Source organism: Sphaeramia orbicularis, chromosome 22, assembly GCF_902148855.1.
Source record: "Sphaeramia orbicularis chromosome 22, fSphaOr1.1, whole genome shotgun sequence".
Taxonomy (NCBI): Eukaryota; Metazoa; Chordata; class Actinopteri; order Kurtiformes; family Apogonidae; genus Sphaeramia; species Sphaeramia orbicularis.
Genome location: NC_043978.1, coordinates 51,287,043 through 51,431,221, shown reverse-complemented (window position 1 = coordinate 51,431,221; position 144,179 = coordinate 51,287,043). Strand labels below are relative to the sequence as shown.

Genomic DNA, 144,179 nt, shown 5'->3' with positions numbered 1-144,179 from the left:
ATTGAAAGTCATGAGAATTTATTTGCCACAAGAAAATTGACATAATAGAAAATGTTTTTATTCTATGTGTCCTCCTTCTTTCTCAATAACTGCCTTCACACGCTTCCTGAAACTTGCGCAAGTGTTCCTCAAATATTGGGGTGACGACTTCTCCCATTCTTCTTTAATAGTATCTTCCAGACTTTCTGGTAATAGTTTTGCTCATAGTCATTCTCTTCTTTCCATTATAAACAGTCTTTATGGACACTCCAACTATTTTTGAAATCTCCTTTGGTGTGACGAGTGCATTCAGCAAATCACACACTCTTTGACGTTTGCTTTCCTGATTACTCATATGGGCAAAAGTTTCTGAAAAGGTATGGATAATAGTGTTAGGTATGATTATGACATCAGTATATGTTTGGTTTCAAAACAATTGACGTAGTGCCTGCTGAGAAAAAACAACTAAATGTTCATTGTAAATTTTGCTTCCCCACCCTGTATATGGTTATTACAGTCTATGTAGCGCTAACATTGGAATAAAAGAATCTGAAAGGGTTCAGTCATCTCTGCCCTACTGAGGATAGCACAAAGGAGCTCAATTAGAGTCCTGCTAAAAACAAAAACATAATGAATGTGAGAGCAGTGTTGTTCTGATGTTTTCCCTTTAGCTACAGTTCACACAAACACAAATGGTTTTGTGAAGTCAAGCTGATCCAGAAGTATTTTAACGTTCGAATACCCCTGATGGATGCTGGGGTTGGTTCTGTAAAGCCCTGGCTCCCATAGACTTACATTGAACTGTTTTTTTTTTTTATATATAATTTATGAGGAGATAGAACTCATAGGCGTGTCATTTCCTGAATCATTAACAACCCAGTCTCATATCAAAATATGAAATAGCTTCGTTTATCCACAGTGCAAAAACGTATCAGTTTCACAATTAGGGTCTGAAAATTGTAAAATGTTCACTTTTTTTTTTTTTTATCTCATTCTCACTAGAAATATCATAAAAATGTTTTTTTATGTCCAAATGATCTTGCACAGGGGGACACAGAGGCAAACCACACCCACATTTTTTGGTCCTGTATGAAAATCACAACTTTTGGAAAGATGTTGGAACAAAAATAGAACCGATATGGGGTTTTAAATTACAACAACCCACTCTTCCACTTTTGATAGGAGATTTTCCTGACGATTTGACTATAAACGACAAATACCTCCTAGAAATTTTTGGTGCTGCAGCAAAAAAACCAAAACAATCACTCGAAAATGGCTTCAACTTGAGCAACCGGTCCCAGAGGAATGGATGAAAATAGTTGATGAAATTCACAAAATGCAGAGATTAACATTTATGCTGAAGCTGCAAACTGAACTATACATGAGAAGGAGGAACAAATGGATGAGTTTCTTTAAAAACAATTAATGTGTGGTTTGTCTCATAGTCAGAAATTGTCTCTAAAATTGCACAGTGTATGGCCGCCTTTACCCATACTCCTAACACGAAAACAGGAGAAAACTTAAAGAAAACGATTCCCTCCTTTTGCATCTGACTTTACAAAGCTCTCCAACAAACATTACAGAAGGCTGGTCACAAATGAGGGGGGTGGAAGAGAGGAGTCTCCTGGGAGGAAGGCTGATCCAGCTTTAAATGTCCCCGCTCGTCACTGAGGAACCAATCAGCAGCAGACCAACACCACACCTGCAGCTCATCCTCCATCAACCACTATCTGTTTGGAAGAAAGACAGAACACACACCCACACACAGAAGAGAACAGAACAACTACAAAAATACAACAGAGCACATTCCAGAAGCAAATTCACTAACCCTTAACAGCCTTAACCCAGTGTTGTAACTGTTCTGCTCTTCTGTTACTGTTGTTTCCATCTAGTTCAGTGTGGTTTTGTATCAGTACATTAGGTTCATTTTTTTTTTTACATTGTTTTCATCTAGTTACCTTACATATATATATATATGTATATATATATATATATATATATATATATATATATATATATTTTTTTTTTTTTTTTATCTTCTGTTGTATATTCATATCAGTTCTGTCCTGTTTCAAGCTTTATCTTAGTTCTGGTTTTTTTAGTACTTTCAGGTGTCACACCTTTAAGAGAGTTTTCAATTTGTTTCATATTTTTCATTGTCTTTATGTCATTTTCTATTTCCTGTATTCATCTTGTTGTGTATCAGGAAATAAAATCAGCTTTTAAAATGCTACTGAATGACATGATAATGTTTACTGTGATAATTTCTAGGCTTATTGCCCAATTTCGTGTCCTCTTAAAAAAATGTTCTTAGTTTTTCTGTCAAAAGTCTGATTATTCTTCAGTGTCTAACTGTGAAATCCAGCCTCTCAGTGGAGTGGGTACAAAAACAGCTCAATTCAAAGCGTGGTGATGCAGCCCACTTTGTTTCCACCCACTGTAAACTTTAAAAAGGCCAAGAAATAGAAAAGAAAGCATGCGTGCTTCAGGCTTCTCAGCAGGAAACGCTTCCAGAGTTGTGATTGTGTTCAGCTTTTGTGCCAAGTTTGCAATGAAGTGAGACAAGCCTCGCTGCATTCCTAAAAACAACTGACAAATGGGTCTGGATGTGGCACCTGTACATGCCATGTTTGTGTTAATGCAGTGCTATTTATGTTCCTAAAATACACTGAACAAAAATATAAATGCAACACTTTTGTTTTTGCTCCCATTTTTCATGAGCTGAACTCAAACATCTAAAACTTTTTCTGTGTACACAAAAGGCCTATTTCTGCCAAATATTGTTCCTAAATGTGTCTAAATCTGTGTTAGTGAACACTTGTCCTTTGTCCTTTGCTGAGATAATCCATCCACCTCACAGCTGTGGCAGATCCAGATGCTGATTAGACAGCAGGATTATCGCACAGGTGGGCCTTAGGCTGGACACAATAAAAGGAAGGCCACTCTAAAATGTGCACTTGAAAATGTGTCCAGGGGGGTCAGATAAAACCAGTCAGTATTTGGTGTGACCACCATTTTCCTCACACAGTCTTTTCCATGAATTCTCTGAAACCCCTTTGCAGATGGCTGATGGGAGAGAAATGAACATTCAGTTCACAGGCAGAAGCTCTGCTGGACATTCCTGAAGTCACATGACCAGTGCATATTTCCTCCAAACTGGTGACATCTGTGGCACTGTGCTGTGTGAGAAAAGTGCACATTTTAGAGTGGCCTTCCTTTTATTGTGTCCAGCCTAAGGCCCACCTGTGCGATAATCCTGCTGTCCAATCAGCATCTGGATCTGCCACAGCTGTGAGGTGGATGGATTATCTCAGCAAAGGACAAGTGTTCACTAACACACATTTAGACAGATTTGTGAACAATATTTGACAGAAATAAACCTTGTGTGTACACAGAAAAAGTTTTAGATCTTTGAGTTCAGCTCATGAAAAATGGGAGCAAAAACCAAAGTGTTGCATTTATATTTGGTTCAGTGTCTTAAACAAGACTCTGGCCGCCAGAGTAGATGGCTTTGATATCAGGGCTCTCAGAACCATTGAAAACATCAGGTGGCCCAGCGGCTTTCCAATGAGGCGCTTCAAGCCCACACATGCCAGCCCAAAGCATCCAGCCTGGCCGTGCAATGTTGCACCCGCTGGTTCGGTCGTGTCCTCCGCCTCCCTCATGATCATCTGACAAGAGCCATCCTTCAGTTTGGCCCAAAGGCCGCAGACTGGAAACGACCACGAGGCAAGCCCCGCATCCGATGGTTCAACGTCATTGTGGGTGACCTTCAACAACATGGAGTTACCATGGAGCACGCAGAGCAGCTGGCACAAGACCGCCAGCGATGGACAACACTGGTTCACCTGGTCGGCTCAACGCACCGGGACGGGACACCCACCCTGTCGCAGGAGCCCTAACTAACTAACTCAGCTAACTTCAGTGAATAAGAATCTCACTGGTCCCCACGGTGACGGAGCCAAAATGGGGCTGAAACAAACAGCCGTCTTAACGCTCTTTGGAGGTGGCAGAGAAGACTATGAGACTGTCAACAGGTACTAAATTATACAGCCATGGTCAGAAGATATTTGACACCTGTGGGTGAAAAGTGGCTTGATTAGTGTTCCTCTGGTTTGTCGTCCCAGTGAACAGGGTACGCCTTCGAGGCAGCACAGCACAGATTTATTGACTGTGTGCAGTACAAGTAGTGGGAACAAAGAATGGATTGTGTGTTTTTTGAAATGTGGGAGGAAAACTATTCCAAACCAAACAAGGTGTAAATATTTGACCAACGCTATCAGACATAACATATTTTTTTGGTCTTTTTCAGCCCCAGTAGTGAAAAACACTCCCATTGCATTTGTCTTTGACACTCATTCAGATAATCATGTGAACTGCACTCACAGATTTTTGGCAACTGTGGGGAAGTGAAAAAAGGTGTCAACACATCAGGTCATATATATTGTCTGGGTACCACATTAGTATTCATCTGTAGTCGAGTATCTGGCCAAGTCCACTTTGGTTGCCAAATACTTCACTGGCCTGTATTAACTCTGTCTGCCAGAGTGTTCAAACCACAACAGTCCAACTACAGACCACAAAACAGGGAAAAAAACACTTTGTACAAAAAAAAAGTGTTAACTTTCTGTGCAAATTCTTTTTGCAGTTTTAACAACAAAGGAAAGCCTACATGAAAAAAAGAAAGAAAACACTTAAAGTAACTGTTGAAATAAGAATGGTACTAACACTCAGTTAAACTTAGTGGTAACACTTTATAATAGGTCCGCACTATGAAGCATTAGTTAAGCATTAACAAATACTGAATTCATTACTTATAAAGCATATACTGACATGAATACTCAGTAGTATATAGTTTATAAGCACAGTTCAAAATGTTTTACTAACATTCATAATCATAATCATTCAATCATGCAGTTTGCTTTAATAATCCCATGTGCTGTGTCTTTCCTTTGTTAGAATAACTCAGACTTTTGTGAGTCTTTATTCATTTCCAACCTTTAAATCTCATTTGTAAATGCTTTAAATGTCATAGATAGTGCACACTGTAGATGAGCTCACACCATAGACTTAATTAATGAGTAGGAAGTGCTTTAGAACTACCTGAAATAATGAATTCCTGTATTAATAACAGTTTATAGGACATCTACTGGAAAATAAATGTGTGAGTTAGTATAAAACACACACTAAAATATTCACAAACCATGAGTACATGTCTGAATAGTGTATGTGTGAGTATAAATGCACATCAGAACTGGTTTGTAAAGGATGCAATACTAAATGTTTAAATGCAGAATCCATAATTTATAAAGTATGAAAATACAATCATTAAGTACATTGTAGATGAGCTTATTAATGATGAGTAAAACATTTAAAACTGTGTTTGTAAACCATATATTAATGAGTATTCATATCAGAAATATGCTTTGTAAATGATAAATTCAGTATTTATTAAACCATAACTCATGTTCTTATTAATGATGAGTAAAACATGTGTAAGTGTTCTAATAAACCATATATTAATGAGTATTCATGTCAGACATATGCTTTATAAGTAATGAATTCAGTATTTATTAATGCTTAACTAATGCTTCATAGTGTGGACTTATTCTAAAGTGTTACCATCTTAGTACTACTACACATTCTCAGTCCTGGATCATCATGTACTCACACTTGACCAGGTCTCATTTGACTCACAGGACCATCATTTTTTGATGCAAAGGGTATTACGACAGACATTTATGTGATGCCATGGTTAGATTTTGTTTAGGATGAACCCTCAAAGCCCAAACACAGCTGCTGACAACCAAACGCTTCTGCTAATCTATAAAATTTCATCACTTTTGAGGCACTAATCCCATCAAATTATTGAGATAAATCAGGTAAAATGCAGTTTCTCAGCTTTTTAGCGGCATCAGATTTGTCTTATGTTTGAGATTATGTAACGAATGTGGAAACACCTCTGCAGCATTGATTCAGCAGTAAAACCCATGTAGTTTGATGCAGACACTTGTTTTTATGTTCAGTTAACGACATATTTTTGCTGAAAATGTTACTTTTCTTCGATTTTTTCTGTCATGTTTCAACTAAAATTTCCTTAAGGGGTCAAAAGAGTGTCCATTTTTGCGAAAACAAAAAAACAACAAAACAGTTGTCATAAATGCACAGAAGTGTGTTGAAATAATGCTAATCCATTTGTGCACAGACTACTGATATTCTTTGACAGTGGAAGCTCTATTTTCATAAATATTGGATTTGGAATAGCACGTGTATGTGAAAACTTTTGCTGGTGGACGGACGTGACATTACCCATGATGCTCTGGTCAGTACCAGTACTTTATTAGGAATAAACTTATAGACTTACTATTGATAATTCTCCTCTTCTTCATAAATGTTGGTATTGTGGATCTAAAACAATCCCAGCTGACACAAAAACACTAAATGTGTCAGTGGACGGATGTGACATGGTTGTTGTGGATCCCATCATACTGATGCTCTGCAGCCATGTCACCGTTTACACTAATGATCCCTGTGCAAAAACTAGGATCACAATTATTTATTGGATAGTTTATCATCAGACTAAAGAGGAAAGAACAATATAGAATTATTATTTCTGTATAAAAATGCTTATTATTAGAAAACTGTTGATGTAAACAGTGCTGTGTGCCATTCTTCATGTATGTATTGGTGGAACATAAGCAGGATGGATCAGCACCATACTCCAGATTGAACCTGTACAAATAAAACATGTGATATGTAGGAGAGAATCTGGGAAGTAAAACTGGGGAATCTAAAAGAAGAGAAGATTTGTTTTTCAGCTCAATTCAGTTCAAATAGAACTTGTCCATTTGTGACATGAAAATATAGCATTAATTGTGATGAAATGGGACATTTTTGAGCTGAAAACATAGTTCATATGAGCATCAACATGTTGAACAGAACTGAAATCCTGTACATTTGCAGAACTGTCATTTACCAACATAACGTTCCTTTGGGGATTCACTTAGGCTGATTTCTTATGCACAAAGACACAAATAAGACCTCTAAGCACATTTTAGCTGGTTTACTTGCTTGTGTTGTAGCTTTAAGAATCCAACTATGCTGCATCAAACCAAAATCTACAAACAGAAAGAAAAAGACTTAAGCTCAAAGATAAGTAAGTAAAATGATTTGTAAAATGAAACACTGATTCTATTTCAGTTCTTGATACAAAGTTATAGCAGCTCTTACTGTGTTTGCTAGAGAGGGAAAAAAAAGGAACAGGAGAAAGAATCAAACAAACAAGATAAGATCAAATCAAAAGTAACTTTAGTTTTCAGAATTCAGTTGAGTTAATATTCTGAGTTGTGCAGATGGAACCACACTAAAACCCACTGAACCATCTGCTATTATTGGTTTTACTCTCCTCATCTCTGCTTTGCGTTCATTCAGAATAAATCCCACCTTCCCTCGTCTCACAGCATTTTTTAACGTATTAAAGAAGTTGTGTGGTGGTGGAAAACTGTAGTCATGCTCTTCAGAATCAAACAGTCTTTAATAGGATCCTGCTGGTTACTATTCACATAATGAGTTCCAGCAAAGCAGCTTTGGACAGGACATTTAAGGTCGCTTTGTAAAAATGTGCGGATCCTAAAATGAGTGAAGAAACAGGTTTGGTGTGGAGAGGCTGGAGGCTGAGTGACGATCGGGTGGCGTGGCCCTCAGCAGACGACATCTGTCATCGAGGCGTCGTCACAGCTGAGGCTGAACCTGAGAAAAACCCTCCAGTCGTGGCGAAAACAGCTCATCACCAGGTGCTTTTTGTCAACACACAAAGAGACACAAACAACCCACTGTCCAAACCCAAGCGAGTGGAATCCACAAAACACACTTGCATAGTAAAGAGTCAATGAAACAGGATGATTCTTTCACACAAAACAAACTCTGTGAAGGAGGTCGAAGTACAAGGAACAGCCGAGTGGGAGCAACAAATCTTATGGTAAAGATGAGGCTCAGGAGGAAAATGTGGAGCTGAGCCAGATGTCCATGATGTACATGTACGCTTGTGTGAAATATACTTGAATGGATCCAAGCAGTACACTTCTTATTTTAGCTTTCATGTTAGGTTGATGTCACTGGTCTACAAGGAAAATGCTTCCAGAATAAAAGTAATGAAATTTTACCACATGAGAGCCACTGATAAAGAAAAATCCAGTCAAAAATGCTGGTTGGCTGAACTTTCCAAGATACAGCCTTGGGTCAAAATGTGAAATTCAAGAATTAACGAGAGAATGGGTTTGACTCAAAAGGAATATTTGTCTCAGAGCTACAAGATCTACTTCAAAACATTGTCTGCACATTAGAATACATTCACTTTACAGGTTCTATTTAGTGGAAGATTTATAAAACTATTATATAAATGTACATAAACCAATATATATGCGTAGTAACACTTAATCATATACTTTGAAAACATCAGCAAACCGGCACTTTTGTCATTTATTTTCCAATTAATCATATTAAAATACGTAACATTTAGCACATTTAATGTCTGAAGCAAATCATTTCTAAAAAATTGTAGACCAGTGTATTATTTAATCTAAGTCTAAGTAGCAATCAACTTGGATTATTTATTTATTTATTTATTTATTTATTTATTTATTTATTTATTCCAGTCTAAATGATTGGAAAAGAGCAGGACGAAGAACACTTCTAATACCTGCCCCTTTCTTCAAACATCTGCTTCCATCAGATACGTTGCTGTTACAGCTTTTACAGTAAACAACAGTTTACAAGATAGTCAATTCAAATAAAACAAATCCAACATCCATAAGTTCAGTTATTTCATTTCATGCTTTCATAAAGCTTCTCTATTCTTTCCTTATACAACCTTTTAAACTGAAATATATTTGTACAGCTCTTCTCTTCCATTGCCACAGAATTCCACATTCTGACACCAACAACACAAACACACATTTACTTCACATTAGTCTGAACCCTTCGCTGTTTAAAATTAAACCTCCTTCTATGTTCTTCATCCTGTCATACTAAAACAAATCTCTGCAAATTTGCAAAAATCTGGTTCTCGCTCTAAACACAATCAGCACTGTCCTTAATTCAGCTAACTCTAAACTGAAACAATCCTGATTTAATAAACAACTCATTTGTATGTTCCCTAAAATTAACATTAGACATGATTCTTATTGGTCTTTTCTGTCATAAAAACAATGGTTTTGTGTTCCTCATATATGTGTTGGCCCAAACTTCAATACAAGAACTCAAATATGGCAGAATAAGTCAACAATATCAAATTCTCATTGTTTTATAATCCAACACATTTTTTTTTTATTTATTTGAAAACATTCAACATTCAGCCCAACATGATGGAGGTGTAGCTCTGATGTTACCATGGAACAAACAGATTTCATCTCCTGGCAGTAGAAGTTGTTTTACCGTAGAAAAGAGTTGTGACAGTACCATGTTATCTTTCAGTTCTTGTCAGTGGAAGTTACAGTTTAGTAGAGATTCGCTAACATGAGTTTTAAATAGGCTTGGGATCCAGTTCAGTCATATCTGAAGAGCAGCTTGATAATTTTTCTTCAAATTTTGTGTAAACTTTCACTTGGACTCATGGATGATCTAAAGACAGTTAATTTCCTGTTTCCTGTGTGACTTCCTGTTTCAGAATCACATGATCTTCCACTGACACTTCAGCTGCAGACTGTGCTCTGTTATCACATTTGTTCTAACAGGAAAATTTTTACATGATCTCAGATTTACCTCAGCCAGTGTTTCTGCCTGTCTTTCTACACTTTGTCTTTTGTATTTTGTTGCCGTAAACACCGCAATTTCCCCCATGGTGGGAACAATTAAAGCATGTCCTTTCTTAGTGGACCTATTTCTCAGCTGTCACATACCTCCTGAACATGAAACTGACTTTGTTTCAAGGTTCAAGGTGACTTTATTTGTACCCGTGGGTAGATTTGTTTTGCAGCAAGCTTTGGCTCACTGCCGGTCGCTGCGTGCACATGCGCCCAACACAAATCCCTCGAAAGAATTACAGTGAAGATAATGTAAGCACATACATCACATACATAAGACATAAGACATTATAAACACAGTACACGTGGTCACGTGATGGAACTTTTTCAATGGATTTGGTTGTGGGAGGGGGGACAGGAAGAGAAGAAGAATGTTGTGAGGCAGATGGAGATGGAGGGGGGGGGGGGGTTAAATGCTTGTGTGTGGTGAGTCCTTGAAAGTCTGTTTATGTATGAAAAATAAGAGACTCATCAGTTCTCAGTCCTGAGTCTTGACCTTTGAAGGATGTTTGGACTGCAAAGGAACAGATTAGACAAGAGTGGCTCCAACTGCTTTACCAGCTCCCAGGAGAAACAGAATTAAACGAGAAAAATGATTTGATTTCTGCTTAATTTCGTTATAACTTAATTGTTGTTATAACTGGGCCTCAGCATTACTCCTCACTTCAGAGCAGGTAGACCTGCACAGTTCGTCCTTTTCCCTCAGGGAGAACAAAATCTCGTCACACAAATCTAAGACACATTTTCTTTTTTTTGTCTGAGAGGTGAAAGACTAAAACTCTACATTTGTGAATACAAAAGGATCTGCATGTGTTCTTCATTACTACATTTAGTCCCATAGTTGATCTCACTCCCATGGGGTGGTCACCGCTGTGTCTGTAATGGTCTGAAGAGAACAACAGCAACCCAAAGCAGAGGACCACAAAGGTGAGCACCTGCGATACTAGTGGGAAATGCACTGCAAAAATCTAAATCTGACCAAGTGTAGTTTTCTCATTTCTAGTCCAAATATCTCATCACACTTAAAATAAGACAGAATCACCTACAGAGGAATTTTTCAGTGAGATATAAGAACTTATTTTTAAACAATAGATCTGGAAAATCTGATTTCAAGAAATCTCACCAAGATAATTTTTCACATTTTTTTGCTTGAATTAAGCAAAAGAAATCTGCCAATGGGACCAGTGAAAATTATCTTGGTAAGATTTCTTGAAATAAGATTTTCAAGATTGTCCAAAAATATTTTCTTATATCTCACTCACAAGTTCCTCTTTAGGTGATTCTGTCTTATTTTAAGTGTTATGAGATATTTGGACTAGAAATGACACAAATACACTTGGTCAGATTTAGATTTTTGCAGTGCTAGTCTGTGAAGACGGAGCTGAGCGTGAAGGTGAAGCTCTGGACCAGATGATCTATATTTGACCTTCACCTGTGGAAAAGAGCAGTGGGTAGTGAGTGGACGCTTCCCTGGTGAGGGGTTTCAGACATGTCCAAATGGAGGAGACCCTGGAATAGACACAGGAGTTAAGGAACAGATCATAACACAAGCAAGTGGACACATCAGATTGAACATATGTTTTGTTATTGTTGTTTAGTTCTTTTTTTGTTTTTCAAGCAAACTTTCATGATTCTTGCAGTGGATAGCCCCGCTGCCTCACAGCAAGAAGGTCCTGGGTTCGATTCCAGCATCAGGGGCCTTTATGTTTGGAGTTTTCATATTTTCCCTGGATTTGTGTGGGTTCTTTCCGGGTACTCCAGCTTCTGCCAACCATCCGAAGACATGCACGAACACAGGGCTGTCAAACTCATGTTAGTTCAGTTCCACATTAAGCCAAATTAGATCTGCAGTGGGCCGAAACAGTGAAATAATAACAGAATAATATATAAATAATGTCAACTCCAAACTTTTCACTATGTTTTAGAGCGAAAAAAGGAAAATTATGTGATGAAAATGTTTACATTTACCAACTATCCTTTCAAACAATGTGAATAACATTGTTTCATGCTGTCTCTTGGTCAGGACTCCCTTGGAAAAGAGGTTCTTAATCTCAATGGGATCTTTTTGCTGGTTGAATAAAGGTTAAATAAAAATAAAAAATAAAAAATCTGTGACTACTTACGCTCCCCCCTTGTTGTAACTTTCTTATAACACTGTAATTGCTGTATCCTTTCTTTTTATTATCATTTCACATTGGGTTTTATTCATTTATTTTGATATATTTTGACTGTGTTCATTACACATGCCTATAATCAGGATGATCAGTAAACATATTTGAGAATGCATGGGTACATTAGGGACATAGAAGGGTTTTTTTTTCATGTCTTTAAAAGGAAATGATTTCATAGCGTCCTCCTTTGAAACACATAGCCTCATCACTTCCTGTTACTGAGGAACTCACCGTTGCCATGGTAGCGGACACAACCCGCCTGACAAACAACCAGTTGCCAAGGAAATTGCTACTTTACCGCAGTGTTTATTTATTTGACTTCTGTTTTCCTGTGAAATACTTGCAGTGGTGCCAGATCCCAGCCCTAAATGAGCCTCAGTGATGATGGTGTAGAGAAGCAGCTCAGACGGATCAAATACGGTCCATGCTTTTTCATTCAGTTCCCATGAAGAACCCAATGGTTGTCCTACTCTCATTTGGTGAATTTGTGTCAGTACACAAGCGTGCTCATGTACTTGTGTGTGTTTTCTTTTCTTGTGTGTGTAGGTTTTTGGTTTGTTTGTTTTTTTTTTCGATGAGACCTCATTGAAAGATTGAAAGTCAGATGTGACCACTGCAGAGTTCACTCAGATTTCCTGCAGAGAAACTGTGGAATATTTTGTTAACATCCTGCTGACCATGGTGAGAAAAAGGCAAAGTCAACAAAACCTGAGTTCAAACTCCGTGCGTTTACATGACAACTTTTATTTATAAACGTTAGATCCTATTTAAGATGCCCATGTAAACACCTTATTCCAGTTGAAAAAGAATAGTTCGGAATAAATTAAAATCCGAATAAAGTCACTGGTTTAATCCCCTTTTAATTGCGAACTAAATTCTTCCTGGGACATGTAAACCCTTTATTCCGTTTGGACTTTATTCCTTCCATTCTGCGCATGCTCAGTGTCTTGTCCTCCTCCCACCATCCAAACACACGCACTGATAGGTTAATGGGTTCTCTCTGCTACTCTGGCTCCTCCCACCATCCGAACACACGCTCTGATAGGTTAATGGGTTCTCTCTGCTACTCTGGCTCCTCCCACCATCCAAACACACGCACTGATAGGTTAATGGGTTCTCTCTGTTACTCTGGTTCCTCCCACCATCCGAACACACGCTCTGATAGGTTAATGGGTTCTCTCTGGTACTCTGGCTCCTCCCACCATCCAAACACATGCACTGATAGGTTAATGGGTTCTCTCTGCTACTCTGGCTCCTCCCACCATCCGAGCACACGCACTGATAGGTTAATGGGTTCTCTCTGTTACTCTGGCTCCTCCCACCATCCAAACACACGCTCTGATAGGTTAATGGGTTCTTTCTGCTACTCTGGCTCCTCCCACCATCCAAACACACGCTCTGATAGGTTAATGGGTTCTCTCTGGTACTCTGGCTCCTCCCACCATCCAAACACATGCACTGATAGGTTAATGGGTTCTCTCTGGTACTCTGGCTCCTCCCACCATCCAAACACACGCACTGATAGGTTAATGGGTTCTCTCTGCTACTATGGCTCCTCCCACCATCCAAACACATGCTCTGATAGGTTAATGGGTTCATCTAAATCGCCCATAGGTGTGAATGTGACAGTGGTTGTTTTTCTCTATATGTTCAGTCAGTGATGAACTGGTCACATGTCCAGGGTGAACCCCACCTTTGCCCATAAGTAGCTGAGATAGGCTCCGCCCCCGTGACCCTAGTGAGGATAAAGTGGGTTCAGAAAATGAATGATTGTTGTTTTAGGTTTTGTATTTCTTCCACTCTCCCCCATTTCCCTGTTCTCCAATCTCTCTCTCTTTCTGTTTCTCTCTCTCTCTTCCTGTTTTTCTCTCTCTCTCTTTCTGTTTCTCTCTCTCTGTTTCTCTCTCTCTCTCCTCCTTTACTCTCTCTCTTTAACCCTTTAACTGGTCACTTCACTCGTCCATCCTCCAGGTGTCAGGCTCTGCTCCAGGTTCCTGCTGTTAAAGGGAACTTTTTCCTGACACTGACACCAGGGGTTTGCTCCTGGACGATTCTGTTTATTTTTTTGTAAACTGGCTTAAAAGTCTGGGTTTGACCGGCTCTAAATGTAAAGTGTCATGAGATAATTTTTGTTATGATTTGGTGCTATATAAATAAAATTGGATTGATTGATTGTTTATTTGGAAATATGTGGGCATTTTAACATCAGGGTCTACAGGGTCTCACTCACTTTTGTAACATGTCTGAAGTGGATTTTATGGAACTGCCCTTTTTGGTGGTTTTACTTTGGCTGTAGCTGTGTGATATGTGGTAAAAATGTATATCTGAGCTTGTCATTATAAACTATACCCCTTCAGGTCATCCAAGCCTTTTATCGCTCTATCAGGATTTTAATTGAGTCCTTTGATACTGAAATAGATACTTACAAGTCAAAATCTTGGGGAATTATTATTATTATTATTATTATTATTATTATTATTAAAACATGGAAAAGCACAATTGAAGATTTGACCTGTTTTACCACAGTTACTTTTATTTATTTATTTATTTAGATGTTTTTTCCTTAACTTGGTTTTCACTCCATCATTATGGTGCCTTACATTTAGAGATAAAACAGTGTAAGAAAATAGTTATGTAGCCATGGAGATTTAAGGCTGTAGAAAAAAGTGTAATATTTAACACCAGGCTTTAAAGGTGCTTTACAATAACACCTCAAATCTTATAAGTGAACCTCTAAATATTCCTCATCAGTGTGCACTGTTGTGTCTTTTATTACTCTACAACACCACTGAGTTTCAAGTCAAAATGGGTCCAGACACAGGAAGTTTTTCTGATTTATGTTGGAAGGATTTGACGAGTCCAGCCACAGACATTGCCAAAGACTTGTTCCAGTTCCAGTAAGGTGACCCCCACCCCCCCACAGTCTACACCAGCTTCAGTCGCTTTACTAAAGCTCTGAGACATCTGGTCCGAGGGTTGGAACTTTCACAGCCCCAGTACGCAGCAGCGGCTATTTAGGGAATACCCGTTGATGGTGGAAATATAGTTTTATGATGTGAAACAAAGTCTCGCTCCCCTCAATGAAGAGGAAAGAAAGAGGCACACAGGAAATGATATCCCATATTTGAAAAGCAGTTATGAAAGAAAGAAGATAAAAAACATATTTCCATATTCGACACCTCAACTGAAAAGACATAACTGTTTAATTGCTGGTTGTAACAGAGGCCTGAGTCCAGCTCCCAACAGAAACGTGTGCCTTTTCTACACAAAACCAGGACATAAAAGACACTCAAAGGCCCAGTCTACCCAGTTGTGTCCACTGGGACCTGATTTGGGGAAAAAAATCGATTATAGTCAATGAAGAGAGACAAGTCATATTTTAATCCTGGCTGAATTATTCCATCACTTACACATTTGATGTTTGACACTTTAAAACACAGGTGTCAAACATGTGGCCCAGGGGCCTAAACCGGCCCACCAAAGGTTCCAATCGGGCCTGCGAGATGAATTTACAAAGAGCAAGTTAGGTCATCAAACTCAAAAATAATATCATAATAACCTACAAATAATGACAACACCATTTTTTCTCTTTGATTTAGTGCAAAAAACATTAAATTATGAAAATGTTTCCATTAACAAACTATCCTTTAACAATAAAATGTGAAACACCAGAACAAACAGGAACAACCTGATGACCTCATGTAGCAGAAAGGGAGGAGAAACACACACTCACACACACACGTATACACTCACACACACACACACACACACACTCACACACACTCACACACACATATACATACATACATACACACACACACACACACACACACATATACATACATACATACATACATACACACACACACACATATACATACATACATACATACACACACACACACACACATATACATACACACACATATACATACATACACACACAAACATATATATACACACACACACACACACACACACACACACACACACACACACACACACATATATACATACACATATCCTCAGGCATGTAACATCCTCCAATAACTCACCCAGATTGACATGTGGAATGTCAGTGTTTCTGTGAGTGCCCTCTAAAGGCTTAAACACATCAGTATTCGTTTTTGACCAGGTGTGATGGTCACATTTTCTGTCCCACTTACACTTTATTAAGAATAAATCACATTGTCACAATCATTTCATGAGAAGAGGAAAAAGAATTTTCTCCCAACTTTATGGGTAACAGTGTAGCTGTTTCTTTACAATCTCTGCCACAAACCTTGACTTTCTTTGTTCATAAAATTATAAATTAAACTGACAAACATCATATGTAGAAATGGAGACACAATTCAAACTGGACTCTTCCCACTGACCACTCTTCATTTTTTTCCACAGTGGAAAGGACAGGACTTCATTTTTGTACTTAGTTTGTCCAAAACAATCATGTTTCCTCATGTCTGGGGATTTTTTTTAGACTGGGACATCACAGAAACATCACGGTTTATATTTATTTAAAAATATTTGAAAGTCTATGTCCTGAGTCTGCAATAAAAGTTGGAATAATGTAAACTATATGCTATCCAATAAAAGGAAGTGACTGAAACAGAACCACCATCAGACCCTATAAACAGTGTGAGAAACTCTGGCTCCGTATGTTCTGATCTGAGCGGATCGGACTGAGCTGTTCACATCCACAGGTGGAAACCACTGCAGGTTCAGCTCCAGGCTGCTTCTCAGCACACGCTTTCATTCAGTCTCCCTCACATAGACGCAGCCGGACCACAGTGTGGTTGTGTCTGTCACTGATTTCAGATGAGAAAAGGACATATAAGGCAGCTCAGCGACTGCATATTGACATGTGTTTGGTAACCAGGCAACCATTCATTTCCTGGGCGTGGTCTGGTTCACAGTGATGTTTCCAGACTGAAAGAAAGACGATGGAAGAAAGATGATGTTGATTTTAATAATAAACAAACACGACTACATGTTACTGACTGGAATCCTTCCCCTGAGTCTCTGTGGTTTATCACCTCACACAGGTTTTCCCTGGATCACCACAGGTTTTCCCTGGATCCTCTCTGGACCTGCTGCTGTGCTTCTGCCTCTCTCCTCCTTCATCGTCATCACTCACTCATCCATATAGTTCTGATAGGGTTTATCATATAGTTCCATAGATGGTAGAGGTTTATAGTATTTGTACTAACTATTGTAGTAGTAGTACATCCACTGTTTATACTTGGTATGTAGTAGTAGTATTCCCAGTCATGGTCCTTTGTTCTGGTTTGTAGTAAATATTCTACCTCCAGCTGATCTACTTTTGACAGTTTTAGTCAGTTTTCTGTGCATCACTTACATCCATCAGTCCCGCCCCCTTCTCCCCTTCTCTCCTTCAGTCTCTCTCTATCTGTCTCTTTTTCTCCTCCTTTACTCTCTCTCTTTCACCCTAACTGGTCCTGTCACTCGTCCATCCTCCTCAGTCTGCCTCTGCTCCAGGTTTCTGCTGTTAAAGGAACTTTTTCCTCCCTCTCTCTCTCTCTCTCTCTCTCTCTCTCTCTTTCCTCCCTTTCTCTCTCTCTCTCTTTTTCCTCCCTTTCTCTCTCTCTCTCTCTCTTTCCTCCCTTCCTCTCTCTCTCTCTTTTCTTCCTCTCTCTCTCTCTCTCTCTCTCTCTCTTCCTTCCTCTCTCTCTCTCTCTCTGCTGTTAAAGGTAGTTTTTCTTCCTCTCTCTCTCTCTCTTTTTCCTTCCTCTCTCTCTCTCTCTGCTGTTAAAGGTACTTTTTCTTCCTCTCTCTCTCTCTCTCTGCTGTTAAAGGTACTTTTTCTTCCTCTCTCTCTCTCTCTCTTTTTCCTTCCTCTCTCTCTCTCTCTCTCTGCTGTTAAAGGTACTTTTTCTTCCTCTCTCTCTCTCTCTCTTTTCCTTCCTCTCTCTCTCTCTCTGCTGTTAAAGGTACTTTTTCTTCCTCTCTCTCTCTCTCTCTCTTTCCTCCCTTCCTCTTTCTCTCTCTCTCTTTTTCCTTCCTCTCTCTCTCTCTCTGTTAAAGGTAGTTTTTCTTCCTCTCTCTCTCTCTCTCTGCTGTTAAAGGTACTTTTTTCCTCTCTCTCTCTCTCTGCTGTTAAAGGTAGTTTTTCTTCCTCTCTCTCTCTCTCTCTCTCTTTCTCTCTTCCTCTTTCTCTCTCTCTTTTTTCTTCCTCTCTCTCTCTCTGCTGTTAAAGGTAGTTTTTCTTCCTCTCTCTCTCTCTCTCTCTTCTCTCTCTCTCTCTCTCTGCTGTTAAAGGTACTTTTTTCTCCTCTCTCTCTCTGTCTCTGCTGTTAAAGGTACTTTTTTCTCCCTCTCTCTCTCTCTCTCTCTCTCTCTCTTATCTTTCTTCTTCTCTCTCTTCCTCTCCTCTCCTTGCTTTTTTCCCTCTCTCTCTCTGTCTCTGCTGTTAAAGGTACTTTTTTCTCCCTCCTCTCTCTCTGTGTCTCTGCTGTTAAAGGTACTTTTTTTTCTCTCCTCTCTCTCTCTCTCTCTCTGCTGTTAAAGGTACTTTTTTTCTCTCCTCTCTCTCTCTCTCTCCCTGTTACCTTTCCTTCCTCTCTCCTCTCTCTCTCTCTCTCTCTCTCTCTCTGCTGTTAAGGTACTTTTCCTCTCTCTCTCTCTCTCTCTCTCTGCTGTTAAAGGTACTTTTTTCTTCCTCTCTCTCTCTCTCTCTCTCTGCTGTTAAAGGTACTTTTTCTTCCTCTCTCTCCTCTCACTAGTGTTTGCTCCTGGATGATTCTGTTGGTTTCTGTAAATTGAATGAATGAATGAATGAATGAATAATGAATGAATACATGTATTTTGGTTTACATCAGTCACTGTACTAAGTACATCAACTGTAATAAACATAAAACCCAAAAAAGGAATAGGCAGTTGGTTTCAGTCTGGTTTGGACCGCTTCAATATATAAAGTGTCATGGGATCATTTTTGTTATGATTTAGTGCCATATAAATACAGTTTGATTGATTGATTGATTGATTGATTGATGACTGAACCGTGCCAGGTATTTTGTGGGTGAAATGACAACACTTTGTAAAACTGCAGTAGTAATGTTCTCCTTCCTGTATCACAGAGAAAACACAGTTTCAACATCTGATGTCAGACCAAAGCTATCCGGTGGAACTACTTTTCCTGCCGTCATTCATTCTGGAAGAAAAGGTGAGATAATAGTCTCCCCAGGTGACAGCCTGAAGTGACACACCGCTCCTTTTATGGTGTTGGAATATCTGCAGGTCTGTACAAAGACTGACTGCAGTTAAGGACAGTATGAAGGTTTAGGTAGTTTACATCAGTATTTATTTTTCTAACTTTTATCTGCTCTCTGCAGTTTAACACAAATATCTGGTCCAAAATATCCAAAACAGATCTCTCACTTTTTACTTTTTATGTTTTACTTTTAGTATCCATTATCAGTTATGAGCCCTGCAATGAACTGGTAACATGTCCATAAGCAGCTCAAAAGATAGATGGATGGACACTCAGTTAAGTTTATTTTGCACCATTGCATACTTTCAATGTAACTAGACTGATTCCAATGTGACTGGATGAAGTAATAACACACACAAACATGGTACTGTGGTGGATCTATCACTGCAAACATGTCATGTCACAGTCATACATAGAATGAAAACCACACTTCATTACAAAACAAGATGAAAACAATCCTAAAATCCTGAAACCACCCATTCTGCTGTGTCCTAAGCGTGCAGAGGAGCACCTTCAGTGACAGACTGCGCTCACTGAGCTGCTCCACCACTACATATGCAAAGTCGTTTGTGCCTTGTGCAATAAGACTATATAACTCCTTAAGTGGGGGGGGGGGTTGGAGGAGGAGATGGGTGGGGATGGATAGGAGGTAGAAGCTCAGGAACACTTCTGTCCTCGGGTGGGTTTTTTAATATAATGTTTTATGCTTTTATGTGACAGGTAGAAAACACATCCTGTCTTTTAAGTCTACCTCTTTTTATTTTAAGTTATTCACAGCTGCTTATGCTCTGGATTTATTTATTTATTGAGTGTTGATGTGGTATCCCAGATAGCAAAGAGACACTGGGCCGGATCTGGAACAGAATCGCTGACCGAGTCGGCCCGGAACCGTTTGGCGGATCTGGCCCAGTGTCCAAACGCACAACGGGCCAAAATTGGTACGGCTCCGCGAAACGGATATGGTACAGAAGCGGCCCGACTCTGGCCCAGCTCCGTCCCAAATAGCAAAAAGAGATATTGGGCCGGACCTGGAACAGAATCGCACCCCGACACGGCCCGAAGCCGTTTGGCGGATCTGGCCCAGTGTCCAAACGCACATCGGGCCAAAACCGGTACGGCTCCGCGAAACAGATCTTGTACAGAACCTGCCCGGTTCTGGCCCAGCTCCGTTGTGCCGGAGTCTCCCGCATTCCAGATGCGTTTCAGACCCGTTTGCCAGATCGGTGCCAGACCCGTTAGCCCTGTAGAAGATCTGTTTTGCGGAACAGTACCTGTTTTGTCCAGATGTGCGTTTGGACACCGGGCCAGATCCGCCAAACGGTTTCAGGCCGTGTCGGGGTGTGATTCGGTGTCAGATCCGTCCCAGCGTAACCGAGCGTGTGGAAGATGAGCCCTGACGGCATGATGTGTAAAAAGGATGACAGTTTTAACTTTGGAGGCACTTTATTTCTTCACAGCACTGTCTTCAACATCAGCATGAACCTGCGTTTTTACACACAAAACACACTTCCTGCCTTCACAATAAAAGCACTCTGTATTACATCCTGTCAGTCCGCATGAATAAATCATTCTATAAATCGGCAGAACAGAAACATTGCTTACACCAGCATCTCTTTGCTCTCTGAATTATGTATGGCATTATTATTGCTTTTGTTGTTGTTATTATTACTATAACTATCATCATTAACTGGCCTAATGCTGTAGTCATTGTTTAGGCTATATGTAAAATACCAAGATCAGACCAGTCTAGACAGGTCATGAATTTGCAGGGGCTAATACCTGACTGTGGAAAAATTAAGACCAAAAATATCTACACGCAAATGAATGTTTGAAGCTGAATCAAGGATGTAGTCTATGTATCTGTTTAACATGGCTTACTTTTTAGTCTGAGTCGTGTTTGTCTGTACAACTAGATCTTCAATCAAGAACCAATGCATATAGATGAAACAGTTTTATTTAACGCTAGGCCATATTAACAAACACATGTATGAAAAAATTTAAACAACTGATAGAACACAGTAAATTGCGACAAAAACTGAACTGACTGTCAAACTGACTGGAAAAGCCCGAAAACAAAAACTTAATGCCTGGCTCAGCGTTGACGCCTCTCTCCCTCTCCTGATGCCCGCTCCATCCAAACCATCTTACAGCTGCTGACTCCACTGGTGGCGGATCTGGTGGAGCCGCATTTTCTCACAGTACCTATAATGTAAAATAGACACAAACAGAGTGAATATTTTTTCAAATAATTTTTTAGGTAAGCCCATAGCTGCCTGTGAGTATGTGACAGTGGGAAGAGTGCATAAATGACAGAACAGATTGAATGAATATGTAATATGGGGCGTTGACACGCAATTGTGTGTGTGCTGGGAGGAGAAAATGTAAATACAGTATATTCAATCCAAACCCCCCACCCCCCCTACACACACACACCTTTAAAATGAAAAATGAGTGAATGAATGAGTCATGCAATACCTTCTATGACTAGACTCCTCCAACGTTACATTTCCATGCATCTGGATCATTCAGCGCACTGTTACCATTAGTGCTGGTGTATCCCACAGCAGTTTCTACAGCGTATTGTCTCCAGTAGCGTACACAAAACCCTCATTTAAATAGGGCTGTCTGCAAGACTTTGCACCTGTTGTTATTTGCGCAATCTTTGTAAATCACCCACAAACCGCGGTCCAGCCCCACACGCAAAATTGTGCAAGCAAATTACTAAACGCAAATTATGATCTTCGTAGATCCGGCCCTTAATGTCCAAAAACTGCGATCAATCATCAACAAATTTATTTAATAAATTGTCTGTCTGTGTGTGTGTGTGTGTGTGTGTGTGCGTCTCTAAAATATGTAAAATGAAAAATCCATCTAATAAATGGTAATGATAAGTAACCTTTAAAAATAGAATAAGAACAAGTCCATCTCTAATCTGTTGATCCGCTGCTGTTTTCTGACATAAAACTACTTTAAGCTTTTTCTCTGATGTGTGCCTGATAAAGTTTATCATGACAACATCCATAATATTAGGGTTTTTGTTTTGATTTTAGAAGAGGTGAGAGTTGACATGATTAGATATGTTCACACAAAATTTGGTGACGATTGATCATAATTTTCAGACATTAATCCACCTTAAGCTTTTTTTTTTTTTTTTTACTTTCACAGTTTTAGACGTTCGTCTGCAGCCTGTTATATGACCATCATATAGCTTAGCATAGCATGTTAGCTAATATAACGGATGCTAATAGTTTGGTCACTACATTACCGTGTAATGTGTGACTGACGTTCACCTCTTAACTAGCATTTGGCATCCATATGCGCCTCAAAATTCACTACACAACATTACTATAATTTTTATTTTCAATCATTATTCAATTTATTTACATTATTTAATCATTATTTTTCATCAGACACAGTCACTGCAGCTTTCACCTTTCCAGACTGTAACAACCGACTATTCTATTGAAACAGACAAACAACTGACTGAGGTGAACAGAGTTATGTTTGGAAAAACTGTTACACCAATCATCATACTAGTTTGACATACTTTGAACCAAATACTGCAAATCAGAACAAAAAATCAGAGTACTCACCTGTAATGTGGAGTGTGTCCATACATCTGCATCCGGATGACAGTGGAGCTGGACAAACTGGACCAGTCAACTTCACTGAATGGGGTAGACTGAATGAAACAACTAATAGATTTTTTTTTTCTCCTTCCTTTATTCAAAAATATGATTACTTATAATTAATTATTCAATTATGACACTTTTTATATTTAAATGTATTTATTTACTATTGTTAATTCCAAAAGCTTCAGATATATCAGAGGACATACACCCCCGTGATTTTTTTTTATTTGTTCCATTCCATTAAATTCCAGCGCTTCTGGCGTAAACCTGTAACACTGATGTGGGCCAGGTCCGTGTACCTGTGCTGAGACGGAACCAAATCCCGCTCTTACACAGTTTCGGCGCTTTCGGCTGAGTTCCGTCAAACGGCATTTCAGCGGACTGGCAGGAATGTCACATTTCCATTGAGTTACTTCCAAGGGATAAAGCGATTTGGGGATGTGGCCGCAATTGTCATTATTGATCATCAGTGATCACAGATCCCAGATCATTGATGGGGGGTAACCCGTGGGACCCGTGGGTGGGGCTGGGGTGGGTTAAGAAAATGTCATTTTATTTGGGGTTGGGTTGGAGCGGCTCAAACAGATACATCAGATCCAGCTAATGATGATGATGATGATGGCGGGGGTGACACCCCCCCCCCCACCGTCCGTTCGCTGACCACCCCCACCCCAGTCCGACAAAGGAAAATACAATACTTTTCTATAGCCTTTGTGCTTTTCATCTTAATAGAATATTTCATTTGAACAGTCAGCAGAGCCTTTAAAAATTATGTGTAAAAGTCAAATGAGGCGCAGTGGCCACAGATGTGCATCTGAACACTTTACATATTGAACTAACATGGGCTTTAAAGTTTTACTGTGATTCCCCAGATGGCAAAGAGATACTGGGACGGATCTGGAACAGAATCGCCCGAAACCGTTTGGTGGATCTGGCCTGGTGTCCAAATGCACATCAGGCCAAAACAGGTACTGCTCCGCCAAACGGATCTTCTAATGGTCCGGCTCTGGTCCAGTTCCGTTCAGTCACATCTAGAATATACACGAGAATCATGTTGGCCCAGATTTGTATTATGACTCTGGTCCAGATTCGTATTACGATTCTGGTCCAGATCAGTATTACTACTTTGAAAGTCAGTCTTGGTTGTGTGATGGGAGACTGTTCTGGGCCGAATCCGTAAGCCAGCACAACTCCAGAACTGCTAGAGAGAGCTGGAAGACGGATCCGATGCAGATTTGGTCCAAAGTCAGAAAACGGATGTGAGCTAGAAACGGATGTAAAGGCTTTCATGCGGATCCGGCCCAAAGGTTATTGCTATCTGGGATGGCTGTGTTTGTGGAGCGGTGACCGCAATTTGTATTTAGAATTTCCCCTAGGGGATGAATAAAGTAAATCTATCTATCTATCTATCTATCTATCTATCTATCTATCTATCTATCTATCTATCTATCGTTCTATCGTTCTATCGTTCTATCGTTCTATCTATCGTTCTATCGTTCTATCTATCTATCTATAATGAAAGATAAATGACAAAATGAAACATTAAAGACATTAACAAAGACAGTGCAAATTAATGCAAAGGCAGAGGACGTCAAAGTAGTGATGACAGCAGTGAAACCAAAACAAAATGACAAAAACAAGACGTAAGATGATGAAATGACGCAAAATCAAACTGAAAAACGAGGGGGGAAAAAATCAATCCTAGTTTCTGATATCATGATTTAGTGGTGACGTGGTTTATTTTGCTTTAATTACGCAAAATCCAGTGCACTGGAAACACTGAATTAAGAAAAAAGATGAAGTGATCAGGGTTATTTTTTCAAGACAAAAACCTAAAAGACCAGGATGCGAAAATAAGGAGACAATTCACATAATCCATTTCAGAGGTTGTATATTTATACTTTCACTTCCAGGGTAAAGGAGTTCAGTGCTTCTGCATATGGTGTTGGTTTATTGTGACTCACAAAAAAACACAATCTGTCCATCATTACACCAACACAGATGAAGAATTGGTTTAATATTTATTGAAGGGATTCAAAGACAAACGCAGCAGGACAGTGTTTCTACAGTAACAGTGGGCCCTGCAGTGTCTACAACAGCTTATAAACACAGTAACAGTCTGACAATAATACTACAAATGCACATTCTTACAGAATGACTTGTCTGCAGTGCGTCCTCTCGGTTTCTACAAGCTAAGCTATTGCATTTGCTGATGGCAAAAATATAATACTTCAAATAGCACTTCATCTCTCGGAAAAAAACAGAAGGGTTATTTATTTCCAAATAGTACAGTGGCTAATGAAAAACTGAGGAACATAAACTAACCAAATAATAAATACAAACTGTCCACTGGCAAGTTTCTCACAGCCCTCACATTCTGCATCTTCCAAAGAAAGGGTTAAAAAAAAACAGGTTTACATAGAACAGCTGGGACAAGATATTTGGGTTATTTAATAGCATATCATATCTCACTAACACTTCATATTAAGGCACAAATATTCACTATTATACGAAGCATTAACATCCATATGAGTAACAGATCAGCTCTTTATCATTATGAACCACTTATAATGCCTCATTGTTTTCCCTTAAGAACTCATGAATTACCACATGTTCAGAGCAAGTTCAGGAAGTTCTTGCTCATGAAATGACAATCTTAATATGTATATGTGTACCCTCCAATGTGAGTCCGAGGGCCAGTTCCTGCACATGAACACAGATCTCACACACTGAACCTTTACTGTGTATACAAAGTATGCATAATTTAAACAGAACGAGGTTTAAAGATTCAGTGTGTCTGCAGAAGTTTGTGTCGGACTTTGTGTCTTTAGCCCTCGGAGCTTTCCTGATGGACGCCAACTCTGTTTTGAAGTTACTGACTGTCCTGGTTGCCTTTGACCATGAAAACAGCCTCACAGTCACCTTCATATAGCAAACAGGGTTTGTTCTTTTCATGGCTTTTCCTGAGTTAAGTTCTGTTAACAAATTACTGTGAAATTATCATTTAATATACATGTATTAACCTGATGAATGAGTCTAACTACTAGAATATTTGTTAAGAGTAAGCCCTTACTTTCCGCTGGCCAATGTATTCTAACATATCACTTAAAATGATTCATTTAGAGTTGGTGAGACACTATTTGACGTGTTTGGTTGCACAAGAATCATCATATTATTCAAAGCATTGATGACATTATTTGTTTAAAAAAAATGCATGCAGATGAAGCCATTAATGAGTGATTTATAATGAGTCAATATGGTACTAGTAGGAGCTAGGACATGGTAAATAAAGTGCCTTAATATAAAGTGTTGTTCATGTCTCCCTGGATATTAAAAAACATCACTAACACATGATGAACATTAAAACCTGTCTTGTGTCGATACAGTCTGGTGGATGCGTTGAAAGTCATGACTCTGGCGCCTCACAGATTCATGTTTCCACCTGGAACAATCTATAGACAATATGTTAGGACTGTTTTCTCTTTTAACAGAATCTCACTTTTTGTTCACATCAGGAATGTTGTCAGGCAGCCAAAGTGTAAATATGGCATTTGAACAGTCTAAATTTATTGGCAATGTGCACCATTTGTGCATTCAGCTGCCTCCGAGGTGAAACTCCTCCAGCTGTCAACAGATCAGCTCAATCCACAACATACCTTTCCATTTCTTTTTTTATCATTTATCTTTCTTTTATCAAAACTCAACATACTTTTTTCTCAGAGGAAAATCGAAATCTACGACCTTAATATTTGACATTTAATGTGTTTATATACATTTGAAATGCGTAAACAAGGTTGAAATTCCCTAAATGGACAGTGTACGATAACTTGAATCATGCCTGAACGCAGGTACTGGATCCAGAACAACTCAGTGTGAATGGACTAAGGCAGGACTCTCCTGCAGCAGATACATAGAACACATGTCTAGGCAACATTTGGAATCAATGAATCATTCCTCACGGCGCTAAATCTGATCCGGGGCTGATGGGAGAGCAGAATAAAGGAGAAAAGCAGAGACTTGAGGGGTGGACCTGGAGCAGAAGGGCTGGAAGTCTGGGGTTTGAGGGGATGGAGAAAGGCTACAAATAATACTGTGGTCCATGGTCAGTGTGGTGTGGAGAGGGATGAGGCTGGGGGGGCGGGGCTCAGGTTCAGGGCTCAGTCACTGCACTGGGCTCCTTGTCATAGATGTAGCTGCCAACGCCACCAGTGTTCACGCCTGGAAAAACCACAGGTACAGCGGGGTGTTGAGGGTCAATTAGTAAGGACAAGACGAGGTATGATGTAAGCAAGAAGAAGGGATGCAAAAATACAAAAATAGACATCCTGGCTGTGTTATTGTTGTACTATGGAGTTCCATTCTGTGCAATATCTGCATTATGTGGACAGTATGGATCAAGTGCTCAGACAAACAACATTCTGTTTCAAGTGTTGCTGATAATTGGTGGGTTGACAGCACCCCCTAGCGGTTACCTTTGGGCCCGAACAGCACAGCATAGCAGGGTTTGTGGCAGTAAGGCTGGCCATCATGCTGGAATGGACAAAACAGAACCATTAACCCACTGAAAAGCATTCTGTTCATGTTTCTGTCAACCTGCTACTTTCCACCTGAAATTTTTTTTGGCTTTTTCTTCCTTAACATTTTGAAACCAGCTAAAATGTGCTTAGAGGTCTTATTTGTGTCTTTGTTCATAGTAAATCAATCTCAGTGAATCCCCAAAGGAACTTTGTGTTGGTAAATGACAGTTCTGCAAATGTACAGGATTTCAGTTCTGTTCAACATGTTGATGCTCATATGAACTATGTTTTCAGCTCAAAAATGTCCCATTTCAGCACAATTAATGCTATATTTTCATGTCACAAATGGCCAAGTTCTATTTGAACTGAATTGAGCTGAAAAACAAATCTTCTATTCTTTTAGATTCCCCAGTTTTACTTCCCAGATTCTCTCCTACATATCACATGTTTTATTTGTACAGGTTCAATCTGGAGTATGGTGCTGATCCATCCTGCTTATGTTACGCCAACACATACATGAAGAATGTCACACGGCACTGTTTAAATCAACAGTTTTCTAATAATGAGCATTTTTATACAGAAAGAACAATTCTATATTGTTCTTTCCTCTTTAGTCTGATGTAGGGATGCAACGATATGAAAATTTCATATCATGGTTATTGTGACTAAAATCATCACGGTTATCATTATTACTGCAGTATTGTTGAAATTGTTCTCAAAATGTTCAAAAAGTACTGATACACACACTGAAATCATTTAACCAAGTTGTATTTTGGAAAATAAATAAATAAATAAAATTAAATAATAGCCACAATGTACCTTCTGTTGCAGAAACATTCAAATATTAACATGTAAACAATCAAATATACAAATGTGCATTAAAGATGGCACCTTATGGACACTGTTTGACCATTTTACAGATCAAGTTTGAGTTGTTTGAGTTTCTTTTTCATAGATAGATACATAGATAGATAGTGCCTGGAATGCTGCTGCTTCTCCAGGAAATGTGCAGTACCATTAGTTTTCAAAGTGCGGTAAGCAAACACGATTATCACGATAATCAGAATTTAAACAGTAATACTAACCGTCAGGAATTTTACTGCAGTTTATCGTTATACCGGTAATCGTTACATCCCTAGTCTGATGATAAACTATCCAATAAATAGTTGTGATCCTAGTTTTTGCACAGGGATCATTAGTGTAAACGCTGACATGGCTGCAGAGCATCAGTATGATGGGATCCACAACAACCATGTCACATCCGTCCACTGACACATTTAGTGTTTTTGTGTCAGCTGGGATTGTTTTAGATCCACAATACTAACATTTATGAAGAAGAGCAGAATTATCAATATTAAGTCTATAAGTTTATTCCTAATAAAGTACTGGTACTGACCAGAGCATCATGGGTAATGTCACGTCCGTCCACCAGCAAAAGTTTTCACATACACGTGCTATTCCAAATCCAATATTTATGAAAATAGAGCTTCCACTGTCAAAGAATATCAGTAGTCTGTGCACAAATGGATTAGCATTATTTCAACACACTTCTATGCATTTATGACAACTGTTTTTTTTTTTTGACAAAAATGGACACTCATTTGACCCCCTCAGGAAATTTTAGCCGAAATGTACAGAAATTGTCGGGTACAAGATATAAATAGACATAACACTTAAAAGAACAATACTTTCACAAATCAGCTCTATACATAAAATATCCAGTCTGTTTATGAAATGGCCCATTTGAAGGCACACACAACAAACTTGTTCCATGCATCTTCAAATGTTTCCTCAATTCTTTTTCTTTAGTCGTGAAAACATAAGGAGTTCACTAATAACGGTACTGTGAAAGATTTAGGGGGATCTATTTCTACAGTGGAATATAGCACGAGCAGGAGGGACTTCAGCCCTGGATTGTGTTTTCTGTTGTTTTTGTAATTAACATGGAAATTTTCAATAGAGTGATTAAATAATGTTAGTTTCTAGTTGGAAAATGAATAGCATTTGACTCCAACTGAAGGACAGGTCTCTAAATGGAAGGTGTTATTACGGATTAATTAATTATAATGCACACACACACACACACACACACACACACACAATTTCACCTACAAAACACTGATATGTATGAATTTCACCATTTGAATGTATTATTCTAGTATCGATGTGTTTCATCACAATCATATCAACATGAAGTGCAAACATGTCTTATTGTTATTTAATCCAACTCCTTTTCTACAGGTGCATTTTAGGCTCAGCTGTGTTCTCTTCTTTTCTACAGGTGGATTTTGGGCTCAGCTGTGTTCTCTTCTTTTCTACAGGTGCATTTTAGGCTCAGCTGTGTTCTCTTCTTTTCTACAGGTGCATTTTAGGCTCAGCTGTGTTCTCTTCTTTTCTACAGGTGCGTTTTAGGCTCAGCTGTGTTCTCCTCTCCTCTGTCAACATGCTTTTAGACCTCACTCTTCTCACCTCCATGTCTCCTATGACCCAACACAGGAAGTTGTAGTTTTCAGAACACCTCCTCACATGTCATTGCTCTCAGACATGGAATTCGTTTAGAGGCTCTTCTCAGAACATTCTATTTTTTATTTGTATATCTTTAAGGAGTTTGTGTGGATAGCAGAAAGAACTTGAAATTTCAAGTCCATATAATAAAGTAGATTTATAGTAAAGTAGACATATTTCCTTTTATAAGCCCCCAAACCCCCTTTTCTTTGCTTTTGTCTCCTCTAGGGATTTAACAATTACCGGTAAAACGATAAACGGTGGTAAAATTGCAGACGGTTAGTATTAGCGTTTAAATTCTAATTATCTTGATAACCATGTTTGATTACCGCAGTTTTCCAGAGAAAACGCCTATGTAAAGATCTGCTTTTATGTCAAATATTTGAGTATAGTTTTAATTTATTACAATTTTAATTTTCTATACCTAATATTTGGAACCAATATTCACTTAAAGTCTGTGAAAAGGTTCGTTAAGCATCTGTGTGTTATTTATGCAATAAATTATATACATTTTTCAAATTGGATTTTATTTTTTTTGTGCGTTTCTTGTCCTTTTATGTTTTTATAGTAGGTTAACCCTTTCATGCATGAATTATGAGAACCTTAATCAAGATTTTTTCCCTGAGTGTTTTCATTTTTCTTTAATCATGAAAAAAACAATGTGATTGAAAAATTTCTTATGAAAAAAGAAAAAAAAGTTAAAAAAAAAAAAAAATACATTTAAAAATAAAAAAGTAATAATAAAAAAAAATTCTCATGAACCTATTTTTTATGAAGTTGTAAAAATGTCCACACAGCTAGACACCATGCATTTAATTTTTTGAAGCGTAGAAACATGTATTTACTGATAAATTGAGTGAAAACTATAACTGTTACGCTCAGGGGAAATCTACACAATGTTACCAGTTCATGTCAGAAAACATATGTAATGTGTTAAAACTTTAAGAAAGATATGTGCAAAAAAAACAAAACAACAAAATCCATGAATATACAAGAGAACAGCTGTAGAATAGCTGTCCACTGGAGTGACCAGTATGCATGAAAGGGTTAAAGTGAAAAAATAATAGAGAGATGATATAGATGAAGTTGTGCTGAAAAAACAGATCCCAAACATGGGTATAGTAAACATTTGTTTATATAGTATATAAAGGCAAAATCAAAAGGACTGAAAAACGGACAAAATAGGCTCAGACCACTAAGGGTTAATATTTGAATGTTTCTGCAACAGAAGGAACATTGTGACTATTATTTTATTTGGGTTTTTTGTTGTTTTTTTTTTTGTTTTTGTTTTTCAAAATACAACTTGGTTAAATTATTTCAGTGTGTGTATTAGTACTTTTTGAACATTTTGAGCACAATTTCAATGGTACCATGATAATAATGATAACTGTGATCATTTTGGTCACGGTAACCATGATGTGAAATGTTCATATGGTTCCATCCCTAGTCTGGTCTGCCCCTCCATCTTCCTTTCCCTCACCTCAGCGTGGCTGCCAGCAGACAGAGTCTTGCTGCACCTCTCACACCTCAGGCATGGTCGATGCCAGTCCTTTCCCAGCGATGTCACCTTCTCCGCTGCATAACAAACACACACACACACACACACACACACAGAAAACACACACTTGTGAGACAAAAGGTAGCAGCCACTTTACGGGTTCACACCTTTTTCTCTCCCTTCTCTTTCACAAGAGGTGTGGCGGTACTTACCAAAATAAACCTTCTTGTTGCATCTGGGACACAGGTTGGCCTCTCCGGAGAAAGTGGTGATGCTGCCAGCTGCACACACATTACACACACATTACAACACAACAGTGGATTAAGGTAGTGCATGACGGCAGGGGAAATGCAATAAATGCCTGCAACCTTTTCAGTGGGGTGTGAAATTCAGTGTCCTAATAATATGAGGCTGTTAAAATAAAACTGAGCCAACTTCCAAGAGTTCTAACTGTGTAAGATTCAAGAAGGAATTACTGAGTAATGAGGCTAAATTTGCCAATTTAGCTGTTTTGGTTGCCAAGCATAGACAGTTCTCTCACTAATCGCTCCAATTTCCTCCCTCCTCCAGCAGCCAATCATCAGAGCCAATGCATGTTCAGAGTAATTCTGGGTTGGAAACTGCAGGTGGCGCCAAAAGCCAAATGTATGGATGTTAAATCCATTAAGTTTTCTGGTTTCTGTAGTCAAATGGATGGAAAACAGCCTCTGACTGCCAGTATAGAAGAGATCAATGAGAAGAAGACACCCATCACAAATGGTTTGTTCTGCTGTTCCCGTTAAAAGGGTGAAAATGCTGGGAAATCTATATGTCAACACCTCTATACGTCTACGGAAAGTCTGTCAACGTTCTTATCAGTGAGTCAGTAGCAACAGCACTCTTTCCAAACTGGCCCAGAACGTCCCGAAAACACCCAAATCTTTATGGAAAAACATCCATGTCAGGTAGCTTTTTCACATCAGCAGTACGTACTGATATATCTGTGATCTACAGACATATTAGAATTGCCTGGTCCCTTCCCTTCTACCTTTGGATGGCATCTTGGGGGCAAAGACTTTCTTCTCCTCAGCTTTAGGGGCTGAATCCACTGCAGTGGGATTTGGGTTGTTGTTAGCTGGAGTGTCATACACGTAAGACCCTGCTCCTCCAATGTTCACACCTACAGGATAAAAGAGAGGAGACAAACATTGAATCTTTTGCATTTAAATGGAAATGCACAATTAACATCTGGTGATGTTTGCCTTTACCAGCACAGCAACATGTATGCAGTGTGGGGAATTCACTGTTCCATATAACCACATCCAAATATCACATTTTTGCATGACTTTTTCTATTTCAGCAGGAAAACCAATAATCTGTAACCTTTGACATTTAGGAAATAATCTTCCTGAAAATTCTGACAACAATTTTTTATTTGAATGACACCACAATCACTAGTAAAACCCCAAGATGAGCTTACTACAGTTTACTCCAATCACAGCTGTATCTAATACAATCATATAATTGCACAAAGTGTTTTTCAATTTTTTTTAACCAGTCAGTGTTTGAGTTTGTAGACATGATTAATAATCTGGAATCTCAATTTCCTTGATAACCAAATAAGTAGACAATTGCAATGTGACATTTTCATTGAATCATGCAGCTCTAGTTAACACCTGTCCCCATGGACGAGTAAAACTCAAGTTTTGACCCTATTAATCACCCCTGCACAAAGCATTTGTTGGTGATGTTACACAAAAAGTATATGAATGCAAAAGCCCACGGATCAATTCTTAGTATAAACATTTATATCTGTAATAGTGTAAGAAGTTTAAGCTTTCCTTTTATATTTCATAGCATCAATTCTTTGTGAATCTTTCATATTAAAGGAAAATGGATGCAACAGCCCATAACAGAAATGTCTTTGACCATGATATGACCTTGAATTAGAAAAAAAACTGAACTGTGACTCAGAACTCAATCAATTCAATTCCTGAGTACCCATCATTGTAAAAGTGTGAATTGTTGTAAATACTGACAGCTTGTGAAAAAAAAGAAAACAGAAAAAAAATCAGATATACATCACCTTTTGGCCCAAAGAGGGCAGCATAGCATGGTTTGTGGCAGTATGGCCTTCCATCATGCTGTAGGAGAGAGAAAAACACACAGAACAAACTGAATAAATAGGTATGTAAGGAAATAAAAGGCATGACGTTGGTTGGAAACTGTACTCAGTCATGTGTAAGGAATCATGTGTTTTCAGATTGCATGGCCTATTTGTTTTGGTTTTCATATATTTCCACTGGGAGAGGAAAGACTGGCAGAGGAGGTGATGGAGAACGTGTCCAAAAAGGGAGAAAAGCTCCCAGCGGGCTGATCATGTCAGTGTCATAGGTTCCTTTCAACACAGACGGACAGGAGCCGGATCCCACCAACAGGACTGTGTTGGTGGATTCAGCGCCACGCTTCAGTCAAACCTGCAAGTCTGGACACGTCTGAGTCAACATGGTTCTACTTCAGTGGCAACAGAACCCAGGCACACAGAGACGGCCTATCACTGATGCATGCTGGGAACCCAGGCACACAGAGACGGCCTATCACTGATGCATGCTGGGAACCCTGGCACACAGAGACGGCCTACTGCTGATGCATGCTGGGAATGTGGCCATCCTGCATGTGATCAGCTTGGGCAGGGAGGTTCAGCGGTCCAGAGGTGGATGCCCATACATGAGAAGAACCGAGTGGATGGCACTGGCACCACGGGGTGTCCAGGCCACGGAGGTGACAGGACAAACTGGCATTAACCCTTTCATGCATGTGAGAACTATAGCAAAGATTTTTTTCCTGAGTGTTTTTATTCCTCTTTAGGCATGAAAAAAACAATGAGATTGATTTTTTTTTTTTTAATTAACCTATTTTTCATGGAGTTACAAAAATGTCCACTCATTTGGACACCATGTGTTTAATTTTTGAAGTGAAGAAACATGTATTTAAAACTCAATATCAGAAAGTGATAAAGGGTCAAAACACGGTATTCGAAATCTATCTGACGGGACATTTTAGAGACAATTTGACAGATTAGTGTTGCTAAACGACCCGCATTTTAACTTTTAAATTTGTTTTTGCTTTAGTTGGACCATAAGAGATTATCCAAAACAAGGAGCTACTTTTATATTGAAATAAATGTTGGAATGACAATCAATTAAAGTTTGCTCTCTGATGGGACATGACTGTGTTTTGACCCTATACTGTGTGAAAACTATTAAATAAAAACATTTTTAATGTAGCTAATCTGATGTTTTCTCACATTTTATCATACACTAATATTAGTTATTACTCACTTCATGGAGGTAATATACAAAAAAAACTTTTTAAGAAAACTGTTAATTACAGTCTAAAAACAATTAGCAATTGATTTACACTCAAACATGTTACTGCAGATCAGGTTTATCAAGAACAGCAAAGTTACAGTACTGGTCTGAATGTCAGTGTGTTATTATGGGATGGTGCATTAGTGTCCACTGTGTTGGCTGATATGGAACTAAAACAACCAAACCCATGAATATACAAGAGAACAGCTGGAGAAGAACTGTCCACTGGAGTGACCACTGTGCATGAAAGGGTTAAATAAGGGACATACTACCCACAATCCTGTGCTTTAACCACTAAACAGCTGCCTGTGTTCCTTCATTTGAGGACAGTGTGGCAAGACAAAAAAAAAGAAATAACATCTGAGTTTTACTAATGCATGAACCTAGACAGGGTCAGCTACTGTTAAAGCAGCTGCGCTCTCCTCTGACACCGTTTGACATTAATGAGCTCTGTGAAGGTCTGGCCGCCAACGCCACACCGTGACTAAGCACTGATGACTTTCTCAGGACAAGACACACAAGGCTTCACTGTCAAATGAACTGAGCGGTCTGCTCAACAGTCTGCTGGACAGTATCTGTGTGGTACTGGCTGTGAAATATCAAGGATGGTAGGAGCCTACAAATGGAGCATCCATCACTGAACGGCCCACTCTGTTCCCAGAAGTTCTCATCCAGCTTCCCGACATTTAAGTCTCTCTTTCATCTTTTCTGTCTGACCTTGACTCATGCTTTATTAGGTTTCAGTCATTGCACAAAAGCCCAGAATGGAAGTGGATTATCTCTGAACATTACACCATTTCTTCTTGGGTTGGGGCTTAAATACTACATGCACATTATTTGAAGATAGCTATCATATTATAGCTATGATTTAAAACAGCCCAAATCTAATCATCTGTTCTCACTGTCATGAGGAACTCACAAAGAAAATTGAATTCAGTTTTATTAAATTCACTGGTTTAGTTTATGTGTTTGTCTTGACTGTGTGTGCATGTTTTCCAACACCATCCACATAGTTCTATGGCTTTACTTCACACATTGGGCCTGCAGTACATCCAGAACGCTGCTGCTGGAGTCCTGACTAGAACCAGGAAGTACGACCATATTAGTCCTGTGCTCAGATCTGTGCACTGGCTTCCTGTGGCTCAGAGAATAGACTTTAAAACAGCTCTGCTGGTCTACAAGTCTGTCCATGGTCTAGCACCTAAGTACATCTGTGACATGTTGGTCCCATATGAACCCCCTCGGACCCTGAGAACCTCAGGGACTGGTCTTCTGCTGGTGCCCAGAGTCAGGACTAAACAGGGTGAAGCTGTGTTTCAGTTCTATGCAGCTAAACTCTGGAACAGTCTTCCTGATGATGTAAGACAGGCCTCTACTGTGACAGTGTTTCAGTCCAGGCTGAAAACGGCTCTGTTCAACTGTGCATAGAACAACTGAAAGGGTTCTATCTGCACTCTTCTCTTTTACTTTGTTTTGATTGATTATTATTTATGTTTTATTGATTATGTTTTAATTGTAATTGTGTATTTTTAATCTGTCTCTTTTCCATTTTTGTAAAGCACTGTGAATTGCCCTGTGTATGAATTGTGCTATACAAATAAATCTGCCTTGCCTTGATTTACTAAGATCGCAAATAACGGGCGCAACTGTGCTAGCTCGCACTAAAATATGCGCGTGCTGTTGATTTGCGTGTCAGGGGTGATCAGCTCAGATTTCCTGCACAAATGACAACAGGTGCCAAGTCTTGGAGACCGCCCTAATTAAATGAGGATTTTGCGTGTGCTCCTGGTTGTCGTCATGGAGACAGTGCACTGTATAAACTGCTGTGGGATACACCAGCACCCAAATACGAAGTTGTTCTTTTTCCACACACTGGGGTGAACGGGTATTTGTCTGTTGTTGTTTATCAGTGGTGAGGCGTGCTATTAGTCAAATAAATACCTTCTGTCTGTATGTCGCTGTGTATGGAGAAGGAAAACTTAAGTCTGTGGACATGAGAGGAAACCATCCACATCAGAGTTTATAGAGAAGTGTGTGTGTGTGTGTCTTGTGTAGCACTAGAACCCATCCCGTTCGGTCTTCCTTGCATGTGCGGTGAGAGACAGAGACAGAGACAGACGGACACACAGACGGACACACAGACGGACACACAGATGGACACACAGACGGACACACAGACGGACACACAGACGGACACACAGACGGACACACAGACAGTCGTCTCTCAGTAGTCGTCCTGGTCTAATGCTGATGTTCCACTGGTTGGAATTAACAAAAGCCAACATTCATTGAATCATTTCATTCATGTCATAGTAACGATAGTCTTCTTTTTTTTTAGCTGTAGGACTTTACCAAAGTCTGTGTCTGTACATTAAACAAGTTAGGAGCAGGAATCTATTTTTCAACACTTCTGATGTAAGTCAACATGTGTTCATTTTCAGACATCTGTAGGTCACCAAAAATGTCATTTTCAGAGACAAAGCTTTATTTAGACACAATAACCTATTTTCCTTGAATATGATGTTGAGATAAACATCAGCATGTTTACTTCCGACAGAGGATGTCCATTTTTTAAATCAGTATGTGAATGATTCAGTAATGACGCTGAAACCCTTTTGGAACTAGTCAACACAGTCATGATCTTTTAGGGTCAACAATGGAGGCTTATCAGCTTGTCTTTTCCAGCCTGGCTCTGTGCCACTGCCATCAGGGAGCTGCTGGACTCCTTTTGCCCCCGTTTGACAAACCATTCAGGGTTTCATCTCAAGGCCTTCTCCTTTTAAAGAAGCAGTCGCTTTTTGCTCTGATGGCCGTAACCTTTTGCATACCAGACCCAGGAGAACATCAAACACTCTCCTCGATGATCCCACAGTCCCTTTGCATTCCTGATTCTGAGAAAAAAAAATGATATGTCTCAAGTTCCAGCCTAGTTCTGTTTCCATGACGATGATCCAGCGTTCCTTTTTTTCCTAGTAAAAATCAGGCTTATGCCATGCCACTGCTGCAGCCTGAGGCGGGATTTGGACATTGTCCATGGAGAGAGGACAGGAGGAGGAGGGGGAGACGAGGATGGAGGGCAAAGAGAGCACAGGCCTTAGAGAGACTGGGACTACATGACTGTAATCATGCAGAGATTAAACAAGGCAGCAGCAGCAGCAGCATCCTTTGGGGTCTGTGGGGACAATGCTTTTGTGTACAAAGAGGCTGAGATCACATCCTCCCTGTGCAGAGTGAGAAGAGCAGGAGACTCTGAATAAAGTGTCCGTTTGTGTATTCACCGGAGTGCACAGAGGGTGAGAACTGAAGCATTGGCTGAGTCATGAAAAGCCAAAGAAAATGGACAAGATAAGAAACTCACTAGGGTGAAGGAGTCAGAGAGTGAGTAACCCCAATATCATTATGTAACAGAGACAGAGGAAGAACGAAAAGCAACATATAGAGGGTTCACATTCCCATGAGGGCGATTCATGGCTGACGTTATTAAACACATGTTCAGCAAGTGACTGGACAAAATTGGAAAAAGTCAAATTAAAGGCACTAAATGTAATGAAATGCACAGTATGTGATTTATGCCACTAAGGGTCCCATCTATCCAAACAATCACAGACGACGCTGTTTAATATCATTGTGCAGTAGAATGGGATCATGGGTTGTTTTCACCACAATTACTGATGAAACTCTACAGACTCAGACAAGGTTAACACATGAAAGTTTGATTCATATTACATGTATGTGTTTACAGTACATTGTATATAATGAATATACATGAATGTGTGTTCTATCATTTTATTCCTTAATGACAAAGTCAACAGTAGGGATGTAACGATTACCGGTATAACAATAAACGGCGGTAAAATTGCCAACGGCTAGTATTATCGTTTAAATTCTAATTATCATAATAACCGTGTTTGATTAGCACAGAAAACACCTATGTAAAGATCTGCTTTTATGTCACATATTTGAGTATAGTTTTAATTTATTCCAATTTTAATTTTCTACACCTAATATTTGGAACAAATATTTACTTTTAAGGTCTTTGAAAAGGTTCGTTAAACATCTGTGTGTTATTTATGCAATAAATTATATACATTTTTTAAATCGGATTTTATATATTTTTATGTTTTTATAGTAGGTTAAAGTGAAAAAATAATAGACAGATGATATAAATGAAGTTGTGCTGAAAAAACAGATCCCAAACACGGGTATAGTAAACATTTGTTTATATAGTATATAACGGCAAAATCAAAAGGACTGAAAAATGGACAAAATAGGCTCAGACCACTAAGGGTTAATATTTGAAAGTTTCTGCAACAGAAGGGACATTATGACTATTATTTTATTTGGTTTTTTTTATTGTTTTTTTTTTTGTTTGTTTTTTTTTGTTCAAAATACAACTTGGTTAAATTATTTCAGCGTGTGTATCAGTACTTTTTGAACATTTTGAGCACAGTTTCAATAATACCGCGATAATAATGATAACTGTGATCATTTTGGTCACAATAACCGTGATATGAACTGTTCATATCATTACATCCCTAGGTAACAGCAATAACATCACTAACAGTAATAACATCACTGACAAGCAGCCAAATGAAACCAGCTGTTACACTGAATAAAATTACAATTTTCTCTGAATTTGAACATTAGTGGAAGCATTTGATGTTATGTAAGAACCCAACTCAATAAAGTATATAGCGGATCCTTTATGTGGATGTGTTGTGTGTATGTGTATGTTATATCTTTAACCATTGTTTGTGGAAGACTTAGTTACGCCTTTTCATTAAAAAAAAAAAAGTAGAATATGATATGATTTTGAACAGTTACTTTGATCGTACCTGGGTACAAAAATGTGGAAAAGCTAGTCTAAGGCTTTAATATTGTAGTACTGCAACTCCTCCCTGATATGTATTTGTTTTATTACACCCTGGGAATGATCACATGTCAGGTTTTTTTAACACACACTTCAACTGCTTACAGGGGATTGAGGATCCACAGATTTGTTTTGGTCAATAAGGCTACGTTCAGACTGCAGGCAAATGTGGCCCAAATCCTTTTTTTTTGCCCATATGTGACCTGTATCCAGTCTGTTAAAGACAGTTTGAACAGCACAAATCTGATTGTTTTCAAATCCGACCCAGACCACTTTCATATGTGGTCCTAAATCCAATACATGCGACTTCAGTCTGAACGTCCAGGTCGCATTTATCCAACCTTTACATCATTGAAATACTACAAATGTCACGATTCTGCGTTTACTTCCGTAATGACAGTGCATGCCTGCGTGGTCACGTATGACGTCAGGACCAAAGTTCTAATAGTTTTGGATTTTTCATTATAGTTTAGTTTTATTTAGTTTGGACTTTTTTTTCCTAATTCAATTAGTTTTAATTTGAGTTAATTTTAGTTTTTGTTATTTTCTTAATGCTTAGTTTTGGTATTAATTTTAGTTTTGTCATCTCTTTTCTCTTCTTCTCTGTCATCGTATTCAAATAAATCCCAGACAGGACTCTGTTTTCTCCCAACTTTAGTCTCCATGCTTCCAGGTAGAGTGGGGACCAGAAGACAACTCTAAACGACCAGTCATGAACCGTCAAGTGTCGTATGGTGCCACCGGCTAAAATTAGAGTGAAATACATCGCTTTCATATCAATCTGACATTGACAAAGACGAAAATAAAGGGAATTTTATCCATAATTTTTATCTGTTTTAGTTAGTTTTGTAAACACACAATACAGTTTCAGCTAGTTATGTTTTTTTTCTTTTAATTATAGTTTTTATTTATTTCAGTTAATGAAAATGTTTTTACAATTCTAGTTTTGGTCATTTCGTTAGTTTTCGTTAACGATAATAACCTTGGTGTATACATGGTGTCAGTGAATGCTTAGAGGTGAATCATGGAGATGAGGAGTACGATCACTTTGTGTATTTTTTTTGTTTCATAATACAATCGAATACAAACAATAATACCCTTGGTCAGGACCTCTTTTGCGCATGCAGGTCACTTCAGGGTCGCATTCAAGATTCAAGATCTTTATTTGTCACACGTAGATGTACAGGTACACTTACAGTGAAATGGAAGTGCAACAAGCACCCCTGTACCCCTGCATTCAGTTCACACTCAAAACTGATAGAAGTCGCATTTAATGTGTAATATGAATGAGCACACAAAAAAAGTGGATATAACCAAAAAGTCTGAATTGTGCATTAAGACCTGCTGTCTGAACGTAGCATTAGTCCGTACATAACTAGACAGCACCGGTTTTCCCCTGTAGATTTCATGATCAGTCATTGAACTGACACTACAGCAGAGGAGGACGTGGACCTCTGAGCTGTGTCAGAAACTACTTCACTGTCAGAGATAGAACTAGAACTGGAAAACTAAGTGAGAGCATCGTAACCTAAGGCGTTTCCTGACCATGGTGCTTTACAGCAGGACTGAGTGCATGTAGTGTTAGAATGAATGAATGAATGGCCTCAATGCAATAGTACTCCAGGCAATGCAGGCGACATGCTCCATTCAACAACAGCCCCCATCACTGGCCCAGTTGTGCAGATAAAACCCACATCCCCGCATTTTTATCTTACTGTTCAGTCACATGCTGTTGAATGAGAATTGTTCTGAGCCCAAACACATTTAAGGAGGAGGAGGAAACCCTTTAACATTTAGTACTCAAAGGTCCTTATTTTCTTCTATGTAAACACAAAATTGTTCACTTTTTTTGTTGGAAATGTATTATTACATATATGTGATGTATATACCTATAAAGCCACGTTATTATCACTTACATTTATTTATTTATTTATTTATTTTTTACTTTTTCTTTTAATATTTTAAAATCACTTTTACAGTGCAGAAACAACAATGACAACAAAACGAAACTCACACAGTACAACAAGGGGGGATGCTTTTCCGTACCTGATCTGATATCCAGAATTACTGTCCTTGAATCTGGTCCCATCTTAATCCTCAGATGAAATGTTAATTTTTCCATGGTATATATTTCCTCTATAATGTCCAGCCATTGTTGTGGCTGTAGAGGGTCACTTTTAACCAGTTCCTTGTGACTACCTTTTTGCAGCAATAATTAAAGTTTTAAATCAGTAAGTGTCTTCTCTTTTAATTTCATCATCAGGTATTAGACCCAGGTAGATAGCCTGGGGGTCCACTGGAATTTTATAATTTAAATATTCTCCATTGTCTGAACAACATAATTCCAAAGCATTTGCATTTTTACACATGTCCAACAGATATGTGAGTGGTTGGCATTCATGTGACCACCTCCTCTCCAGCATTGCTGCTGTTTTCCTAATTGTTTGCTTTTAATACTTGGTGTAATAAAATAGCGAATGAGGTTTTTCCAGCCAAATTCTGGCCAACCTTTAGAGCTGGTGATCACATACATTTATTTTACAATTCATGTGTTTTTTTTCAAAAAGTGGTGTTTTTTTCTGCCTTCTTCTACACCCTCAGCTCTTTCAGATGGAAGGGTCAAACTTCTATTTTTTAGTTTACATTGTTTTCGTCACACTGTGTTTATTTTGTGTGTGGGCACCACATATTTAAGGTTTTTGAACTTACTGCTGTGTGTGTATGTTACATTGCAACATTTTCTGAAACTTCATGAAAATTAATAAATTAATCAAATCAAGTAATGCTATTTGCTTCTTTGGATTTTTAAGTGAAGAATCAGAATCACATGCATGTGATTGAAGCAGCTGGAGACAGGAGTGGACTGTCACTGACCTCAGCGTGGCCTCCAGCGTTCAGGAGTTTGTTGCAGCGGTCGCACTTCAGACACAGCTTGTGCCAGTCCTTTCCCAGAGATGACACCTTTTCAGCTGCACATGAAAGACAAAAGACAGAGGTGGAGGGACTGGGCTGAGTCAACAGTCAAAGCATCATTTATATACATCGGCCTTTACAAAAGCCTTTATTTTCTCCATTTACTGTCAGGCTTTGTGTAACGCATAATGTGCTGTTCAACTGCTCAACATGGAGAGGAGTTACGTCGCTGATTGCTTCACCAGCCAGAATAATGATTAGCTTGTAGTGTATCTGTGAGCCCCTGACAGAAATCCTGTCACTGTGCCAGCTGAGTGACTGTTTTCATGGGGGGATGGGATGGAATGGGGGGGTAGTGGGAATGCCTGTGTGCCACACAGGACGCTAGGATGATGTCATATATATATATTTTTTTTTAATTCTTTGTTTATTTGGAAAAGCACATGTTACAAAACTTCTATTACAGGTACAATTCAATTTCTACACGACAAATGAAAAAATGCTCATCCAAGATTTTTTGTCATATATATATATAGAACATATTAAATAAATAAATAAAGAAAAGTGGGCTGGAGCAGAAGGCTTGGTCCATTACTTCATCAATAAGACAAGACACTTTAAAGTGTGTATGTTTACATCCATCTAAACACAAATGTTTCACATGTAAAAGTATTCACTTCACCGATGTATTCATTTCACATCTATTACAAATTTAACATAATTTGTCCATTTTGACCAAATAGTGAAAACAGATTCCTTTTGACCCTAAAAACAAAATGTCCACTCCTCCAGAATGTAAATGTCCTGTACCATGTCCATCCATTCTTCTGTTATGGGTGCTTCAGGCTTTAACCATTTTCTACTGATAGTCTTTTTACTCGCTGCCAAAAGATGATGTCATTTTTTTAGACAGGCAGACAGACAGACAGACAGGCAGGCAGACAGGCAGACAGACAGACAGACAGACAGACAGACAGACAGACAGACAGACAGACAGACAGACAGACAGACAGACAGACAGGCAGACAGACAGACAGTAGTGTGGGTCCCAGACCAGCTGGAACGGGGTGGGGGTGGGGGATGCCAACATCTAACCCAGATCCTTTGTGTTACCCCTTCAAAACATACCCCTCCCCCTGTGTACCCCATCCTGCTGCTGACCACCCCTCAACCCCATTTCCTTCTCGTCCCCCAGACCGACCCCCCCCCCCCCCCCCCCCCAGACATGCAAAAAAGCCTAATTACACCCTCTCCAATTATAAATCTCTGCTGTTTCCAGACAATGGACCCTGAGGAGTTGTGCAGGCAGCAGAGGAAACACCTTCTCTTATCGTGGTGGGGCACAAACAGCCGGATACTGGAGTCTGTTTCCTACATACCCTCACACTAAAATGACATACACACAGTTACTTGTTCAAATGTTCTTCCTCTTCCTATATGTAGAATAGAGTGTATTGTACCTGTGTCATTTTTCTGGAATACGTCATAAAGCCAATTATTACAATCAGTGGGTTCATTAGATGATTTACCAGTAACGGCATCTTGAGATTTGATTCTGATTTGTCAAACTGCAATGTATTCATGATCTATTCTGTCAAAACTGGAAGGAAAACAACCATCACATACAGGTGTTGGGAAGGAAACGGAACACTTGCATCTGAAATACATTTCAGAGAAATATATTTGCTGCTCTTTAGGTAAGCACTTGTATTACAGACAGGTTGAGCTTCCATTAGCTCATCAACTGTTTTTCACCTAAAGCTTTGAGGACAGCGACAACTATATTTGTTGAACAAATGCTAAATATTCGTTTATTGACACAGTAAAACTTCAAATATGCTCTTCTAACCTATTAGTGGCCATCTGTGGAATTACACTTTTAAACACTGAAGAGGTCACTGCACCTGGATTCAAATGTACCACACTGGTACACACATGTAAACACACAAAGTCATAGATAGCCTGTCTGCAGTCCTGACTTATCCCCATGACAGAATGAGCACCGTCAAACAGAAAAGGTGACATCAAACACCTTGCACTGTTTGTTTGTAGGAAGAATGGAATATAATGTCTCTTGAAAAGTATCATACCTAAACTTCCCAGAAATTTGTACCAAAAAAAAGAATGTGCTGAAAAGAATTGGGTGAATAGTGTCCCAGAAATCAGTTGAACAAATTTTCTAATTTAAAATTTTCAAAAATTTGTACCAAATTCAAAAATGTAAATTCTGCTATCAAACTGTGCACTGCACCTGTCCGAGTAGAAAAGAACATGTTTGTCAATTTGAAAAGCTTTGGGCGAACAGTCTTCAAGAAATGTGTTGGACAAAAAAATCTCAGATGGATGGACGGAAAAGACCTGGAAAAGCCCCCACCCCCACCCCCCCCACCCCGGAAAAAAAACTGAATTTCAGGGAGGGACTAATAATGTAAGGTTACCTTTGCTTGTATGCACTTAATATGGCCTCCTTCTTTTATCTTTTTTTTTTTTTTTTTTTTTTTTTTTTTTTTTTTAAACATGCGCTTTGTAAACACAATTATTTTACATCAGGAAAAATTAGTTGACAGATGTGAAATAGAAATGAGTTCTTGTCACAGCTGTTTGTCAGTTACACACCAGACAAATGGCCTGGCCTACAGATCAGACCCTGGAGAAAAGCTGGGGAGGGGCTTGGAGGTGGGAGTGGGAATGTCCTATCAACACATCAAAGCAGAGGAATGCTGACATGACTGAAAGATAGCACAGGAAGTACTCCATCAATCTGAAAATGTTTTCTTATTCAGTGTTAAAAGTCTGCTATAAATCCCTCCACAAAGCCCCCCCGACTCTGTCACCAGACAGGACGAGGTATGACTGAGAGCAGAAGTGTGTGCACGTCTGCTCCTGGCAACTGTTGAATCCACTTGTGCATTTATTTCTCCTCAGTCCAAACACCTCAAGACAATGTTTAAAAAGAACTGAATGAAAGCAGTAGGGGTTTAACCTGTCTGCTCCAGGTGGAAGTCTGTCTAAATCTAAGGACGCCCATTCCTCTTGACACCTCAAAGTGTTAAAAATACACTCCAGAGGAATCCCACCAGTGTGGTTTCCAGTCGAAGTGCAGATGTGATTCCTTGCAGACACAGCTGTAGATAAACCTGACGAGTCAGCCTGCAAACAGACGTCAGAGCCTCGTAGATGACTGTTTACACGTTTAGGAACAAAGGCCTCAGTTTATCAGCTTCCTTTTCAAAGGACCAGTTGTTATTGTAAGAGGGCTGAGTCTGTCTGTCTTTATTACACAGTGTGGGAGTTACAGAGTGGGGGAGGTGTAGGGGATCTACATCTCATCATCTACATCTACATCCCGGATGATTACACACAGCCAGCATCTATCCTTTATTATCCTTCACACAACCACGGCTACTGAAATAAAGCCAGAAGATACACAAAGTAGGGCTGGGATATCGATAATCCATTATAACACAGGTGTCAAACATGCGGCCCGTGGGCCAAAACCGGCCCTCCAAAGGTTCCAATCCGGCCCGCAGCATGATTTTATGGAGTACAAAAATTACTCTGAAGATCTGAACAGTCTGTGGTGTTGAACTGGTTTGAGCCCCATGTGATCTAAATTTAATAGTCTAATAACCCTTTAACAATAAAACGGGAACAACCTGAAAATGAAGTACAATTTGAACAATATTCTGTCTGTTACTACATGTTTTGTGGATTTGTAGATCCAATTTTTAAGTTGTGTTAATAAGTTGACACATAATATTGTAGACATTCTCGTTTTAGTTCCACATTCCAAACTAGAAAATTTCAACAATATTATGTTTGTGTAACATTGTGTGTAATGCACATGTATAAGTGATAAGATGAGGCATAATATTGTTAAAATTTACCTTATTTTTCTTGAGAAATTCCTTTTTTTTTTTTTTTTCTGGTTATTCACATCTTTTGGGTGAAAAGATAGTTTGTAAATGTAAATATTTTCATAACTTAGTTTTTATTGCACTAAAATGAAGAGAAAAACTAATATTGTTAATATTTAGTTTATTTTTCTTAAGAAATTACATTTTTTTTCTGGTTATTCACTTCTTTTGGGTGAAAAGATAGTTTGTAAATGTAAATATTTTCATAATTTAGTTTTCATTGCACTAAAATGAAGAGAAAAACTAACATTGTTAAAATTTAGCTTGTTTTTCATAAGAAATTACATTTTTTTTCTGGCTACTCGCATCTTTTTGGTGAAAAGATAGCTTGTAAATGTAAATATTTTCATAATCTAATGTTTTTATTGCACTAAAATGAAGAGAAAAACTTGGAGTTGTCATTATTTATAGGTTTTTAAGCTATTATTTAATGGTTTGGCCTGCTTGAGATTGAATTAGGCTGAATATGGCCCCTGAACTAAAATGAGTTCGACACCCCTGCATTATAAGTTTAAATATCACGATAGTTTGCCATATCGATGTTTTGTTTCAGTCTTACACTCCTTCACGCAAAGCCTGAAAATATTTAAACTGAAGAAACATGAAGTTATGTAGTGTAGCAGTGGACCGAGACACAGTTATTTGTCTCCAAAAATAGGAAACGTGGGCACAAATGAGGAATCTGACATGAACCAAGTCTGCCTCCTCTTCTTCTTCTTCTTCTTCTTCTTCTTCTTCTTCACAGTACCAGACGACATGAGGGATGCACCCACATGTGGAAACAAACAAAGCTATGTTCACAGGGAAGTCTGTCTGGATACTAGCGTTTACATTGACAACACTGATGAGGATGTGTCAAATCCTTTTAGCTGGGCTGTTTTCTCTCACAACAGCCTACAATTTGCCTCACAGTGAAGAATTCACCCTGATTTCCATTTCACATGAGTTACTGCTTTGGATAGTTGGAGGTGTTGTTTAAAGGTTCTTGTACATCTAACCTCTCACTCCAAAACAAATCCACTCTCACCAATAAAATATGAAGTTACGGCAACACTGATCATTTTGTGATATAACTTTTGTTTTTCGGTGAAGGGGAAAAAACTGTTTTATGACCTTTGGGGTAATTTTTCAATAACTTCAAGCTATGAGATACAATAAATCCAAAGAAAGAAAAAGCAATCTTCATAAAATTGTCTGGGCCGAGGGCAACAGTAGTGTTGGTATTGTTCACATGTTATGGTACAAATATTTAGTTAATTTTTTTTATTGTTTAGCTCATTTGCATTTTTCTACATTAAGAGACATTTTATAACACAAAAATGTAACTATTAACCGTAACTTGATAACATGTCTGTTAAAGCTGTGGTGACTGATAATTTTTTTCGGCAGCCTGTATCAGTCATCGGTAGGGATGCACCGATACCACTTTTTACCAGACCGAGTACAAATACTTACAATTGAGTACTTGCCGATACCGAGTACCGATACCAGTCCTTAATAATCCCATTCCAGTTGTTAGTTCCTTTTGTAAATGTGCTTTATTGTCGTTGTCATTAGTCTGACTGGAACAAAGTGCTGCTACTGACATTTAATGTGTTGGAATGAACGTTTGTCAATTAATCCACCAGGGGGCGCCGCTCTGAATTAACCATACTGGACAAACACCACGAAGAAGAGGAAAGTTTAATGAGAAGAAGAAGAAAGTCAGTAATAACAAACATGGAGAGGTAACACTAATGTGATACTAATACTGCAGCGTTTTCTCTGGTAAGGTTTAAAAGTTTAGCTTCAGCAGGAAGAGAAAAGAGAAATGAGTGATAAGTTTGGTTTTCACTTCCGCTGGCGGTGGTCCGCACCGCTCCGTACTCCCGCTGATATTCTCTGTCTGGGTACTCATCCTCCATCACCTGGAAAACAGATGGAATGTACGCAGAGGACAGACAGAACGCTGCGTCTGTATCTGTCTGTGTCTGGAACGTTACTGTCAGTCAGCGTTACTTTAATCACCGTCATTTATTTGGTTCAATCCCCACACTCTTCACACTTCACACACATTATTCCTCCTCCTCATACCTGCTGCACTGAACTGTGAATGTCACACGGCCGTAAGTGGTATCGGTGCAGTTGTATCAGATTACTTTTATGAATATGAGCACACACACTGAGTATCAGAGCCGATTCCGATACTCATATCGGAATCGGTGCATCCCTAGTCATCAGCTAAGGCTTATGAAAAAAAAAATTGGTATCAGCATCAGCCCTAAAAAATCAATTTTGGTTGATCCCTATTAAATACTAAAATTTTATACAAAGTCATTATTAAAGGTAGCAGATTGTAGGTTGAAGTTGCAGACTGCAACCAAGTGAATACCAACCCACTGCCTCCTCTGCAGCAGGGGTTCCCAACCCTGGGCCTCCAGATCTACTATCCTGCACGTTTTAGATATTTCCGTCTTCCAGCACACCTGACAGTCGTTACCAGGCTTCTGCAGAGCTGGATGATAGGCTGAGCATTTGAATCAGGTGTGTTGGAAGAGGGATCCATCTAAAACATGCAGGATAGTGGATCTGGAGGCCCAGGGTTGGTGAGCCCTGCTCTACAGTGACCACAAAAACTCTAATTAAAGCCAGTGTTTCTTTTGCTAGTTCTGGACTTCTTTCTTTTAGGATAGCAACTCTGATCCACACTCAAACACAGTAGCTGAAAAGTGATGCAACATATTGCTGAATGCTACATGCTATGAATAAGAAAGAAAAGAAGGTCTGTTTTAAGGCTCATTTATGCTTGTTTTACATACGTACATAATTATGTCCGTTTCTAACGTTGTCAAGCACCACTGCTTTCATACTTCCATGCGTCCAATGTGTTGGAATGAGCGTTTCTCAATCAATCCACCTGAGGGCACCGCTCGTAATTACCATAGTGGCTAAATACCACGAAGAAGAGTAACAATTTTTGAGAAGAAGAAGAAGAAAGTCAATAATAACGAACATGCCGACGAAAGAGGAGGTTTTACTAATGTGGATATTAATGTTGACACTGAGAATGTCAACACTGCCTCCACGGTTCCTGGTGGTACTGTTCCGTGTTCTCCATCTGGATATGCATCTGCTCGCTTCTGGAAAATAGACTGAATTATGTATGGAATATACACAGGCGACAGACAGAACACTATCTGTATCCGTCTGCATCTTTAACCCTTTCATGCATGACGTCCACATTTGTAGACACAGTTGAAGTGCACTTTCCAAAGGGTTATAAAGGCAATATTCTCCAAACCACAAGGGGGCGGTCTGTATAGACCCACCGCAATACAATGAAAAAAAGATCATCTTAGTTTTAGAATTTTTACTGCTCTGTGATCTCATAAACCTAACCTCCTAAAGTAAAGTAAAGTAAAGTAAAGTAAATTTTATTTATAGAGCACTTTTCACAGACAGAGTCACAAAGTGCTTTATCAATTCAAATCAGAATCAAATTAAGTTTACAGAGACCCAACAGAATCCTTCAGGACCCAACTATGGGTTTTCTGTCCAGAGTTTCAGAGCTTTATACAAAAAAACTAGACATTCTACCGCAAAGGATATTCAATTAAAAAAAAAAAAAAAATGCATCTGAAAAAACTGTTGCATTATGATGTTTCTGATATAGGAAATTCATTAATTAAAAAAATCCAAAACTTGTACTTTCCTGGGTCTCAGGAGATTAAACATCTTCTCAATAGACTTTTATTTATTTATTTATTTTTTTTAATTCAAAATGTATTTCAACTTTAGCCTAATTTTGAGAAATAAAATCAATCTAAAAAAACTCTTGATACTTTTTTTCATAATTCATGCATGAAAGGGTTAACATAGAACATAAATGAGCCCTTAAGCTGCTGCATGAACATGACGACACAACTACAGGGGTTGGACAAAATAATGGAAACACCTTAAAACATCAACAAAATCTAATTTAATATGGTGTAGGTCCGCCTTTTGCGGCAATTACAGCCTCAATTCTCCGAGGTATTGATTCATACAACTTGTGAATTGTTTCCAAAGGAATTTGAAGCCATTCTTCAGTTAGAATACCCTCCAACTCTTTTAGAGACGATGGCGGTGGAAATCGACATCTTACTTGAATCTCTAAAACTGACCATAAATGCTCAATAATGTTGAGGTCTGTGGACTGTGCCGGCCATACGAGATGCTCAACTTCATTAGAATGTTCCTCATGCCATTCTTTAACAATTCTAGTCGTATGGATTGGGGCATTATCATCTTGAGGTGAAGGTGTTTCCATTATTTTGTCCAACCCCTGTAGGTGGGCTCATTAAGTAAAAAAAAAAAAAAAAAAGCATAATTTTAGTGTGATTGAACGCTAAATGAAAATATAATTATGAATATTACACTCTAGAGCCTCCTAAATCCCCTTAAACACAGTGGACGTGTAAACTGGGACACATAGTCTTACATGAAGTAAAACCAGAGTCTATGTCGCTATTTGTGTAGAGCGAATGACTGCCCTGCAGAAGATGCTGCTGTGTTTGATATACTGAGCTCTAGGTGTGAGGATGAGGACAACTGAAATTTTGGCCAGAGGTCACGGCCAAACCAGTGCGATACCTGCACCACTGTAAGCTGCTTAACTTCATTTGTAAATTCCTAGTTTAAGCTCTTCAGTCTGCGCTCATCTTCTGTGATTGCACTGTCACTATGGTTTCAATCACAGAGGTAACCTGCTGACTTCTTTTTTGGCCTCAGTGTTGCTTAGTTTCATTGATCGTCCTACGATATGTGATTTTAAACCCATCTGTGCACTCCAAGGTTCTAATAGTTTTGGATTTTTCATTATAGTTTAGTTTTATTTAGTTTTCACTTTTTTTCCCTCTAATTCAGTTAGTTTTAATTTGTTTTTAGAGCAGGTTTGCTAGTTTCTATTAGTTTTTGTTTTTTTCGAAATGCTTCGTTTTAGTTTAGTTACCTCCGCCAAGGAGGTTATGTTTTTGCCAGGGTTTGTTTGTTTGTTTGTTTGTTTGTCTGTTTGTTTGTTTGTTTGTCTGTCTGTTAGTGTGCAACATAACTCAAAAAGTTATGGACAGATTTTGATGAAATTTTCAGGGTTTGTTGGAAATGGGATAAGGAAGAAATGATTAAATTTTGGTGGTGATCGGGGGTGGGGGGGGCCCACGGGGGGGCCCATTTCCAACAAACCCTGAAAATTTCATCAAAATCTGTCCATAACATTTTTGAGTTATGTTGCACACTAACGGACAGACAAACAGACAGACAGACAAACAAACAAACAAACAAACCCTGGCAAAAACATAACCTCCTTGGCGTGGGGGGGGGGGCCCACAGGGGGGGCCACTGATCAGCCTTGGCGGAGGTCTGCGCTCTCCGAGTGCTTCTAGTTTTAGTATTAATTTTAGGTTTTTTTATATCTTTCCTCTTCTTCACCATCGTATTCACATAAATCCCAGACAGGACTCTGCTGCTTTAGTCTCCATGTTTCTGACTCTAAACCAAGTGATGAACTGTGAAATACCATATGGTGCCGCTAGCTAAAATTGATGGAGTGAAATAAATCAATTTTATATCAATCTGACATTGACCAAAATGAAAACGAAGGGAATTTTATCCATAATTTTTATCTGTTTTAGTTAGTTTTGTAAACACACAATACAGTTTCAGTTATGTGTTTTTTTCTTTTAATTATAGTTTTCATTTATTTCAGTTAACAAAAATTCATTCATTCATTCATTCATTCATTATCTGAACCCGCTTTATCCTCACTAGGGTCACAGGGGTCGCTTGGAGCCTATCCCAGCTGCTTACGGGCGAAGGCGGGGTACACCCTGGACATTTCGCCAGTTCATCGCAGGACTCAGGGTGCAGTTAACGAAAACGTTTTTTCAATTCTAGTTTTCGTCATTTCGTTAGTGATAATAACCTTGGTGCACTCCTCATTCGGTCATAAAATTTGCTGCTTGACTGGCTGTATTTCTGATAAGACCTGACTTGAGCAGAAAACAGAAACAAAAAGTCAAAACTGCACAGCACTGCACCACAATATTTGCTCCAACACTAAATCAGCTATGCCACTCCACCCACGTCAGCTAAGTTCAGTTCATCTGGAGGCAGCGAATGAACAAACAAATGAGCACAACAACCTGACTGCCCACTGAAAAGGGCATTAAAATAATGTTAACACTACAGTGGGCTTTGAACTGGAATGGAATTTCAGGCCAGGTTCCTCTATTCGATTCAAAGCATCGGTAGTTACACATAAAAACTATATAAAAGCCAATAAATGTTTTTGTATTTAATGTGTTAGAAATATTTTACTGACTACAGCTCTATGTTCTACCCTACTACAGTTTAAGTAAAAGACTGATGTATTCATTGATACAACATTTTCTCAGTATTAATTACTTTTTTTTTTTTTAAGTTCTTCTCTTCTCTTAACCGTAAAGATTTCTCAGAGGCCAAAGCATGTTCAACAGAGACAGTCATGCTCTCTAAATAATAAGGACACAATTTATTTGACCTTTTTCCTGGAAGTCATAACTGATCTAATACAAATGGGAAAAACACCAATTTAACATCAAACAGTTTGAAAGCAGGTCCTAATGTAATATATCAAAGGTAAGGGAATCTATTCTGTTGACAAGCCCAGACCGTGATACATCTGAGAACCTCACACAGACCATTATTAGACTGAGTTTGTTTGTTCACATACATGTAAGGGGTAAGGACCGCAGCTCCAGTGTGGAGGAAATGTGGATGTATCTTCAAGTGCAATTCCACTGGCAGCGACTAAATGCTAGTTCTGTAAAGTACTGGGTTCTATTGAGTTACACTAAACTTCTCTCTATAAATACAAAAAAAGTCATTTTATTTCAGTGAAGGCTTTGAATGACAGATTGCTTGCACTGGTCATGTATTTATGTATGCATGCATGTACATATATCTAAAACCGCACCTGTCCAAATCTGTATATATTCAAATCCGTATTTATATATGTTTTTTATATTTATAACCATTTGCACTACATTCATATCAAACCGTATTTGCACTCTCCTTTTAAACACTTTTTTTATTCAGATTTATATGACTGTTTGTTTTACGTGTATGTTTATGTGTATGTTTGCTGCTGATAACACTGTGAATTTCCCCATTGTGGGATCAATAAAGGAATATCTTATCTTATCTTATTATTTTTGTCTCGTTTACAACTTATTCATTGTTTTCATCTTTTGTATTTTTGTCTTGTCATCACATACAGTCGTCAGCCTGAACGATCATCATCATCGTAGGTGCAGGCCAGTGTCCGGTCTCCAAACACACTGTGCTGTAACTGGACACAACATTAAGCAAAAGAACTTGAACATAGGCTCTATAGAAGCGGGGCATTAATAGTTTATCCAAATGACTTAATCATGGGTGCTTAGCTGTGAACAGACACAGGGCAGATCTAACAGCCTTAGTTTCACCCAGGGGGACAACAGCTCATTTTTTCTCCCTGCTTTACTCATCTTAAAAAGTCATGATAGATAAAGAAGCACTATAGCTGAGCTCCCAGCATGCACTCCAGCAGGAATGTCCACCAGGGATTGGGCTCTGAAATCTCATATGGGTGCTCTCTTTATCACTCAATAATTCGATGAGGGTGCAGTGGGGGGGAAATGTAATGCATTTGACAATGAGGACAAAGCTGCAACAGCTCATCTCTGCAACGACACAAATCACAGTGAAGGCCACTGCTTCTGCTCGTTAACTGCTTTAATGGAGTAGCATGACGGTAAACACACAGATCAAAGACATCAAACTATGACTAGAATCTCATCTGTCTCATGTAGGGATGGAACATGTGAAAATTTCATATCACGCTTATTGTGACCAAAATTATCACAGTTATTATTATCGCGGGATTATTGAAATTGTGCTCAGAATGTTCAAAAAGTACTGATACACACACTGAAATAATTTAACCAAGTTGTATTTTGAACAAAAAAAAAAAAAAAAAATTAGTCACAATGTCCCTTCTGTTGCAGAAACATTTAAATATTAACCCTTAGTGGTCTGAGCCTATTTTGTCCATTTTTCAGTCCTTTTGATTTTGCCTTTATATACTATACAAACAAATGTTTACTATACCCATGTTTGGGATCTGTTTTTTCACCACAACTTCATCTGTATCATCTGTCTATTATTTTTTCACTTTAACCTACTATAAAAACACAAAAGGACAAAAAACACACAAAAAATTTATAAAATCCAATTTGAAAAATGTCTATAATTTATTGCATAAATAACACACAGATGCTTAACAAACCTTTTCAAAGACTTTAAAAGTGAATATTGGTTCCAAATATTTGGTATAGAAAATTAAAATTGGAATAAATTTAAACTATACTCAAATATTTGACATAAAAGCAGATCTTTGCACAGGCGTTTTTTCCCCTAAAAGTGCGATAATCAAACACGGTTATCATGATAATTCAATTTAAACGGTAATACTAACCATCTGTGATTTTACCGCCGTTTATCGTTATACCGGTAATGGTTACATCCCTAGTCTCATGTCTTGTCACAGATGAGACTGATTTTAAATCAGTACATCAGATTGCTGCAAAATAGAGCCAAGTCTGTTTGTAGCATCATGATGTAACAATGTTATTGTGGGCTATGTTAAACTATGGTCGGCTAGGTTCTGCTCTGCTGCACCCTCTGGTGATGTGGACCCATCTGTTCCGTTCCAACTACAGTAAAGCAGTCCAAAACACACTCAGAAAATCATCCGTCCTCTGTGAATCATCTCCAGTGACAGCTGAGTCCACGCGGGTGTTTTGACTTCTTGGTTTTTGTGGCAGCAGTGTGTTTGTTACTACATGTCCTGGTAAACACCTGAGTGACGAAGGGCCCAAAGGCAGAGCAGGCAGCAACAACCAGGCAGCTTATAGTCAGTACATCCAGTCACATACCACTGTACATACCACACACAAAAAAAAAGTCAATGAGGAAAAAACAAGCAGCCTGGGTTTCCTTCTCTGCATCCTCTTACTATTCTGCTCTCTGGAGTAACAACTCCCTCAAGGACCTGTGACTTTTTAGTTGACTTAAAGACAATGGCCATTGAGCCAGAGGTATTCAACCTCACCCAGTAAACAGCTTTGAAGGAGTTTTCAACAAGGAACAGGTCATAAGGTTCAAAATCCTAAAGTCACAATGCAATTCAAATGATGTTCAGACAGCTTATAAAAACATTAAAAACCATAAACAGACTATACTCCTAAACTCCTAAAACTACACAGCAAATTCTTACATTACAGAGGCTGAAAATAGTTTACACTGGTGATTATTTTCTTAACATTAAATATTTGGCCGAAGAAAAGGTCACAAGACAGTAAAAACTATAAAAAGTTCATTATAATTTTCCAGATATCACTGTTTTATTTCCAGTACCAGTACCTTTCTTAACAGAATAATGTGCTAATCAATTCTGTGTATATCATTTTCACATTTCACACAGTGCCTCTGCTCAGTGTCACTGAAATCACATTCTCACCGCGCACTAAACCTTTAAATACAGCCTTTGGTTATTATATCCTTGTGAGACCCAGCAATGCATTTTCGTCCTCCGTAGGGGACTAGAGTTTCACAGCTTTACAAACAAAAAAAAGAAGCTGTCCACTGCAAAGGACATTGCATCAAAGAATGAATAAATACATTAAAAATATATATCTGGAAAAACCTGTTGCGTTATGCTGGATCCAATCAAGACAATTATTTAACATGAAAAAAGACACAAGGTTTACTTTCCTGGGTCTCAGGAGGATATGATCACAAAGGCTGACATTCAGATTCTATTTGATGAAGTGTGAAACTTATCAGAAAGCAAACCCAAAAACGATCAGAAAACATGTACAGACTTTGTATAAAAACACATATTCCATTTTTGACAGAACATCCTGTGGCTGAATGTTTATTCTATCTGTTCATGGTGCAGCTGCTCTCAGGGTGGGGACCCATACTAAATAGCATCTAGGAAACATGCATTGGGATCTGGCTTTCTCTTTGGCTGATGCAACCCTGTGGCAAAACTTAGCTCTGGAGGTCGTCTGTCGCCTCAGCCAAGGCGAGGTTTCCTCTCCGGGCTTTCTCCCTCCTCTCTCTGTGAATAAAAGAGGCTGACCTCGTGAATCCTGCTGGCTGACGTAAATGGGCTGCAGTTATAGGGCGCATCTCGTCTGCACTGGTCAGAGCAGCCGCAGGCAGACCCGCCTTCTCCACAGTCCCTGTTCCCCCTGAACCTCAGAGCCCTGTTGGCCTACACCACATCTCATCTCTAAGCACTCAGGACACAGTGTTCTCGGTCTACAAGGACTTCACAATGATCTGTGAGGCCAGACTCGCCTACAGAGTAGTGGACCATGTTTTCACAAGTTGTAGCATGCGTGCATCAGTGGAAATGTCCCTTCAGATGCAGCCTGTGGTAATTGGATAATGATCCCTTGAGGGGCAGTCATCATATGATGGAAGCATAAAATGTAGCAGAGCTCAGGCTCTACAGAGCGGAATCATCTGAGTCTAGTAAAGTGACGTAACACCACTGATCTGATCTGTGAGAATCTGTTCAAATGGATGTTGGACAACAGTAGTTTGATGTTATCTTTACTCTGACTACATTTTTCTACACCATTTAAATACATTTTCTTTAGCAGATTTGCCTCGTATCTGTCAAAAAGCTGATCAGTCAGCTGATCAACCATGTGAATTGAAAATTCATTATTCACACTGCAGCAAATACCACCTTAAGCGTGTTAAAAACTTTTATGCAAAATTGAGGGAGTTTTCTTTTTTTTAAAATGTTGGCACTTCCATAAGGCTTTCTAATGTAAAAACTTTTCTACTAAAAAATATAAACGCATAAATGTTATAAATAATGTAATAAAACACAATAAAGACTTGACACGTTTTCAAGGAACTGTGTGTAATATTTCATCATTAAAAGATTACAAAATGACCTTACATGATCATTTGATTGTTTATCATTTAGCTCTGAAATTATGCAAATTTATTAGACTGTTGATATATATTCAATGTATTCGTATCTAAGGGGAGGAGGAGTGACCAGAGGGACCATTAAAGGGAGTAGCCAGTCACTCTGCCAGTCTGCTATGACACTGAAAACTAGATGTACGGTCTTTAACTAAAGCGTCAGAAAGTCACAAGAACCAGAATCAACAATAGAAACCTCTTAAAGTCAGAGAAAGTGAAAAAGTGATTCAAAAAATAAGTCATTGTCCACTGGACACTGCTCTAAAATGAAAGAATGAAGTTTGATGCTGGAATGGTAGCATTTCTGAAACACTGGTGAGTTGGATTCTCTGGCTTATGGAAGTAGAAAGTTACAATATGTTGCTGTTGTTTGGTGACCCATGGTTCAGACAAAACAGTGACAGCTACAAGAACTATTGTGAAAACTACTGGCTAAAACGGTAACTTACATGAAGATTGTAAAGATTATAAATGTTAGCTAAACTGGGTGGCAAAATAACCAGGTGTGGGTTTTTGTTTTGATGATAAAATAATAATATAGAAATGCATCACAGTTTCTCCTCACTCATAATATAGTCTGTAGAGACAAAGCATTAATTTGTTGGCTTTTTCATAGTTGTGAGTACATTCTGGTACATAATGTCTACTGTTGACAGTTTGGAGTATCAATACTACATAGAACCACTCTAAAGTTTCTACCAGATACCTATGATAAACCAAGATGATGAAGATGGTGTGGCTTTGACCATTTCACCATATCTTCTCTTTGGAAATGAAGGGGAAATTAATTGTAATAATAATAATAATAATAATAATAATAATAATAATAATACATTTTATTTGTAATGCACTTTACATTTTTATTAAAAACATCAAAGTGCTACAGGCAGGGTACAATAAACAGAACTGTGATGTGATTTTTGTTTTGTAGACAACAATAAGAAATAGAAATGTCCTACAAATTCCAAATACTAATGAGAGTTTTCTTATGTTAACACAAAACAGTCTTATAATAAAATGTAACCAACTTTGTTCATCCACTTATGCAACAGGTCACGCTGCTCCAAGGTGGAATGGTTTCACCTGTGTCAGGGGGCAGCCTGATTGTCAGCACCAGGACTAAAGCCATCTCCATTAAGGGATCATATTTGTGCCTAAAATGCAGAGGAAAAAGGCCCCCCATTGATGGGCGCACAGTAGCTGGCAGGTTATGCAATGGCACCAAGCAGCAGGCGAAGACTCAAGAAATGATGTTACATAACTGACAAGGCACATTCACACAGCCCACTGGGCAGCCAAGTGGAAAACAGGGTACTCTGGCTCCGACAGAAGAGAAGGGGAAAAAAAAAAGATATTGTGTAGATGTTTGGAGCTAAAGTGAGACTTAAAAAAAAAAAAAGAAGAAGAGGTGTGTGGGAAACAGTGCACCGCTTCGTATCATCGGGCAAAGGCAAAGAGGGTGAAGGTATTCTGCTCGAGCAGGGGCACAAACGTGCACAGACACAGAAAGAGCCTTGTGTGAATAGAGTTGTTGTTTCTCATTATAATGCATGAGGGACTTTGAGACTCTCCTTTTAAATAATGGTCAGCCATCTCACCCCATTTCCCCAGTCCTTGTAGTTAAAAAAAAAAAAAAAAAAAAAAACAGGGGAAGAGGAATTTGAGGCCTAAGGCAAGAGATTGAAGAAGAGGGGATCAAGAGCCAGACAGACAGAAACTAGTGAATGAAAGAGAGAAACTCACACAAGAGCACTATTAGTCCCAGTTTAGGTTCTGCTTTATTCACTTAGCCGTACAAAGATGCACTGCTCCATTTGTCTGAGTCTGGGTCTCAGCTGAATCTAGGTCCGGAACTGGCAGATTTACTGAGCCATGCTGTGTGCTGTTCTGCATGGACTCCCTCACACGCTAACAATTCACTTCCACTGAGCCTGGTCACATGTCAGCGTACAGCCCCTTTCCCACTGCTGGAACTTTGACTTTACCGGGAACTTTGAAAAACCTCAGCGTGTTTCCACCGAAATTACCCAGGTAAAAAAAAACCTTTCTCTCATCCTCAAAATTTCTCTGAAAAAAGTTCCTGGTTTTAGATTCTTTGGAATTCTTGGGGGTGGGGCTGTGCGCTGAAGAACGCTGATTGGTGGAACACACTTGCAGCATTTCACACTTGTCTCTCTATAGCCATTGTGCAGCTGCAAACTTTTTTTTTTTTTACCATTTCTACAATCTTCATTTCATTTGTGTTTTCATCATTTGGAAAATGGAGCAAAAGATGAGAAGCAGACAGACAATGAGGTCCAATTGCCTGAATATGCTATTCGACCCCAGCCCAACCCAGTTCCTGGTAATAAAAGTTCCTGGGAATCTGGTGTGAAAAGCGCTAACTGTCCCAGGCAGATTCTGAGCAACTCTGAATAGAACAGCAACTAACAGATGTGACACTGCAACGTGGACGCTGGCAATCTGGATTTAGCCAACCCACAATTAAAATGTAACACTGGAAGGTCCATGTTCCTGTGATACAAGCGTTTCACAACAAATCTGTGGGCTATTTTTCAAAAAAGAGCTGACTTGAAAATGTCTCACTTTACATTTCACTCTAGCTTGGCTCAGAGTTTCATGTCATAGCATGATGTACCTGTATGTGTAATTCTGGACTATACACTTCTAATATCACTTCAACTTGCTTAGGACCTTAGTGAAGGGGGTCTAGAAACAGTATCCAATAGTCCCTGGTGAGCCCTGCTCTCACATAATGGAAACTAGTGCTGCAACAATGGATCGATTAAACTGATCCAAATAGATCCTTGAAAGAGCTGACAGTGAATTCGGCAGTCATTTCTTTGGGTCTTGATCACGTTAGTATTGAAGAAAGCTCGCATGCTGTGTACTGTAACAGGAAAACACAGAGCAGCATGGCTGAGGCTTCAGATGCCAGGCCAGATTTTTAAAGCTACGTTTACAATATGGTCCTGGTGGCCATGGCAGCCCCATTTGCCTGAAATGTGGTGCACCGTTTATGTAACAAAACTTGAAAATGGAGGAAAAAAATGGCCAAAATTCCACGGTGCACTACGCTTCGGGCAATCGGGGCTGCCGTGGGCACTGGGAACATAATGTAAACCTAGCTTAGCCTACATGTCATGATTACTTTAGCCCCCTAGCTAGTTAAACACTATCGTAATTATAAGGTTTTCATCCATCTCCGTTGATCTGGCCACCAGACTAACGTTACCAATCAATGACTGGAACTAATACATACAATGCTAGTTTGATGGCCTATAACCGGAGCTGGATGAAGACTATATCTTGCTGGTCTCTAGCTATAAGAAGTCTAGGTAGCAGGCTAGTGCTCGCTAACTAAACCCAGGGACGTAATCATTAGTGACTTGTCTGCAGCCTATATTGCTTTGGGTTAAATACCGATCTTTGAGAATTGAGTCTTTTGTGTTTATCCGATGAATTGATTAGTTATTAAAATAATCTACAAATTAATCGATTATTAAAATTATTGCCGGTTGCAGCTCTGATGGAAACCGAAAAAAAAGCACAGAGTGACGGTCAGTTGAGCTGATACTAGCAGCAGGACAACAACCGAAAAGGGGCATAAGCATTTTCCAGACCACATTTGACATCTGAGAGCAAACTGCAAGACATTAATATATAAATGAATCATTTGAAAGACCAGCCAGTTAACAAGCTCACTCTGGTCCATCCTTTCCAGCTGTTTTTATTTAGATTTCAATTTGCTAACAGAAAAGTCCTCTGTGGGAAAAGTGAAATTCTGCTTATGCTTAATTCAGGTGGAGAAGAAGGCAAAAACGTGAAAAGTAAATAGGTTTAGTGAATCATTTTTCAAGTGTGGATCAGTGAGATATCTTCACTAAATTTTCACAGAATCAGTAACAGAAATGTTGCCATACAAGATGGGAAACTATAATAGATCATCATCATGTATGAATAACTGCCAAAACAAATTTTAGACAAACCAGCCAAAGCTACCAGCTCAGGTACCGATGTTATTAAGTGAAACCATGTTAAACTGTGATGAAGAAAAGTACAGAGAACTGTAAAGAACGGCAACTTTGTAGATTCTCTGAGAACTTGATTAAAATGTGTCATAGATTTAGACTGAGACATGAATATTGGCAAATCTTTTTGGTGTGCGTGCCACTGGTTTTAAACATTGTATCATAGATAATTTTTTTTACAAGTTCAAAATTGTATATTTTTAAGAACAAAACGGGGGCAACAGTCTGAAAATACAATACTTCTCCAATCAATGACTCTCTCTTTCATCCAGACACTAAAAATCTGTGTAGAGATGCTAAATTTAACTTTACTTTAAATGCAGACACTTCAACAGCTGCAAGGAACATGTGTTTTAAGAGCATTGAAATCGAAGTATAACCCCAGAAAAAGAGCTGTCTAATAAACTATCGGAAAGGAAACAATAAAAAAAAAAATTCCCTGAAACCAAAAGAATTTCCATTCCAGACTGTGGCTAACCGCCGCCTTCTGTAATGACATTACAGAGAATCAAGTGTTGCACTTCTTGCCTTGCTAAAACCTGATGTTGGGCAACCCCAGCTGGATGATCAGGTGGGTAACTGCAGGGTGGGCCAATCACTGCTCTATATAACACACCACAACCCACCACAAGAGAAAAAAACAAGAGGAAAATGAGATGGCATATAGACAATTTTCTCTATCAATAACACATCCTGGTGTAGATCAGAAGCAGGGTTTTCTTGTTTTCTTGTATTTTTTAACTTTACACCCCTTTATGCGTCTGTTTTTCTGACTCCAGCCTTTCTGCACACATGAATGTTCATCTTAGCGTTGCTTCTCTGCTGTGTCTCTGGAGAGTCAAAGTGGCTGAGAGGAGGATGTATGTAGGTGGAGCTGCTGAGCTCATTCTACAGTGTATGAAATCCATCACTGACATAAAGCTGATGCTTCAGGCTGTGGGCAGCTCAGGCCTGAGCCCCCCCCCCCCCGACCTCTCCTATGTGTCGTCATTCGGTTTTCCAACATCCCATTGCAATGACTGCAACTTTTTACTATTTTACTTTCTCCTGCCCTCCCAGGTTTTGACGTATGTCGCTAATTCCTCATCCTCATCACGGTTACTGCCCGAGGCACTCGCTCCCCACCCAAGAAGACACACCCGGACCAAAAATAACTCTAGGCTCGGCTCAGCATGTTACATAAAAAATAACATACATCAACAGAGGAGCAGTGACTCACTCACTCTGCTGCAGAAAATTAGGGCTCCAACACAAATGATGGCTGCTTAAAATCTATTTGAGGATAAAATAAATCTTGTTTGCACAAATATTGTTCCATGTTAGTCACTCTTGGGACCCATAGGATGAGCAGCAGCTGTGATGTTCGCTGCTTGTGTTATGTAAGAGGACTTGCATCCACTCACATAATTGATTTTGACCCCCGTGACAGCACCGTGTGCTCTGAAGTGTAGAAAAGATCAGCGACAAAGAACATTTTTCCTTTTTGTTCACAGCATGCGGCCAAATATAAACACAGGATTACCCAGAGTTCAGCTGGACAGCAGCATAAGCAGCAATATGAACTCAACCATAGGATGCTTATTACGTATGTGCGAAAAAAAAAGATGCAGTGCAGCAACCTAAATTTTTGTTTATTTCTATGATCTAAGCTCCTTTAATCCTCTGCTTTGCTTTTGTACGTCTTTGTAAACATCTGTTATAGTCTATATATGATGTCATGTCATAAGTGTGATTCAACGATATTCACCTAAGTGGGTGTTTCACATATTTGTTTACAAGGATGAAAAAAAGGACATGCATTTACAGGTTTTCAACCCACTGACGCAGCATGATGTTTTACTGTGCCTGTGTGAGTGGGTAATCTGGGCATATGGCATTTCTGCACTCTTGGCAAGAGTCTCCAGAAGCCAACTGCCAAGGCTGGATATTTCCCAAACTCAACAAATTAAAAACGACACGGATCGGTGTCAAAATAAAACAAGTCATTCATCCAGTAGTGTGAAGATTGTGCAGATAGGGCACAGAATTGGACATGTTTTTAACACTCAGTTGTTGAATATTTGCTCATATGGCTTTTGTTTACACTAACCCTTTTGCCTCTCCAGCTTCTGCTTTTCCCAAACTTTGTCAATCATTTACCTACCTAGACACTCTTTCCCTAAGAAAAAAAAAGCCTAATCTACAAGGAATGCTTATGTGACAGAGGTATATATTTTCCAGGATGAGCTAAAACCAATCAGTAATAAAATAGCTGTCAAACACAATCTATAGCAAAACAGATCATAGATAACTTCTGTGTGTACATCAAAACATACACTAACATGAAAATATGTGCAGAATATCTAAGTGTTAAGAGTACCATTTTAACCCTTTCATGCACGAATTATGAAAACCTTAATCAAAATTTTTTTCCTGAGGGTTTTTATTCCTCTTTAGGCATGAAAAAAAAAACAATGCGATTGAAAATTTTCTTCTGAAAAATAAATAAAAATAAATAAATAAAATGAAAATTATTTTAAAAATTAAAAAAATAAAAAATTCACTAAAAAAATTTTAATGAAAAAAAAAAAAAAAAATCTTATGTACCTATTTTTCATGAAGTTGCAAAAATGTCCACTCAGCTGGACACCACATGTTTAATTTTTGACGCACAGAAACATGTATTTATTGATAAATTGTGAGGAAAAAAAGGGGAGGGTTTGTGATTGTGGGGGTTTATGCTCAGGAGAGATCTACATAATGTTACCAATTCATGTCAGAAAAGATATGTCGTGACTTAAAACTTTAATAAAGATATGTGTAAATAAATAAATAAATAAATAAATAAAATTAAAAAAATCCATGAATATACAAGAGAACAGCTGTAGAATAGCTGTCCACTGTAGTGACCAGTATGCATGAAAGGGTTAAATGTTGGCATTATGAAGAATTTTTTTTTTTTTTTTTTTTTTTTTTTACCTCTAACACAAAATAAAATGAGCCTATTTTGTTATATAATAAACTTTCCTTCTTTATATCCCAACAGACACAATTTGCTAAACAGGAAGCTAACTAATGGGTTCCTGTCAATAGTATCCTGTGGCTAACGAGCGGGATCAGCATCAGGTTCAAAAAGTAGCTAAAAAATAAAATAAAAAAAACAAAAACAAGCGGCAATCACTCACCAAAATACACCGTCTTGTCACACTTGGGGCACTTTGAAGCCATGTTGTGATGTTCTGTGGCGGAGTGAAAGTGAGCAGTGAGAGTACAGTGAGCTGTGGAAGTGTCTGTGGTCCACTCTGGGCTGTCGGCTCTCCCTCCGTCTCTTCCCTCTGTCTCTTCTTCGGGTCTCTTGTGTCTCTTCTTCGTCTCTTCTGTCCACAGTAAATGTCCCGCTTCTCTCACAGCAGATCTGAGCATCTATTCAGTCAAACCGGCCGTCCTTTGCATAGCTCCGCCCCCAGCCCCGCCCCCACAGGGTCTGAGCATCTATTCAGTCAAACCGACCGTCCTTTGCATAGCCCCGCCCCCAGCCACGACGACGCAGCCTCGTGCCTCCTTCACGTGCTGTTGAAATGCACGTTACTCGGCAACCGAGCAGCGGAAACGGAAAACTCGTAAAAAATAAATTAATAACTTAAAAATAAATGAAATACCGTAAAGCTTTGGTGTCGCTGTAGCTTCACATTTCTTTGTCTAAATAGTTTTGTAAATGTAAATGGTGTTTTGTTTGACCTTATTTCTTCATGTTATTGTTCTTCCTGTGGACTCATTTCATCTGCTTTTAGCCTACATTGTTTTTGCAAAGCCCTTACTATTAAGAGGATTTTTTTTTTTTTTTTTTTAGAAATGGGTGATGATATTCACAGTTTTGTTTTGTTTAAATGAGAATAGTTGTATTTTGATTCACTTAGAATGAACTGTTTTTGCTGAGAGTCCACCATGTTGTGCTGAAATGTTTCCACAGGAGCTCTAAACCAATGACACACTGAATAAAGATGCAAGATATCAGCCTGTGAATGGAGCCATATCCTATTTCCTATGAGTCCTATGGGAGAAGTACTTCAGCTCACTCAATAAACTGTTATTTTTGTGCAAACTGGTAGTTCCAGACAAACTCTGTGATGAACTTTAACATGTTTTCACAGACTGGCAAATTATGATGCCCCATGATAAGGTCTAACAGTGACTAAATGATCATTTTATAAGACAAATAATGATTGTGCAGTGTTGCGATGGACCTAAATAAATACACACACACACACACACACAAATATATAATGATAATCCAACTCACCAAACATGTAAATAATCTACAAATCCAAATCACTTTAAGGTAGTGTTTAGCACAGTCAGGTAACAGATTTGATTGGCCCACAGCAATTGAGGCTTAAGCTAAGCAGCGTGTGTTTGACATTTTACCTTTTATTACTGTTTTCATCATCAGTGAAATGGGTCAAAGTGGAATTTTTGGTCTAAAGTCTTTAATGAATGTCCGTTTATTCTATTTTCTATTTTACAGCTTTATAGCCTACCCTTTAGTTTATCACACACTAAACAATTTCATTTTTGCTTTTGTGTTGTGTGGCTACATTGTTGCAGAAATCAGTATTAGGAGTGTTGACATGTAGTATTTTCTGTTCTTTAGAAACAAATTTCACCCTGTGCCCAGATAACATACTTGAACTGCCACTTTTTTTTTTTTTTTTTTTTTTTTGCCATTGCCACTTTTTGTTTGTTTGAAGTTTCTTTAACTTTGTTTTAAGAGCACCTTAATATCCACACAGTACAATGTGCCCAACATTTCCTTGGGTACATTTTCACTTTTTTAAGCTTATTGTAAGTTGCACATTTACAGTCCACTTTGTATTTCAGATAGTAAGTCTTACGAGCAGCATGTAAAGGCAGCATTTGTGTCCCTGTGGGCCCATTGGAAGTCTGTCAGAGCCAGCCCAGGCCAGGCGGGAAAGCTTTTGGGCAAGTGGTGGGGCAGTCCACCAGGGCACTTCCCTTTCCCCTTTTCCACAAGGAGTGGGCAGTGTTTAGCTGAATTACAATGCATCCTTTCAGAGTGAGTGACTTGTAGGAATTTGTTAGGCAAAGGAAGACGCTGAAACGTGGCTGGGGTGGATCAGCTTTCTCTGGCTTTGGGACAAACTGGGCCTGCTGGGACGGACAGACATGGAGCTGAAAGCCAGCTCTGAATGTCTCACAGTCTGCATGACAGGTTACTGTTGCATTTGCTTGTGTTAACTAATTAAAACAGTCATTGTCCTGACGTTATCAGTTGTCCGGTGGAGTGTGTGCCTCTTTCCACTGGGCCTTTCTGAGATCATCCCTTTCACACATCAGTGCTGTCTGCTCTGTCTGCCATGGGGACACAGTGCAGATCCTCAGCCAAGAACACACTTGCTGATATTTCTCACATCTGTATCCCAGCTGATTAGCACCCGTCAGCATATCTGTTACCGGCTTCTCCTTATGAAGAATAGGACAGTCACTTCCAGTTTTTTGACCTCTTAAAGGGCAGTTTCTGGTGCAATCCTGATCAACAGTGAGCAGTTTCAATCCAGATGTATGAAAAAACAGACAGAGAAACTGGAAAATGAATTTAGACAAGTTTCCATTCACTACAGTTCTGCGAATGTTAAGAATTGGTTCTTTATTATCCTCATCATTATAATCATTCCAGTTAAATGTAATATTTCTTACAATAACATACTCCCTGAGCCTATGATTGAGGAGCTGAAAGATGTAATGTGTCACAAATCTGAATCTGTTTTCATTTTTACCTCCCAAACAGAGTCACCACTTTGGATCAAACTGCTTTGTTAAAAGCTTTTCTGCAGTTTGTCAAAACTTTGGCTAAAGATTTCTTTGTGCAGCGTTTTGTTGGTGTTTCCAACTAATATGTCATTTCTGTGTATTTATTTTATTAATTCAGAGAACATTCAGACACATGTAATTACTTGCAGAACTGATTTCCAGGGCCTTTATTAATTTTTTTTTTTTTTATCATTTATTACCATTTCCGTTTGGGAGTATTTTGAGCAAACAATATAATGTCAATAAACAGCTGGAGACATACCTAGTGTGTGATATTTAGTGACATCTAGTGGTGGATTTTCAGAACGAAACCAACTGAATACCTCCGCCAGGATAGCTGAAAAAAACAAAGACGACCCTTTTTCATACTGGACCTTTAAAAGTGTGTAACATTGAGCTCTTTTTGACCTCTTTAAGGGACGAAAAATACCTGGAAATCTTGATCAGTACTGACGCGCCAAAACCATTGTCTCCCAGTGTTGACTTCCCTGGTGTACAGTTAGCTTCCAGTGTTCCCAGTGCACGTTTGACAGAGGACAGGAGGTCAGTCCTGTTCACCTCCAGTGGTCTGTTGTATTAGCAGCTTTAAGCTCATACCTGCTGAAAGGAGAACAAGTCAAACACACGATAGAGCAGACAAGAGACTGGTAGTGAAGGACCAATGGACCCTGACATCCAAGGCACACACAAACAGGCTATTTATTTGAAAGGAGTATTTTCCCCACTGTCTTTTGTATGTGCCATTACATGAGCCTTGATACTGCTGTTAAAGAAACTGAACAAAAAAAAAAAGAAAACCTTGGGGATACATGGAATAAAAAAGATTGACAAGTGAGGGAATACCTGCCCCAGACAGACTCCTCTGTGGTGTAGTCTGTAGCAAAGGAGACCAAACTGAACATATCCAGGCCAGTAGTTGAACTTTTCACTCGTTTCTGATCCAGTGCTTGATTTAGACGTTCACTGTTGTTCCAGTGCAGATCAAGCATCCATCCCCATGGGGAAAGACAGGAATAGGCAGAAAAGGGTCTAAAAGAAAAGGCTTTTTTCTGTACTTTTATATACTTAAGTTAGAGCAAACAAGGGTGGAAGAAGTCCATGAGGTGATGAGTGATGATGATGTTAAAATCCTTTATTTTTTGTGACCAAAAAGAGACTTGTTACCACCATTTTTATATCTGGGTATATAATTACCCTTCATGCATATTCTCAGTACTGGATTATCAAAATTTCTCTGATTTACTGCTGTTTGTGTCTATTTTTTAATCAGTGCTAAGCATGTCTTTTAGTATTTACAATTTATTGCAGTTGTACATAGTCCCTGTACACGTGTACATGCATACATGGCAATAAAAGTATACTTGATTTCACTTGAATGCTCTGGTTGTTGAACAGCCAGCCTTGTAAAACTATAGATGTAACCACTGGCATGTTCTAATTTATAAGTCGATTTTAGATCTGCATCAATCTTACATGTAAATCTACATCTATTAAAAATGTATGAGAAGTTATTCTCTTCATTCCCAGCATTTCTTCATATGACCTCTACCCAAAGCTTTTTTTAATTTTATTTGTGGGGACAATGTGATTAAAATATATGAATTAATTCTTTCACTTGGAAACAGTTGCAAAATGTCTTGAAACTTAGGGAAATGCTCTTATTAGATGCTATTAATGTAATTTTAAAAAGTTACTTGCTAGGACAATACACATCATTACCTCCACCAAGGAGGTTCTGTTTTTGTTGGCGGTGGTTTGTCTGTCTGTCTGTCTGTCTGTCTGTCTGTCTGTCTGTCTGTCTGTGTGCAAGATAACTCCAAAATTTATGGACGCACTTGGAGGAAAATTTCAGGAAATGTTGATACTGGCACAAGGAACAAATGATTTAATTTTGGTGGTGATCGGACACACACACACACACACACACACACACACACACACACACACACACACACACAGCTGATCTGCCTTGGCGTAGGTCTGCGCTCTCCAAGTGCTTTTCTAGTTGCTTCTTGCTGCTGCGGCTGGATGGAAATCCGAAATGGCCCAGGTGATGGTTTGGTTTCAGTTTTGTTTTGGTATGTACACAAACAGACGGCTTGTGATGGAGTCAACTTCACAGTTGTTCGCCGTGAGGGACGTGATTCAGGTGCGTAATCATGGAAAGACTAACAGATTCATGATACTCAGGCTGTGACTCAGGCTTTACAGATTCAAAGAAAAATTAGTGAAGAAAGTCATACACAGCTTTAAGAAATGAGAAGCCACTGACTGCATCACTTAAGGTCAAAGAACTTGTTTTTGAAATATATGAATCTCTGCAGTAATCATCCAATGGAAGGATTAGTGGAAGACGAAAGGAGTTAAACCCAGGTGGGGACTTTTTTTGGCCAGGATGTGTAGGAACAGCAGTTTAACCCTTTCATGCATAGTGGTCACTACAGTGGACAGCTTTTCTCCAGCTGTTCTCTCATATATTCATATATTTTGTTGTTTTACTTCCATATCAGCCAAAACAGTGGACACTTAATCATCATCTTAAACACTGAAATTCATACCATTACTGTAAATTTGCTGTTCTAGATAAACTTGATCTGCAGTAACATGTTTGAGTGTAAATTAATTGCTTGTTATTGTTATTAAACTGCAATTAAAAGTTTTTTATTATTATTATGTTGCATATTATCTCCATGAAGTGAGTAATGACTAGTATTAGAGTATGTTAAAATGTGAGAAAACAACAGATTAGGCAAGGCAAGTTTATTTGTATCGCACATTTCAGCAACAAGGCAATTCAAGGTGCTTCACACAGGACATTGAAATAAAAGAAACAAAAAGAAACACATTTAAAACATTAGATTAGATTAGATTCAACTTTATTGTCATTACTCAGTATACAGGGTAACGAAATGCAGTTATTAATGCATTATAAAAGAAACATAAAAGGTGATCAAAAACAGCAAGCAAGAAAACAACACATAAAATTTAAAAAATAAAAATAAATAAATAAATAAAATAGAATAAAATAAAATTAAAAATTAAAACACACACATATTAAAGTAAAAGTTGCAGTGCAGAGTTTCATAGAGAATATAAAATTTAAAAAGTCAAAAGCCTTTTACTCAAAGGCAGCAGTGAACAGGTGACTCTTTAACCTGGACTTAAAAGAACTCAGACTCTCAGCAGACCTGATATTTTCTGGTAGTTTGTTCCAGATATATGGAGCATAGAAACTGAACGCTGATTCTCCATGTTTAGTTCTGACTTTGGGAACACAGAGCAGACCTGCACCAGATGACCTGAGTGGTCTGGATGGTTCATACTGGACTAGAAGGTCTCTAATGTATTTTGGGCCTAAACCATTCAGTGCTTTATATGCTAGTAAGAGAATTTTAAAGTCTATTCTCTGAGAGACAGGGAGCCAGTGTAGAGACCTCAGAACTGGGCTGATGTGGTCCACTCTCTTGGTCTTAGTGAGGACTCGAGCAGCAGTATTCTGGATCAGCTGCAGTCGTCAAATAGACTTTTTAGGGAGACCACAGAAGATACTAGATTAGCAGCATTAAAAATGTTTTTATTTCATAGTTTTCACACAATATATCAGTAAATACATGTTTCTTTGCTTCCAAAATTAAACGCATGGTGTCCAGCTGAGTGGACATTTTTGGAACTGCATGAAAAATAGGTTCATTTAAAAAAAAAAATTCAATTGCATTCTTTTTTTCATGTCTAAAGAAGAATAAAACCACTCAGCAAAAAAAATCTTGATTAAGGTTCTCATAATTCATATATGAAAGGGTTAAAGTATAGGAATAGAAATTCTTTTACATTAAGAATGTGTAGTAGTTCCAAGTGGGAAAGGATCCTTTTATGTGGTTTTCAGCCCTTTGGCGAATCCAGATCCAGAGCCATGACACAGCCAGCAGTGGAGTGTTTAGGAATTCTAGTAGCACAACTGTCGTCAATACTATTCCCGCTGACAGACATTATAGAAAACCCTGAGCCCCAAGGCCGAACAGGTGCAAAAGCCGCCTTCGGACCCAGACAGCGACAATCAGGGGCCTTCAGTTCCTTCCTTCCTTCCTTTTTTCTTCCTGTCCAATCCCCCCTCTACCCCCTTAAACACACAAACTCACACATTCAAGCTGTGCAGATGCAAATGCAGCCATAATCCACACATGAGCCACATGAGGAAGCCATGGAAGGGGCCAGTGTGAGCCCAGCCCAACACCACAGCAGGCTGGTCCATACCCCAAACGGGCACAAATTAAAGAAAAAAAAGACAACCAGATGATTTTGGTGCAGAGTGAGGGCTTCTGAGGCCTCCATTTAAAGTATACAAGCAGATCATTTAAAAGACCTCAGACAGCTGTGGAATTTCAGAAACTGCAAAGGCATACTGTTTGCATGGGTGGCACGTGGTCCTTTCTGTGAGCATGTGCACGTCTGTGAGTAAGCCAGAGAAAAAAAAAAAGAGTCTGAATTAATTATTGAAATGCTCCCATAGCACGTTCACAACAGGGGTGATTATTTTAGGAGCAGAAGCCTATGTTTAGCATTACTTAGAGATAAGACTGAACTTCCAGCAGATAATAAACTGTATGTTGGCTGACAGGCTGAATGGATACAGTATCTGGTGGTTCAGACGGAGAGGACAAAACGTCTGTTTATATCTGCCCTGTTCTTTTTCACAGGTCAACAAAAAATAATCATCACGATTGTTAAAACCACAATCAGACTTACATTACAGTTTTACAAAGTAATTTGTTTAATAATCACAAGGGCACCAGTTGGATTTAACCTGTACTGAGGACATCTTAGGAAGAAATACTGAAAATTACAAACCAGAAAAGTTACCAGAAAAGTAAGAGATCATTTTTTTTAAAAAATGCGATGAAAACTAAAAACTGTGACTGGACACTCCTGTGTGTTGAAAGCAGGAACATGATCACCAGCCTCAGTCACATACTCACTGACTACTGTAACCCTGGTCTACTTTAACCCTGGTCTACTTTAGACCTAGTCTACTTTAACCCTGGTCTACTTTAACCCTGGTCTACTTTAACCCTGGTCTACTTTAACCCTGGTCTACTTTAAACCTGGTCTACTTCAGACCTGGTCTACTTCAGACCTGGTCTACTTTAACCCTGGTCTACTTCAGACCTGGTCTACTTTAGACCTTGTCTACTTTAACCCTGGTCTACTTTAGACCTGGTCTACTTTAGACCTGGTCTACTTTAACCCTGGTCTACTTCAGACCTGGTCTACTTCAGACCTGGTCTACTTTAACCCTGGTCTACTTCAGACCTGGTCTACTTTAGACCTTGTCTACTTTAACCCTGGTCTACTTTAGACCTGGTCTACTTTAGACCTGGTCTACTTTAACCCTGGTCTACTTCAGACCTGGTCTACTTCAGACCTGGTCTACTTTAGACCTTGTCTACTTTAACCCTGGTCTACTTTAGACCTGGTCTACTTTAGACCTGGTCTACTTTAACCCTGGTCTACTTCAGACCTGGTCTACTTCAGACCTGGTCTACTTTAACCCTGGTCTACTTCAGACCTGGTCTACTTTAGACCTTGTCTACTTTAACCCTGGTCTACTTTAGACCTGGTCTACTTTAACCCTGGTCTACTTCAGACCTGGTCTACTTTAACCCTGGTCTACTTCAGACCTGGTCTACTTTGACCCTGGTCTACTTCAGACCTGGTCTATGTTGGATGGACCCCCTGGGCCTCCTGACCTGGTCCTCAGTTGGCTCCCAGACTGAACTGCAGCCTGTTTCCTGTGCGCAGCGTCTGTACATGAGAGCGCTGATGGTTTGATTTGAAGCGCTGACGGTCAGTTTGAAAGGACTGCACCCCCTTTGGGACTTGGATGGGTTTACATTCCATACAAATGCCATTTTTAGTGGTGTGGGTGTTGTGTTTTACTTGGAAATGTCTTCAACAGTCACTGGTTCTACTATGCGCGTCCACTGCTCCCTGGTCTACTGGTCGAATCTAAAAGCCTATTTTGAGCGGGTGCATGGCGTATATATCCAGTAAATGTGTCAGCTGTGTTTGTTTACATGCAGCCCAGATGAGGGGTACATGTGCCGCTGTCATAGAGGCGTGGTACCGACGCTGAAGCCGAACCCCAGGGCCCCTGTGGAGGTGGGCTGTGGTAGAGGCAGCTGTCAGAAGTTTTGGGAGGTTTTGATCTTGGTATCATCATGTTCTGTGATCCTCCCTCTCACAGAACTCCCTATCATTTCTGAGGGAACGTGTCCAGTGATGCTCATGGGAGTCCAAATGTAAACACAGGGCCTGTTCAGGACCTCAGCGGTACACAGTAAACACGTCTGCATCTACTCAAGCACTGGAATTAAGTACAAATTTGAAATATACTGTTTAATAATTGACATTTTATGTAACTTAATACTTCTACATATATTTGTCACCAATACTAGCTGCTTTCTAGATGAAAATACAAGCAGGCATGGAGGGATAGGCTGAATTATAAACCAGGCTTTTCAAATACAATGCATTTATAAAGTGTAAAACAGTACTTTCATTCTTTTTGTTGTCAAAGAAAAAGCCATGTGTAATAAGATTCACATCTCAGAAATCCATCAACAAATATTGGTTTTCCTTCTAAACCTCTCATGCAACTTTTCAATAATACATAATACATCCAATTACTGTTGTCGTCAAGATTAAGTCTGCGATGTTATCGAGACAAGACCGGGACTGAAGCTTTGGACCAAGTCAAGCTCAAGATCAAGAAAGGACAAGACTGATTGAACAAACTTTCTTCTTGTTCTTTCCACCTCAAGAAAACAAACAGATTTGTCAGTTCTTGTGGAGTACGTAGCAGGTTCTAGTTCCATCGCTCAGTCCACGCTCACTCAGTCATATGGCTAAGTGACAAATAGCAAAAAAAAAAAAAAAAAAAAGTGGCAAATAGCTAGCAAACAGCTGAAACTGGCACCATGAAACACAGGTGAGTACATAATGAAAGAGAGGTCCAAAAAATTCAGATTAGAAATTAGTGACTAGTGATGGGACTTTTGGCTCTTTGAAGGGAGCCGTTCAATCAGGAGCCGTTCACTGAAAAGAGCCGTTCAAAAGACTGGCTCTGTTATGTTTTTTGCATTATTTTGAAATACCAATGTTTTCATGACTAAATAGGCTACATGTGATGACTGACATTACCTTTTAACCCTCTGGTATCCGGGTGTGCCTTTTACGCACAGTTTGCACTTCGTGTTAAAAAACTTGATATTATTTTTCACAATTTAAATAAGGTTAGAATTCAAAAGTTGTTCATTTTTGCATGATCTTTAAAATTCTGGCCACCAACTAAAATGTGCACATTGTAAACAAAAGAAAATTACCAGACTAACATCTGTCTGCCAAGTGTGCCTAAAATGCACTATTTTTTCCATTTGATCTGTATGATTAGGGCTGACCTGGATTTACAAAAATAAAATCAAATTAGAGCAGAAAAATAAATCAGTATATAATATTTAATAGTTTGATTTATAGGTGTGCATTTTACGCACACTTGGTGACAGATGCTAGTATTTTTGTACGTTTGACCTAGCACCAAAAATAAAAATGCAAATCAACCGATGTTGCTGTTAATCATTGACATATGCCAGGATGAAAAAATCAAATAATATGTGATCCAATTTTTATGTAGTATATTGAAAAAATAATTACCTCCGCCAAGGAGGTTATGTTTTTGCCAGGGTTTGTTTGTTTGTTTGTCTGTCTGTCTGTTTGTCTGTCCGTTAGTGTGCAACATAACTCAAAAAGTTATGGACAGATTTTGATGAAATTTCAGGGTTTGTTGGAAATGGGATAAGGAAGAAATGATTAAATTTTGGTGGTGATCGGGGCTGGGGGGGCCCACGGGGGGGCCCATTTCCAACAAACCCTGAAAATTTCATCAAAATCTGTCCATAACTTTTTGAGTTATGTTGCACACTAACGGACAGACAAACAGACAGACAGACAAACAAACAAACAAACCCTGGCAAAAACATAACCTCCTTGGCGTGGGGGGGCCCACGGGGGGGGCACTGATCAGCATTGGCAGAGGTCTGCGCTCTCCGAGTGCTTCTAGTTTTTTGTCTTTTTTGCATCCAGCAAAAATGTTTTTTTTTTTACATTACAAACACGGCATTTAAAGGGTTAAAAATTGTGACAATTATTAAGTATTTGGTATTTTTATTTATGGCTCAAGTTGATGAAATGGAAAAAAGTGTAAAAGAATTAAAAACAAACTGCATTAAATTTTTTTTACATTATTCCACAAGTGTGCCAAAAAGGCACACTTGGTGCTTAGTAAGGGCCTTGCTGGACGGGATACCGGAGGGTTAAAGGTGTTTAATTGGCGCGGCAATAAATATTATCTTACCGTAAAAAAGACTAGTTAGTTCAAATGTGTGGGCTAAATCCATGACATGAGAGGTGACATTAAACAAATGCTGGAATTCCATTGTATGTAACTCTGGCAACATGAACAAAAACATATGTAAATACTAGAAAGCTGCACAATGCACAAATATCTTCAAACAGTTGTTCTTCAAAGTAGAAATAAAATGTGATAAGAAAAGGAATGCCGTAATGAGAAGTAGAAAAAGAATGTGCACACTTTGGCCTGCAGATGTATGCGCCAGATGTTGCTACAACTGAACGAAAAGAAACAATTACAGCAAAAAGAAAACAATTGAAAACAAAGAGGGTTTCAGTGACACTAAACTGACAGGCAATCGGACACTCCCTCCTTAAAAAAAAAAAAAAAATGTACGGCTCTTTACAAAGACTCGGTTCTCATTGTTCATTTCAAAGAGCCGTTCAAAAGATTCGATTCGTTCATGAACGTCACATCACTATTAGTCACATTATTTGTTCCATTTGAAGCAGGAAGTTTTACTTAAAGCCCCAGTAAAATCCAACAATGTACGGACAGGGTTAGTGATACTTTTGACTGGACCATGTAAAGACTATGAACCAATAAGACAAAGACAGGACATTCAAAAAGTGGTCTGGAGACCAGCTGTAAGACCAAGACTAACCTTCAGTTCCACAAAAGTACTTCTAATATCTGATGAAAAATCCAAAATTAGAGAAAAGATCAGATTTGTGTATCAAAGCTTTGCTCTAATCATCTGTCCTCTTCTGGTAATCACATCATTAATAAAACTGGATATACAGTACTTTTAAAAACCTCTACTTTAACACTGATGTTTCACCATCAATTACACTGGGTTACAAAAAAATGTTTTTTGCAAGTTGTCTAGGTTTTTTCAACTGAATTAGGACCATTTTGCACCGCTAAATCCAAAAATGACATCTGCTTTTCTCAATCAGGTCAGGTTTTTTTGCTAATTTGATTTTGAAAAATTTGATCTTCTTACAAAATTGATTACATTTTTGTGACTTTATCAGTTGATTTTTTTATATAGTTCTAACCCAAAATAGGTTTTAAGAGAAAAAAAATTGATCATTTGATCACTTGATTCCTGTTAGGTACAATGGTGTATTCACCGCAGATGTAGCAGAATACATCAGGCTTATTTTTACAAGATCTTCTAGTCGAAGCCATTTCATTCACCTGTAATATTAAAAAAAACATTAATTAATAAACTGGCAAAAGTAAAATCTTCAGAACTCGTTTATTGCAAGAAATATGAAAGAATTTTGTATCATATGATGTGAAAATGCCCATAAATGTAAGCAAAAATGTTATAAAGCCAATATGTAGCATAGTCCAGAAAGTTGACCTGATTGAGCAAAATTCATGTGATTTTTGGATTCAGCACACCAAAATTATCCTAAATCAGCTCAAAAAACTTAAACAATAAATTTGTTGTTGACCAGTGTAATCGAATGATGTCAAAGGGACCAAATTAGTGCTTATAATTCAATATTTGAGTTGGCTGTAAATACTTTTGTACTTCCACATATTTCCCATTAGACTTTTACTTGTTCAGTCACTACAGTCTACTCTCGTTAAACCGCCCGCCGTTATACCGCCATTTCCGCTTATCGCCATCCGCCAGCCCAGTTCCATGCACAAACAACACTTATACCATTGATTTCCCGACCGTTATACCGCCAGCGGCGCGGCGCGGCACCTCCGAGGTGCGCCGCCGTGGCACCTCCGAGGTGCGGCTCCCAGTGTTGTCTTTTCCGTGGAAACCGGGTCGAAATGGCTCTTTGAGTGTTAAAGGTTGCCGATCCCTGCCTTACAACATAACAGAATCAAGATTTATTTAGAAACGCAATTAGAACGGGTTAACGGAGGCAGCATAGACATCATATAGTAAAGACATGCACATTATGGACGCAACCCGTTGTAACGCCATTTTCGCTATACCGCCAATTTGGCTGTGAACGGAAGTTGGCGGTATAACGAGAGTGGACTGTATATTATTAATTTGCTAAAGTAAAGGAAATGAACTCTTCTTGCACTGCCTACTTCTTCAACTGGTGCATTTCTTGCTTCCTCCATTATTGCCCTTCACTGTAAAATCCCTGGTGCAGTCAGTGGGATATCTGAGGAATCCCAGCTTTTCTCTTAGTGAGGTGATATGCTGCTGAAGTGTTAAAGATCAGTGGTCAGTGCGTCTCATCAGTGATTCACTGCTCATGAAGGGTCTGTCTTGCTCAGCAGAAGTATAATGGCTAAATGTGCAGCGTAAGTCTCATTCATCAAATGCCAATCAGCAGAGGAGCCAGTCAGGACAAACAGACAGACGACCTGCCAATGAGCTGGATTAGATGTTTAGTTTTTTAGGTCTTAGGGGTAATTTTTATTGTGAGACAATCTGGAGATACATTGGTACCATTTATCCTTTCAAGAATCTATTAATGTATAAAACATTGAGGTTATTAATTAGGTTGTGAACAATATATACTGAACAACAAAAGAAACGCAAGTATGTTTCGGTATTGGTTTATATGGGAGTTTTATTATGAATATTGGTTTCATATGAGATATTTATATCCAGCTGTGAAATTTGCAGCGGCAGTACATTGAATTGTGTCCATGAGCACTGAGTTGACGGTCACGGAGATGGGCCAAGCAAATATGGCGATCCTGATTACGGGTGGTCACACGTACTCTTCCGGATCTTGGTCTGTCCCGAGTGGTCCCTGTGTCACGGAATCGTGTCCTCAGCCTACTGATGGTGGACTCGTGCACTTGCAGACGTCTGGCAACGTTGCGAGCCGTTAAACCAGCATCAAGCATACCAATGGCGCGTTCTCTCAGATTATCGTTAAGGCGAGGCATCGTGGTAATGCAGTAACTTTTGAATCTTACCATTTCTTTTTATAGCCCCCGGATAAACAAAGGGAATTGCCACTCCCATTTGTTGCTCCCACTACCATATCACTCAAAACGTACCGCACCTCCGATACTTTGTACACGTGCTCAACACCACTCGTGGTCGTGTTTGCCTGCAAACACACGCTCCAATGGTTACAACTCACTTATTTTAATGTGTATCTCAGTTGACAACTCAACAGGACAGCTGAACTCTTGCCTAAATTAACGACCAAAACTTGCGTTTCTTTTGTTGTTCAGTATATAACTCAAAACAATAAAGAAGTAGTAACTGTCTTCATACATGAAATAAGACTCTATTATTATTGTATTTGGTAACGCTGGTAGTGCTAAATCTCACCTCTTACTAGTTCTAGTAAGAAAATGTTTCTAAACATTTCACTTTATCTTGTTCATTTATCAATCAATATTTTAGAGCATTTGAAAATAATTGTACAGCGTATATTGCAAAAGTTCTCAGTTTAGCACATTTCAGATCGGAGGCCAGTCTCATCCAGATGTATCTGTCAGAACAGCCATGCAGCAATCTTCATTTTAAATTGTACGTTTGTTTTTTTTTATTTATTTATTTATTTTTATGGGCTCAGCTGGCTGACAGGCAGCTGTCTGTACCGATAAAGCAGCAGCCGACACCAACTGTACTCCCAGTCATCATTGCCCATTTTTCTGACACCTTTGCTTGTGTATCCTCTTTTATTTGGACATTTTACCAGGGAGTATCTCACACTACTTTTTTTTTTTTTTTTTTTTCTACTTGTCTTGTCCAGCATCCTAACAGCAGAATGGTAGTCTGGTTCCTTTTGGTGCTGAACAAATTTGCTTTGCCAAGGGTAACTTCATAAAGTATACGAAGCGCCCTTTGATATTCTACTGTGTTTATTATGAGTTTTGTTGAACCACATTTCGATGCTGGACCTGACATGGAGGGGGTAGAAGAAGGGGAGAGAACAAGAGAGAAGAAGGTGGCAAAGACTCTCACAAGAAAGTATCAACAATACAAACAGTAACAACCATGGAGATAATTATAATGGTAATAATAACTACAACCAGAACTGAATAAACTAGGCAGAAGAGAGAGAAAAAAAAAAACAAAACAAACAAAACTACAAAAAAAGTTGTACGTTTTAAATCCGAATGGGGCCAAACAGGTCACTATTTGCTTGCCAAACCCTTCATAAACCATTTGAAATGATGCTTGCTGGGAATCCCCAGGAGAAATGGCCTGTTTTCACTTTTATGTGACAGGCCGATGCTACATCTGTCTGCAAACAATATCAGTCTCTGTGACAAGGTCTTGCCTTATTGGCCTCTCTTGAGCCCAAAAAAAAAAACAGCACTAAGAAAAAGTCCCTACCTCAGCATTGAACAAAGGCTCATTCACAGGGGCAGGGGCATTTGGAATGGCCTGCTCAATATTCTTCAAAGTCAAACTGAGGTAAAATTCAGAATAAAGATTTCCCTTCGATTCTGTTTAGAAGCCCTGCCACTGGAGGTGCAATACCGAACGATGCTGGTTATGAGAACAGTGGAACCAAAGCTACCCGAACTGTTTTAGGTGCATGGAAGAGCCATTATAACAACTGATCCAAAAGACAGAGAATGCCTCTTCCCCTGGTGAAATTCACAGTGTGGAACACACAGCACATCAGTGATGTCAAAAATTCAAGTGATTCCAATCATCACCTCCTTTATATATTTTCACATCAGTCAAGAATATTTGAAGCCTACAGACATGAACTGTGAAGTATGTATCTATTAACTCCATCATGAAGAATAATTCTGTCATCAAGCTGTCAGATGAGGCACAATATGTCATAATTCAGATTCAGATTCAAGTTTATTTGTCATTTCAGCATATAAAAATACACAGAAACAAAATATTGTACTCAGGTCCCCAACTGTCAGCAGCATTTAGTAAAAATAATATAAGTTACTGATAAAATAATAAAAATAATAAAATACTGATATAAAAAAGATAGCAATAACAATAACGATACCCCCCCCCTTAAAATTACTCATAAATAACTAAAAAGAAAGTATCATTTATAAAGTGCACAGCAGTAAAGTGCCAATTTAAAAGTGCATTCTGGGCTCAAAGTTCAGCAGGAGTTCATCATTCTCACTGCCTCTGGATAAAAACTGTTTTGGAGTCTGGTGGTCCGGGCTTGATATGTCATAATGATATGTAGTAATGATGTCTGGTACCGTCGCAGGGTCAAACTGAAGAAATGCATACTCTAAGAAATGAGTTGTGTTAATAGACAAAGAAATACTGATAATTTAATTGAGCAAAGCATGTGATACTATTAATCAACTTAATGTGAAATTAACTGTCACAGAAGATAAATATAGGACTGCAGTCTAAAGATTCTGATTAAATGCTAAACAGTAAATTAATGAGTAATTAAGCACATGCACCTTCAAAAATGTCCAAGTAAAGAAAACTGCTGCTTTCAACCAGAAATGAAGAGCTGTGGTTCTCAAATTTAGCTGCATGAAAGTGAATTCTATTATAGGCTCTAATCAGTTTGCAGTGGATGAAAGTTTGGAGTCTATTCATTGTCCATAAATACCCAAGATTCATCAAGATGAAGTTTATAAAATGAAATCAGCAAATTGGACACAACAGCCAGCATTCAGTATTGAGTTAGACTGCTTGAGATCAGCCATACTGTATCAGCCTGATCCCAATCCAGGGTACCAGAAAGGGTGCACAGATAGAGGAAAAATAATACTGCTCTATCCAAAAATCAGACAGGCCATTTGATTTGTCTGATATTTCTCTTTTAAAGTCCAAAATATTTGTGTATTGTGGTGTCTACTATAAATGTGTCAGGCTTGTACCCCTGTCAAATCAGAAACTCTTGGGTGTTCGGACACTCCAGCCTAATAGCCTCCATATTTAATGCCTACACACATATACAAATGTTTCAGCACTCAGGAGAATCATGCATTGTTTATTGCATAGATGTGGTGTCCAAAGCATGCCTGCTGAAAAATTCCATATATTGACAGAAACAATAAAATTAGACCCATATATTTAGAATCTGGTGTACGGACTCTACCAGATTGGAATGGAAATCTGTCTGAGCACATGGTGGCATCTGCGTTCGATCTGGAACGAAGTCTTGTAACTAAGCCTTTGTAGATCTAACCTACACAGTAAAATCACCAGTGTTTATATAACACTTAAAGAGTTCATTTTAACACTACCTCAGTGAACATATGGTCCCTATCTACAAAGTGTAAAATTTACACTGAACATAGAGTTTATGTTTATGTTTATGTTTACGCATTTGGCAGACGCTTTTTTCCAAAGCGACTTACAGGGGAAAACCAATTAAATCACTCAATCAATCAAATTTTATTTATATAGCGCCAGATCACAAAAAAGTTATCTCTTGACATTTTATATATAGAGTTGGTCAAAACCAGACTCTAAGTCAATTTACAGAAACCCAACAGAATCCTCCAGGAGCAAACACTTGTGACTGGTGACAGTGGCGAGGAAAAACTTCCCTTTAACAGCAGAAACCTCGAGCAGACCCAGACTCCTGGAGGATGGACGTCTGCCTTGACCAGTTGGGGTTAAAGAGAGAGAGTAGAGAAGGGGAAAAAGAGAGAGCGATAGAGATAGAGACTGGGGGAGAGGGGGAGAAGGGGGGAGTAGGGGGAGACACATGGAGGCGGTTGAGGATAAGTGAGTGGTGATGATGAGGGCAGGGAAGAGGCCGGACCACCGCAGCAGGTCCAGAGATAATCGTGAAAGAATCTGTGGTTGTCCTGGGAAAAACCTTATTAGAATATTTAAAATGGAATGTTTGAAAGTGCTAGGACAGGAGGTGCTCACGGAAGAGCTGGGTCTTCAGGAGCTTCTTGAAGATAGGCAGGGATGACTCTGTTCTTGTAGCACTTGGTAGAGCGTTCCACCAACGTGGAACGATCCATGAAAAGAGCCTGGATTGTCTTGTACAAGGTCTGGGGACCACCAGACTACGTTCCCCAGACGAGCGGAGTGGTCGTGGGGCGACATAAGCTTTTATTAGTGCACCTAAGTAGACAGGAGCAGACCCACTGAGAATTTTGTAGGCTAGGATTAAAGATTTGAATTTGATGCGGGCAGCTATGGGTAGCCAGTGTAACTCAATGAGTAAGGGGGTGACATGTTACAGAGTTACATTTCCAGAGTCAACTTTACTCTAGTAAGAGTTAATATTTTACACTACACTACACTAATTAGTGTTAATCAAGTTTTACACAATGTGAGAAGTAACAAACATAGTATTATTCACATTCAACACTGAAGAGTTAAGGGTTAAGAAATAACTTTTCCAGTGTTAAACCTACTTAACATTACGTGTTGATAAATAAATTACTCCAAAGAGTGTTGATTTTTACCTGCCTCCTACCAGTGTTACACATGATGTACTATAGTCCCAGTGTCTGCAGGGGCGAAAAAAAGATAACATTATTTCTGTACCCAATTTATTCCAAGTAAAAATGAAATACTACAATTAAAAGTAAACATAAAATGACACGTAAAATGAAAGCCACCGACCCGATATCACGTTATCCATTTGAAATTTGGTATTTGAAAACACGTACCCAACACTGACAATGACGACGTAACTTTATTCTTGCGCAGATTCTGCTTGGATGTAATAACAAAAGCAATAGTTTATTTACACAAAATTACCGCAGTTTTTCGATGTGAGGAAGATGGCGATGCCAGAGTCCAACTTCTCACTCAGTTTGAACGCAGAGGTTGGTGGGCGGGGCTTTTCAGAGTCATTTTTTAACACTGAAAGGTATCTTGCTCTTATCGGTGTTGAATTAACTTTGAGAGAGTTGATTTACTTTAACACTGAATATATGACACTGACGGTGTAAAACCTCTGTTAACTCCAATTATTTTCACCAACACTAGAAGTTATCTTGTTCAATTTTACTCTGTCCATTGTTGGAATAACTCTGAAAGAATTAAAATACTTTGACACTGCATTTTTTACACTGGCAAATTTACTGTGTATAATGCATATGTATAAATGATAAGTCGAGGCAGAATACTGATAAAATTGTACTTACATTTCTTAACAAATTCCTTTTTTTTTCAGGTTATTCCCATCCTTTTTGTTTGGATAGTTTGTAATGCTGGCATAACTGAATGTTATTTTTTGTGCTAAAACAATTTGCAGTCGTCATTATTTATTGGTTATCATGCTATTATTGTACTGGTCCGGCCCACTGCAGATTAAATTGGGCTGAATGTGGAACTTGAAGAAAATGAGTTTGACAGCCCTGGTCTAGAGGGTCAGTGGGTGCCAGAGCCTATCTCAGCTACCAGAGGGTAAAGGTGGGGTACACCTAAGTTGCCAGTTGATCTCAGGGCAGACACATACAGATGAATAACACTGGGTTACAAAAAAATGTTTTTTGCAAGTTGTCTAGGTTTTTTCAACTGAATTAGGACCATTTTGCACCGCTAAATCCAAAAATGACATCTGTTTTTCTCAATCAGGTCAGGTGTTTTTTGCTAATTTGATTTTGAAAAATTTGATCTTCTCACAAAATTGATGACATTTTTGTGACTTTATCAGTTGATTTTTTATATAGTTCTCACCCAAAATAAGTTTTAAGAGAAAAAAAAATCATTTTCTAACAGGATTCCTGTTAGGTACAATGGTGCATTCACCGCAGATGTAGCAGAATACATCAGGCTTATTTTTGCAAGATCTTCTAGTCGAAGCCATTTCATTCACCTGTAATATTAAAAAACCATTAATCATAAATTGGCAAAAGTAAAATCTTCAGAACTCGTTAATTGCAAGAAATATGAAAGAATTTTGTATCATATGATGTGAAAATGCCCATAAATGTAAGCAAAAATGTTAAAAAGCCAATATGTAGCATAGTCCAGAAAGTTGACCTGATTGAGCAAAATTAATGTGATTTTTGGATTCAGCACACCAGAATGATCCTAAATCAGCTCAAAAAACTTAAACAATAAATTTGTTGTTGACCAGTGTAATCAGTCACTCTCACATTTGGATTGACAAGTGAATCTCTTTAGGTGCATGTGTGTGGACGGCAGGAGGACACCTGGACAGAACCCAAACAAACACAGGGAGAACAAACATCAAACTTCTTGTTGTGAGGCACCAGGAGCATATGTTCATGGGCTTTATACGTAATAATAAGAGTATTGAGGTCAACCAGATCATGTAGTTTTAGAGCATTTTTTTTGATAAATAGGAGATTTGTTGGAGCTAGGTACTGTGCTTGATTGACAAGTCTAATTGCCTTTTTTTGAAGTAAGAGTATAGTTTTAATATTTGATTTATAGTTGTTACCCCATATTGCTGCACAATAGTTCAGATATGGAAGAACAAGAGAATTGTACAATATATGGAGAGATTTCTGATTTAGAAGGTTTTTGGTTTTATACATTATAGCAATACTTTTGGCTGTTTTTGACCTAAGTAAGTTTACATGCTTTCTCCAATTTAACTGGTCATCAATTATAATGCCTAAAAATGTTGTTGCAGACACTCTTTCAATTTCAGTGCCCTTAATTCTAGTTTTAACTAGTTTGTTATTTTTCCTTTTATCAAAAATAATATATTTGGTTTTACTAAGATTTAATGATAGTTTTTTGACATTGAACCAATCTTTTAGTATAGCAAGCTCCTTTTCAACTGTATCTACAATTTGACTTAAATCTTTGCCGGAGCAATAGAGGCTGGTATCATTCGCAAATAAAATACATTTGAGGCTTTTTAGAACCTGACAAATGTCATTTATATACATAATAAATAATTTGGGCCCAAATACAGAGCCTTGCGGTACTCCATGAGTTATTATTCTCCTTTCAGAATTTGCATCATTCATGTATACATATTGATTTCTGTTGCTGAGATAACTTTTCAGCCAGGAGTTTGCAATACCTCGGATACCATATCTGTCCATTTTCTGTAGTAACACTGAATGGTCAATAGTGTCGAAGGCCTTGCTTAAGGTTTAATTCTGAAACCTTTTGACACCAGGTAAACCTTTGATGTAATCCAATAAAATGACAGGGATTCATGTTGGAAAGACATTGAAATCTAATCCACAACTTTCTGATGCCAGTTGCCATTCCTGTCATTCCTGTTTCATGTCTGTGTACTACTTTTAAGCACAAGGCATAAGGCTCCTCACCATCTGCCACTGTGGCTCTGAAGATGGAGACACATTTGGGGGTTTCCCAGCTGTGTCTATGTCTGGCAGCTCGTAGTATTTTGGCATGCACTCCTGTGTTGGAGGGTCCTCAACTCAACAACAGGATTCCCCTGCGAGGTGGGGCACATAGACAAACCATGCTTGGGCACCAGGTTCCACAGATCCCACATTTTTATTCTAACTCTGATTCTGTGAAGGTCACAGGATCAGTAACTCACAAATGCAATGTTGTAAATCCTGCTAGATTTGGGCCATGGCCTCTTCTAACGCCTGGGGTCTTCTGATCAAACCTTGTCGGCAGGGGCAGATGAGAGATTGAAAGATGTCTTCAAAAAGAAAAAAAAAAAAAAAAAGAAAGAAAGAAACCCAGTGTTTGCTTGCCACACACACACACACACACACACACACACACACACACACACACACACACAATTAAGCCTTTCATGCATGAATTATGAGAATCTTATTCAAGATTTTTTTTTCACTGAGTGTTTTTATTCCTCTTTATGCATAAAAAACAATGTGATTGGAATTTTTTTTATGAACCTATTTTTCGTGGAGTTACAAAAAATGTCCATTCAGCTTGACACCATGTGTTTAATTCTTGAAGCAAAAAAACATGTATTTACTGAAACTATGAAATAATTTCTTGAAATGCTGCTAATCTGACATTTTCTCACATTTTTAACACACTATAATACTAGTTATTACTCACTCAGATTATATGCAACAAAAACAACTTTTTGTTTAACCTGTTTAACCCTGACCATATTTTCAGGGGAAAAACGCCTAAACAGACATACCCAAAGTAAATGAAGAATTACTTCACAATAATAAGGTTCATATGGATGTTCTTGGTGTCTATGGACATTTACAGACCTCACAGAATCTATTCCCATTGTCTAAAATATTGTATCTATTACTATGCCTGAGTAAACTGTAACAAACTAAAAGAGAAATTGGAATTTTTTATCCTCGCCTGTTTTTTTTTCCGGCTAGATTGACAATGATATGCATAAATTAATTGTTCATGTCGGAGATTTTTAATAGCGCATATTTCACCCCGCAAAGATTAAAAATCATGTTTGAACATTAAAGTTTGCACTAAAATACACTTTTGATGTACTTTTATTAACATTAGGGTCTAAACTTTGAGCAAAAGTTGAAAAAAACATCCATTGTCCTGATTTATAATATATTTTATAGTAGATGAATATTAATATAATTTTTTAGGCCCGCCGGCGGGCCGATAGGGCCAAAGGGGTTAAAAAAAAAATTACAGTCTAATAACAATTAGCAATTTATTTACACTCAAACATATTTCTGCAGATCAGGTTTATCGAGAACAGGAAAGTTATAGTCATGGTCTGAATTACAGTGTATGGGATGGTGCAGAAGGGTCAAAACACAGTATTCAAAATCTCTGATGGAACATTTTAGAGCAAATTTGACAGATTAGTTTGGCTAAATGACCCACAGTTATACTTTTAAATTCATTTTTGCTTTAGTTGGACCATAAGTGATTATCCAAAACAAGGAGCTACTTGATATTGAAATAAATGTTGGAACACTGTAAGCCCAGAAATTGTATTCACTAAAATGCTTTAATTACAATGCACTTAAATGATTTAAGTTTTATGATGTTACTCTAAAATGTTCAGTATATTCTACTCTACGCATCACCAGAGAGTTGTCACTTACAATTTCGTTGTACATATGTATAATGACAATAAAAGCATTCTATTCTATTCTATTCTATTCTATTCTATTCTATTCTATTCTATTCTATTCTATTCTATTCTATACTAATTTGTAGACATAGTTGAAAGTACAAAAAAATTTAAGCTGACTGGAATTAAATCACTAAGTTTGAGTCATGACCACACCTTTTTATCTTCGCATTGCATTGTGGGTATTGGGCATGTTGTTGAAAATGTGTTATTTTTCTGTGCAGGGGTTCAGCGGGGTTGTGGTGTTCGTGTTAATTTGGATTTAATGTGTGTATGGCAGTGTTTATTGGCCTTTTTGTGTTTGTTTTTGTATTTTTGTACAGCTGCACCATGAGTCAGAGCCAGAGGAAGAACTATGGCTTTACTGTTCATCAGTGATTGTGTTTGTACAGTGTAAATTTTAATACCTTGTCAAACTACAAGCATTGTCTGTATTGACATATGAGTTTAATCTTACTACCATTCATGTGACTATATTAAAAATTGAATTAACTCACAATTGTTATAGTCAGGACTAGGATTTTGAGTTTGATTATACTGAATAAAAATTGTTAAATCAATGATAAATTAATCTGGCTGCAATTGAGAAAGTTAGTCAGTGTAACCTAAAATACTGAGTTGAATGGTTGGATAGTGGGGTTGATTTTACAACAGATTTAAAGTACAAATAACTTGTCTTTTAGTGTTTTCTACTTAATAGTTTAAGTTCAATACTTTTAGCATTAAAGTTGAACCTACTAAAACCAATTGATTAGTTGATCATTACTCAAATCATTTAAGTGCAATCACTTGCCTCAAATTTTTTGGGTAAACTCTACTTATCCGGGCTTACAGTGAATGGTGATGAATTAAAGTCTGCTCTCTGATGGAACATGACTGTGTTTGGACCAATAAGTGTCCACTGTGTTGGCTGATATACAAGTAAAACAACAAAATCCATGAATATACAAGAGAACAGCTGGAGAAGAACTGTCCACTGGAGTGACCACTGTGCACGAAAGGGTTAAAAGGACGACATTTGATTGATGATATGTTTGTGATCTCCAGTCAACATTTCTGTGTCCCTAAACTGGTGCTTCTTTGTGGCACATTCCCATAATTCAGAATAACCCACTGCAGAGTCATTTCTGTTGTGGATGGTTGCATGGTTTGCTTTTTTTTCTCCCACAGCATGGTTCTGCTTTGGGAGCAAATGAGGACACAAGCCAAAGCTGTGTCAGTGAGGACCCCTGTTGGTGGCCTGCAGTCATTACCACTTAAAGTCTCTTCGAGCAGGCGTACACTATTCTTTTTGGTTCAGTTTAGGTGAATATGAACAGATTTTAAATACTCACAGATAGGTATTCCATGAGTTCAAAAAATAAAAAAAATAAAAAATAAATGACCTGCAGAATATTGATGTCAACATAACAATGCAGCAGCTGTCCCTCTGTGTATGCTGCCTGTGAATTTAAGAGAAGAACAATAGCTCCCTCTGTGGTCTAAAGTACACAAACACAAGCTGTTAATCCCTGAGCATGACATCCTTTTGGGGTTTCTTTCCAGTTCCTGATACATATTGCTGTGAAATCTCTCTGACATTTCCCCTACAGCAGTCATTCCTAATTAAGAGTCAATGCTTTCATCTTGTCAAAGCTTTCATGCAGTCTGCAAAAAAAAAAAAAAAAAGACACATTTAAGATTTAAATGAGGAACTACCACCTCATCAAAGGTCAAAAAACTATCATACTCACATGTGCCTGTATCAATTATTCTGCTCAGAGTGCTGATGCCTCTGCCTTTGTGTATGCATCGAAAAACCACAGATCTGTTGGATATGTTCTAAATGAGGTACCACACAGTAGTAGTATGACTAATGTTTATTTCACAGTCACTACGCCCGATACTTGTAGCATGAGTCAGAGCAGGGGTGACTGGTCTGCACTTATTCAAACTAAGAGCATAAAGTGTCAGGAACCGGAGCGGCAGTGACCCTGTTTGCAGTATGTCAACATCAGGCAGACGACAATGTCAGGAACAATATGTGTTCATAAAATCAGTCATGTATGTTTTTGTGTTTCCTCAGCCTTCTAACATCCGTCGAAACATCCCCTGCTTTTATGGGACCCTAAGCTTAGGGATAGAGTCATGCTTATTATTGAAAAAATGTAGGACACAATCCATGTATTAAAGAGTTTAGGCTTATGATCAAAGAGGTCTGAGTTTATAATACATGTGTTATTTATTTATTTTAAGACATTTTTATTTTATTTTATTTTTATCTTTTTTTATATCTTTTTTATTTTTTTAATTGTTTATTTTTTAATTTTTTAATTTATATTTATTTTATTTTTTATTTTTTATTATTTTTATTTATTATTATTATTATTATTATTATTATTATTATTATTATTATTATTATTATCATTATTATTTATTTTAATGGGTTAAAATAAAATAAAATAAAATACATGTATTACACTTCATTTGACAGTGAACATGCACTAGTTTCCCACTTCAACATGTAGATGAAACAACCTAAATTACATGTGTTTAAAAAGCCTAACCCTAGCCCTAACTGGAAAATGGTTTTTGGAAGAGAACACCTTTGCTCTATTTGACTGTTAGGTGTAGAGAAGAAAACGCTCCAACAATAGCGTCTTTATTGCTTTGCCTCCTCTAGTGTCTCTGGATGTGAGCAAAAGCCCCAGTGAGAGAACAAATGAGGAAGCACAATCAAAGATATGGAATGGTTTCTTGCCAGAAAACTGGCCTAATTGATTTCCTCTGTCTCTTTGTCTCTTGTGCATTTATCTGCTCCACTCAGTAATGGAGGAAAGAAAAGGAGGGTGAGACAGGCAGAGAAAGCTGAAGACACAAACTGAGGCTATCGACGGTTCTTCTTCAGGACTGCCTCCAAACCAGGCAGAGTTTGTGCAGACGTCCTGTTTCTTGGGCTGATCCATCTCTGCAGACTCAGATTCATCAGGGAGAACACCTGCACTGCTCTGTTCGAGGCAGGCGTCTGCCTACACAACACTACATGCCTTCCTGACTGCACTAACATCTGGCAGAGGAGCCACTTATTCAAAAGAACATCTGCACGGCAGCGAGCAGCCAAGTACACAACAGTCCTAATGGAAGGAGTCACACTTCCCAAATACGAGACCACACTGTTGACCGCCTATTTTCACTGAATTAAGACCATATTAAGAATTAGCCCCATATTTTCTCTCTGGTTTATTAGGGGGAATTACAAAAGCTTCTGATACAACAGATTTTGTGTCCCTTTGGTCATAATACATATGCTGTGAGAATAAATCTGTACAAATGTGTTGCTTTACAGTAAAGGGAAATGTCAATGGAACATAACAGTGTAATGTGTAACCACTGCATAAGTGCACTGTTTGTTGTCATTAGAGACTGACTGACAGTGTTTCTTTCAAGGCAGATATAATGATGATAGTTTGGAGCAAGAAGAAGTCGATCAGTGATTAATCAGCCAATGCCATCCCCTGAAAGAAAAAAAACAGACACTGTTAAAAATGAAATCTTAGAAACTGGATGAATGCAGAGAATATACAACTGAATATTATACGAACCACAAAAACAGGCATGACTCTAGGTAGCTTCATCTGCTTTTCATCCTGTTTTTTGCCGTCAAAGTCAGTCAGTCCATTTGCAAAACATAATAGAAGGTATTGGCTGCTATCAAAGCCAAGCTCTGTGCATACTTAGTCTATCGCTTAATGTGACATAAACATACACGTGTGGTCTCTGGAGATGACGAACACATACCAATGTTTGTGCCAAACAGCACTGTGAGGATAATCATTAAATGAATGCATTCCCTATGGAACGCCTAACTATAACACCTGAACCCCCTGAACACTAAAACTGCCAAAATATTCTCCATTTGCACCTAAGGGGCTTTGAGTACTGTCTGAGCTGAAGAATTATTCCTAAATTATGGCAGATGTAGGAGCATGAGCAGGGGATTCCAGAGTCTTCTAACAAGAAATGTTTTTCAATAGAAAAAAATATAATTTCTTGGAATTACCATTATTATACCACTATTATTGCTCTACATGTACTACGTTTTTGAATAGCTGAACAGAAGATAATAAATAAACATCTAAATATCTTAAAAACAAATTTACTTCAGATATACATTGAGGACCAACTCTTAGATCTTAGAATTTGAAGCTCAAATTGTCTTGTGTGCTGCACCTTCAGCCTGATAATGGTTTGGAAAGCCCAGCCTGAGACACAGCACTGGATCCATCCAGTGCAGCACATTTCCAACACTGAGACTGCACACTTGAGCAAGAGAGCATACTGTAAGTACACATGATTGGCTTACAACAGTCATGTGACCGCAGACTGTTAGTCCCCTGTGTTAGGCCCAAGTAATTGAAGCTTCCATATGGTATAGATCAGATGTAGGCTTCACCACAGCATTCCTCCAGCAGGGAGGCTTTCAGCTTCTATCCACGCTGAGGACTGAACGAATTATACAAGCACCTCTGTAGACTACACCCCCAATACACCGACTCTATCAGAGCCTATAGCCTCTGAGAAAGGCTCTAACTGAGGTAGCCTAGTATTAAATATGTCAATCAGACATATATGCCTTTACTATGGGTCTGTTGGAGTAATGTTTTCTCAAGCGGAATTATGATCCTACTCTGTGTTGCACAGTTTCTATTTGTCAACTTGCATGCATAGGTATGACGATGGGTTGTGATAAAGGTCCTAAACTTCCTTATTATGTCACTTTAACCCTTTCATGCACACTGGTCACTACAGTAGACAGTTATTCTACAGCTGTTCTCTTGTTACCTCTGACAGGGGGTATTGGGATCACTTTGCTTTGTGTGCGTGCGTGTTTGTTTGTTTGTTTGTTTGTTTGTTTGTTTGTTAGCAAGGTAACTCAAAAAGTTATGGATGGATTTTCTGGAAATTTTCAGGAAATGTTGATACTGGCACAGGGAAGAAATGATTACATTTTGGTGGTGATTGGGGGGGGGCAGATCTGTCTTGGCAGAGGTCTGTGTTCTCCGAGTGCTTTTCTTGTATATTCATGGATTTTGTTGTTTCATTTTTTTGCACAGATCTTTATTAAAGTTTTAACACGTTACATATGTTTTCTGACATGAATTGGTAACATTGTGTAGATCTCCCCTGAGCGTAACAGTTATAGTTTTCACACAATTTATCAGTAAATACATGTTTCTTTGCTTCAAAAATTAAACGTATGGTGTCCACCTGAGTGGACATTTTTACAGCTTCATGAAAAATAGGTTCATGAGAATTTTTTTCTTATTATTATTACTATTTTTTAAATTTTTAAAAATTTTTTTTGTATTTATTTTTCATAAGAAAATTTTCAATCGCATTGTTTTTTTCATGCCTGTTGAGCTGCATAATGTAATAAATTCCCATTATGTAATAAAAGTTCAAAATGTAATAAGAATGTCACGTCATCTTGTAATAAAGCCACATTATGTAATAAACAGACGCATTTTGTAATAAACTACGTCAACGCATTATATAGTAAATTTTTTCACATATGTAGTAAGTTATTACGATTTGAAAAATTTATTACAAAATGCACATGACACATTTTTATTTAAAAAAAAAAAAGCAAAAACAGGCTCAACATGTAATAACAATCCAAATTAATATAATTTCAGAGCATTTTAGAAGAAATTAGTCACAGGAGCTACAGGTAATGTAATCAGAACTTTAACCACACAGTTTAAAGATTAATTTAACACATTGTTATTATATTGCCATGTCAGTTGTGTCTGATACAGTATCTTATAATCTTGGAAATGAACAATGTTATTACATTTTCCTGAAAATAAAAATGTGTCAAGTGCATTTTGTAATAAATTTCTCAAATTGTAATAACTTACTATATAATGTGAAAAAATTTACTACATAATGCATCGAGGTAGTTTATTACAAAATGTGTCAGTTTATTACATAATGCAGCTTTATTACAAGATGACGTGACATTCTTATTACATTTTGAACTTTTTTTACATAATGGGAATTTATTACATGATGCAGCTCAACATGCCTAAAGAGGAATAAAAACACTCAGGAAAAAAGTCTTGATTAAGGTTCTCATAATTTGTGCATGAAAGGGTTAATCCTATGCATCCACCATTATTTACTGTGGTGGACATAATTTTATGCCACTCCAACAGTTACAATAATCTTCATAAGCTACTGTACAATAAATTAAATAGGGTAATCCTACTCAAATTCATGATTAAAACATTCATGTGTTTTGATAGAACTGTGGCTATCCAAAAGACATCAGATGTAGTTTGCCAGTAACTGAGTGGAGCATTCTCTGAGCCTCACCTGCCACTTATTTTCAGCGAAAGGATTTTGTTAAAAGAATATGTTAAGTTAAATTTAAAAATAAAGTAGGTAAACAAGCCTTCAAATTTTACAGTTTTTTACATGACTGTTTTAAACACCAACTGATGAGCTTTATGTTTGCCACTGGTAATCCATTCAAACACGTAAGGTACATTCCAGTTATCGAAGTAAACAGTCAAATGTCGTGATAACTTCTATTTCCAATTAATGATAAAGAAAATGAGACGTTTTTTACATTTATAACTATGAAGCTGTTTTTTCATTCAGTAAAGTATTCTTTCTGTGTGGAGTTTACATGTTCTCCCCGTGTCTGTGTGGGTTCTGTCTGGTACTCTGGCTCCTCCCACCATCCGAACAAATGCTCCGATAGGTTAATGGGTTCTCTTGGGTACTCTGGCTCCTCCCACCATCCGAACACATGCTCTGATAGGTTAATAGGTTCTGTCTGGTACTCTGGCTCCTCCCACCATCCGAACAAATGCTCCGATAGGTTAATGGGTTCTCTTGGGTACTCTGGCTCCTCCCACCATCCGAACACATGCTCTGATAGGTTAATAGGTTCTGTCTGGTACTCTGGCTCCTCCCACCATCCGAACAAATGCTCCGATAGGTTAATGGGTTCTCTTGGGTACTCTGGCTCCTCCCACCATCCGAACACATGCTCTGATAGGTTAATAGGTTCTGTCTGGTACTCTGGCTCCTCCCACCATCCGAACAAATGCTCCGATAGGTTAATGGGTTCTCTCGGGTACTCTGGCTCCTCCCACCATCCAAACACACGTTCTGATAGGTTAATGGGTTCATTCTGGTACTCTGGCTCCTCCCACCATCCGAACAAATGCTCCGATAGGTTAATGGGTTCTCTTGGGTACTCTGGCTCCTCCCACCATCCGAACACATGCTCTGATAGGTTAATAGGTTCTGTCTGGTACTCTGGCTCCTCCCACCATCCGAACAAATGCTCCGATAGGTTAATGGGTTCTCTTGGGTACTCTGGCTCCTCCCACCATCCGAACACATGCTCTGATAGGTTAATAGGTTCTGTCTGGTACTCTGGCTCCTCCCACCATCCGAACAAATGCTCCGATAGGTTAATGGGTTCTCTTGGGTACTCTGGCTCCTCCCACCATCCGAACACATGCTCTGATAGGTTAATAGGTTCTGTCTGGTACTCTGGCTCCTCCCACCATCCGAACAAATGCTCCGATAGGTTAATGGGTTCTCTCGGGTACTCTGGCTCCTCCCACCATCCAAACACACGTTCTGATAGGTTAATGGGTTCATTCTGGTACTCTGGCTCCTCCCACCATCCGAACACACGCTCTGATAGGTTAATGGGTTCTCTCTGGTACTCTGGCTCCTCCCACCATCCAAACACACGCTCTGATAGGTTAATGGGTTCTCTCTGGTACTCTGGCTCCTCCCACCATCCAAAGACATGCTCTGATAGGTTAATGGGTTCTCTCTGGTACTCTGGCTCCTCCCACCATCCAAAGACATGCTCTGATAGGTTAATAGGTTCTGTCTGGTACTCTGGCTCCTCCCACCATCCGAACAAATGCTCCGATAGGTTAATGGGTTCTCTTGGGTACTCTGGCTCCTCCCACCATCCGAACACATGCTCTGATAGGTTAATAGGTTCTGTCTGGTACTCTGGCTCCTCCCACCATCCGAACACATGCTCTGATAGGTTAATAGGTTCTGTCTGGTACTCTGGCTCCTCCCACCATCCGAACAAATGCTCCGATAGGTTAATGGGTTCTCTCAGGTACTCTGGCTCCTCCCACCATCCAAACACACGTTCTGATAGGTTAATGGGTTCATTCTGGTACTCTGGCTCCTCCCACCATCCGAACACACGCTCTGATAGGTTAATGGGTTCTCTCTGGTACTCTGGCTCCTCCCACCATCCAAACACACGCTCTGATAGGTTAATGGGTTCTCTCTGGTACTCTGGCTCCTCCCACCATCCAAACACACGCTCTGATAGGTTAATGGGTTCTCTCTGGTACTCTGGCTCCTCCCACCATCCAAAGACATGCTCTGATAGGTTAATGGGTTCTGTCTGGTACTCTGGCTCCTCCCACCATCCGAGCACACACACTGATAGGTTAATGGGTTCTCTCTGGTACTCTGGCTCCTCCCACCATCCAAACACATGCTCTGATAGGTTAATGGGTCCTGTCTGGTACTCTGGCTCCTCCCACCATCCAAACACACGCTCTGATAGGTTAATGGGTCCTGTCTGGTACTCTGGCTCCTCCCACCATCCGAACACATGCTCTGATAGGTTAATGGGTTCTCTCTGGTACTCTGGCTCCTCCCACCATCCGAACAAATGCTCTGATAGGTTAATGGGTTCTTTCTGGTACTCTGGCTCCTCCCATCATCCAAACACACACACTGATAGGTTAATGGGTTCTCTCTGGTACTCTGGCTCCTCCCACCATCCAAAGACACGCTCTGATAGGTTAATGGGTTCTGTCTGGTACTCTGGCTCCTCCCACCATCCGAGCACACACACTGATAGGTTAATGGGTTCTCTCTGGTACTCTGGCTCCTCCCACCATCTGAACATATGCTCTGATAGGTTAATGGGTTCTGTCTGGTACTCTGGCTCCTCCCACCATCCAAACACATGCTCTGATAGGTTAATGGGTTAATCTAAATCGCCCATAGGTGTGAATGTGACAGTGGTTGTTTGTCTCTATATGTTCAGTCTGTGAACTGGTCACATGTCCAGGGTGAACCCCGCCTTCACCCATAAGTAGCTGGGATAGGCTCCGCCCCCCTGACCCTAGTGAGGATAAAGTGGGTTCAGAAAATGAATGAATAAAGTATTCTGACTGGGAAAAAAATTTAGTCTTCTTTAGCGGATTCAACAGCAGAGGAACAGCTAAATTACAAAACAAATAAGGTAAAGTGAGAAATAAAATTAATGGGAAAAAGGTTGGGATTTTTGGACGAGCCAGTGACATCATGTTGAAAATAGGATGGCGTGATGGTTAGCTACAGTCGGAACGAGCTAACTACATTGTTGACCGACTGTTTTCATTGAATTAAGACCATATTAAGAATTATCCCCATATTTTCTCTCTGGTTTATTAGGGGGAATTACAAAAGCTTCTGATACAACAGATTTTGTGTCCCTTTGGTCATAATACATATGCTGTGAGAATAAATCTGTACAAATGTGTTCCTTTACAGTAAAGCAGGGCTGTCAAATTCATGTTAGTTCAGTTCTACATTCAGCTCAGTTTGATCTGAAATGGGCCGAACCAGTAAAATAAAAACATAATAATATATAAATAATGTCAACTCCAAACTTTTCTCTGTGTTTTAGAGCAAAACAAGTAATTTTACATTATGAACAGGTTTCCATCTACAAACTATCTTTTCAAAAGATGTGAATAACATGAACAAACTGGAAAAAAATCAGTGTAATTTTAACAATATTCTGCCTCAGTTTATCATTTACACATGTACATTATAACTTACAGATCACAGTGGATCTACAAACACACAAAACATTTAATAACAGACAGAATATTGGTAAAAATGTACTGACTTCTCTTAAGACATTTCAGGTTTTTCATATTTGTTCAGGTTATTCTTTTTTTTTGTTGTTGCAAAATTATACTTTGTTTTAGTGTAAACACATGAAAATATTTACATTTACAAAGAGAAACATTTGCAGTTGTCATTATTCTATGTTTTTATGATAGTATTTGACTGGTCCTGCCCACTGCAGATTGAATTGGTCTGAATGTGGAACCTGAACTAAAAGGATTGTTCATATTTTAGTGTAATTTTTGCATTTCACAAATTCATCCCCATCGCTGGACTGGACCCTTTGGCGGGCCGGATTTGGACCCCGGGACGAATATTTGACACCTGTGCAGTAAAGGGAAATGTCAATGGAACACAGCAGCGTAATGTGTAACCACTGCATAAGTGCACTGTTTGTTGTCATTAGAGACTGACCGCTAGTGTTTCTTTCAAGGCAGATATAATGATGATAGTTTGGAGCAAGAAGAAGTCGATCAGTGATTAATCAGCCAATGCCATCCCCTGAAAGAAAAAAAACAGACACTGTTAAAAATGAAATCTTAGAAACTGGATGAATGCAGAGAATATACAACTGAATATTATATTAACCACAAAAACAGACATGACTCTGGGTAGCTTCATCTACATTTTATCCTGTTTTTTGCCGTCAAAGTCTGTCATTCCATTTGCAAAGCATAAGAGGAGATATTGGCTGTTATCAAAGCACAAAAGTACACAAATTCACCTGGTGATTTATTATTGAACCACACTTTCCCAGACCCTGCCGCCAAAAGGTGTCCTGTAGAACCAGTGTACTGCTGTAGAACCAGTGTACTGAACCAGTGTCCTGCTGTAGAACCAGTGTACTGAACCAGTGTACTGCTGTAGAACCTGTAGAACCAGTGCACTGCTGTAGAACCAGTGTACTACTGTAGAACCTGCAGAACCAGTGTACTATTGTGGAACCTGCAGAACCACTGTACTACTGTGGAACCTGCAGAACCAGTGTCCTGCTGTAGAACCTGCAGTAGAACCAGTGTCCTTCTGTGGAACCTACAGTAGAACCAGTGTACTTGTCTGGAACCTGCTGTAGAACCAGAGTCCTCCTGTAGAACCTGCTGTAGAACCAGTGTCCCTCTGTAGAACCTGCAGTAGAACCTTTTGTAGAACCAGTGTCCCTCTGTAGAACCTGCAGTAGAACCAGTGTCCCTCTGTGGAACCTGCAGTAGAACCTTTTGTAGAACCAGTGTCCCTCTGTGGAACCTGCTGTAGAACCTACTGTAGAACCAGTGTCCCTCTGCGGAACCTGCAGTAGAACCTGCAGTAGAACCAGTGTCCTTCTGTAGAACCTGCAGTAAAACCTGCAGTAGAACCAGTGTCCTTCTGTAGAACCTGCAGTAGAACCAGTGTCCCTGTGTGGAACCTGCAGTAGAACCTTTTGTAGAACCACTGTCCCTCTGTAGAACCTGCAGTAGAACCTTTAGTAGAACCAGTGTCCCTGTGTGGAACCTGCAGTAGAACCTTTTGCAGAACCAGTGTCCCTCTGTAGAACCTGCAGTAGAACCTTTAGTAGAACCAGTGTCCCTCTGTGGAACCTGCAGTAGAACCTTTTGTAGAACCAGTGTCCCTGTGTGGAACCTGCAGTAGAACCTTTAGTAGAACCAGTGTCCCTCTGTAGAACTTGCAGTAGAACCTTTAGTAGAACCAGTGTCCCTCTGTGGAACCTGCAGTAGAACCTTTAGTAGAACCAGTGTTCATCTGTGGAACCTTTTGTAGAACCAGTGTCCCTCTGTAGAACCTTTAGTAGAACCAGTGTCCCTGTGTGGAACCTGCAGTAGAACCTTTAGTAGAACCAGTGTCCCTCTGTAGAACCTTTAGTAGAACCAGTGTCCCTGTGTGGAACCTGCAGTAGAACCTTTAGTAGAACCAGTGTCCCTCTGTAGAACCTGCAGTAGAACCTTTAGTAGAACCAGTGTCCCTGTGTGGAACCTTTAGTAGAACCTTTAGTAGAACCTTTAGTAGAACCAGTGTCCCTGTGTGGAACCTGCAGTAGAACCTTTAGTAGAACCAGTGTCCCTGTGTGGAACCTTTAGTAGAACCAGTGTCCCTCTGTGGAACCTGCAGTAGAACCTACTGTAGAACCAGTGTCCCTGTGTGGAACCTGCAGTAGAACCTTTAGTAGAACCAGTGTCCCTCTGTGGAACCTGCAGTAGAACCTTTAGTAGAACCAGTGTCCCTCTGTAGAACCTGCTGTAGAACCTTTTGTAGAACCAGTGTCCCTGTGTGGAACCTGCTGTAGAACCTTTAGTAGAACCAGTGTCCTCCTGTAGAACCTTTAGTAGAACCAGTGTCCCTGTGTGGAACCTGCAGTAGAACCTTTAGTAGAACCAGTGTCCCTCTGTGGAACCTGCAGTAGAACCTACTGTAGAACCAGTGTCCTCCTGTAGAACCTTTAGTAGAACCAGTGTCCCTGCATGGAACCTGCAGTAGAACCTTTAGTAGAACCAATGTCCCTGTGTGGAACCTGCAGTAGAACCTTTAGTAGAACCAGTGTCCTCCTGTAGAACCTTTAGTAGAACCAGTGTCCCTCTGTAGAACCTGCAGTAGAACCTTTAGTAGAACCAGTGTCCCTGTGTGGAACCTGCAGTAGAACCTTTAGTAGAACCAGTGTCCTCCTGTAGAACCTTTTGTAGAACCAGTGTCCCTGTGTGGAACCTGCAGTAGAACCTTTAGTAGAACCAGTGTCCCTGTGTGGAACTTGCAGTAGAACCTTTAGTAGAACCAGTGTCCCTGTGTGGAACCTGCAGTAGAACCTTTAGTAGAACCAGTGTCCCTGTGTGGAACTTGCAGTAGAACCTTTAGTAGAACCAGTGTCCCTCTGTAGAACCTGCAGTAGAACCTTTAGTAGAACAAGTGTCCTCCTGTAGAACCTTTAGTAGAACCAGTGTCCCTCTGTAGAACCTGCAGTAGAACCTTTAGTAGAACCAGTGTCCCGGTGTGGAACCTGCAGTAGAACCTTTAGTAGAACCAGTGTCCTCCTGTAGAACCTTTAGTAGAACCAGTGTCCCTGTGTGGAACCTGCAGTAGAACCTTTAGTAGAACCAGTGTCCTCCTGTAGAACCTTTAGTAGAACCAGTGTCCCTGTGTGGAACTTGCAGTAGAACCTTTAGTAGAACCAGTGTCCCTCTGTAGAACCTGCAGTAGAACCTTTAGTAGAACCAGTGTCCTCCTGTAGAACCTTTAGTAGAACCAGTGTCCCTCTGTAGAACCTGCAGTAGAACCTTTAGTACAACCAGTGTCCCTGTGTGGAACCTGCAGTAGAACCTTTAGTAGAACCAGTGTCCTCCTGTAGAACCTTTAGTAGAACCAGTGTCCCTGTGTGGAACCTGCAGTAGAACCTTTAGTAGAACCAGTGTCCCTGTGTGGAACTTGCAGTAGAACCTTTAGTAGAACCAGTGTCCCTGTGTGGAACCTGCAGTAGACCCTTTAGTAGAACCAGTGTCCTCCTGTAGAACCTTTAGTAGAACCAGTGTCCCTCTGTAGAACCTGCAGTAGAACCTTTAGTAGAACCAGTGTCCCTGTGTGGAACCTGCAGTAGAACCTTTAGTAGAACCAGTGTCCTCCTGTAGAACCTTTTGTAGAACCAGTGTCCCTGTGTGGAACCTGCAGTAGAACCTTTTGTAGAACCAGTGTCCCTGTGTGGAACCTGCAGTAGAACCTTTAGTAGAACCAGTGTCCCTGTGTGGAACTTGCAGTAGAACCTGCAGTAGAACCAGTGTCCCTGTGTGAAACTTGCAGTAGACCCTTTAGTAGAACCAGTGTCCTCCTGTAGAACCTTTAGTAGAACCAGTGTCCCTGTGTGGAACCTGCAGTAGAACCTTTAGTAGAACCAGTGTCCCTGTGTGGAACTTGCAGTAGAACCTTTAGTAGAACCAGTGTCCCTGTGTGGAACTTGCAGTAGAACCTTTAGTAGAACCAGTGTCCTCCTGTAGAACCTTTAGTAGAACCAGTGTCCCTGTGTGGAACTTGCAGTAGAACCTTTAGTAGAACCAGTGTCCTCCTGTAGAACCTTTAGTAGAACCAGTGTCCCTGTGTGGAACTTGCAGTAGAACCTTTAGTAGAACCAGTGTCCTCCTGTAGAACCTTTAGTAGAACCAGTGTCCCTGTGTGGAACCTGCAGTAGACTCTTTAGTAGAACCAGTGTCCCTGTGTGGAACTTGCAGTAGAACCTTTAGTAGAACCAGTGTCCTCCTGTAGAACCTTTAGTAGAACCAGTGTCCCTGTGTGGAACTTGCAGTAGAACCTTTAGTAGAACCAGTGTCCTCCTGTAGAACCTTTAGTAGAACCAGTGTCCCTGTGTGGAACCTGCAGTAGACCCTTTAGTAGAACCAGTGTCCCTGTGTGGAACTTGCAGTAGAACCAGTGTCCCTGTGTGGAACCTTTAGTAGACCCTTTAGTAGAACCAGTGTCCCTGTGTGGAACTTGCAGTAGAACCAGTGTCCCTGTGTGGAACCTTTAGTAGACCCTTTAGTAGAACCAGTGTCCCTGTGTGGAACTTGCAGTCGAACCTTTAGTAGAACCAGTGTCCTCCTGTAGAACCTGCAGTAGAACCAGTGTCCCTGTGTGGAACCTTTAGTAGACCCTTTAGTAGAACCAGTGTCCCTCTATGGAACCCGCAGAAACAGTGTACTGTCTCTTTAAGGGCTCGGTGCTCGTCTGTTTCGTATTGATCATCCTCCATTTTCCAACACTCCGCGGCGGCACTGCTAACACAGCTCCGGCAGTAGAGCCACCAGAGCCAGCCCTGTACCTGGAGAGGAAGCCAGGACCGGGGCAGCCATGGCAGCCAACATGTACCGGGTTGGAGGTAAGGGGCACACAGCCTTCCGGTCCCTTCTGCCACACTTTTCTGCGTACATTGTGTCGGTAGTCTCCTTGTTTGGCCGTGGCTCTGTCTGTGTTTGCAGCTCGTGCTCCGGTTCTCCTTCCTTCCTTCTTTCCTTCTTTCCTTCCTTCTGTCCGTCTTTTATTTCCTAAAGCTAAACAGCCTTGTGCTTCTGATGATGATGATGGTGAGTGTGTGAAGAAGAAGAAGAGGAGGAGGAGGAGGATGGTGATGAAGACTAGTGCTTACTGAACTGCCTTTACATTCCCTCCCTTTCTTTTGGAGCTACTTGAGCCCAAACAACTGAAATGTGATTATGGCCGTGAACGTAACATGCATGGGCTTTGATATTCAGCACAACAGGACCAACATATAGAAAAGTTTGGTGTGCACTTTAAGTATTGGCCGAGCTAATCTGTGGTTTTAACACAAGTCAGATTAATTTGAAATTCACTAATCTGCAGGAACCTACTAAGACTGGAAGGGAAGCGGTAAGAAGTGGGTCCATTTAAGGAGAAAAGTACAATCAAACCTACCAGGATGTTATCATAAAGTTCAGGCTTCTGTCTAAGAGATGGAACTATATGGAAATGTCATATCACAGTTATCATTATTATCATGGTATTGTTGAAATTGGGCTCAAAATGTTCAAAAAGTACTGATACACACTGAAAGAATTTAACCAAGTTGTATTTAAAAAAAACAAACAAAAAACAAATAAAATAATAGTCACAATGTCCCTTCTGTTGCAGAAACATTCAAATATTAACCCTTAGCAGTCTGAGCCTATTTTGTCCGTTTTTCAGTCCTTTTGATTTTGCCTTTATATCCTATATAAACAAATGTTTACTATATCCATGTTTGGGATCTGTTTTTCCAGCACAACTTCATCTATATCATCTGTTTTTTTTTTTGTTTTTTTTTCACTTTAACCTACTATAAAAAACATAAAAGGACAGAAACCACACACACACACACACCAAAAAATAAATTAATTATTTATTTATTTTCACAAAATAAAAACAGCAATGGAAAAAACAACAACATTCAAACAAGTAACAAAATTATGCAGGAGACGTTAGAAGCCAAAAAAGGTTTATATGAATACCTCCCCCGAAATGAACAATACACAAAAAAAAGAATTAATTAAAAAATACAACATAACTGAAATAATAAACTAAAGTAAAAACAATACAAATGTAAATCCACATTACAAATCATCAAATACAAATCAAGTGATATACAGCCTTACATTTTTTTTCATGAATTAAAGTCCTTTTCAGATGCTTTTTCAACAATGATAAAGTAGATGTTGATTGAAGTTCAGGTCTTAGATTAATTCCACAGATTTGGTCCACGATATTTCAGAGAATACTGACAGACTGAAGTTCGGCAGTACAGTATAAAATCTGATTTGAAAAATGTCTGTAATTTATTGCATTAATAGCACACAGATGCTTAACGAACCTTTTCAAAGACTTTAAAAGTGAATATTGGTTCCAAATATTAGGTATAGAAAATTAAAATTGTAATAAATTTAAACTATACTCAAATATTTGACATTAAAGCAGATCTTTACATAGGCGTTTTCTCCCCTAAAAGTGCGGTAATCAAACACAGTTATCAAGATAATTAGAATTTAAATGTTAATACTAACCGTTGGGAATTTTACCACCGTTTATTGTTATACCGGTTATTGTTACATCCCTACGTCTGTCTAACCAAAAGAGTCAGAACAGGTGAAAAATCTCATATAAAACATCCCATAGATGCTTTTATCTCATCTTTAACCAATAATGTTTTTTTTTGTTTTTTGTTTTTTTTTTTACAGGCAGCTCCATTTAATATTGAATTCAGATTCCAGTATTCTCCTCCCACTCATTTTCTGCCTATGTTGCTCTGAATCACATCTTGTAGGTGCTGATTATCATATTCATATTAGGTTGTAGCTCCTGTATACAGTAGTTTCAAATAAGCCAGTTGCATTTTTGGATTTGTTTCCCAGGATGAGTGGATGTGAGAAAGGACAAGAAAAGAATTCAATCCTCTTTACACACACACACACACACACACACACACACACAAACTGCATTATTGGTAAATTTGGATTCTACACAAGATCTGTGATTAGATATGATTATAATATACTATCAGAATTACCAGGCAAGAAAAGTTTTTTTTTCCCTCTGTCAGTTTACTGTAGATGAAATTTCATTTCATCAGAATATATTCATTCACTTTTAAAATGATGCATATTGTTTATTTATACTGCAAGGGTTGAGTAAGCCTAAATCACGTTTTTTTTTTTGTTTTTTTTTTTTGTTTTTTTTTTGCACACAAGCAACTATGAATATGTGAGAAAGAGATACTTAGTGATTGCATTTTTTTAAATATAAATTTAGGAGATATATTTCAATGTGTTGAGCAATGAAATATCTAAGGAGGGAATAATGTGACTTGGATTGGTGCCTGGATCAAAAATAGCTCATAATGAATGGCAAAGCCCTCCTATTTAGTCAAATTTCTCTACGTGTGAGAAAACAGGAGAACATGTCCACAGCAGGCAGAAAGTTAATGCTTTAAGTGCCAGACGATTGTTCATTTTGTGCATTTCTCCGCATTCTCAAACTCTTAAGAGTGGTCTTACACAAGTAGGTTCTCCAGGTTTTTTTAAGCATTGTTTACATTTGGTTCAGTTAGTTTTGCAACTTAGCATGATTTACCTCCATCCCTCTGTCATCTTCTACATTTGCGCCATCTCACTGTACTTTCCATCAATTGGTTTATTTACAGGTTGACATCTGACACTGACATTTTGATAATTTGTCTCATTTTTTATTCAGTTTGTTTTCCTTCTTTTGTTTAATGGCAGTGATATCTGTGTGTAACTTTCCTCAGGCTAATTAAAAACTCTTAGCCATGTGAAAGTGTTTTGACACAGTAAATGAACTCAACCACAGTTCACTTTGTCTGGACCCAGACCAAAGACTGGCTTATCCTACTGTTTAATCCCAGTGTAGTAAAATGAGTGTTTTCCTGTCTTCTCTACCCACCTTTGTAACTAGAGAGCTTAGGTGGGACTAAAATGAATTAAGCCAGAATTAATTTGACTTTCTGATGCCAGAAAGTTATTCTTTTAAATCCAGATTCTACACAGTTTGTGGTTTGCCCTTAATATTGAGACTGAAAACAGCGCAAAGAGGCCTAACTGTTTAATAACCTAATAAAAAACCACAAACTATGACAATCAAATTACTGAATAAAGGTACTGTTAAACAGCTTTTGTCCGCATTAATAGTAGTAACCAAATCTGAAATTAGTCGAATTGTGCCCAAAAACAGGTTTCATAATTGACCAAAGCGTCTCCTGAGACCATTTCATCTTGACATCAGAACAAAAACAGAGCCCCCTTTCGATAGATGGCCACTACTGCTTTGCAAGACAATGCAAGATCATCTTGGAAAAGCGATGACTTCCCATGTGAATGAACCGTGTGGACAAAAGCTTGGCTCGGTGTGAGCCTTGATGTCTTTGTTTTTACTGCGCAGGCCACAAGCCGCTCTTCCGCCGCCCGCAGCACTTCTTCCTCAAGCTTTCTCCATATGCAGGAAAGTATTGGTGACTGTGTATAGGCTGCAGTCTTATCTTGGTTGTGGGAAGGGAAGAGAAGCAAGTGCAGTCTGTCTTTACACTGCAATGGAAGCTAAAAAGCCTGCACCTCTGAACAGGAGACACCAAGCTGCAAACTTATTGCCAGGCTGAAAAGTAGCCTCCCATGAGACTTGGGAAAGGAGAGAAATTGTTTTGCTGAGATCTAGGTGTGAATACTCTAGAAAAAAAAAAATACTCTGACGACTCTGGTAAAGAATGTGCTGAAAGTGTTGTAGTGTTTACCAGCTTAAAATGTGAGTAACTTTTAACAGTGCTCACATTTTATTTGGCTGGTGAATGACAAGGATTTTCTTCACTTTGGCAGTTATGATTCAGAACCAGCTTAAAGGTGTTGGAATGTTTACTAAATTACAAATGGACTAAATTTGAAAGTGCCCACACTTTGTTTGCCGTATGGCTGGTGTTAATTTCCCACACTGGCAGTTGCCTCTCTCATAGGTCTGGTGGGTGTACTCACAGTCAAAGATCTGAGGCTTGTTCGCTGCCATCCTGCCAAGTTTAGGACAATCAGTTGGACAGATGCATGACAGCTATTAGATCAATTCAACAAAATGTTCCCATCAACACATTCCAGTTAACAGCCACTTGCAATATTTGGCTTTTGCTTTGAGTTATATTTGCCCGTAGCTTGTTTGTTGAACCACAGCAATGTTCAAGATGTGGTTGTTTAAATACTTTAAAATCACAAACCTTTATGTCAAATCTATACCCTTTTGCTCCTGAATCTCATTTGAACAGGCTGCTTCACAAGTGCTGGACAGATGTCTGATGGAGGTTGCATTGCTGCCACTGGTCATAAAAGTAGGGCTGTAAGAAAATATCAGTTCTGCAATATATCGTGATATTTCATTTCACAATACTGTATCGATATTAAAAAGTACTGTATGGATATTTTTAGGTATTTATTCAAATGCAGATATTGTGGAGGTTCATTTTTCTTTTTTTGTTTTTCTGTTTTCTTTATATTTTCTTTATTCTTATTTAACACTCTTTTATTCAATAATGTTCGTTCCTTTGTTGGGATTGAACTCAAATACTGTTCTGATGTTAGTTCTGAACTAATAGAATATGAACATTTGAACAGGATCTGAAACTGTAATGTCTGTAAAGTATAATTTAAGTTTTAACACAGGAAAATTTTGTGATATAGCGTTAGATCCTGTTCTGATTAAATAAAAATGTGTTTAGTATTTGTGCAGATTTTGGGTGTAATTCAATTCCTCAAGGAAATAATCATTTAAAAAAAGAAGTAAAATTTGCCTTATTAACAGTATCATGAATGATGTATATCTATCTCGTATCGTGATCCTAGTATTGTGATTTGTATCGTATCGCCAGATTCATGCCAATACACAGCCCTAGTTATAAGACTAAAATCCTTCTTTGTTCGAAAACCACCAAAAAGGACTCTGATCATTGTAGGAAATGAAAATGAGATATTTCCTGAGATACTAAGTATTGAGTAAAAGAGATAAGTATTAACTGAAAGTACCTTGGTGACCTTCCTCTTATTCTTCAACAGGAATGGAAGGAGATTGACAAATAGATGGATGGATCAGAACAGATAAACAGATGTGTGCTGCTCTGTCTGGCTTGATTTCATCGAAGTGAGTGATAGGAAAGTGTGAAAACAAAGTGTGAGGTTGATTTAGATTAAATTACCTGCCATTGCTATGGAAACCTCCTTCCATACTATTAAAAAAAAATCAAGACACAATTTTTTTCTCGTGGTTGTTGCTCATGACGACAGACACACCTTGTTCTGTGTGTGAATGAGTAAGCGCTGGGATGTGGAGGGGTGTTATGTGCCTACAGACAGGCATGGGTGGATGTTCACCTTCTTACGCTCTACACTTTTGTCTTCGATATTAGCTCTAGCACAGGCCTTTTTCATTAATATCTTACACTGGATAGTATAGTGTGGCATATCAATGACAAATGAACTATGCATTGAATGTATTTAATTAAATAAATAAAAGTAGACATTAATGCTCGGTCTGTCCAGTCATATCAGTGAATCATAATTTTCTGTTTTTTATGCAAAAGATTACTTAGAGCTGTTTTATATTGAGACAACTTACACATTAATACAATTTTTAAAAAGTATACTTTGATCTTTTTGAAATATTTTCAACCTGTACTATACTGTGTGTAGAAATACTTATTTAATAGCTTGCTACAGCTGAGCAAAATTTTCTAAAAACATTCAGACAGATTTGATTTCATATCTACATGTTTCCACCCACAAAAAAATTGACCAAATAATTTGGTCAAACGGACATCATTAATTACTGTAAACCAACCCTCCTCCAGCAGTGTACTCATCACCTATGACACTATCACCCGGACACCGCAAAGGCTGTGTGTGATATTACATGTAACTTGTTCTGAAGTATGTCTGAGACGTAACTTTAACCTGAGCATCACAGAAAACAACATCATTCTGTTTAGCTAAATGCACTTCAAACAAACCTGAGACTGTTGAACAATGGTCTGAAGACACCATTGGAAGTCACTGTGATACACATGGAGCTCCTGTGCACTTTGTCATCTTATGTCGTGTTTCCACTACATGGGACCGGCTCAACTCCACTCTGGTACCAGGTTCTATTCCAGACCATTTCTGCTCTGGTACCAGGTCCTATTCCAGACCGTTTCCATTCCTGGATACTACCCACTTTACAGTACCTGGTTGTCATAGCGATGCGGTGCGTTACTTCTGTGTCGTCTGCTCACAGTTGCTGATAAACTCACTCGTTGCGTGTTGTCTCGTCAAACTCCTGCTGAATTTTTCCATCTGAACCTCCTGGACAAACCATGGTGTAGTTTTACAGACTGTCATCATGTGGATTAACCTACTGACAGATTTACTGTCAACTACTGCATCTGTTTTTTGGAAAAGGGCGGGTCACAAAGACGATTCTGACCAATCAGTGGTCTGCAGTGTTTACATGTCACCTTTTAGTATCTGGTCCCCAGTCCTGGAACCTCAGCGGAGGTGAGAACAAAAAAGTAGTACCGGGTACCAGATTCCAGGCCCTTTTTCGTAATGGAAATGCAAAAAGGCCGAGTGGAGTCGATACCACGTAGTGGAAATGCTGCATTAGTGCCACTCTAGTGCTGGACTAACCACTGCTACTGCTGACTCCATGCTCTCTTCTCAAAGTTGTATTAAGAAAGTTGAACACAGCAATGTATAGAATTTTATCAAATCATAATGTCAAGTGGAAAAATTCCCATGCAGATTTTCCTTTTTTTTTTCCCCCACATTTTTGTATTGCACTGGAGTGCAACAGGTTTAAGTCTGACTGTTACACATTGCAAGCCAATGAAGGAAGGAGACATTGCTGGCTGGAATGCTGAAGAGTGGTTTTATAATTATTTATAAGGTCATCATCAGATGCTGACAGATCCTGTAGCAGAGGTCATATGTGAGAAAATATAACACGTTAAACAGCAACTAGCTGCTCTTTTATTTGTGATGAAATACCTTAAAATTTACTCGTTTGAGAAGACGGCAACACATCCTCTTATTTGTGAAGCTAAAATGAAGAAATGTTTGGTGTATTTGCTTAAATGACATGATATTTGCTTGAATGTTTCTACACATAGACTAATCAGTTAATTGTTATTTTAGCTCAGGCTCCGGGATAATACCCAGACACACCAGTTTACAAGCATCAAGCCTTGTGACCTGTCTGTAGACTGACTCCCAACCCATCAGCACAGGCTACATTATGTTTCTGATCTGGAGCATTTCAACAGCAATTCGACGTTCCCTGCTTCCCTGCCCTTAAATACCATGTATAGCAATGTATTTAATTTGGTCAACTACTCTGTGAGACTGGATGTCAGTCATTCATATCAAACTAAATCTATCTTTTGTGGCTTATTGTTGATCTGAATATCTTTTTCATTCGGTGTCATGGTTTTGGTCACTTGTTTGTCACTTCCATTCCTGCCATGCCTGACCCTGGAGCTGTCTCTCTCTCTCTCAGACCCATCCGTATCCTTGTGTTTCCCTGTCTCTCGTCATCGCCTCACTAACTGTCTTTCTTTCTCTGGCCTGGTTTGAATCAGCAGCCCAGCAGACTCTCTCTGTTGGGGCTCAGTAACATGCCTTGATTGGCTCCAACAAAATTTGACTGCACTGTGACATCATGGGCGCCGGAGCAGGCTGATTGGCTTACACAAGGAGCTTGGGGATGGAGAGTAGGGGTAGGGGGGTGTAACGCGGGTTGAGGCGGTGGGAGGGCTGATGGGAAACGGAGAGACTGAGTGACGCTGCTCTGTGCCTACAGGCCCTGCTTTTCCCTCTCTCTCTCTCTGTTGCTCTCATTTTGAGTTCCTCTCCAGCTTCAGCTTCTCACATGGTGGAAACTCCAACACTCCAAACAGCCCACGTTTTACTCAACCCTTCTCTTCCCATACTCCCTTTTTTTCTCCATGTGGAGGGCAGGGAGGGGGACATGGGGTGAAGTTTTTTTTTTTTGGGTAACTGAGGGTCCAGAGGCAAGAAAAAGGAAGATGTTAAAGTCTGCCCAATATCCCACCTTCACATAGATGTGGATGACCAAAAAAAAAAGACCAAAAAGCATCTCACTGTGTGGTGCATTTTCACACCAAAACTGAGTGTTTTTCAACATGTGGTTCTGCTCTAGTTTTTTTTTTTTTTTTTTTATTAATGGTCATGACGCATTTTAGCTCATAATTAATAGAGCTGGCGAAGCTGAAGCTGATAACGTCAACATTTCTCTTCACTGTTAGTCATGGGACCTGTTCCTGTTTTTCAATGATCAGGGTCCTTTTGAACATTGACAGTTTATTCACCTTGACATGTCCAAGGGATTTTTAGTAGACATTTAAAAATGCCACATGTAACATTAGAGGGGACTGAAAAGTGTTTCATTGCAGAAATGGAGCATAATCTCCATAGTTATGTTTTCATTCAATGAGTTGAGTTCAGTTGAGACTTTGTTACCTAAGAATTAGTTCTTTATATCTACAGGAGAGTAGGTCGCCTGACATGGATTCTGCCATGTTTCTACAGCAGATCTTGATGAACTTTCTTCTTTCTTTGTGAGAGTGGTGTATAGTGTTAACTAGGGATGTAACAATATGAAAATTTCATATCACGATTATTGTGACCAAAATTATCACGGTCATCATTATTATTGCGGTATTGTTGAAATGTGCTCAAAATGTTCAGAAAGTACTGATACACACACTGAAATAATTTAACCAAGTTGCATTTGGAAAAAAACAAAAAACAAATAAAATAATAGGCACAATGTACTTTTTGTTGGCAGAAACATTCAAATATTAACGTGCAAACATCAAATATACAAATGTGCATTAAAGATGGCACCTTATGGACACTGTTTGACCATTTTCCAGATCAAGTTTGAGTTGTTTGATTTTCTTATTCATAGATAGATAGATAGTCTCTCTCTCTATCTCTTTCAAAGTGCGGTAATCAAACACGGTTATCATGATAATTAGAATTTAAATGGTAATACTAACTGTTGGGAATTTTACCGTGGTTTATCATTAGACCGGTAATCGTTACATCCCTAGTGTTAACCCACTTTATGTTGTTTAGGTCACCTGCTATGTTTGATTGTAGACCAGAGGTTAATAAATAATAAAAAAAGAAAAACCCAGAATGGAAGAAAACAAACATGGACTCTAATGAGGGACTAATGTGTTTTTGTAGGGGAGGGTGTATTCAGTTGGTTGCAATATAAAACTTCACTACTACATGCTACTAAATATCACACACTCAACCTATACTGGCAGTAATTGTGGGCTGCATCTGCATTTAGGGCTGGTGCGGTGAAGAAATTCCCCCTGGGGTGGTTTTGGGTGTCTGAACAGCGATATATGCAGTACTAGTGCAGTGGATACACTGCTTACTATTCTCTGCTTTGTTCTATCACAGTATCATAATGAACTAAAAATATTTGTGCACTTCTCTTGACTGAACAGCAGAAAAGCATGTAGGTTATAGTGGGAAACACTAAGAAAACACTTTTAATAGTGACAGAGTGTGACCAAAATGTTTTTACACTTGTGTTTTGCACTGTTACTTTGGCAAATAAAAAATAGACCCACTGTATTTTGGAGTATTTTGTATTTTGGAAGCTGTAACCTGTAGTTGTAGTTGTTGTAGTTGTAGTTGTTTAGCAGCACCAAGACATCACCTCACAGAACTTCTACAGACTCCTCTGCAGACTAAATGAACCCCTGTTAACCTAGCGATCCTAATAGTACCAAGCAATAATGCAGCACTATCTGTATTTACATTGGTGCTGTGTGCATTTAAATTTAATATTAGTGGACTAGGAAAGCTTGGACAGTGCTGCTATTTATTTATTTAGTGATGCAATCTATACACTTCCTATGAAAAGCAGATCAGATGACGAATCCAGATAACAGCTCTGTGAGAAACAATGTTGGTCATATTGCTTCATGACAAAGTGAACAACTGTGAATGTATTTGTTGTTGAGAACCCTTGCCATCCACTTTGGTTGGCTTGTCAGTGGTATGGTATGAAAATGTTGCTGTGACAGCTCTGCTTGTATTCAGCTTTTACCAAAAACCAAAAACTGTGCACCAGTTCAGGGCTGAGCGTGCCTTTGAGCAGCAGCTCCTAAACTATGGACCCATCTGCCTCTGCATATCACACACACCTCCTCTGTCTGGTTTTAAATCCCTTCTTCAAACCCATCTTTTCTCCTTGGCTTTTGAAAACATGTGAGATGTTTGAAGGTACTATCTTTATTCTATTGTTTTTATTTGGGAGTGGTTTATTGTTCTTATTTATCTCTTTTATGTATTTATTTATTTTGTTGTTTTTAACCATATGGCTTTTTAAACTATTCTTGTATTTTATTCTTTTTATTTTGATTTTATTTATTTTTCTCTATAGCACCTTTTTTTCCTTTTTGTACAGTTTCTATGTCTTTAAATCTATTCTGTATTTTATTCTTCTATTTTGGTTTTAATTATTCTTCTGTACAGCACTTTGGTCCACTGCAGTTGTTTTAAAGTGCTTTACAAATAAAGCTGGATTGGATTGGATTGGATTTACCAGTGCCAGAAAGGTTTTTTGTCAGTTATTCTTATCCCATTTTCCTTATTGGGTCTCTCCTTTTTTCCCCCATTCACAAATTCCCAGCCGTTGTGGCAATCGGATCAAGTCGAGCCAGTTTTTCTGACCTCTGACCTCAAGGCTTCTGCCCCTTCTGTGCTGGTGAAAAGGAGCGAGGCACAGATCTTGTCTTCATTTTCTGTCTCAGCGCTGCTCAATTTCAACTTGGCCTATTTGATATTCCGCAGCGGGACGAAGATGTCATAGTGGCAGCGGAGTCTAGTAACAAGCTGTTACAGGGTGAAGAGTAGACAGGCATGATGTGACGCTCTCTCTCCTTCTCGAAGCGATGTCGAGTAGTGAATATGTGTCTGTTTGCCAGAAGAAGCTGTCACAGAAATTACACTCTACATGCTCTGTGAGCTGCAGCTTTGGTGAATTCACCAGAGGAAATGGGAAGTCTTTTTATATGTTTATACACATGATTACTTAGTTTTGTTCAGTGACTATAAATGATCATGCAAGTATTCCGTGGACTTGTCTTTACTAGGGATGTAACGATATGAAAATTTCAAATCACGGTTATTGTGACCAAAATTATTACGGTTATCATTATTATCGCGATATTGTTGAAATTGTGCTCAAAATGTTCAAAAAGTACTAATACACACACTGAAATAATTTAACCAAGTTGTATATTGTAAAAGACAGAAAGAAAGAAAATTAAATAATAGCCACAATGTACTTTCGGTTGGCAGAAACATTCAAATATTAACATGTAAACAATCAAATATACAAGTGTGCATTAAAGATGGCACCTTATGACCACTGTTTGACCATTTTCCAGATAAAGTTTGAGTTTCCTTTTCAGAGATCGATCAATCGATAGATAGATAGATAGATAGATAGATAGATAGATAGATAGATAGATAGATAGATAGATAGATGCTGCTGCTGCTTCTCCAGGAAATGTGCAGTACCTCTAATTTTCAAAGTGCGGTAATCAAACACAGTTATCATGATAATTAGAATTTAAATGGTAATACTAACTGTTGGGAAATTTACCGCGGTTTATCATTATACCGGTAATCGTTACATCCCTAGTCTTCACTTTACCTGCTTTTTCTCAGCTTGCTGAAGGTTTTGCTACTTTAGTTGAGATTTCTTACTTTTTTTTTTTTTAAAGCACTAAAGAACGGGTGTGAACCTGTTCGATTCAGCTGCGTGGGCAGAGAGTGGAATACCAATTGGAATGTTGGGCCAAAAGGTTTTCCAGTTGAGAAGCCAGAGGTGTGCCCCTTCCTCTAATGCATCAAGTACTGTTGCTGCTTTGCATTACAGTGTGTTGAAGATGCGTGTGGGTGGACAAAGTGGTACAATAGCTCAAGCCTCGCTGCTTCTTGGATAGTAAACTCAACCTGAGTGCAAAATGTGTGCTTACTATTTAAATTTCAGATTGGAAACTAATTGAACTGTCAAACTCTTTTGTAGCTGGTTTTGAATGGCTGCAAATAATTATTTTCTGCATTGATTAATCTGTAAAAAAAATTTGTCAAATCACCGAGACTGCGGAGTGGGCTGCAGTCTGCTGGGTGGAACTGATCTGCATTGCAATAAGTGACTATCATTAGTAGACTTTGGAGCCGTTTTGTTTAGCTAATGGTAGGGCTTCCCTCTGTAATATAAAGAAGAAACATTGGCTAGTTTAGGGGTATTTGAACAGAAATTTGCCAGTACAAATACTGGTTTCTAAACTATACATTTTTCTTTGTTATTTTTTTTTTTTACCACACTGGCATTATTAAACTGCAAAGGAAATTTACAGCATAAAAAATGAATTTGTTTACTGTGACTTTAAAGACCAAGTTCATTAAACAACACAAATTAGTGTGAAGTTGCAACACAGAAAATGTGCAGATTGGAGTTCTGTGGGTGATCCAGTACCGCTGCGCGAATGTATGAACACACACAGCCAGTTCTTTTCAATAATGACCAACACAATCTAATAAGAGCATCAGGTGCGTGGATTCTACTCACACCACTGACGCAGCATGTTACTGGAATATGACAAATACAAGTGTAGGTTTTCTGCATGTATTACAGTCAGTGCTGTGTTAGATTTGGAGATATTAGTGGATGAATGTGACAATTTTAGTATCTAAAATAATTTGAAATTGTAATGTCCAACCTGTTTTGGAAGGGACCGAACACTGCTGTGGGAGTTTCCACAGAGGAAATTAAAGGAGAAGACGTGACACATGACAGAAAGGGGTTTCATATTCTAGTTGCCATAGCATTGATTTCTGACTTCCACAATAGGTTTGTGGTCAGAAGTTACATTGTTTGTTGGATGCTATATATATATATATATATATATATATATATATATATATATATATATATATCAGTAATATGGAAGAAACACAGCACACTCTGCATTTCCATGAAAAACACTGCTGTGCCTTTTGTCATTATGGGAAAGTCAGAGTTCATTAAACCTCTGCATGACTTGTTGTTGACCTCTCCTTTCTACCACCTGCTATCTGTTCTCAGCAGCACTTTCTTCATATGCAAGTCACAGCCATGTCAAAGGCAACATGGGCTGAATTTGGTGTTAAATAATGGCACAATTGGCTGTGACACACAAACTGTATTAAATCACATTGTATCATTTAAATATTGTCCTCCATAGTATGAGCTCTGAAACATCAGTTTTGTGAGTAGGAGTACTTTTGCATTGACTGATGCTGAACAGATGTACTCCTTAGATCAGTGTTTCCCAACCACTGTGCCGCGGCACATAAGTGTGCCGTGAGAAATCATCAGGTGTCTCGTGGAAGATTATCTAATTTCACCTGATTGGTATTGTAAATGAGCAACATGATATAGATATGTACGACTGCACGACTGATCGGCCCTGATGTGGGTTGGGGTAGGGGGGCTATGCCTCTATTATACTACGATGGACTGGGGGGTTCCATCTGAGGGGTTGCTGATGCACACCTCTCAGCTTTCTCATTCCGAACTCCCTGCGACAATGTCACAGTGAATAAGTAAATTGAGATGAGATTTGCATAATATTTCAATAGATATACTTTTTGTGACATTTTTGTGTGGTGGTATGCCTTGTGATTTTTTTTAATGTAAAATATGTTCTGTTGCTCAAAAAGGTTAGGAAACACTGCCTCAGATATTGTATTTTGTTATCAGACAGCCTAAAATAGTTGAAATTATGAACTGCTCTACGGCACAAAAGATGAACTTAAATGAGGTTATCAATACACAAACAATAGTTCAATGATGGTGTTAGGTGTGCCATAAAATTTCCTAATGATAACAAAAATATTGACTTATAAGTGCAAATGTATAAAGTTGGAAGTCAGTGCAGATTCTGGTTTTGTGAATGAATCCCAAAACCAGTTAGTGTTGGACACAGGCACAGGGGAAAAAAAAAAAAAAAAGAAAAGACGGAAGAGTCAGTGTGTATGGTGGTTTCACTGGTGGGCGATCTCTGGCCCAATTGGTCAAGAAGACGAGGGCTGTGGGAAGCAGGGGGGTGATACAGGAGAGGAGGAGGAAGTTGGGATGAAGGGGGGGATAGCTTTAGCCTGGGCTCCAGCTCCAGCTCCAGGCAGCCTACCAAGTGTGGGGTATAATCTGACAACACTCAGCCAAGACACATGCAGGGTTAAGACCAGGCACCCTACCAAGACTGGGGCCTGTGGGGACATCCTGGTGAGAGCTAAGCCTTGGATGGGCCTGGAGCCCAGCCAGCAGCAACACACACACACACACACAAACACACGGGCAAGTTGTGTACGCCTGTTAACGCCTGCACAGCCTCATGTACACACCACACACACACTTGTGTATAGAGATGCAGGCACACACTCACTCACATGCAAACAACAATAACACACATGGGGGGAAGACTTGGACTAAAAGGAGAAGGAAGACCAAAAAATGGCTGCAGACTGAATGGAAGATTTAGAGTGTGTGTGTGTGTGTGTGTGTTATTCAGTCAGACCTCCCAAATACAGCTGGATCTCCTGTGTATGAAATTAGCCTAATCGAGTTAAACCAACATTCGGTGGATGTCTGTTATGCACTTTTCCTTTGGACTAATTAAGCTGTCAAAGTTTGCTCCAAGTGGAAATCACCCTGCCTTTTTGGATGACCTTGCAATGCTGACTGACATTTTCTCCTGTTTTTTTTTTTTCTCTTTCTATTTTCCACTCCTTGTTTCTCTTTCTCTTCCTCCTCCTCCTTCTCACTGTCCCTCCACAGATTATGTTTATTTTGAGAACTCGTCCAGTAACCCACTGCTGATCAGGAGGATAGAGGAGCTGAACAAGGTGAGTGCCAGTCTGAGGTTGGATTCAAAACCACAAAAGCACACATCTCATTTCTTTGTTTTCAAGACTACATGTTTTTTTGTTGTTTGTTTTGGCTATGAAATTCTTAATTGCTTTTGGGTGATTCAAAAAAAAAAAATTCTGGTGTTTTTGGGTTCTCATAAAGCTGGATTTTGTGTCTTTTGTGGTAATTGGAGCCCACAATAAAATAAACACCCTGGACTGTGGGATAAAAAAAAGGCTCAGAGTGTGCTGCTGGAGTGTAAGGAAAAATGCCTTGTTTGTGTATTCTAACAGTCTGCATTAATTGTTGTTTGTTAACAGTATTGCAAGATGTCAGCTCAGGTCCAGTGTTTAAGATGCGTAAACAGAGTTGCGTCTATTTGTCAAGGGTGGGTGGGGGGGGTGGGAGGCAGGTGTTACCGACGTACCAGCATTCTAATTCCAGACTTCCGTTGTAACAACATTCAGGGAAACAAGAAGGGGAAACACTGTTACTGTTGTGGTAGCAGATAGTTAATATTAGTCTTCTCAACTGGAGTAATTGCCTGTAGTTAAGTGATTCAGATTTATTTATTCACATATTTATTAACAGTATGCGCTCAGATACTCTCTCAGACACTGTTTCTACCACCACTTTCATAGGGGTTCCAAGCAGGCTGAAGAGATACAAATGTCATACAGATCATAGATTGGTTAATTCAGAATCATTGCTGCATCAATATAGGTTGGCTCTATCTTTATAAATCAATCACAGATTTGAGTCTAAAAAACTATAAACCGCAATATAATATTTTATTTCAGAAATTATAACTTTAAAGTTTTGTCTGTCTCATTTGTTATGTTAGTTTTTCTTGAAGTTGCGCTGAAGATGAGGTCACAGTAACCCTTAAAAATCCACTTTTGGTCAACCTCCAAAATTTCCCCTTATGTAGATGGAGGGGTTGTCATTCGTGGAATCTGGATTCACTTCACAGACTTCCTTGTTTCCTTTTTTTGTTTATATATTCCAGTTCTTTTGCTATTAGGTTTATTTCCTCCTGTACTTATGCACTTTTCCAATTTCTGCATTTATGAAAAGTGGAAACAAAAAATTAAATATCACATAAAAAAGGTTTTATGGTTGGGAAAGAGGGATCAGTTTTTGTATGGATATCAGTGACTATCGTAGTCATGTTCTTTAGATTCTTCTAGTTTGTAAAACTGCCTACCTCTGCTATATCTAATTCAGACAACAATGGATGGGAATATTGGCTTTCTGTAAACTTGGTTTAAAATTTGCAACACATTTGGATGAAAACCTTACCATGATCTTCTTGAAGTCCCTTCTCTTTGTCAAACTCTGAGACATCAGGCAAAGGATCAAAATGCTGTGGGGTCCCACTTCATGAAGGGACATTTGGTCACCTGCATAGATGATGTCCCTGTTGATGATGATGATGATGATTAACTTTATTTTGAACATAAGTAGGAATAAAATTGAAAGATGAACAAAAGACAATGAGATATTGCAAAGTTAAAGTAATAATAAGTTAGCCAAAAAAAGAAAAAAAGTCACACGGTGTAGCACTATTTCATTGTGGCTCTGTAACAACACTTTATGTCTGAAATGGAGTAGGAAGAAGCCCCGCTTATATTGTCCTACTCCAAATTTATATGACTTGGCTAATCAGTTAATACATGCACTTCATAAAAAAGAATCAGTCAGTTATTAAATTATTGAAAAAAAAGATCCAATTATAACTTACCATCAATAACTTTTACAGTTGTACTCCTGTTCATTGTTACTATTTCTCTGGAAAATAAAGTTTTTTTACATCTTAATTTTTATGATGTTTTCACACTGTTTTGTATTTGTATTCCACAAAACCACTCCACAATATGAAATCCACATCTTTTTAAGGTTTGGTCTAGTGAAATATTGTTTCATATTTAGTCTCTCTGTTTACAGTGCATGGCTGTCACTGTGTGTGAATGTGGACCAGAGTTACTAAAAGTCTGGAACGGACTAAACAAACTCATTTATGTATTCTTCGAGTCAGCTGTTGATAAGGGTCAAGTATTGTACAGCTTTACCCCTAGATGTGACTAAGTATCACACACTGGAACAAAATAAATTGGGATATTCAGCTGGAATTAAACTGTTGTTTCAGTTTTAATGTTGCTACAATGTGTCAAGATTTGGCTGTTTGACTGAAAGTACAGTAAGTCAAAACTCCTGATAAATGACAGTTCAGATGTGTACTGTCATATCAGTACAAGGGTAGTGTAGCTCTGGAGGTTTGTCTGGTAAACCCCAGCCTGCCGTTCGATAAGTGCTCAGTCAAACAGGCCTGTCTGTGCAGACTAGTTCCAGGTGCCCGCTGTCTGTCCCGTGTCCCAGGCCTGTGCTCCATAATATGGAGGTTGTTTAATGTGATTGACACAGCGCTCAGCCTCAGCCTTCTATTCTGCCTGTCACTGTCACTCTCTCTGCTCCTCAGGGATCTTTGGATTTTACTTCCACCAGATTTGAGACGCAGGTCTGGAAACTATAGAACAGTCATTGTGAGCTGAAAAATAAAAACTGTGACAGCCCCTAGTTTCCCAAAACTATTGGACATAAACAGAAGTAGAATTTGGATGAACTGATTGTTTCCAGAATAATGCAGCCATTTATGAACCATTGTCTCTCATTCAATGCCTCACATTGGTAAATGTTTAAAGATGAATGGGTTGCTTCTACTCAGTCACCATGCAGTTAGATCATCCAAAGTAACAAGTAAAAGAGATGGAGAAACTACATTTTTATGTCACTTTTCCTTTCTTAGGTTTTCACTTTCATCTTGGCACATTGATATGTGTCTGTTTTGTCATTGCTCTCTTTTTTATTCATTAATTTATTGGCAGATAATGATTTTTTTTTTATTCCATAACTATCTATTTAACGATTTAGTCTCTAAAATATCAGTGCCAAGTTGTGGAAAATGTCCATCAAAATTGTTTCCTAAAGCTTAAGGTTCTACCTTCACCTGACCAACAGCTATAAAACAAATAAAGTAATGGAATTCACCAAGTATTTATACTACAGTTAAAAACAATATTGGAAAGCAAGAGCTTGGTAATGTTTGAGGGTTTTGCCTAAAAATGGCTTGACTGACGCAGCTCTATATTTGTCAGAAAATTTGGATTTGTGACAGGTAATACAGAGCATATGTTATTTCTTCTGCATTACTGTCAAAGTTCCACAAAAGTGTCTTGTTTCTGAAGCCAACAATTTGGACAACTTTCATGAATGAGAAGCAGAGTAGAATGTGTCTCCAAATTACAGGTGTGCGATATGACGATATTAGATCATGAAGGATTATAACATATCAACAATCTGACGAAGCAGAGAGAATTGACGGGGGTGTTATAGGGGGGTGCGTTCCGTGCCGCATGTACCCCTCAATGAGTACACGCAGTGAAAGTGAAACTTCAAATGGCAGGGCAGGTCTATCAAAACTTAAGACTTGGCCCCCACAGAGTTGGGCGTACTTGACTCCGCAGACATCTGTGCACATCAACCTGTTTTTAAATCAGCTAAAATGTGCTTAGAGGTCTTATTTGTGTCTTTGTGCATAAGAAATCAATCTCAGTGAATCCCCAAAGGAACATTGTGTTGGTAAATGACAGTTCTGCAAATGTACAGGATTTCAGTTCTGTTCAACATGTTGATGCTCATATGAACTATGTTTTCAGCTCAAAAATGTCCCATTTCAGCACAATTAATGCTATATTTTCATGTCACAAATGGCCAAGTTCTATTTGAACTGAATTGACCTGAAAAACAAATATTCTATTCTTTTAGATTCCCCAGTTTTTCTTCCCAGATTCTCTCCTACATATCACATGTTTTATTTGTACAGGTTCAATCTGGAGTATGGTGCTGATCCATCCTGCTTATGTTACGCCAATACATACATGAAGAATGTCACACGGCACTGTTTAAATTAACAGTTTTCTAATAATAAGCATTTTTATAAAGAAATAACAATTGTATATTGTTCTTTCCTCTTTAGTCTGATGATAAACTATCCAATAAATAATTGTGATCCTAGTTTTTGCACAGGGATCATTAGTGTAAACAGTGACATGGCTGCTGAGCATCAGTGTGATGGGATCCACAACAACCATGTCACATCCGTCCACTGACACATTTAGTGTTTTTGTGTCAGCTGGTATTGTTTTAGATCCACAATACTAACATTTATGAAGAAGAGGAGAATTATCAATAGTAAGTCTATAAGTTTATTCCTAATAAAGTACTGGTACTGACCAGAGCATCATGGGTAATGTCACGTCCATCCACTGTCACGTCCGTCCACCAGCAAAAGTTTTCACATACACGTGCTATTCCAAATCCAATATTTATGAAAATAGAGCTTCCACTGTCAAAGAATATCAGTAGTCTGTGCACAAATGGATTAGCATTATTTCAACACACTTCTATGCATTTATGACAACTGTTTTTTGTTTTTTTTGACAAAAATGGCCACTCATTTGACCCCCTAAGGAAATTTTAGCCGAAATGTGAATTGGTTTGCTTGATTATGAAAGCTGAAAGTCCGCAGACACCGCGCGCACCGCATAATGCCACAGTATGCCTGACATTAGTCCTCCACATATAGGTCCGTCACGTTGTACTCTTAGAATACCGTATGTCAACACTACGAACCTGTTCAACCAGCTGAAGAGACAGCGTCCCAACAGTGTGAGAGTCAGTCAACCAAATTGTTTGGTTGCACTGTTCAGAAACTTGCAAATTAGTCTCAAAGGTCAGTGTAAAGAATCGTGATAAAATTGAGATTTGATTTTATTTTTTAAATTTCCTTGATATGATATTTTTGCCATATGGCCCACCCCTACTCCAAACGCATCTCAGGTATTCAGATCTCACTCTGCTCCATGTGAAAAAACACTCATCTATAGCCTAAAACAGGGCCTAAGTCATTTCAAGTTGAACAGGTGCATTTCTCATGTTCTTTTGCACATGTTGGTCACTGTGTCGCTTAAAGACACCAGCAACTTTTCAGGTGGAATGATTTCTTGCCCATTACTCACTGCATGGGTGTGAGACGCTGAATAAATCAATACACCTTATGCCTCACCTGTGTGGCGGCTGACTCAATGCACTTCTACATGTTGCTTGCATGTGTGTCTGTCCTCCTTTCTACAATAAGTTTTCCATTGACGTTGTATCAATATGATGTCATTTCACAATAGATTTAGTTTGGAAGTATATATGCCAGCTGTAGGCTCAGCCCTTTGCTATCCGTGTGCTTTACTGGTTTTCTGGTTCATGGTGTTCTGCCCAACTCTATTATGTCTGTAATGTTTGTGCCTGTGCTTAAGGACAAGGCTGGTATAGGCTCAATAGTATAGACAATTATCAACCTATTGCACTAGCCAGTATCTTGTCTAAAGTACTGGAGAAAATTCTGCTAGAAAAGCTAGAAATGTATGTTCTTACTACTGACAATCAGTTTGGCTTCAGAAGAAAACATGGACTGACCTGTGTATATACAGGGGTTGGACAAAATAATGGAACACCTTAAAACATCAACAAAATCTAATTAATATGGTGTAGGTCCGCCTTTGCTGGCAATTACAGCCTCAATTGTCCGAGGTATTGATTCATACAACTTGTGAATTGTTTCCAAAGGAATTTTAAGCCATTCTTCAGTTAGAACACCCTCCAACTCTTTAGAGACGATGGCGGTGGAAATCGACGTCTTACTTGAATCTCTAAAACTGACCATAAATGCTCAATAATGTTGAGGTCTGGGGACTGTGCCGGCCATACGAGCTGCTCAACTTCATTAGAATGTTCCTCATGCCATTCTTTAACAATTCTAGCGTATGGATGGGGCATTATCATCTTGAGGTGAAGGTGTTTCCATTATTTTGTCCAACCCCTGTATGTTCTTAAAGAGATTGTATCTAGGTACACAAGCCTTCATTCATCAGTATTTCTATGCTTATTGATGCGTCTAAGGCATTTGATAGAATCAACCATGAAAAACTTATTTGCAAAATTGCTAGCTAGAGGTGTTCCCATGTTCTTAGTGAGAATTTGAGTGGTCTGGTATGCACACCAAATGTTCCAGGTTCAGTGGGACAATGTTGTATCTGCTCCATTTCATCTTAGTAATGGAGTCCGGCAAGGAGGAATCTGATCTCCTATTTTATTTAATGTGTACATGGATGAAATGTCAAATCAGTTAAACAGGACAAACACTGGATGTCTTGTGGGAAACACAGTTGTCAACCATCTGATGTATGCAGATGATCTGGTCCTGCTCATATAGTGCTGGGCTGCAGCAGATGGTGAAGGTATGCTCTCAGTGCGGCATAGACTATGACATCAAGTAGAACTCTAAGAAAAGACAAAAAATGATAGTTAGAAGTGCAGGGGACAGAAAATCAACTTTTCCAATCTTTTATTTGTCTGACAGTCCTCTGGATGTATGTGAGGAAATTAAGTACCTCAGTCATGTCATATCCGATGACTGGACGGATGACAGAGACATCCATCCACAGCGCTGTCAGATTTATTCTCCAGCTAACATGCTGATAAGGAAGTTTTCTATGTGCTCTGATTCAGTGAAGTGTCTCTATTCAGAACCTACATCACACCTTTATACACTGCTCAATTGTGGTCATAACTATAAGAAAATGAGTTTGCAGAGGCTCCAGGTAACCTATAATTATGCACTCAGGTTTCTGCTTCATGTCCCTCACTGGCATAGTGCCAGTCAACTGTTTGTGACCACAGGAGTGCACACTAGTGAGGCACTATTAAGAAGTTGATGTTTAGTTGATGTGTCGCCTGGATCCATCACAGAACCACATGATAGAAGCTCTAGTTAGCCCCTGAAAGCTGCTATCCTTTCACCTCTAAACCTGAGACGGCATTGGTGCAAGAGTTTATATATTTATAATGTGCTTAATTTTTTTAATCTCCTTTTTATTCTTTTTTATTCTTTTTATCCTTTTTATTCTGTATGTTGTGTGCTTGTAGTTTATGGACTTGTGTCTGCAATAAAGTTTATTGTTATAGTTCAATGTCAAGTGATTTATGTTCCACCTCAGAGAAAGAGGGACAGACTGTGCACTGGAATTAGTTTTTCATGTCTGTGACAAATCCAGATGGTAGCCTACACTACTTGAAGCTATAGTAAAAGGTGTCAGATATACAATATCAGGATGTGATATTAATTTGACTGATCATTTGGGTTTTTCATGGTCAATTTTTGCTGTAACTCACCACCTTATGTGAGAAATGTTTTGTCCATTGCTGTGGGATGCTTGACAGACACCTGACACAACAACTGTCATGCAGTAGGTATGGCCATGCCAGTTTAACGTGGGTACTGCTGAAATGGGTCACCTACCTGGTAGAAACATTATCCCATGTGGCTCAACGTGGTATCATAGTGACCAGGGTTTGATTCCTGGCCCAGGCCCTTTGTTACATATTACCCCCCCCCCACCCCCCCCAATCATGTCTCCTGTCTATACACTGTCTCTAATAAAGGTAAAAAGCCCAAGAAATACCTTTTAAATTAAAAATTCTTTTTAAGCTATGGAAATTTGTTATTTAGAACTCAAAATAGGTAATGATATTTCCTCTCTTGATGTAAAAATCAACCGTAAAACCACATTTTAAAGATAATATTTGAAGAAAAGGTTCTTATATAGCAGAACATGGCTCTGGGCTAAACTAGAGTGTTTGTGTCGCGGTCTCACCTTTTTCCATCCCTAATAAGTTTGCATCCCTGAATTTTTTCTGCAGTTTAATGAAATTGCCCAAAAAAAGAGCGCAAACCTGCCAGATTGAGACAAGGACCACTGTAGCAAAATTCTGCACATGGACTAGACCTCAGGGTTTTTCTTTTTAATTGCATTGTTTTTTTTGTTGTCTTTAACTGACTAAAAATTATATATTTTCACAAATACTGGGGTCCATCTATTACATTCGTGTGAAAATGGCTCATTGGCTTAATAGTGGGAGAGTATTCAAAGTGAATATGAAAATAACCAATGGGACGTGAGTGAAAAGGTTGCTATTATTTTTCACACAATTAACTAACATCAGTGGTCACAGAAATTATATTATAGGGCTATTCAAGGTATCAAAAATGTGCGGGAACCCTGCAGCTGAGTATATTTCAGTCCTCCTTTCCATCACAGGGTGTGATCGTGTTCACACCAGCAAGAGAATGTGGATGCATTCGTCCCAGACCACCTGTGAATGCATCCTGAATGATCCAGGCCGCATGTTAATGCATGCTCAGGATGCATGTTAATGGGACATGTGAACAGGGCTCATCTGTCCACGCAATATCACATTATCCCATTGTTATATTCATGCAAGTGGGATTGTTGATGATATGCAACACTTAAAAGAATCACAGTCTATCAATATTTCAATTTCTACTCTTAGAAAACATTTGTGGTTCTTTTGTGTATGGAGTCAAAAAGAGGTAAAAGCCAAAAATAAATTTTAATGGTGCGTTACATCCTTTTAGACTTAATGTTACTGTAATGTATCCAGTGTTTTCTTTCTCAGGTAGCATTTGATAAAACATTGATATGCAGCTCCCCAATTTAAACTCAGTGTTGCATGAGCACACCAACAAAGTGTTACTGCATTATTCTACCTAATTACTCCAAATGATCCCATCCTGCCTTTGTATGGCCTCTCAGAAGTGAGCAGTAGCAGATCCTCATGCCTCCATGTCTTCATCACTGCAACACTTGATTGTGATTTTGGAGAATTGCAGTAGTCTCACACTGCAGTTGGAGGCAAAGTTAAGAACTATCCTCATCACTGGGTTTTTTTGGTTTGTGTGTGTGTACGTGCGTGTGTGTGGGTGCTCAATGTGCGGCACCACTTGTTGCCGTGGTAACGCCGATTGTCTCTGGTTTGCAGACAGCCAATGGGAATGTGGAGGCCAAAGTGGTGTGTTTTTACCGACGCAGGGACATCTCCAGCACACTCATCGCCCCTGGCAGACAAACATGCAAGTGAGTGACCGACCGTAACCTGACCAGCAAATATTAGGCATTAAACATGCCAGTTCACCATTTCAAATGGCTCTGTTTGGAAAACCTCTTCCCCTATTTTCACTACAAAGGTGTAGTGCTTTTTCGCATCTATTCCAACAAGACCTAAAACTGGAATAGACAACTCTTTTTTATTTGGCTTGATTTTCTGACTTGTTTCCACACCACATTTTGTTAAGGAAGATAAAAAATTGAACTGTGTTGCAGAGCTGAGAGATACAGTCTAGACTGCAGCCCCTCCTTTGACGGGCCTGTATGCAGACGACATTCGATCTGCTGGGTGTATCAATGTGACAACACCTATGCACATGTGTCTGTCCTTTTGAAACAAAGGTGTCCAGCATTTTACTTGCATGTATTGCTGCTCTACAGAGCTTGTAGCAAACTCTGCTGCTTGTAACTGCAACTGGTGACAGACTTGAATAGGCTCGTCTTCAACTTGCATTGTGCAGCCTTCTTACTATTCAGCATTTTCAAAAGAAAAAACAGTTTTTTTTTTTGGTTTTCTGTTGCACATTTATTAAATGGTGATGGGAAAGAAAGAGAGGCTAATGTTTGGGTTAGGGATGTAACGATTACCAGTACAACTATAAACGGCTGTAAAATAGCAGACAGTTAGTATTACCATTTAAATTGTAATTATCATTATAACCGTGTTTGATTACTGCACTTTTCCAGAGAAAAACACCTATGTAAGATCTGCTTTTATGTCACATAGTTGAGTATAGTTTTAATTTATTACAATTATGATTTTCTATACCTAATATTTGGAACCAATATTCACTTTTAAAGTCTTCAAAAGGTTCGTTACGCATCTGTGTGTTATTTATGCAATAAATTATATACCTTTTTCAAATTCGATTTTATATATTTTTTTGTGTTTTTTGTCCTTTTGTGTTTTTATAGTAGGTTAAAGTGAAAAAATAATAGGACAGATGATATAGATAAAGTTGTGCTGAAAAAATACAGATCCCCAAACATGGGTATAGTAAACATTTGTTTATATAGTATATAAAGGCAAAATCAAAAGGGCTGGAAAAATGGACAAAACAGGCTCAGACCACTAACGGTTAATATTTGAATGTTTCTGCAACAGAAGAGACATTGTGACTATTATTTATTTGTTTTTTTTTGTTTTTGTTTTTTTTTTTTTTTCAAAATGCAACTTGGTTAAATTATTTCAGTGTGTGTATTAGTACTTTTTGACCATTTTGAGCACAATTTAAACAATACCACGATAATAATGATAACTGTGATAATTTTGGTCACAATAACTGATATGAAATTTTCATGTCGTTACATCCCTAGTCGTGGTAAATCTAGGATGCTAAATAGTCTCAAGCGTCGCAGGTAAACACAGGTCTATTGGTCAAATTGCAAGAGCCAGTTTCAGCTGTTCAGGTTATATCCCAGTGGTGAGTTGGAAAGTGATGCCTTCAGGACACTGTTCCAGTGTGACTGAATCAAAGAGTAAAAGAAGAAGGGACAGATGGTAGGATTTATTCTAGCTGCAGCATATTCTCTTCTTTTGGTACAGGACATGTTTTGGCCTCTTTTGATCATAATGTGATTGTACTAATTTACTTCTGTCTTCTCTGTTGTCATGTTTATATGGCACATGTTCTGGTTAATTGTAAGGTGACATGTGAAAGTAAGTCCTCAGAATATTAAATGACATGGCTTAAATTGATAATTTAAAATTAAATCATTTCTGCTGGCACAATTTTCTCGACCCTGATATAATTTTAATTTAGTTAGAAGACACAATGACGTTACATAAATCTACATTAACACTTTCTCCCTTGCTGTCGACAGCCAGATGTTGCCACAGGTCTTTGTTTCTTCTGTCATTTCTAATTAAAACCCCTTTGCAGATTTATGTAATGGGACCCCATCATGCAGTGTTTTGTAACATTCTGAGCAGTAGAAGTAAGAGTCTTCCAGCACCAGGCTGCCCTGTGAAAATGTATATGAAGAAAACCTGAGTGGTGATTGACAGTTCGACAGTCTGACTTTCAGAGCTTCTGTTCAGACACCTTGACTGGAGCTGTTTTTAACAAGGTTTCCCTGACAACACTGCCAGGTGATTTAGTTACTCAAATGTTTGAGGTGTTAACCAGATTATCGTGTTAGCAAACTATCTTTTGTCCAAATATTGGCTCTCCAGAAAAGCCAACATGGTGATGGCAAAAACCCAAACTCCTGGCCATAAAGTAGCACTTTAAAAAGCAGTCTGAGGTGGTGATAAACACAAGTACCCGACATGAACATACTAATATCTAACAGTCCAAGATAGGGGTGTCTTGGCAAGAATCTGGCAATACGATACAAATCACAACACTAGGATCACGATACGATATATCATGATACTGTTAAAAAGGCAATTTTTTTGTTTGTTTCTTTTTTAAAAATGATTATTTCCTGGAAGGATCTGAATTACAGCAGAAATATATACAAATACTAAACTCATTTTTATTTGATTACAACAGGATCTAATGCTATTTCACAAATTTTTTCTAATTCTCCTAGTTTCTTAGGAACTACCATCTGCCTCTCAGACAGTAAAAAGTGCTTTTAGGATGATTCAAATAACCATTATTTAATAAAACAGTGTTAAATAATAATAAATAAGGTATGAATAAAGAAAAACAAACAAAAAAAAAACCTCCACCATATCTGCATTTTGAATAAATACCTAAAAATATCAATACTGTACTTTTTAATATTGATACAGTATTGTGAAATGAAATATCACGATATATTGCAGAACCGATATTTTCTAACAGCCCTAGTCCTAGATAATTTCTGTGAAAAATGATAACATGAACTTCTGTAATTATTTCTATTGTGTATGGATACCATTCATTATTGTTGTATACTGCACTGTGTGGTACCATAAGAAGTTCCATATTTATTCTGGTTATCTTATAGTATATGTTACACTGAGTCTTGTTTGCAGCTCCAAACATGGCCTGTTTCCCATTTTAAGGAATTGTTTGTAGCATGAGTCTGAGACTTGCATGTTTGCACAATTTTCTGAACTGATCCACTTTGTAGGCCCTGCATCCAAACTCATTAACATGGATGTACAGTTAAGTGGCAGAGTGGACTGTGTTCTCTCTGCATCCGCTCTGAAATAGCCTTTATGTCCTCTTGTGTCTTTGATGGGTTGTAGAGTGAGAGATCATGGCAATGATATGAAACAAAGCAGAGATCATTGTATCCGTTGTTTTTCACCATTTAATGAAATATAATGTCATTTTTTAACAACCCAGTTAGGGACTAATTCATTACTTACATATTTTTAATTTGAAAAATCAAATGACAAAACTCATTTTGTGATGTCTTCTTTTTTGGTGGCACACACTTTATTATACTTGAGGGTAGAGATGTAACGATATGAAAATTTCATATCACGGTTAATATGTCATTATTACAAGTTACCCTTATCATTGCGGTATTGCTGAAATGTGTTCAAACTGTTCAAAAGTACTTATATACACCAAGTTGTAGTTTAGAAAAAAACTAATAACTAGAAAAGCACTCAGAGAGTGCAGACCTCCGCCAAGGCAGCCCCCCCATCCGATCACCACCAAATTTAATCATTTGTTCCTTGTGCCAGTATCAACATTTCCTGAAATTTTCATCCAAATCCGTCCACAGAAGAAGAAGAAAGTCCAGTAATAACAAACATGGAGACGACAGAGGCAACACTACTGTGATACTAATGTTGCAGCATTTTTTTCTGGTAAGGTTTCAAAGTTTAGCTTTAGAAGGTAGAGAAAAGAGAAATGAGTGATAAGTTTGGTTTTCACTTCCGCTGGCGGCAGTCCACACCGCTCCGTACTCCCGCTGCTATTCTCTGTCTGGGTACTCATCCTCCATCACCTGGAAAACAGATGGAATGTACGCAGAGGACGGACGGAACGCTGCGTCTGTATCTGTCTGTGTCTGGAACATTACTGTCAGTCAGCCTTACTTTGATCATTTATTTGGTTCAACCTCCACACTCTTCACACTCCACACACATTATTCCTCCTCCTCGTACCTGCTGCACTGAACTGGGAATGTCACACAGACGTAAGTGGTATCAGTGCATTTGTATCGGATTACTTTTATGAATACGAGTACGAGTACACACACTGAGTATCGGAGCCGATGCCCGATACTGGTATCAGAATTGGTGTATCCCTAATTTTAAACAAATTGAATGGAAACTATGAAACATTATTGTGATGAATATCTGATTAGTGTAAAGTCATGTAAATAATTATCTTGCTACTAAACAATGAGCTGTATCATATGAGAGACAGCCAATAGAAGTTTAACTGTCAAATGTCTGTAGCTAATGTTGGCTTCATGAGAATCCCCAGGCTCCGTACAGAAGCCAACCTGTAGACTGGGACTGGGTGTGGCAGACTGAAGGCTGGCTCTTGGGCTGTGAAAGTGTGCGTCTCAGAGCCTCGAAGCGTCCAGTTTGAATGAACACATACGTGAGTCTGTGGGACCGTTATGTGCTTTCATGTGTTTGGAAGTGATTGTGGACCGCAGACTCCACAGAGGACGCCTTGGGGTGTATCCGTGATTGTTTGTTCTGTCAGGCCACACAGTGTGTGTATGGAGTGTGTGTCCCTTTTTCACAAACTGTGTGTGTTTGCACATGCGGCTTTGTCTGCACACTGCTCTTTGGAAGCACTTCTGCTTAGTCTGGTGGAAACGGACTTTTATTTCTCCACTATCATCCACTAAAATTTAAACAAAACAGACATTAGGGGATTTTTTATCAGCCTTGTGTTCTGCTTATCATAAGTTTTACTGAAAGCACCATTTATTTGATTGTACTCCAATAACTGCATGTATCCAGGATCCCTACGATCATGAAAATCAGGAAAAGTCATGAAATTTTAAATTCTCCTCTTTCAGTTCAGGGTTTTTTTATACTGTATATTGAATTTTAGTGATAGTTACATGTCAATCCCATAAACAGAGCATTGAATGAACTACCAGTATTTTCCAAATATCCAAAGTAAGACAAAGGCTTAAAATAATTACACTGTCTTTTATTAAAACATGAAAATTCAGACTGCACATTCAGAGAGGTCAAACATTTCAGTGAAATAAGTTGCACTGCATTACTTTGGGAGCAATGAAATTAATTAATTCTATCTAATTAATTCTGTACTGTTGTAAATATGGATTGCAGATCCACATTTTTCAGTTTTTTTTTTTAAAGCTGATATTTTCAAACTTCTCTGACTCTTGTGTATATTAAGAAAATAAGAATAAGGAATTCTCAAAACAAAAGCCTGTCAGAGTTAGACACTAAAAGACACTGGAGCGACACTGAATATTAAGTGGAGGGGACCTTAGGGCTTCGGTGTTGGGTTTTTGTAGTCATCCTTTGACTAAAAACAATGCAATCTGGATGTATTTTTTTAAAATCTGTATTGTGACAGTCCTTAAAAAGCTTAATAGTTTTTTATACAATTTGAAGTAAATATGGAATTAACCAGCAATTAGAGAGTGAAAAAGGTTGCTGTTTAGGTCATTATTGTATAAAAATAAAAAGTCCATTCTTGGAAATGGCCAGGTTGTGAAAGGCTACATAGAAGTTTTTTTTTTTTTTATTGTTATTTTTTTAATTTTGTCTGTAAAAATGTCAGGGTGTGTATCTCAAACTGCACAGCAGCTGATAGCACTGCTGTACTGTTGGGTAAGTGGTACTAAAGTTTGTATAGGACATACTTATTTATATATATATATATATATATATATATATATATATATATATATATATATATATATATATGTACAGCCGCCCCCTTGTGTGTGGGCTTCTACACACTTGCAGTATGTAAAAGAAAAAGAACTCCATGGCAGGACTGGCCGTGTACTGCATGGGTGTGGGCTGTATCCTGTCTGCGTTTGTGTAGCTGCAGCCTCAGTGGAAGTGTTTCTGTGTTGGTGTTAATGTGTGTGTACATGTTCTTTTACATGCATGATGGTCATGGGGGTTTTCAGCTTCAGGTCCTGTCACAAGAATGCTGGAGGGGTACATTCAATTCAGCTTCGCTATGGATCAGTGGAGAAGTGTCTTGTGTGTGTGTATGTGTGTGTGTGGTCTGCTGTGAGTCATTGATCAAATATTTTGCTTGCACAGATTGGAAGCACTCCCTCACTTGGGCCTCTGACTTCGACGTTAGCCCCTCCTCTGTGACCATAACGGCCTCCTGAGTGGTCAGCTCCTGTGGCGGACTTGGCATTTTAGCTCCTTGGCTCCGCCCTTCAGATGTTTGAATTTGCCATGACTCAACCTTCTATTTTTGAGATGTGGCTGTGAGCTCCCATAAACAATAGAAAACTATGTCGCCAGAGGACTGATGGGTTAATTGCAGTATATTCAAGCCACAGTGGGTTTCTTATTGCTGGAGTCCAAAAGTGGGTTAGAGACCTATACATTTTGGGTCTCTTTTTGATTTTATATTGGATACTTTAACTGGAGTTGTTGAAACTGAATACATCCATAGCACGAGGCTTTTCATAGAAACCAAATCCCGTACCTTGTAGTGCTGTGTTGTACCACTTGAGTTACACAACTGCTCTCTATTTCAGTGATGTGTCCTGTAAAGAAAGGATACCTTTTTCATTTGCACTTGACACCAGCCGGCAGAGCTTTATGAACCATGGCCTTATCAGTGGCTTAGAAAATGACACAATTCTTCTCCCTGTTTTGGAGTACATTGATGTTTATGGAACATATTAATCTTGCTATAATCTAATTTGTGCCACCATGGGTCACTGAACTGAAAATATTTTTCGCTTCTCATATTTACACTATAACTAGAAGCACTCGGAGAGCGCAGACCTCCGCCAAGGCAGATCAGTGCCCCGGATTGGATGAAAATTTCAGTAAATGTTGATACTGGCACAAGGAACAAATGATTAAATTTTGGTGGTGATCGGGGAGGGGGGGGGTGGGGGTCTTTTCTAGAAAAGCCCTTGTAGAGCGCAGACCTCCACCACAGCAGATCAGTCCCCCCCCCCCCCCCCCCCCCCCACACACACACCACACAACACTTGACAGCGGCAGCTGCTAAAGCCACAATGCGGAAACGGCAGGAGCTCCCTTCCCTCTATGCGTATTCCTCTAGCCGTTCCACGTGTTTGTTTCATCCGTATAATATCATATAGTGGCAGCGCGAACCTCCGTTTCCCACAATGCACGTTGCGACAAAATTTCAAAGCTGCCCGAGTTCCCTCCCAGCTCTGAATGTAAACACATGTTTGTTTGTGGTGGATGAAACTAAGAAACTGTTCACTGTAATGCAAGAGATTCGGGTGAGTAATGACAGACAGACGAATAGATTCATGATACTGAGGATGGACAGATCTGAGGAAGAATTGGTCACAAAAGTCTCCTGCACCTTGAACCCCAACTGGTCCAAGTAGACAACCATCCTCCAGAGCCGACGTCTGCTCCAGGTTTCTTCCTGTTAAAAGGAAGCATTTCCTTCCACTGTCACTAAGTGTTTGCTCCTGGAGGATTCTGTTGGGTTTCTGTAAATTGGCTTAAGGTTTTAGATCAGCTCTAAATGTAAAGTGTCATGAGATAACTTTGGTTATGATGTGGTGCTATGGAATATGATTGATTGAGTTAAGAAAGTGCAGGCACCTTTATGCTTTATAAGTTTTCTGTTCAACAACTACCTGGAAAAAAAAAAACAGGTAGGTGGTTTAGATTCCCATTAGTGCATATTGCAGCAGGGTTTGTCTGACTCTTAACATAGTAGCGAAATGGCTCACATCCCTTTGTACACTGCATTAGGTCTAGGAGCAAAACAGAGCAGAACATCACTTTATTCATCTCCTATCTACCAACGCCCCTCTACAGTGTTAAATGGACTTGCATTTCTGTAGTGCTTTTGTACTTGGCGGTAGACTGCACTCACTCAAAGTGTCACAGCTTCACTACTTCAACATAAAAGTAGGTAACATCCTGGTCTGTTTGACAGTGGCAACACAACCCTTAACAAAAACTCCTGCAGGATAAAGTTGACTAACCAAACCCTTTTACTAGGCAAATTTAACATTTCAAATAACCTGTGATGTATAGAACTGAGAAACACTGAATGCTTCTGCATCAATGATGTGCAGTAGAAGTCTGCCTTTCTACTGCCGAACTGCAGCTGTAAAACATCACTTTGCTACTTTCCATTTGTTCAGATGTACATAAGAAAATCAGTTTACTGTCACAGGAGGTTGGCCTGGAAGATCAACTGTGGCTCTGTGGGGAGCGTTGTTATGGCTGACAAATACTCCTTGTGATGTCAGTAGGTTTAGCACTTTATCTTGAGTAAAACTTTCATTTTTATTTTCATTATTACTAAAAGCTTTCATCACAAGTTGGAGTGTGGAAGATGAATGCATTTTCAGAGAAGAGTATCGCAGAAAGCCAGTGTACCATGTGATGTACAGGATCCAGCTCTTTAGACCATACCTTCTCAGCCTCTACTGCATTTGTGGACCATTCTGTTGTCAAAAATCTATTTCCTGCAACACCCACACTTCTCTGACTTCATGTGTAAGCTGCTGGGAGTGTTCGTATACATGTAAACACAGTGGTATATTGGTATGCAAGACTTAACAATCTCTTAGTGTGGAGCAAAGGTCACGTAAACACCAGAATCTTATTTCAACCTCATAACCTCAAACAATGCATGTCTGACAATGCAAACAAACTGACTTTACTGTTGTGATTGAATGGTAATCTCATCATCTCTCTCAAGCCATGCATTGACCTTTTCACTTTACTTTGTATGTGTGATTGTGCAGCTTCACCTCTAAACCCACACTCCAGACCAGTTTTATTTTTACTCTTACTTGACTGGTCACTCATATATTTTTTTGGATACATGTTAGGGCATTGGTGACTCCAGATTTTTTCAGATCAACTTATTTGTCAATAAAGTCGAAGTCGAGTCGACTCGTGTGATGACGTCATCACATTGACAGCGAGGAACAACAGACACACAGCCATTCATAATGAGCAACTTGTACTAACGTTCACTGGAACATTAACGATGTACAGTAAAGAGCAGAATAAAAAAACTTGCAGTACACAAGCATCAACAGTCCTTCTCAAACATTTTAAACCAAAACAAAACATTAGAGTAACACCTTGAATTTTCTTTTTAATTCAAGTGAACAACATAAAGTGGGAAAAGGTTCAGACCGTGACAGCACGTTAGAGCAAAGAGCACAATGTCTTCATGAAATAAATGAACAGAATAATCCAAACACACTGGCCGTCAAATTATTATTCATTACTGGTTGTGCTTTTGTGGTTCACAGAACATTACGTAGACGATGCTGGGCTGGATCTACTAAGATCCCAATTTGCGTGTACTAATTTGCATGCGCAATCTCGAATTCTGCGTGTGGGGGTTGAACCACGGTTTGCAGGTGATCAACTAAGATTGCTTGCACAAATGTCAACAGGTGCAAAGTCTGTCAGACCGCCCTATTTAAAGGAGGGTTTTGCGTGCGCTAAACTGCTCTGGGATCCGCCAGCGCTAATGGAACAGTGACTGAATGATCCAGACGCAGGAAATGTGACGCTGGAGGAGTTTAGTCATAGAAGGTACTGGCGTGACTCATTCATTCATTCATTTTCATTTTAAAAGTGTGTGTGTGTGTGGGGGGGGGGGGCGGCATTCCAAAAATGTTCACACAAGGGTGTAAAATGCATTCTCTGCATCTGGTTTCATCATTTCTTTGTCTCCTAACCACTTCCATGTGTGTGTAATTACGCATCCACCCGTTTGCTCCTCCTTTTCAGACTCAGTGTTAGATTGTCAGTGTTAAATACAGATACAGTTTCTATCAGCAAAATTGCTTTCGGGTTGATAAATCACTTTGCGTGTGTTAAATTAACATTTTCTCCTCCCACCACACGCACAACTGTGTGTAAACGCCCCATATTTCATATTCATTGTGTCAAATGTACTAACTGGATCAGACGCGCTATTTTACACCTTGAAAGACACAACCCTTAGTGTCACTGTAGGTAAATCATTTGGACATTTTTTTGTTTGTGCAATGAGTTTGCACACGTTTTAATACAGGCAAACCTTTAGGAGATCCGGCCCAGTTTTTCTAGATCACAGTCATCTTAATAATCCTACTCTGTCGTTTCTTCCTTCAGTCTTGCCCTTGAACTAGTGATGCACATGTCGTTTTCTTTTTTTTTTCCCCAACCTGCTTTTGTGGAATTTTTTGACCGCCCCACAATAAAGTGACATTTTTTGGACCTGCGCCAACCCGACCTGGGTCTGCTGATCCGTGCATCACTACCTTGCGCTCCATGTTTCATGTAGAAAAATGAAAGTATCGACATGCGCTGAATGAAGGCTTGCACGCTGTCGGGTGATGGAAGGGAGAGAGAGAATAACACATGACTAGTCGACTCCTCTAAAGTAACATCGACTTGTGCCACAGATGTCGACAAACCATTTTTTTTTTGTTATGTAACCGATTTGGTCACAGTCACATCACATCTTAGCATTATTTAGGGCAGGGGTTCCCAACTTTTGAACTCGCGACCCTCAAAATAACGGTGCCAGGGACTGGTGACCCCCACTATCCCCAAAGTGGCTGAAATATTAAAAGCACGCGTGCACAGGAGTCACTAAGGATGTAACGGTACTCGGGAAAACCGTGTACTGTTCGGGTCCACCCTTCACGGGACAACCTGCCCTTATGAACCACAGGTTTTCGGTTTTGCAATTGATTTCTCTCTCTCTCTCTGTCTGTCTCAGTACACAGTAACTGCTTTCAAGTTCCCGTGGGTCCCTGACCCGGTGCAGGACTCTGACACGCATACAATACCATGACACGCTATTACAAGGAAATACGTACGGTAGATAACTGTGGTGGCTTATACCGCTGTTTTCTTTTTACATCCCTATGCAGAACAGGAATTTATTCATTTAAAAAAGCCCCCTTTGTGCCCTATGTGTGCACGTGCCTGATTTATACGACTGTATACAAGTAGTCAAGGGATAAGAAAGGGTTCTGTTATTCAGGACAGAAAGTGTTATTTTATTCAGTACAGTGATATAATTTGTTCCGACTGTAAAATTCAGGTTTTGTTGACGAGCAAAATTAAAAATATAATTTTTGGAGAAATAAAACTTTCTCTTTACACACAAAAGACGTACCAAAACTAAACCGAAACCATGGCCTAAAAGCAGAGGTACGGACCGAACCGTGGGCTACCTGTACCGTTGCAACCCCCTAGGAGTCACGCAATGATACTGTGGCATATTTGCCTCATTGCATTATGGGTACTTAACATTTTACTCATTTATCTGTTTTATTTGCAGGGGTTCACTGGGGGGTTTATGTTAATGTTTATTTAGGTTAATGTGTCTGTTTTACAATGTTTATTGAACCTTTATGTTTTTTTTTTTTATTTTGGTTAGTGTGACACCATTAGTCAAACCTGTAGGCTAAACAATGCCTTTCCTGTTTGTTGCTGTCAAGCTGCTGTCCATGCCGTATTAAGAAACCTTTGGTCTTTCAAAGTAAAAGCACTGTCTACGTATGTACTTGAAACTCACAATATCATTATCCTTCCTTTGAAGTCCCCCCCCCCTCCCCCGCATTAGGAACCCCCCTGATTTAGGGCTTGTTGATGTGACCAAACAATGTTGTTACGGTGAAGTGTTCATATTCATTAATACTGACAATTTTGTTGAAAAAATTCAAATCATGTCTTAATTTCATGGCTGATTTTTGATCCTGAATTACAAAAAAAACTAGAAAGTCAGCGTTTCTGCTGATAAGTTTCCTTGCCACCACACCAATAAAAAAATCATCACTGTCACATTACACTTAATATTATATACAGGGTGGGGAAGCAAAATTTACAATATTTTGAGGCAGGGATTGAAAGACAGTGTATGACCAATTAGTTTATTGAAAGTCATGAGAATTTATTTGCCACAAGAAAATTTCCATAATAGAAAATGTTTTTATTCTATGTCCTCTTCTTTCTCAATAACTGCCTTCACACGCTTCCTGAAACTTGCGCAAGTGTTCCTCAAATATTGGTGACAACTACTCCCATTCTTCTTTAATAGTATCTTCCAGACTTTCTCGTAATAGTTTTGCTCATAGTCATTCTCTTCTTTCCATTATAAACAGTCTTTATGGACACTCCAACTATTTTGAAATCTCCTTTGGTGTGACGAGTGCATTCAGCAAATCACACACTCTTTGACGTTTGCTTTCCTGATTACTCATATGGGCAAAAGTTTCTGAAAAGGTATGGATAATAGTGTTAGGTATGATTATGACATCAATATATGTTTGGTTTCAAAACAATTGACGTAGTGCCTGCTGAGAAAAAACAACTAAATGTTCATTGTAAATTTTGCTTCCCCACCCTGTATATGTATAATATATAACAGGCCAAGACAAACGTCCTACCCAAATCAAATGACATTTTATGAAGATTCAGGAAGTAGAGAAAAGGTGAGCTTCACAACACTGGGAAATGCAGAGTAATTATTAACGCTGTTAAGTTTCATTTTCACTTCCGCAGTCAATGTCACATGGAGTAAGTAGGACGGAAGCCAGCCGACAACCCCCCCCCCCCCATTACACCCCGCTACACCAAGAGATAAGTTTCACAGGAAACACTGGAAAGTTATTTGCAGTTTTGTATTTTTTAATTGGGGAAAAAAGTGTCTAGCGTTAGTTCTCACTCCACCTTCTGTCCAGATATAGTCACTTCTGACAACATTGTGGCTACTAAATCACAAACTACTGGGTGATGCTATCATATCATTTCGCTGTCAAACATGCATGAATAAAATAAAGTAAAATAAGTGGTGTTTATGCAGGGAAAGGATACAATCATAGAACCCCCTACTTTAGTTGAAACTTTTAACTGAAGTCATTTTACGCCTGTTTGCTTACTTTTCTGAATTCTTTTGGAATTGTTTGTAGCCCTCTTCTGCTTTGTCCTGTTTCACTATTTCCTCCCAAACACAGGACTGTACCATAGAGGTGAAGTCACTTTGTTAAGGTAATAACAGTATGCTGTTCTCCCCTCGCCACCTCCTCTCACCCTCAGGCCTGCTCTGTCCTCTCCCTTTCTCTCCCCCTTACCGTCTCAGCCCAGTAAGGCGACCCATTCATCAATAATTGATAATTGGCTGAGACAGGTGAGATGGAGAGGCAATTTGTAGAGAGTATGGTGTGGGTGCCCTGCCAGGAGATTGGCTCTAAGGAGAGGAGAAGGACTGAGGTTGAGGAGTTGAGTTGCTACTCGAAGACGCTGCACAGCCAAGGGGCCGGCAGGAAGGGCCAGCCGGCCGATGGGGCTGTGCACAACTCTGCTAGTGTGTTTGTGTCAACACAAATGTGCAGAGTTCCACTTATGCCGCGTTTCCACTACGTGGAACCGGCTCGATTCAGCTCGGCTCAACTCAACTCTGGTACCAGGTCCTATTCCAGACCGGTTCCACTCTGGTACCAGGTCCTATTCCAGACCATTTCCACTCTGGTACCAGGTCCTATTCCAGACCATTTCCACTCTGGTACCAGGTCCTATTCCAGACCGTTTCTATTCCAGGATACTACCCACTTTACAGTACCTGGTCGTCATAGCATGCGGTGCGTTACTTCACTTCTGTGTCATCTGCTCAGAGTTGCTGATAAACTCACTCGTTGCGTGTTGTCTCGTCAAACTCCTGCTGAATTTTTCTGTCCGACCCTCCCGGACAAACCATGGTGTAGTTTTACAGACTGTCATCATGTGGCTTCACCTACCGACAGATTTACTGGAAAAGGGCGGGGCACAGAGACGACTGGCTGACCAATCAGTGGTCTGCAGTGTTTACACAGTGTCACCTTTTAGTATCTGGTCCCCAGTCCTGGAACCTCAGTGGAGGTGATACCAAAAAACTAGTACAGGTACCAGATTCCAGGTCCTTTTTCATAATGGAAATACAAAAAGGCTGAGTCGAGTCCGATACCACATAGTGGAAATGGGGCATTTTTCAAGCAATGACTAGGTATGACAGATACTCAACTTGCACACGGAGCAGTTGCTTCTTTAAAACTTCATCTCTAAGACAGACGCCACAGCAGCGCATACACTGGAGCATATCTCCTTTTCTTGTATTTTGGTCTTTTAAGCTGGCATTTGTTTCGTCTTATGTAGGAGTGCTTTTCTTTTATATTGTCGTCCAGGGTTCTCATGAATATAGTCTGACTCCTTACTGATGACTGGAATTAAGTATTGGCAAGTTGAAATTTTCTTGTGTTTTGGCAAGAATTATACTTGATTGGCTACCATCCTTTTTTATGCAAATGCCATATCACTCACCAGTTTTGTCTATGAAGCAAACACCTCTTTTGCTATCTGGAAAAACATTTTCTGCATTATTTTTGACTTTGGTAGAAAGGTACTACTACTCCTTCATAAACTGGGGCTATTATTTATTTTTTCTTAAAATACATTCCTTTTTTTTGGAATTTCAAACTGATGTTCAGACTGAAACAGAAAAAAATAAATAGAAATGACGATGTCATTTTCTAAAATCTCGTAACAAGTGTATGACACATGCCTACGTGTCCTTTTCTGCAGAATCCCATTTTGCTGGTAATTAAAGCACTCCTTGAGTAATTTGAATTTGATTTAGTTGTGTGGTTTTACATTTTTGTTCTACCTCAGAGCCTGCTCTAGTATTTTCACACTTTCACAAAAAGTGGGTAGGACAATAGTAATAATAATAATAGTAATAATAAAAGCTTGGGTTCTTCCTACTCTTTTTCAAACATAAAACATTGTTAAAGAGCCACAACAAAATAGTTTACGTGTGTGACATTTGTTTTTTGTTTGTGGTTGATTTTTTTTCCATATACTGGACTGTCCTTTTTAAAATGGTAAGTTTCTTTGCCTACTTATGTTCGAAATAAAGTCTATGTATATCTATCTCTATATATCTACCTGCCTGGACAAAATGTAAGTAGATATAAACTAGAAGCACTCGGAGAGCGCAGACCTCCGCCAAGGCAGATCAGTGCCCCCCCCCCAATCACCACCAAAATTTAATCATTGTTCCTTGTGCCAGTGTCAACATTTCCTGAAATTTTCATTCAAATCCGTCCACAGAAGAAGAAGAAAGTCAGTAATAACAAACATGGAGACGACAGAGGGACTTTTTGAGTTATCTTACAGACCCAAACCCACCCACCACCCACAACCTCCTTGGTGGAGGTAACTAGCGCATTGATCTGTGCGGATCCATGGGTTCTAGATATAGTAGTTTTTGGTTTTTTTTGGTGTTGTGTATTTGTACATGCTGTACCGCATTTGTCCAGCAGTCATAGCCAAAGCATTCTGGTCATAGCAATGTGATTGTAAGTCTGTTGTATTCCAAAATTACTAATATCTCCCAAAATGCTGGTCCAATCAATTTGCCGTTTCACTAGTCTCTTCCTTCACCCAAAATAGACAAGGATTCCAAACTGCAGCAGTCAGCTCTTTCTGGATTTTGTGTGAATCTGGACACACACACACAACACCCACACACACACACACACACAGCGGCCACTTGGCTTTTATAAGATAGATAAATATGGTCATGTTTTTTAGATTAGGACCTTGTAGAACACTGATTGTACATATGCATAATAAGCCTCACATATCTGACTTGCATACTATTTTATATTTAGACTGAGAGTTGCACAATTAATCCCAGTAGGAATCCCAGTGTCAGCTGTGGAATAACATGATTGCAAAAGGCTGCAGTTTGAAGGTCCAGTGTGTGGTATCCTAGTATTTTACATTCTGTGTCACTTGAGTCATTACAGGTGCAGTCTCTCATAAGTTATTTTCCCCCTTTTGACTTTAAGTGAGTTATGTTGAGTGTGTCTTGTCTTTTACAGTTTATGTCATGTTTCATCTTGAATGCTTTTTTTTTTCTTGTAGTGTTATGTTATCGTTTACATGATTTTTGTCCTGTTGCCTCTTTCACCAGTTATTTAAACCACAAATAACCATGTAGTTTCTTCAGCTTTCATTCAGGACCTAAATTTGCCCTTGAATTTAAAGGAAAAAATGCTTTGATTTATTGTGCAAATTATTATTACCTCCACCAAGGAGGTTCTGTTTTGTTGGCGTTGGTTGTCTGTCTGTCTGTCTGTGTGCAAGATAACTCAAAAAGTCATGGACGGATTTGGATAAAAATTTCAGGAATTAAATTTTGGTGGTGATCAGGGGAGGGGGCACTGATCTGCCTTGGCGGAGGTCTGTGCTCTCTGAGTGCTTTTAGTTATTAATGCGCAAGTATTTTTATCATGACCACATGGTTCAGCCCTGCTATACACCTACCATTCACCATGTTGTAATTTTTCTTTTGTGTAATTACCTCACACCTGATTCCCTATTTGCATTGATCAGTTGTTTGCTTTGTTTCTTTTTTTTCTTTTCAATAATCTCCTTGTATTTTTTTATCTCTTCAAATATGCCAGTAGCTGTGTATATGCTGTGACTGGGTGCTGATAGTGTGCTGGGTGCTGAGTGCTGTGCAGACTGAGGGAGTGAAGGAGTACTTATTGATTTTGGCCACACATCTCTTCTTCTGAAAAATCCCTTGATTGCTTTTGTTCTGCTCCCCGTCTCCCTCTTTCTGTCTCGCTTCCTCTAATGAAACTCCAAATGAATTGGAGCACGTACTGACCCCCACCCCCCACCCCCCTCACTCTCTCTATCCTTTCTCCCTCTTTCTTTGGCTCTTTCTCTGCCTGTCTTTGTCTTCTTTCTGTTGCTCCCTGCTGATTTCTCTATTGCTCCCCTCCTCCTCCTCCTCCTCCTCTTCTCCGTCTTTCTGTCTTCATTGTACGCTCCCTTGCTCTTTATCACTTTGTCCTCTCTCCCTCCGTGCTTCTTGCCCATTTTATCTGTCTTTCTGTTTACCCCTTCTCCTGTGCATCTCTTCTTTTCCTCGTCCCGTTGTCCTTCTTCTCTTTTCTCTCTGTCTATTTCCTCCACTCTGCTCCTTCACAGATGAATGTACAAAAGAGATGTGAGAACACATGACCTGTTCAATAGGTATCTCTATTGAACTGATAGCCTTGCAATAATTCTCACCCCTTCAGGATGCATAAAGGGGCAGGGGGGGGGTTCTTAGGATGATTGTTTTGCTCTGAATGCTTTCAGTTCTTACATTTTCTAAATGTAATATGAGTTAGTGTGCTATGGGGATGTCATAAAAAATAAGGGTAGAATTCCTGAAAAACTTTCCCACCCTCTGAGACGTAAAGGGTTACATGCTGAGAGGAACTGGAGAAGAATGAGCTCAACAATGAACGCTGCTATTCTGTCCAGTTGGGAACTTTCTTTAAAGGCTGTAAAGGTTAAGCATGTAAGATTTAGGGGGATTTAGGATGACCTAAAACCATAAATGGAAAATAATATAGATAGTAGGGATGTAACGATATGAAAATTTCATATCACAGTTATTGTGACCAAAATTATCACAGTTATCATTATTATCGCGGTATTGTTGACATATGCTCA

General features: G+C 39.0%; 1 protein-coding gene and 1 long non-coding RNA gene across 3 annotated transcripts; one reads left to right on the top strand and one right to left on the bottom strand.

The window, feature by feature from the left end:
• Nucleotides 1-24,818: 24,818 nt before the first annotated feature.
• Nucleotides 24,819-64,844, bottom strand: crip2 (cysteine-rich protein 2). 2 transcript variants are annotated; one of them, XM_030126725.1, is made up of 10 exons: nt 64,799-64,844; nt 64,729-64,753; nt 64,625-64,697; nt 42,425-42,519; nt 33,396-33,453; nt 32,358-32,489; nt 31,543-31,611; nt 31,313-31,407; nt 27,283-27,340; nt 24,819-27,028 (listed from the first exon to the last, which is right to left on the bottom strand). In XM_030126725.1, the coding sequence occupies exons 3-10, from the start codon at nt 64,665-64,667 to the stop codon at nt 26,961-26,963; spliced, it is 618 nt and encodes a 205-aa protein (XP_029982585.1). In that variant the 5' UTR covers nt 64,668-64,697; nt 64,729-64,753; nt 64,799-64,844; the 3' UTR covers nt 24,819-26,960. The 2 variants fall into 2 exon arrangements, with proteins under 2 accessions (XP_029982585.1, XP_029982584.1); XM_030126724.1 differs by lacking the exon at nt 64,799-64,844 and having other exon boundaries at nt 64,625-64,789.
• Nucleotides 64,845-102,221: 37,377 nt separating this feature from the next.
• On the top strand, nt 102,222-126,526 carry LOC115413687 (uncharacterized). The gene is made up of 3 exons (XR_003934503.1): nt 102,222-102,354; nt 117,426-117,493; nt 126,450-126,526. It is a non-coding gene; the product is annotated as an uncharacterized LOC115413687 (long non-coding RNA).
• Nucleotides 126,527-144,179: the final 17,653 nt, after the last annotated feature.

Coding starts and splice junctions, on each gene's coding strand:
- crip2 (XM_030126725.1), bottom strand. CDS start 64,667: ATGGCTTCAAAGTGCCCCAAGTGTGACAAGACGGTGTATTTTG. Junction 42,520..64,624: donor TGACAAGACGGTGTATTTTG/GTGAGTGATTGC, acceptor TTTCATGTGCAG/CTGAAAAGGTGTCATCTCTG. Junction 31,612..32,357: donor CCCCAAGATGCCATCCAAAG/GTAGAAGGGAAG, acceptor ATGTGTGTGCAG/CTGGCAGCATCACCACTTTC.